Genomic DNA, 101,878 nt, shown 5'->3' with positions numbered 1-101,878 from the left:
ATTCTCTTCTTAGGCTCCCTCAGAGTAGTTCCCTGGAGTAGAGAGTGGCTGTTAGAGCAGCAGGCACAGGGGAGCCTGGAGAAGCCCTGGCCTCCTTGAGGTGATTCCAGGATTCCTGAAATGGCACTGTCCTCAGGCCATGCCAGCAAAACAAGCATGCAGGAGACATTTGAATCACCACTACTCAACACTGGCACTATGTTGAATGCCCATAGAAATGCCCATAGAATCATAGGGTTGGAAGGGGCCTACAAGACCATCGAGTCCAACCCCCTGCTCAGTGTGGGAGGAAGCCTGATTCCCAGGCCGTCTGCCATCCAAGTACAACCCAGGGCTGACCCTGCTTAGCTCCCAAGATCAGACGAGATCAGGCACATCCAGCCCTTTGCTGTTCGTATGGTGGAGGGTGGGGGAGGAAGGAATCTTCCAGACTCCAGTGACCCTCAAATGAGGCCTCCTGCAGGGCCACTGTAATCTCTTGTGAACACTTGACTTCCCCTCCCCCAAATTATCTCCATAACAAACTATCATGATCTAGAAATGTTCTGGAAATATCCAGAAATGTTTCAATGGGTCTTTCTTTCTTTCTTTCTTTCTTTCTTGGTCATCTGCATATGTTTGCGCATGAAGGCAGAATTATATGGTTCCAGCTGCATTTAACTACAAGCACAGATGTGCTGCAACTGCTGTGATTCACCCAGGAAGAACGGCTCCTTCTAAAAAAATGGGGAGTGCTTGCTCCTAGTAATTCAAAAAGGACGGTGAGGGAGCATGGCAGTGTCTTTTTAAAAAATACGTTTATAGTATATAATAAAATACAAATGCATCTTGGTAAATCTAGTAACACTGTACACTTCCAATACATACAAATAAAAAAGTAACTAGTATTCTATGCAATGCTTAAAAAAAAATTATTATTATAATTATTACTAATACTACTATTATATACTTACTATCAGTCCATAAATATAGTCTTATTTTTACCATCAAATCTTTAAATCTCACCATTCCTTAATTCATTTTATATTTACCAATATCCAAATTGCATTTCTGATGCACAAACACTAATAATTCAATAACTGACATTCGATCCAGATTTAGATCCAACAGAGGACCCACTGAAATAAATAGGGCAAGAAAGTCATTACTAACTTAAATCCCATTGATTTCAATGGATCTCCTCTAAGTATAACTAAATTTGGATCCAATCCTTGCAAAGATACACAGTATTTTATATAATGAAAATGGGTTATTCCTTTTTAAAGGACCTGAATACTGGGTGGGGGAGATAAAAAGGTGTTCCTATGGCTGGCCTGGAGAACAAATACAACACTCTATAGAACCTGCTGTAGCGTGCATAGTGGCAACTCAAACGTCCCTTGCATGCTTGTTTTGCCAGCATGCCCCAACAGTGCCATTTTAGGACTTCTGTATTTTTGACAGTGCTGCTGCTGTAACTACAGCGTCTGCTTTTAATTACACCAGTCACAGTTTGCTGCTGCTCCAATAGTCTCGTCCTCTGGAATCCTAAAAAGAAATTGTCCCCTTTATAGTGGAGAAACAAAAATGAGAGTTTTCTTCTCATCCAAACCTACTGCACGGTTTCTTTCCAGCTTGGGCACAGTCCAGGGACATCTATCCAAAAGTGAGCTGTGCTCTTGTGCAATTTCTATTTATTCAAATGGGGCTTGGGCAGGGAAGCTCCTGGTATAAAATATCATTAGGTGGTGCACATCTGTATGTTGAAAGTGGGTGTTCTGCTCTAGGCCCAGCTTGAGCATTGACTTTCAACTCTTGGTTCCTACTGAGGAAAGGATTCTTAAAAAAAAAATCTCCTTCCACAAAAAATACTGTACCTATCCTTTTGAAATTCTGCAGGTTTCTTAACTAGGACCACCTCTATGTATGCCATTTTAATAAAAATTGCCCACCAAAAAAAAGAAAAGAAAATAAATGCATCTTTTTTTGAAACCCCCAAACTGTAAAGGCTGTTACTGCACAAAGCTCTCTGTACCTATTCATCTGAAACATGGCAGTTTTCATCCCCTCAGAGTATCCCTGAAAATTTCATCCAGTTCTGCCAAGAAATAAAAATGTTATTGGGAGTTCCTTTTTAAAATAAAATAAAATACTACTACTACTACTAATAATAATAATTTGAAGGCACATAGCACAAAATCTCCCTGCACCTATTTGTCTGAGATTTGAAAGGCGAAATCCCCTCATAAGGGACTACTACGACTGCAAATTTCATCCAGTTCTGACCAAACAAAAGTTATAGATATTTGTTGATTTCTAATGATAGTCAAAGGGGGACATGAAAATGTGGATCTTAAATCTGAGACTGAAGATCTGACTTGAAGTGGGCGGCCCCTGGTGTCCTCCAAGTTAGAATACTGCAAGTTGCTCTATGTGGGACTGCCTTTGAAAACAGTTCAGAAGCCGTAACTCATCCAAAATGTGGCAGCCGGATTGATAACAGGGACAAGAAGGTCTGAACATATAACACCAATTCTGGCCCACCTGCACTGGTTGCCTGTATGCTTCTGAGCCCGATTCAAGGTGCTGGTTCTGACCTATAAAGCCTTACACAACTCAGGACCACAATATCTGATGGAGCACTTCTCCCAACATGAACCTGCCCATATACTATGTTCATCGTCTAAGGCCTTCCTCCAGGTGCCTCTTCCGAGGGAGACTCAGAAAGCAGCAACAAGGGAAATGGCCTTCTTGGTGGTGGTCCCCCAATTATGGAACAATCTCCCTGACGAGGCCTGTCTGGCACCAACATTGTTATATTTTCAGCACCAGGTTATGGCCTTCCTCTTGCCTCAGGCATTTGGCAGCATATCATGAGATTTTAATCAGGTCCTGGGTTTTTCTTATTGTTTAAAATTGCTTAGATATATGTGTCTGTGTGCTGTCTGTTTCTATGTTTCTGTGTAGATGGGTGGTTTTTTTATACCAGTATATATAATCTATTTTAATGATTTTAAATCTCTGTAAACCACCCAGACAGCTTTGGCTATTGGGTAGTATAGAAATGCAATGAATGAATGAATGAATGAATGAATGAATGAATGAATTGGTCTAAGCCAAATTGGGCTGTTTGCTGAATTGGGGTACAAACCAAACTTTGTGGTCAGTGCACACCCCTAGTACAGATACACAAGACCTCCATGCAGAATTGCAGTCTAAAATCGCTTTACCTTTTCTAGATGTGTAGATTGCCGCCAGAAAACAAACAAACAAACAAACAAAACAGCTGGCCCATCACATCCCATTTTCCCAGCATCTCTTACTATCTTTAATGTTATTGCCAGTCGCATGTGTGCATGCTTTGTTTACAGTTGCACTGCATCATGGGTTCTGCAGTTTACAGTTGCGCTACATCACGGGTTCTGCGGGCCGGATGGGGAATCTCTGTAGGCCACAGTCTCCCTATCCCTGCTTTAGAGAGTACAACTGAGATCAAAGAATGAGAGGATTTTGCTGAGGGAAATCTGTATAAAAACCTTTGTCTGTCTCCAGCCCATAATATTTATTGCCATTATGGTCTCACACCGCACTTGAGAAACAAAGGAAGGTAGAGAGGTTATACATTATTCTTTATTTTCAACATCTTTTATACAAAGAACAGAGGCAAAACCTCTGACAAATGTAGAATGATTTTTCCCTCAATAAAACAACACAACAGGCTCTTTGCCTGTAGGTATCAAATGCCCCATTCATTTTAGAAAGCAATTCTTTCCATGACACCAGCAGGTTGTAAAGAAAAATCACGCTGAAATCAATAGCTGAAACCTCGAAAGCATACTGTAACAATAACAATATTTAGCACTTGAAGGATCCATTAACTGTGCCTTGTGTCACCCTGTGAGCAAAGTGAATGATGTTTCCCCAGTTGGAAGGAGAGATTTGGAAAGAAACTCAGAGGGATGAGATCTTGATGTTCACACAACAGCTAGCAAGTAGCTGGTGGCAACCTGATTAGAAATTGGGGGTTTGGGTGCCACCATAGTAAATGTACTTCCTGCATTGCAGGGGTAGGCAAGCCGGTGCTCTCCAGATGTTTGGGGCTACAACTCCCACAACCCCTGAACAATTACCATGGTAGCTGGGGCATATGGGAGTTGCAGTCTAAAACATCTGAAAGCCACCTACCCCTGCTCTGGTGGAAAAACAAGAACATTTTTTATTTTTTGACACTTGGACATGATCGCTCCTAGTTCCTTAATGTCCTCCCCTGAACTTAGTGTTTAATGTGTGTGTGCATACTTTTAATGGATATTGTGACATATAAACCTTAAGGGTCAAACAAGATGTGATAGGGAGCAGCCACATTTGTTTAATCACATATATGCCTGACTCATATATAAAGTGAAAGGGGCGGGCAAGAAACGGGTGTGCAGAGGCCCAGCATCAGTATATAGCATTGTTGGGCAGCTGCCCCAGCAGAGCCTACCACAGATGCCTCCCCTAGGGCCTATGCTCAGCCCTGGAAAATGAGCCACCATTTAAATTTCCCACAATGCTAGTGATGTAGCATTGCTCTGGGGCACTGTGGGAAATTTAGAAAGTGGCTTGCTACCCAGCGCAAAGTGCGGCATTATGAGAGGGCATGGTGGCTCCAGGAGAGCCTCTCGAAGCGCCTGAGCTGCCACCGCAAAGCGTTTGAATCAGGAGGGGGAGCACGTCATAGGGCAAGGATGGGCAGATGGTTGATCTCCAGATATTTTGGACTTCAACTCCCAGGAGCCCCTGCCAGCATGGCCAATGGTCAGGAATGCTGGGCATTGAAGTCCAAAACAACTTGAGATCTACTTTCTGCCCATCCCAACTATAGGCAGTGATGGAGGAGGAGGAGGAGGTAGTAGTTGGTCCACCTCAGATAGCCGAATGTCCTGGGCTGACTGTGGCTATCATATTTCATCTCAAGGAGACAGAGCAAGCACACCACTGATTCCCCACCACACAGAGCCACTCTTGAGCATCTGCCAGCACTTTTCCAGAAGGAATAATTTGACAGAGATGCAACGTTCTTGGATGGGGAGCAAAGCAAAATGCCAACAAGTAAACGCTGTTAGAATTAAATGGCCTCCTTTAAGAAATTCCCTGGTTGCCCAACACAGCCTTTTCCTCTTTTGGGGAAGGCTGTCTCATCTCCCTACCTGGTAAACAGTTAAAGCTGTGTCACTTTACACAGCAAGCACTGAAAGGAGACTGTGGTATTAATGCATTTCACTCACACACATATACCCCACCTCCACCTGCCCGCCAGTCCTCCTGCAGCCCAGTTTGGCACAAAACGCAATGTTATTAAAGCAAACAAGCTGGGATGGTGTCCTCCTCGGGCTTACGAAAATTCCAAGCAATAGAAATGCATTTGACAGTCAGGTGAAAAGAGATCAAGCTGTTGCTTATTCAGATTAAAATTAAGGCTCTGTTTTTCAGCTCAGCACTAGGAGCCAATCTCACAGAGAGTCAACAGAGTCGCAGGCTTGTCACTGGGGGTTGGGGGTTGTACCTCAGATGCACTCATCACTGTCTGCACTGCTAGAGGCCTTGTTTCCATTGAGACCAGAGGAACCAAGGTAGCAGTTCTACTAAGCCCGAGGGGCAGAACCTCAGGTCCTGGGGCCAAATTTCACCCTCCAGGGTTCCTCGGACAGGCACTCACACCCTGTTCCCTTGGCACCACCTCCTTTCCCCAGCCACTGAACATTTGGTGGTTTCCTGGATTTTGTGCAGTCCCCCCACCACACCCCTATTCTAAAAGGTTGAAATGCCTCTCCTGACTTAGTTATTGGCAGTAAAAGGTTTTAGCTAAAATAAGATGGTATTTTGGCTCTGCCCTTCTTGGATTTGGCCCTGCCCACCACTGGAATGCGGCCCCCAAGAGCTTCTCTACAATGGAATTCAGCCCTCAGGCTGAAAAGGGTTCAACGCCCCTGTACTGTGCCCACCTACAAATGCATGGAGCAATGACAAAGCATCATTTGTCAGTGACAAAGTGTCAGCAAACAAGCAAGTTAAGCAACTGTGCGAGGGAAAGGTAAGTGAAATTACTTAATTATCTATTGAAGTACCTCAGGTAACAATTTAAAATCGATAAATAGCAGCTGAAGCGAAACCTAGGGAACAGCTAAATCCCAGAGGGTTAACCCCTTACAAACTTACGAGAGAGAGCTAAATATCAGGGGGGAATCCATCAAGAACTCACAGGCCTTGCATTAACAAAGACCAAATGAGGCCCTCCAATCAGATTCACTGCAGCAGCAATTGGGCCTATCTATATAAGGAGGCATGCTTGCGAGAGAGCCAGCTCTCCGAGTGCGAGAGGCCCCAGTGACGAAGCATCAGCAAACAAGCGAGTTAAGCAACTGTGCGAGTTTAGCAACAGGGCGAGGAAGCCAGGGCAGTGAACTCTTTCCTCCCTATTCCATACTCACAGCAAGTAACTGTAAATAAAGAACTATAAATAATTTCTCCAACTTCTCATAGTAAACAACTAAGTTTTCCAGGGAAAACATACCCAAATAAAAAAACAGTTATGAAGGTAGAAAGCCAGCAGGCAGGTGGGGGCTATCCAGTGTATTGCACTGAGTGCCACATGAATGACTACCTGCTGGACAGAAGTCGTGGGTGTGTGCTCTGTGTAATGAGCTCCTGGCTCTCAGGGAACAAGTTTGTTCCCTTGAGGCCAAGGTTGCTGACCTGGAGAAGCTAAGAAAGGCAGAGAGGTTTGTGGATGAGACCTTCAGGGACCTATTAGCTGTGTCCTACTCCCAAGGTGATGGCGCTTCTGCTATCATGGAGAATGTGGGTCTCAGGGAAGGAGGGCGTCATTCTGAGGAAGAGGGAAATGATCCCTTAGAAGGGATCCATTCTTTGGAAGACGAACAAATAGTCTCTCGCACCGAGGATGTGCTTCCGGATGGAGGGGGGCTTGTGGTAGTAGGAGATTTGATCATCAGACACATAGACAGCTGGGTTTGTGATGGGTGTGTAGACCGCAAGGTGAACTGCCTGCCTGGTGCGAACGTTGCAGACACCACGGGCCGTCTAGATAGCCTAGTCCACATTGTGCCATCCACATAGTGCTGGGGTGGAGTCAGTGGTCGTGGTCCATGTTGGTACCAACGATGTGTGGAAATGTAGTCATGACTTCCTGGAAGCCAAATTTAGATTGCTAGACAGGAGGTTGAAATCCAAGACCACCAAGGTGGCTTTCTCTGAAATGCTACCTGTTCCACGCACAGGGCCAGCTAGACAGGTACTTTCTAGCTAGCCCTGTTTGGTGTCAGATTTTGCTTGTCCTGAAGCTAATTTCGACCATTCTAGCGCTCTATACCTTCTACAAATTACCCAAAGGGTCAAATTTAGCTTGAGAACAAGCTACCCTATTAGTGCTATGGAGCGGTTTGCCAATGAATTTCAGTGGCAAACCACTGTTCTTTAAAATTTGGGGTGCCCTGCGAACTGCACAATGCCCCATGCATGCAGCCCATGAGGGGGGGGGGGTCCAGCAGGTGAAAATGGCCCCTAGATTTCCTTCCACTGCCCACCCCTGAACTAGGCACTGTGTGAAGAAGTGCTTTCTTTCTGTCCTGTTCAGAGACTCCCTTCAGCACAAGCTTTCATCACTTGAGCACATAGAGAACATGGGTTGGGCACAACTCTTCAGTGATTATAACCCAGTCACACCATTTATGGTGGTGCCACTTAGTCTGTGATGATTCTGAGCACTACTTTTGCATGTTTTGACTGATGTCTTTTTCGTGGTTCCCACCAAAGCTGCACAGAACAAGAGTTGCGGCCTTCCCAGAAAACAGTGCAAACGAGCCAGTATCACATAACTGATAGATTTGCCAGCTATAGTAACCTTTTTCTGAGCCCTAAGTAACCACTGCTGTGTGAGGCTTTACAGGGGAAGGCTGTCCAGGCCAAAGGATATGGTTTTCAGGAAGGCTTGTGGTACAGACTTTCTTTTTAGAAATAATATGCCTCTAGAGCCCCTTGGAAATTGTGGCCAAACTTGAAGTTTTCTTTGTATAGTGTTGTAAACTTGGATTTGGACAATGGAACTAGTAGGTCTATTAAAGATTACCTTAATAGCCCTGGAGAAGAATGTGCTTTGTTAGGGAGATTATAGGTGAATGGTCCATGAAGTTTCAGAAATATCCAGAAATTGTTCTGAAAGGGTGGAGTCATTTTGGCAAATGGGTATGGTTTTCTCCCCTGCCACCACACACTCCTTGTGGGGATGATGTCTAGGCCTCTCTGAAAAGAATAATAGACTGCTGTTTGGAGGCAGACTGAGAAAGACACAAATAGCTGAATTTTGGAATCTGTAAGCATCTTAGATGCAGGTTGGCAACAAAGATAGGCATGACTGGGCACCCGCTGAGGGCCCACACCCCAGTAGGGGCCCACTGACAAGAGCCCCCTGGGCCTGCTCCTCTTCACCATGGCAACCTGCTTGTTCACCTGCCTCTTGCTCTGGCCCAGGCAATGGTGGCGGCGAGAAGGAGGAGCAGGAGATGCCACGGCCTGCTTGCTCCCTGGCTCCCTGCCTCTCAAGCAAGCAAGTGGGAGCAATGATGAGGAAGAGGAGGAGGAGCAACAGGAGCTGGTGACAATGGCGGTGAGAAGGGAGACTCGCTGAGGGAGGGCCCCACTGAGGGTGCCTTGCCCAAGGGCCCTCAAAAAGCTGGAACAGGCATTGCTTAGGGGACTAGTTTATGTCTCCCTAGAGATCTGAGGTGAGACAAGTGGACTCTGATCATCTGTTGGAGTATTTAAACTGCATGCCTCCACCTATACTCAATGTGTAAATTTATGCAAATATTACAAAATGTCAATAAGCCTCCAGTGGCCTCCTTCCAAAGGAAACCAACCCCAAGTAAACACTGCACCCCTGAAACTTCTCACGGCTCACAGAAGTGGGGCGCACACAGAACTATTTCAAAGGGGTACAATTAGAGGAGCAGGTTTTTCTGCATCTTGCAGCAATTAGGGCAGTTTAAAAAAATTGTGGGAGAAACAAAGATGTATTACTAAACCAAACCCTTTGGTGTTATGCTGAAACAAAATGATTAAAGATCCATTTGGGGAGCCTTTTGCAGAGCACATCTGCATCCTCCTACTGAGAGAGAGAGAGAGAGAGAGAGAGAGAGAGAGAGAGAGAGAAGTGTGGCTATTTGGTGGCAGTTTATTGATTAATTCAGCCAGAAAGAGGGCAGATTAAATCCATTTTACGCAATGTACTCTAACCTAATTGACAAAGATTGAAGCCACATGAGATTCTTTGGACTTTTTCAGCAGACAAGGGATGATAAATGGTTTCACTGGTGCTGCTCCAGAAGCAAGAGAAAAAGAGAATTAGTGTCATTCTGACTCGGAGCGGGGGAAAAGGGATTCGGCAATCTGCAGAGATGCAACAGCAGGGCAGCCATCTTCAGGAGAGTGAACATGTAAAGACGGGCCCTAATTAACTCCAAAGATCTACCCGAGGCTCCGGGTCACAGCTACGAAACTTCTGGTAAAAACAAGTTTTCCTCTTGCTAGCTTGCAGGCTATGTAGGAGAGCCAGCTGGCATTCCCCACCCCCATTCCACCTCTGCTGAATACAGAACAAACTTGGTTCTTTACGGAGCCTTTCTTTGGAACCGCAGCTATAAGCCAGCCATCTGTTGGCCCCATTCGCTGCAGTTCCATGCTGGGAGAAAGCTGCATCAACTGGATTGCTGCTGATAGTTTCAGATCAGGTTTCTGAGGGCCCTCGGGCACAGTGGAGGCTGGTGGCTCTGATGTCAGTGGGGCTGCCAATCCGCTCTGGGTCTCAGTCAGAACTCTATGGGAGCTATCCAAGGTGTTGAACCTATTTGGGGAGTTGGGTACTTTGTAGAGCAACTTTACAGTTCTGACTGGTGGGTTCACAGCCCCACTGACTTTGGAGCCACCAGCCTCCACTGCTTGGGCAACCCCACCCCCCTCAAGGGCCCCTCCCTACCTTCTCACCGCCATTGTCACCAGCTTCTCTTGCTCCTCCTCCTCTTCCTCATCATTGCTCCCACTTGCTTGCTTGACAGGCAGACAGCCAGGGGGCAAGCAGGCCGTGGCATCTCCTGCTTCTCCTTCTTCTCACCGCCACCATTGCCTGGGCCAGAGCAAGAGGCAGGTGAACAAGCAAGTTGCCATGGTGAAGAGAAGGAGCAAGTCCAGGGGATTCTTGTCAGTCGGCCCCTGCTGGGGTGTGGGCCCTCGGCAGGTGCCCAACCATGCCTATTCTTTCTTTCTTTTTTAATTAACACTGCAGAGGTATGGAAATGGTGAACATTTTATTTATTTATTTATTTATTTATTGAATTTATACCCCACCCTTTTTCCTCTTGCAAGGAACCCAAGGCGGCTTACATTATCCTCCTCCTCTCCATTTTATCTTCACAACAACAACCCTGTGAGGTGGGTTGGGCTGAGAGTCTGTGACTGGCCCAAAGTCACCCAGTGAGCTTCCATGGCTGAGTGGGGACTAGAACCCGGATCTCCCAGCTCCTAGTCCAACACTCTTGCCACTACACCACACTGGCCCCATAAGAACATAACTTGCAATGGCATCAGAACAATAATAAAATATGACAATAAAACAACACAATCCAAAATTGTACACTCTATTGTGCGCTACAGACCACAGCTGGCTGGGGGGAAGGGGTGGGTTTTCAGAAGACCTCTGAATGTCAGAACCCTGGAGGCCTGTCTAGTGTCCACTGGTAAAGCGTTCCAGAGGGTGAGGAAGTGCACTAAGTGGTCTACAGGAAGTGCTCCCGAGGCGAACCATGTGGCACCTCGCAAGTGCTCTCTCTGAGGATGGCAGAGGCCTACCCTTGACACCAGCCCTGGCTGCCTATCATGCAGCTGTTAAGAGCATAGGAATCCTGCTTGGCGGGGGGGGGGGGGGAGAAATCCTGCCAGGGCTGTGTGGCTTCTATGCAGTGGTGTCGTGCTGAATTTTGAAGCGCAGGCACTCATCACAACAGTCTCCACAGTCACATCCCAAGGAGAGTCCAAAACCTCAGGCAGCTGGGTGGATCCATATCAACAGGCCAGTTCTAGCTGTTTTCATCTCTACCAGGAGTAGGTCCTTGTTGCTGGGAAAATTCATTTCCCTCCAGCCACTGTGAGGATTGCAGCTCAGCTCAGAGAAAGCAGGGGACTTCTGAAGTGGGGTGACAGATAATGTCAGCAACCCTGCTAATAATTCTTTAAAATGCCTGCGCTGCAACCCTGTGAACAGTGGAGGCTGGTGGCAGCACTTCTGCACCATGGATAGCTCCTTTAGAGTTCTGACTGGTTCTGACTGAAACCCGGAGCAGATTCACCACCCCGCTGACATCGGAGCCACCAGCCTCCACTGCCTGTGAGCCCTGGCTGTGCTACATCACTGCTTCTATGCCAGTTCCTGACAAAAGGCTGGCACCCTGCCAAAAAATCACACAAGCGTTGCACAATTTATTCAAAGCTGAGAAAGTGCTCCTCTTGTCATTCTTAGCTCTGATATAGCATGTTTCCAGTCATACAGTCATACATCATACAGTCGGAAGGGGCCGTTATAGGCCATCTAGTCCACCCCCTGCTGGATGCAGGAAATCCAGAGCTACACCCCCAACAGCTAGCTGCATAGCCTCTACTTGAAGAGCTCCAGCGAGGGAGAGCGCAACCCCTCTAGGGAATTGGTTCCCTTGTCAAACTACTCTTACTGTCTTCAAAGCTCTTCATTTACATTATCGTATTAATCCTTAGAGACCATGTCACTGGCATTTCACTGGCCATTTGGCCCCACTATTTATAGTTCCACCCCCACCCATATATTCAAGTGTGTACACACATGCACACACCCCTGAGAATAACCCCTCATGCATCTGATGAAACGGCACAATAAATCTGAGGCTGGCTCAAGGCATTTTGAGGCCTGAGGCAAAGAATACGACAGCTCTTCCATTCCACATACAGAAGTCAACCAGAGGGATAGATGAATCTTACTTCAATAGTAGCAATAGGATAGTGCCCTCCAACACACCTGAGGACAGCAAGTTTAGGGGTGGGCGGATCACTTACCTGGTTCCATTCCGGGGCATCTGCTGGGGCGGGGAGGTGATCTGTCCCTCCCCCCGGAATCCTCCCTGGCCAGCTCCACTCCGCTCTGCGGCAAGGCCATGGAGCCGCCGGCTGGGCCCGTCCGCAGCTGGACTTCCGTCCGCTGCCAGGCTGCAGACGCAAATAGTGTCTAGCATAGCGGACGCCATTTGTGTCCCTGCGTTAGCCGTGATAGGCTACATAAATACTTACGTAGCCTATCACAGCTAAAGCAGGGTTGATCCTGCTTTTGGCGCACCGCCACCTTCTCCGTTGCATTGTCCTCAGGAGACAGCAGCCATTTGTGTCTGCAGACAGAGCAGCGGACGGCTGCGGACGGACCAGACCGGCTGACGACCAGGTAGGGTTCATCCCAGGGGGGATTCCGTGGGGTGGTGGCGGGGGTAGTCCGTTCTGCCACGGACTCTGGGGGGCTGGATTCTAAAGAATCCAGCCTCATTGTAGTCCATGACGGATTTCTCCGCCATCCCTAAGCAAGTTAGCTTAGGGGGTTCAGGAAACTCTATCTAGTACCCTTAGCTCTGCTCTGCAACACCTCACTGCTGCTGCTTCACTCTTCCCAATGGTAGGGCCTGCACCTAAATCTGTTAAAAGTATTGGATTTGGTTTCAGAAGAATGGTGGGCAGTCAGGTGTGAATTTGCCCAGAATCATATGCACTATTTAAGGAAGTGATTAACAGCATAAGTACACTAATTTGCTAGAGAGTTGGCAATTTTCATGATTTTAGAGTGGGTGCTCATAACTGTATTCACAAACAGTGAAGGCCACGTTTTTTGCTACTAACAGAAGCTAAAACAACACACGGTAGTCGCTCTTCACATCGTGTACCTTCTGACTGATAAGGGATGCTTCTTTCTGTACTGTGAGAAACCTATTTTGCTGCCAAGAGAGAAAGGCCAGTTTTCTAACGGAGGGAGCAATCCTATGGCCATTAGTCTGCGGCTAGATGGCCAAAGGATATCGGGTTTTCTGGGAACCAGCCTTGGAACCCACGCTCCGAGGTCAGTTCCTGGAGAACTGACCTTCCCCCACTTCTGTGCTGCCTCACAGGCAGCGCGGAAAAGCTCCGCGCTCGCAAGAGGAGTGTGGCATGAAATGCCGGTTTGACATACCCAATGTGTTGTGCGGCAGCCTCCTCCTCCGCTCTGCCCTCCCGCAGATAGACAGCCACAATCGGCCGTCTAGCTGAAAATACAGGGCAGGAGAAGCGCGGAGGGAGTGATCCCCTCTGTGCCTCCCCTGCTCTTCATTGAATATGCAGTTGCCTCTGAGTTTGGAGGTGGCCGCCCATCCCCATAGGATTGCGCCCTTAGTGAGCCTTGCTCTATAAAATCCTGAGCAAACTGGCCTGTTACCAGTTCTCACCTGAGCAGGGGGAGGTGCACCACCTGCTCAGATAACCAGCCCCGAGGAACGATGCTCCGAGGAACGACGCCCCGTCATTCCCCTGGGAACTAGAGTAACTGAACCAAGGGTTAAGGGATGTGTACGTTTCTTTTGCTTTCTCTGCATCCATTTTCCATCAATAAATCATTCTTTCACACAAGTGAACTTGAGTCATATTGGTATCCTCAAATCTGTTTAGTGTGTGAGCCCTGGCCAGGCCCCAGTTTAAGACAGTTAGTCTTCAAAGTGCCACAAGATTCCTTGTTGTTGTTTTCCTATAAAGTAGGCTGTTATCAGTAAATGCTGTATATTGAAAGTGGATGGGAAATTATATGAGCTTGTCCAGTGACTGTGGGGTATGGGTAAAACTGGAACACAGAAAGTTCTGGCTCACAACTCACACAGCTACGGCACGATCCACCAGATCTCAAAGGAAAATTCCACTCATGAGCAGGGTGGCCAGATATAATGTCTGATGAGGCTCCTGTATGTTTCATAGCTGCCTAGAACAGGAACATTTCATCACATGTAGCTTCTCTTTCATAGCGCGTCAAGAGTGAGAAAAAGCAATACCTGCTGAAACTCCTTCTTCCTCACACAATTATGAAAAAGACACTGAGATTAATCCTTTACTGAAATTTTCCTCCCCAACCTGGTGCTCTCCAGATGTTTTTGACTACAACTCCCAGCATTCCTGACCATTGTCTATGCTTGCTGCTGCTGGTGGGAGTTGAAGTCAAAAATATTTGGAGGGGACGAGGTTGGGGAAGACTGTTCTATTGCAAGGGTGGGCAAAAGATAGACCTCCAGATGTTTGGGACTCCAACTCCCAGAAGTCCCTGCCAGCATGGTTAGGAATGCTGGGAGTTGGCCCCAAACACTTGGAGAGCTACTTTCTGCCCACCCCTGCTCCAATGCACCTGATAACTCAGCCTTATTTCGTTGTGGATTCCCTCCAAACTGAGAACCCGTGCAAGTCACATACAGTATGCATTGTGCCATTACTACCAATACCAGTCAACATCTAATATCAGCTGATCAACAAGATTTCATTTTATCCTTCCTGTCGAATCTGGGATGGTTAAAAGCCACCATGCTGTTGTTCTGCTAAATAAATAAGTGAATGGGAAAAATTACCCTCTACTAAATTACTTCAATTAAAAACATGTTTTGTCCTGTGAACACAAATTTCCTACAAGGAAATGCACCTTCTGCCTGGGATCCCTGAATTAATCTTCTCTGATAGGAGTGGCCAGAAAGTAGATCTCCAGATGTTTTGGACTTGAAATCCCAGAAGCTCCTGCCAGCATGGGCTGTGGTCAGAAATGCTGGGAGCTGAAGTCCAAAACATCTGGAGACCCACTTTCTGCCCACCCCTGTTCTAGGAGACAGGAGAACAACAAAGGGTCAAAGTGGTCAGGGAGTGACCTACAATTACTTGCACTCTTATATAATAGTCCCTACATCTGCAGTTTTGGAAGTACATCTTGTATGTCATGAGGGTCAGTAGTGCTGGGCAAACAAGTGCCCTCTTCTTCAGTAGCTTTCTAGCATCTTCTCTTTATATATATAAAGAGTATCCCATAGATGGATGGATGGATGGATGGATGGAATCCCATATTTTCAAAGATGCCATGTTGAAGTTAGCTGTTATACCATCTCCCCAAACCACCATCACAGAGTCAATTGCATAAGCAGAAAGAAGGCATGGATGCTTATTAACTTGAAATGACATCAGAATTATCCCATCATTTTAAGCAGCAGAAGGAACGTGGCAGAGAACAGACCTGTAATTACTATATAGAAAGTGTGGCATGTCAAGGCCTAGACGGGTGTCATAATCCGTTTAAACGGTTGCCGTTCATCCCATCGGCCTCAAGGTGTCCCCATAGCTCTGTGTTGATTCTAGGTGGCACATCAGAAGCTTGCCTTTGAAAGCAAGAGTAGGCAACAAAATTCGAGGCCCCCACCCGTTTCAGTTGCAAGCAGGTGTGAGAACGGTGATGTTTTGCTCTCCGCAGTTCAGAAGCAAATTGGGAGCTCAGGCACTGTAACACATACCAGAGCGTACATTATCAGTACCATGAGAGAGACTAATTGATACTCAAAAGCCGTGTTGGGCCCCTGTCAATGGCCTCGTCTTTCTTTGCAGCCCTTTTTGCGCCGGCCTTTTCGGTGCTGTGCTCTCCTTCCTTTGTTCCTGTTCTATCAGCACATTTGCACCTGAGGATTAGAAGGCCTTTTCCAGATGGTCTATTAAAAGCCCTCTGGATGGAAAGTGCTAAAAGGCCACTCCCTCGAAGATCCTTCCTTGCCAGCTTATACCGGAAAAGGGTGGAGGTCGCCTTCCTGCCCAAGCTTTGCTACAAAGGGGTGGGCAGGTTGCTCTTTGTTTTGCAGACCGTGGCGGAGCGCCTTTGAGCAGGGAAAAAGGCCACTGTTCAGAAGCAAAAGGGAGCACAGCTTTGGCCAGGAATAATCTGGGTAAGAGCACCAGCAGTGGCACAGCTAGGTATCTGTACACCCTGGATTTAATGGTCTTATGGGGTGGGGAGTGGTGGTGGTGCTTTAGACAACCCTGTTTTCACTCCCCAACCTCCATTCCACTCTTCACAACCGCTTCTATACGTTAGAATGACAAAACTGTTTGCCGACCCTGATTTTAGAAGGGAAAAAAAAACCCCTTTGAGCATGTGCAATTTTGCCTTTTAAACTTACTCTAATCACAGCACCGTCATAACTGCAGGAAAAAAAATGATCAGGATGCCCCTCTCTGTGCAGACATTTGGGTTGCCCCTGGGCTGCAGTGCCCTGGACTTCGGCCCCAAGGCCCAGGCCTAGCTGCATACTGGGAGAAAAGATGAAAGGAAAACAACCATCCTTCTCAGTGACTGACAACTTCTTACCCAAACAGGACTCGCTCGTGTGTTAACGGCATTGCAAGAAGAAGTTTGATGTCTGTGGCCTTTTCTACTTGAGGCTTTTAAGGTGCTGCATTACCAAGGCCTCTGTTTCCAGATTCTTTGAGGGATTAAGATCGGCTGCTTTACATATGTTTTTTTCCCTGAGGTTTTCCTTTTCTTCCTATCTTTATGTTCCATTACACAAGCATTAGATGGTGCTGTGGTATTGCAGAACTGCACAATTACACTAGGCTTTATCCCGCCATTCACAAATAATACCAGACTTTCCTCACTAGAACCCCCCCCACACACACACACACACACACTAAAATGGTTGTAAAGCATGGGAGAGGCCCTGGAGGATGACGATGTCATGTAAAGGACCCACAAACTACTGTTAAGTGAAGAATCATGTGGCACCTTCCCTGCTGCAGTGGCAGTGATGAGAGATGTTGGGATTGTTTAGCCTGGAAAAAAGGAGGATAAGAGGAGACCTGATAGAGGTGTACAAAATTATGCATGGTGTGGAGGAAGTGGATAGGGAGACTTTTTTCTCCTTCTCTTATAATACTAGAACCCGGAGTCATCCCATGAAGCTGATTGGTGGGAGATTCAGGACAGATAAAAGGAAGTACTTCTTCACACAGCACATGGTTAAACTATGGAATTCGCTTAATGTAGTGATGGCCACCAATCTAGATGGCTTTAAAAGGGGGTTAGATACCTGGAGAAGGCTATCAATGGCTACTAGTCCTGATGGCTATGTGCTACCTCTAGTACCAGAGGCAGTATGCCTATGTACACCAGTTGCTCAGGAACATGGGTGAGAGGGTGCTGTTGCACTCATCTCCTGCTTGTGGGTTCCCAGTCAACAGTTGGTTGGCCACTGTGTGAACAGAATGCTGGACTAGATGGATGGGGGTTGGACTCGATGGCCTTGTAGGCCCCTTCCAACCCTACTATTCTATGATTCTATGACCCTTGTTCTGATCCAGCAGGGCTCTACTTATGTTCTTATGTTGTTCTTCTGAAACAACCTGCTGCTATGATGCAGATCTTCAAGCCAAGAGGAGCACCCATTTGAGGCTATGCTCTGGCAGCCTTGGCAAACCAGATAAGGTAGAACAATTGCCCTGTCTGTGCACATTCAAACATTAAATACTTCCACAGCAATCCTAAATCCATTTACTGGAGTGTATGTCTCAATGCACTTTGAGGGGCTTACTTCTAAGTAAACATGCATATGACTGCTATTACAATGTACTTACATTTTTTGCATTCCTGTTCTCTTTAGTTCTCCTTGGGTGGGATGCAGATCCAATCCTGTATCTACTCCCTTTGAAGTAAGCCTTATTTATTTATTTTATTGCATTTATATCCCGCCTTTTTCCTCCGTAAGGAACCGAAGGCGGCGTATATAATCCTCCTCCTTTCCATTTTATCCCCACAACAACAACCCTGTGAGGTGGGTTAGGCTGAGAGTCTGTGACTGGCCCAAAGTCACCCAGTGAGCTTCCATGGCTGAGTGGCGACTAGAACCCGGATCTCCCGGCTCCCAGTCCAGCACTCTCGCCACTACACCACGCTGGCTCTTATTGAACTCAGTGGGACTGGCTACTGAATAGACATGTATAGGGTTACACTCGAGTCCCACTGAAATCAATGGAAACTAAGCAAAGTCACGCCTAACTGGCCCCACTGAGAATCAGCTGACCTCAGTTCAGCGGGCTTCGCCTGGATCCAGTCCATTGTGCTAACACTTCCAATGGACTTCGGAGCAGGGGCCTTTGCACCTCCCACCTTCTCAATCCGCTTCATGCATCCGATGGAAGCAACCTGGCTGTTGCCTATGGAAAGAAACCTGATGGGTCTGAGTCAGCAGCAGTTTCTGAGGATTCCATGGCATTTTAGTGCTGTATGTGATGCAGTCAGAGTGGGAAAGTGGTGGAGTGGATCATGTGGTGGAGCTGTGTATATCATATGAGTCCCCTTTGCACTGCTCACCCTCTGATGGAGGATGAATAGTGCAAAGGGGAGTCCCTTTGTTATCTCCGGAGATTGGGCCAGATTGGGCCTGTTGTCCTACCCTGATGTACAAGACTGGTTCAGTGGAGGCTGGTAGCTCCAATTTCGGTGGGGCTGCAAATCCATTCTGGGTTTCAGTCATAACCAGCCAGAACTCTAAAGGAGCTATCCAAGGTGCTGAATCCACCAGTCTCCACTGCACTGGTTCAAAACCTTGCTTGCCCAATAAGCACATTGGGTAACATTAGCTCAGTTACTGCCTCTCAATCTATGCTACCAAAATAAAATGGGATATGAACCTGCCCATGCTTTTGAGATCAATACCTGAGGCTCTCCTCTCTGATCCACTGCTGTCAGATGCTTGGTAGGTGGGTAGAAGAGACAGGGTCTTTTCTGTAGTGGTGCCCAGACTCTGGCATGCCCTTCTGGGTGAGATCCACCTGGCCCATCAGAATCACTTATTCCAACAGGCATTTTTGCTCTTGAATCTATTACGATTTATTTTGATGCTCCTGGAGCTTGTTGTGTTTACATACTACTTTCTTCTCTGTTTGAATATGCTGTTTTATGCTGTTTTACTTCACCTTGCAAGCCACTTTGATTATCCATGATAGAAAAGTGGGATAAAAGTCATTTGATTCTTCTTTTTTTAAGAGACAGAGCGTGTGCGCACCTCGAGCTCCTCAGAGGAAGGGGGGATAAAATCGTAATAAAGATAAAAACATGTGGGCCCTGTTAATTTCATGTGCCCAACAGTACATTCCTATATGTGTCTACTCAGATGTAAGTCCTACTGAGTTCAATACAGCTTGTTCACGGGTATGTGTCTATAGGATTGCAGCCTAACTCTCCCACTGAAATCACTGGGGGGTTAAAAATGTTTAATTTTGGTTGGATCTGTTAGCATAAGCATCCTTCTGCAATAGGAATATATATTTAGGTTGCAATCTTGAGCACATTTACTGGAAGTAAATATTTCAGTGGAATTTTTATTGAAGTAAACATGGTTAGGATCATGTGGTTAAGTGTTATTGTTTTTTTAAAGAGCAGTTTGAGAAGTAGATAATATAATGTTCTCTTCCTACATTACATTTCTCACTGGATTTCCATGCTGGTACACATTTGTTTTGGTTGTGGAAACCATTGGACCATTAGCTTGGAAGATTGCTGCAATTGCATGTTTTGTCCTTCCAAATAATATGAACTGAAGTTCATGGGTGTGCCCATCCTTGAGTTCAACCAATTAACTTTGTCACAGTAAGGTTGGGTACGACTGCAGTTTGCAAGGCAATAACAGCATCACTGATGACACATTAATACCAAAGCAATGTGCTAGTGCATTAAAGAAAGCAGGGGTTGTAAAGAAACTGCGTATGCGCAAGGAATGTAGGAAGCATAATGGAATTAAACTAATCAGAGTAAAGCTGGAGACTGCACAAACACAGAATGATCAGAAGAGCAACCTTAAACATTCATACCATGCCCAAATTGATTTATTTTGTTTTGCAAATAAGATCCCTATATATCATAGCTACTCATCCAATGGCTATTGTGGGGAGAGGATTCCCATGCAACAGGTCCTATTGATGAGGGAATGGCCAGCATTCAGCCCTCTAGTGAGTAGTACCTGCGCATTGCACCTGTCCCCTGCCCAGGATTCATGAGACAGGTGAGGAGAGATGACAGGGAGGGGGCAAGTGAGAAGTCCCAGGGCACCTTGCCCTGCTTTTAGTCATTTGCAATCATTGCTGTATACGTGATCCAGTATTTTTTTGGGGGGGAGGGAGAATCCTAGGAGGAGACAAAGCTATCAAAGCCAGTGTGATATAGTGGATGGTGTCGAATTTGTATTGGGAAGACCTGGGTTCAAATACCTGGTCAACCACAAAGCTCCCTGGGTGACACAGGACCAGTTATCATCTTTCAGAAGTAACCTACCTCACAGGGTTGTTGTGGAGTCCCCACAACATACCTCAGTCCGAGGTATGGAATGCTTGGAAATTTGGAAGAAAGGCAAAATACACACACACACACACACACACACACACACACACGGTTGGATCCAGATTTATGCTGGATCAACTGTGTTGGTGGAAGTGGACTTTCCCATCCCCTCCTCACAGCAGCCCCAACTGGTCCCTGAAAGTGCTACACAGAGAGTCAAGAGACCCTGCTGAATGGGGTGAGCTCTGGCATGGAGTGGGGGAGGGGGGATCCCCCCAAATTGGGTAGAGAGATCTTCTATCAGCAGAACACTTCCTTGAACAGAAGGCAGAACCTGGATCCAACATATCATTAAACTGCTGTCAGAAGACCTATTTAAAGAATAAACTAGCTCTAGTTTGGAGGTAAAATTGGAGACTGGCTCTGGGTGCCAATACAAGTGAATGGACATATCCAAACTTTTTACTACTTGCTCACAATCCCATGCGAGGCTGTCATTTTGGCCTAATAGAAAATGGTCATCCATGGGAAAGAGAATGTCATGCTGAAAAGGTGTGAGGTCAGAAGAACCAAAGCTGTAATGCTTTTAATATATGCATTCTGTAAGCCTCAAGGAGCCCATTGAAGCTCCTTATTCAATAATAAAGCTCCATATTGCACAAGTCAAAGTATTCACACCGGAATGAGGCATGCTGTACAGTAATCCTATTATTAGCACATTTACATAACAGAAGCAATCCCTTGTGTACATAGAAAAAGATGAATGTAATGTAGTAGAGACAAAAAAATACTGCTTTATTTATGCAAAACTGTCCATGTGGACTGAATCAAACTTACAGTTCAAAGATTGTCTCTTCAAGTACAGATGCTCCAAAGCTAGGCAGACTGACAATGGCTTACCAGCTATAAGTATCTCTTTCTCTTTCATTTCCATATCCAGGCAAAAAGTACACACACACACACACACACACACACACACACACTCCTCCCTACCATACCCCACATTATCACTGAATAAAGTTTTCTACCTTCCTATTTCTAGAGTGCATTGAATTGCTCAGGATTTCAAAGGGCTTTGCAGTAAAATTAATTTTACACTCTGGGGTTCAACTTGGCCCATGAAAAGAAGACAGCCATTTTGGATGGAAAGCAATGAGTGATGTTCCAACCATCATAATGTTCTATGGCAAATGGCATAACCCAAGCTTGATGTAAGGCTAGGGTGGGCAATGTGTGGCCCCCCGGCTGCTTTGGCTCACACTTCCCATCATCCCTCTCCATTGGCTATCCTGACTAGGGATGATGACGGCTGTAGGTCAAAACATCTGGTGGGCCACAAGTTACCCACCCCGGTCTAAAGGGTACTGGGATACAAAATGCTGAGATATTAATTGTTGCTCAGTGGATTGTTCCTCAAATGGCTAAAGCAAAATATTTCTGGCCTTCTATTCCAAAGTGTTTTTCAACTCTGCCCTCCCTCTATGGTTAAACTGAAAAGCCTGGTTCTGGAGCTTAAGCTGGTTGGGCCCACATTGTGCTAGGCACATAAAACAGGAAAACCAGAGCAAACTCCTTCAGATAGACAATATATGTCAATGTGGGTTTCTTTTTAAGGATCGAGGAAAATAATTAAATATTACATTTGGTCAGGACATTCACCTACACAAGTCGCACATGCATGCGCACACCCAGTGGGCAATCTATGAAGCACTGCTCCAGTGCAATTTCTACTCATGTCAATGGAATTTGCATGTGAGTAGGACTGGGTGGGCTGCATCCAAAGAAAGTGCCCACTTGGATCAAATGCCAGCTGAGTCAGAGGTGGGGAGCGGAGTGGAGATGAACTAGTCTTTGTCTCACAAAACATTTTAGCTCACGCTAAGACATGGTTCACAATAAAAAAACACATGTTTGGCTCACATGCCTCCTTCTTCAATCTATGAGGAAGAGAGAGGCTTAAGGGATTTTAAAAACGCACACACGTCAGAATCCATACATTTTTTTTATTGCTTCTCTGGCTGTTCCAGGTTGATTCTCCCATCTCCTGACAAAAAGGCCACAATTCCAGTACTTCCTAGAAACAATCCGCTTTGCCTGAGGGATAGGAGGCAGGGCAGCTAAGTAACAGTAGATTCCTTCAATTGAAATAGGCAGAGGGAAGAGAGAGAACCGCGGCTGCAGTGTTAACTAACTGGTACTGTGCTATACTGTCCATCACAGTAAGGGTAGGTAGTGGGGAAGAGTTTTATTTATATTTATCTCCTATCTGTGTCCATTGGCTGACAGTAGAAATCAGAAATGACGGGGGCTGGGAAAGAGGTCTCTTGTCACCAGCCTCACTGGATGCGTAAGTAAGAAGGGATGGTGTAGTTGAAGAGCAAGTAATCCATTTTATATAAATTAAATAATCTCCTTTGGTAGAAAGGGCTGATGTTCTGGAAGAACTTAGCCGTCATGTCGTCATTGGTCCTGGTGGTCTTGGACGAGGAGGGGAACTTGACGCCTGCATCCGCCCCAACCAATCGCAGGATGTAACTGGCATCCTTGGCCAACGTCTCGTACTTGCCCACTACATCGTAGTGGATGATGCAGGGGTGGCAAAGGGAGTGCACCCGCTCCCAGTGCTCATTGAAAGGCTCCTCGTGCTGGGTCCGCGGATCCAGCAAGTAGTACACAAACTCCTCAAAATGGACATCGTGGCCCCGCTCCAGGGCCTCGTTGCTGGGGTCCTGACGATGCCGGCGGATGATCTTGGTCCCGTAGCGCTTGTGGAACGCCGTGTTGTAGCTACGGGTGAACTTGTTGCGGTAGGCCGAGACCAGCCGCTCAAGGGGCTCCCGCACGAAGATGAACTTGAGGTAGTTACGCAAGCGGTAGTTGATCTCGGGAGTGCTGTACTCGGAGAGGGTGCGCAGGTTGGCCGAGATGTGAGCCTCGTTGGCTGGGATGTCCAGCGGGTCCTGGTACTTGCCTTGCCCTGTCAGGACCATCATGACTCGCTTCCAGTTAGTGCAAGCCACCTTGGGGACGTAGCAGTAGAGCAGCCCATGGACATCATCGACCACCAGGTGGCGCAAGTCATCAGGGGTCAGGAGGCGCCGCTTGCGGGTGTAACGATTGCACATGCTGCTTAGCAGTTCCCGCCTGTGCTGGTGAGTTGCCTGCAGGGAGGACTGCTCAAACTGAGGAGACACAAGAGGGGGGGAAAGGAGAGTCACTGTATGCTGGCTGTTATGCTCGTCTGGATTGGAACCCAATCCTTCCCTTGCTCAGTGCCACAAACACCTATGTGTCAAGGAGATTGGTGGTGTTCACAGGTAGTGTTCATGAGACCACCTGTCACAGGCTGGAGTTGCCCCTCAACATACCGTAGCTACCTTTTTGCAAGCAGAGTTGTTAAAGAATGAACCCCGCTCTTCCATTTCAGAGGTGATTTTAGTATTAATAATTAAGGCTGTGGGCGGGGCGGGGTAGGGTGGGGGAACAGTATTTCTTCCATATATAAAGAGTACAATCTTCCCTTTTTAAGATTGATGGTAGTGGCCTAGAGAAGCAAGGAAGGAGGAACATTTCTCTCCTGTAACTGAAAATTGCCTTGGCTTTCCTGGTTTTAAGTAACCCAGTGAGCTGTGGTGGGGATTTAAAGGCCGACAGAAAGCAGAAGCGCAGAGGCAAACAGCAAACAGTAAATGAGGAGAGAAAGGGTTATTGGCTTAATCAAATTCCCCAACCTGGGGCTCACTTCCAGTCTGATGAGGGACTGTAAGGAACTGAAGTTGCTGGTAAAATGGGAACTGGGTGACAAGAGAAAACAGTCTAAAAGGAAGATCCCATTAACTTCATGCTCAGCCTCCTCAGCATGCATGAACTGGTGGCTGGTATGTATTCTGTGATGAGAAAAGGTAGTCACATATGGCATATCTACACCTGGACTTGGTTTAATAGTCCTTTCCATGTCCTCCAGGGAACCTTTAGCTCTCTGAAGGAGGCCTGTGGTTTCTGAGAACTTGCAGCATCCTTACCAAACTACAATTCCCAGAATACTTTGGAAGAAGTCAACTGTATAATCTTAAAACAAACACAAAAAAGACTGTGCATGCTGACTTGTTTGTATAAATCCTTCTAGCTGTGCTGCTGTTGTTGTTGTTTTTTTAATTATATTTTCATTATTATTGATACATTTTAGTATGCATGTGTGTGGGGTGGGGTGGGGTGGGAGTAAGCTCCCTCGTGAGGCTTTTTTATAGGTGGAGCAAAAATCCAATAAATCAATCTTGCTACAGATGTGTAATGTAGATATGCCCATTGTATAAGTGGTTTGTTACCAGCCCTTTAGTGCTTCTCTGGAATATCAGCCCCTGAATGGGGGAATCATTTGTCTCTGTTCTTTTCCCGTATACCTATTATTTTGTCTTGATGATCATTAACCATCGTGAGATTGGAAGCACCACACAGCACCCTTTGAAAGGTCTGACTGAACGTGTTTGTGCATATGCCAAAGCAGTAGGAGTGCATACTGCTAAACTGTACTAAATTATCGGGGGCATGTACGCAGATGGAGTAAAGGCAAAGGAAAAGCTTCAAAGGCCAACATCAAATGCCCAGCTGAGCGCTCTTGGCAGAGTAAAGTCAACTCTGGGACAGAATGATGTGGAACACAGACCAGCCTTCATGAACACAGACTGCCTTCGGCAGATGCAAAAGTCTCCCTCCCTTCTCCTTATTGCTGTCCTTTCCTGTGACAGCCATCTGTTAGGAAGGGTCATGCCAGGCCATTTAGGGTTCATGACTCTGCCCCAGGGCTTGCTTCTCTGAACAAGTTCAAGAACAGAATTTTCTTCATGGGGCTTCTTCTTAGTTTCTGGTGCCCCCTTACTTTCCCACTTTCTCTAAGGACACAGAATGCAGCATCTATTTATGGAAGATGCCTTCCCTTCCCCCTAATTCCAGTTAAAGCAGACCCTTCTCTACAACGAGACGCAAAACAGAAAGCTCTCGTTTCAGCACATGAACTCAAGCTGTTCTGTCCCATTTGTGTGTGTGTGTCTCCCGTTGCTCCTTCCACTCCCACAGGTTTTGTTGTTTTGCTAAGGGCCGACTTTTGAAGATCACCATCTACAAATGATTCCTGATCGCTGAGTAAATTCAGCTATGCCATCCCACAAAAAGCTTATCGCTCTATTTGTATCACCCTTGCGCAGTAAACCCTAAAGATTTGTGCAGGAGCTACTGCATTTTGTTTTATAACGAAGATGATTCTTTGTTTTATGTCCAAAGCAGCATTCCTAGCTTTAATCACAGGGCTTCTACCAAGCAGGATTAATTTTAAGACAAAGGCCTAGCTTGGAAGCCACAAACCAGTCCAGACAACATGAAACCTTGGGGACTTTCAGTAAGGCTGTCAGTATATGGCAACAGGCTTGTCTTCCTGTGGCCAGCTGCAGTGTATAGGTAGACCTTTGCTTTCCTTACATTCTGAGGATTCCTGACAGCTGTCAGCCACTGTTATATCATAGTCGAGCCTGGTACTCAGTTTATCCTCCTTGCCTCCGTTTTACCCATTGGCACCTGCCATTCTAAATAAGACCTGTTCACTCCCTTCTAAATAAGAGGGGTTATGAGGGTCACATAAATAGCGCTCTCGCTCTCTCTCTCTCTCTCTCTCACACACACACACACACACACACACACACACTTTGGTCATTCTTGTGGTCATCCCACAAAAAGAGGACCTACTTCTTGTCATTTTCTAGATGAGGAATGAGACCACAGCTAGCAGACAGTGACTTGACAAAAGCATGCCCGAAAATGTATACGGAATAGAAGCGCAATCCTATGCATATTTAGACAGAAAAAAAGTGCTAATGCTCCCAGCATGGCTTGTTGGGGAATGCTGTGAATTGTAGGATCTTTTTCTGTCTAAACATGCATAGGATTGTGCCCTTAGATTATCAGTGGCTGCTAGTCATGATGGCTATATGCCACCTACAGGGTCAGAGACAGTATGCTTCTGAATTACCAGTCCAGGACTGGCTAGAAAGACTTTTGGGCTGAATCTACACATAGCAGTTACATCGTTATCATACCATTACCATAACTGTTGGTACACATGCTATGATAATGGTATGATAACAGTATAACTGCTATGTGTAGATGCAGCCCTGTTATGCTCTAGCAGGGCTCTTCTTATGTTCTTAAATTTACAGCTGAAATAGGATTTGAACCCATATCTTCCAGAGCCAGGGCCAACATTCTAAATACCAGGCTGTAGTTATGGAATCTCAGTCATTTCAAGGGCCATTTACTGGCTCCATTTTCCACTATTTTGTTATTTATTCGTATTATTTGTATACTGCCCCACAACAAAAATTTTCTGGGTGGTTAACAATACAAATATAAAACCATACCCTCGCCTCCCAGCAAGGAGTCAAACAGAGTCAAACAACTACAGTATAAAACAAAAATAATACCAGCAACAGCAAAATGTTAAAACAGCTGAGCAATGACACTAAGCATTATAACACTCAACAGCGATTCAGTTTGCTATATGGTCTCATGGGTGGTGCAAGAGGAGTTATTACTTCTGTGGGATCAATTTATTTATTTATTTTATTGCATTTATACCCCGCCTTTTTTCCTCTTGCAAGGAACCCAAGGCAGCTTACATTATCCACCTCCTCTCCATTTTATCCTCACAACAACAACCCTGTGAAGTGGGTTGGGCTGAGAGTCTGTGACTGGCCCAGAGTCACCCAGTGAGCTTCCATGGCCGAGTGGGGACTAGAACCCGGATCTCTCGACTCCCGGTCCAGCACTCTTGCCACTACATTTCCTTAATTGTCAAAAGTAACATAAAAATAAGAGAGTCTTGTGGCACCTTAAGACTAACAAATTTATTCTGGCATAAGCTCCCATGGCCGCTGTCCATTTCATCAGATGCATTGGCGGCTGTCTGTAAGCAAGGCTAGGCCTATGAAAGGGAAGTGTCATTTTCCAGGAAGGGTTGTAGATCACTGATGATATGTTTGAGTGGTCTTAGCTGGGAATTATAGGTGACAACAAGTGATGCTCTGTTGTTTTCTCTTCTAGGTCTGTCCTGTAGTTGATTATTTTGGGTAACAGCCTGGCCCTGTTGATTTGTTTTTTTCACTTTGTTGGGTGACTACTGTAATCTGAGAAATGCCTGATTTAGATCCTTAGGCTGTGGGTCTCTGTCTGCTTGGCTGTAGACAATGGATTTTGTGTTGTGATCTGGGTGGTAGTTGGAAGCCTATGCCAATGGCCAGACCACAAAATCCACTGTCTGCAGCTAAGCCCTGTGATATAGCCACATCTGCTCAGACTCGTCAAACAGAAACTCACAGCTTAAGGATTTAAATCAGGCATTTCTCAGATTACAATACTCACCTAACAAAAGGAAAACACAAATCAACAGGGCCAGGCTGGTATCTAAGACCCTGTGGAGCTAAGACCACTCAAACGTATCTTCAGAAGCAGCAGATGAGGTGGCAAACCTTTTGCTGGACTGTACCATTTCAGACTCCTGGTGGGGGTTCACATGACTGAATGCTGCTCCACACACACAAATCCCCACCACCAGTAGACAACTAGCATGTCAGGGAGAAGGCTAGGCAAGAACTCTGACATCTAGCCGGTGTTTTTCTTTTTTTGTAGCGGAGGGAATTGTTCAATCATATGTGCCCTACATCTGGAACCTGAAGTGGTACCGACCAGATGCACGGCTGCTACGTCATCTGCTGTTTGTAAGAACTAGGCCTAGAATAATACATCTCTGACTGGACCAAAACTTTGAGCAACAGGAGGCTGACACAGCTGTGGCCTTTTGGGGAAGGACAACAGCTCGGTGGTTGAGGACCTGCCTTGCATGCCAGAAGATCCCCAGTTCAATCCCCAGCATGTCAAGGCAGGGCTGGGAAAGATCCCCGCCTGAAACCCTAGAAAGCTGCTGCCAGTCTGGGTGATGAAACTGAGCCTGATGGGCACAATGGGCTGATTCTCAGTATAGGGTGGCTTCCTTTGTGGCTTCATTGGTGTGTTGAATTATCATCATAATGTAAACCAGCACTGATGAAATCCAAATTTGCCACACATGACAGGTGGAAAATACGAGCAACTTGCCTATGATTTGCATGAAATGTCAGGTGTGGGATCAGCAGGACAAGGGAAGGGCAGTTACTTGCAGGCCTGGTGGCACAACCACTCATCCTGGATAACAACCTTAGAACTTACTTCAGCTACTGTTCTACTCTTTCTACAAGTAGACAAATGAGAAGATGAAGTGAATTTCAAGAGAACCAACTTAGCCATGATCAGAGGTTCCCGACTAGGCTTTCCTTCATCCCAGCATAAAGTAACCATGTAAATTGCAGCAGGGCTCTTATTTTCTCTTGGGTGGAGTTCCTATTTCCATAGGGAAATGTGAACATCCTCAAGAGAGTCAACAAGGTAGTTAGGTAGGCAGGCAGGCAGGCTGGTAGGCAGGCAGGCGTGTGTGTGTGTGTGTATGAAAACACTATGGAATTCCTTGTATATGTGGCTGGGTTTCTTATTTCTGGATGTATTATGCATTCACACATATACCAACATATCCATTTCCTCAGTCTATACCCATCTTTTCCTTCAAAGCAAGACAGGCGTAACAGCCTCCCAAGTTCGATTTTGTAAACAAGCCCTCAGGTTGCCCCCGGGAGTGCAAGCAGAGTGGGTCAGGGATGTTTGAGATTACGGATGGTAGGACTACTAGAAATATAAGAGCAGAAAAACTAAACAGGCAGCCAACAACCTCTCAGCAGGGTTCAGGTGGCTACTCGCTCCAGGTTGGCAAGTATACCAAGATAACTCGGCAGTGCACCAGGCCCTTTGGTTCACTTTTAAAAAGAGCCTCAGACAGTCCTTCCTTATCTAGGTATCCTCTGTCAGATGTCAATTCCCATAAGAAGCTGCCCTGATCAGCAACTCCACCTACACATTTTAAAGCCTGCCTTGCTTGTTCCCATTCCCTTTTCATACTCCAGGAGCCAAAGCAGCATGGGAGTCACACATGGTGACGTGCACATGACAGGTAGGGGAAGGGCCATCGTTCAGGAGTAGAGCACAAACTTTGTATGCAGGTGGTTCCAGGTTCAATCCCTGGGATTTCTACATAGGGCTGGGGAAAGACACACCCAGGTTTGCTGCCAACGACTTTGGGTTTGCCCTGTAGCTGACACAGGACTTTACAAATGAACAAGCTTCTCCTTTTGTCTGCATATATCAAGGGTGGACAACTTGTGGCCCTGCCAGATGTTTTGGTCCACAACTCCCATCGTCCCTCACCACTGGCTATGCTGGCTCGGGATGATGGGAGTCATAGGCCCAGACATCTGGAGGGCTGCAAGTTGTCGCCCCCTGTCATATATATAAATCCATTCCAAATCTCCAAGTGCTGCCAATATGCAGGACTGTGCAAACAGGAACTACCCTGTCCTATTCCTGCTGAGAAACCCTTCTGCATACAAAGATCATTCCCATCTATGGCCTGTTCAATTCCTTCCCCTTCCCTTTCCAAGCTCACTTACCTGGTCACTATTGTAAAGAGCCTGAAGTGGACTTCGACCAGACTTCCCATGCCAGATGGTCTTCAAAATCCTGTCTTCTGCAGCTGGAAAGAAATGGGAAAGGACAGAGAGTGGGGGACAGGTGGTTTGTTTTGTTTTTTAAATAAAAATAAAGCCGCTCTATATAGTGAAAAAGATGATGTGATTGAGATACTGGCATCTGAAAGAGGACTCTGTCTGGAAATGAGTTTTACATGTGCTCAATTCAGCCTGGGTCAAGCTAATCACCTAAGCCCAACCAAGTTCAGATGACGTCAGACTGAAATGGTATGCTCCAGTCTTTGGGTCTCAGATAGCAATCTGACCACTGCATTTTAAGCCATTTACAAAAGTTTCCAGAGCATCTTTAAAGGCAGCCCCACAAAGAAAGCATTGCAATAGACCAGTCTGGAAACAATTAGGGTGTGGATAATTGAGGCCAGGTCTGTCTCCTGCAGAAATGGCTGCAGTTAGCAAACCAACTGAAGCCAGTAAAAGACACTCCATGCCACCTCCTGAATATCCAAGGAAATGTGTCAAGGAACACCTCCAAACCGCATACCTGATCCTTCAAGGTAAGGGCAAACCCATCTAGATCAGGCTGTATGATCTCTCAAAAACTGCCAGAGCTCCTAACATACAAGCTGCACAATCCCGCTCGTCTTCTACACACATTCAGATGCACAACTGAATAGTGCTCTATGATTCCTTATGTACTGATTACTATATAACACATACATATACATTTATTTCTTATTACATGTATATCCTGCCTTTTTTCCTCTTGCAAGGAACCCAAGGCCACTTACATGGTCCTCCTCCTCTCCATTTTATCCTCACAACAACAACCTTGTGAGGTAGGTTAGGCTGAGAGTCAGTGACTGGCCCAAAGTCACCTGGAGTGCTTCATGGCCGAGTGGGGACTAGAACCCAGACCTCCTGAATTCCAGTCCAGCACTATAACCACTACACCACACCGGCTCATATATACATATGTACGTATGTGTGTATACATGCATACATATACACCAATATGCAGGGCTGTGTGTGTGTGTGTGGAATCTAGACTGAAAGCCATTTAGAGCATTACAAGTGGGACCTGAATGGCATGCTTCTCTTTGGAGTTCCAGCCAACCAGCCATGCCCCCTTCCATGATATTCCATCCCACCACCACCCAAATTTCTGTCCCCTTCACCCATGGCAACTATCAGTCAGCATTCTGTGCCCAATGCACATGCTGAGTCCTCATTGAGCTGTTCCACCGTGTGTGTGTGTGTGTGTGTACCGTTCCTGCCCTGAAAGATGTTCTGATAGTTCTGCAAATTTTGGGGTTCCCCCAAGCCTCCCGATACCTCCCTCTTGCACATGGTTGGTGCTATTTTGGGTTCAAAAGGACCAGCACTTGGAGAATGAGATCACTGCTAGTATATAGGATAGGTCAAAAGCAGTACTTTAAGTAAATTGGCAGGTGGTGGCATTGCCAAATAACTGGCTGGTTAGGGCCATGGCTTAAAGAATAAGAACATGAGAGTTGTTTACTGGATCAGAATAAGTGTCTGTCTAGACCTGCTTCCATGCCGGCAGCAGACAACCTGGAAGTTCAAAAGCAGGACATGAAAGCAACAGTCCACCCTTGTTGTTTGTCCCCAGGGCCTGATGTTTGGAGGTATGCTTCCTCTGAATGGAATATTCTAGTTAGCTACCCTATATACTAATAGCACCCCCCCCCCCCAATTCTCTGAGTGTGCATCCTTATGTCGCCAAATTGGGACCATCCATGATGCACAGAAGGGAGGGATCAGCAGGCTTGGGGGAGTCCCAAAGTTTGTAGAAGTACAAAAAAGCTTTAGAAAGAAGGAAGCCAAAGAGGTGGGGGGGGGAGGGGGGGAGAGAGAGAGAGAGAGAGAGAGAAATCATCATATCCCAGTGAGGACAGAGCATGCCTAGTGGCCATGGAATACTGGCTGGGGGGTGGGGGCATGGAGAACTGTGTGTGTGTGTGCACGCATGTGCGTGTGTGTGCGTGTGCATGAAGAATGGAAAATCCTAGAAGAGAACATGGCTGGTGGGTTGGCATACCTGAACTCAGGCACTCTACACTGCAACAATAACCAGAGATAGACATGTCCTTCAGGAGATTCTCTAATCCCTTTTTAAAAGTCATCTGAGCTAGTGACTGTCACCTCATCTTATGGTAACGAATGCTACAAATCAATTATTTATTGTGTGAAAGGAAATATTTTCTTTTGACTTTTCTCAAACTCTACACCAGGTTATGCTCCTGGGCTTTGTACATGTTCACTGAAACATTTTAACACATGTGTGTGTTGTATGTGTCTGTGAGTGCATGTGAGTGAGAAAGAGAGAGAGAGATTCAGCCTCATTGCTCTCAAGGGGTCTTGTTTCTGAGCAAGTAGGGGGAGAGGCTGCAGCTTTGGTTTATTATTTTAAATTAATGGGTATTGCACATTCTTTATTTAAATAAAGAAAAGCCAGTGCTTGTGGCCCAGTTATTTAACACAGCCCTTTTACAGTCTGTAAGCCCTTCACAGGTGACTTGCTAAATAATGAAGTCCATGTAGACACAGGAAAACAACCACTTCCTGCTGTGCCAGACTCCGCAGGAAATTACCCAAGAAGTGGCAGCCCTCAGTAACAGTCACTGGCTTGCTCAAGCCAGTGACCCCTCGGCCTGTGACAAAGGAAAGCCACCATTGTGCTAGGTGGAGAAGAAGGGCCGGATCAAACACCTGCCAAGCCCCTGCTCTCTGCTGAGCCACTCATGCGAGAGGCTCTGGGCCTTGCCTCACCAGTGGCTTACTGATTAAAACCAAAATTTGTCAAGGCAATTCTAACTAAGAGTTGTAAACTTTCACTCACTGCAATGGCTTAAAATTCTTGGGGCAGGGGGTGCTTGAAAAAATAAAAGAGCACGCTCATTAGTTTTATTCCCCCACGACAGGGAACATAGACGTTTGTTATTGTAGCAGGGTGATGGAGGGGTGTCAAAATCAAGGCCTATGCTCGGGATCTGCACTTTGGTTGGGACAACAACGAATCATCACTGAGCAGAGCTGCCCAGTCAAAAGCCTCTTTGTGGCTTCCATCCAGTGTCCTGCTGCAGCTGTCGGCACCATACTCGTCGAGCCACAAGGAAGCATGTTTAAAATGGCAATTCTAGACCTTCGTGGTAAAGCTATGTGCATGTGTATTGGCCCCAGGAGCGTAGCCAAGTCATCTGTAGTATTAGAGGGGCCTAGAGATCCATAATGCTTGCTTAAGTTCATTACTGGTGCAATTCCGTTGCTAGTAATCCTCTGAGCATGTGCAGATGAGTCAAAAGGCTGATAACAGCCTTCTCAGTGCATTCCTTACTAATGAGTAGAAAGCCTTATCAAGCACTCTGCCTGGGAAACAACGTTTGTTTACAGGTGGCTGTGCTTGAGAACCAAACACTTCTAGCCTACGCTGGGAATGAACGCTAGGGGTGCTTGCTAGTGTCGTGCTGCCTCATTGCTGACATGTATGGTATAAAACCCATTGTACCCCATGGCTCTGGGTTCAGAGACGCTGTCTGATCCAACCATATGCTGTAAGTTACCCAACAAAGTACTCCTTGTAAGTAAGCCTTTGAGTCTGATTTATCACTATCTCGACACTTCTAACCTAAGAGTTCAATGCCCACTGCAGGGGTGACACAGCATAGAGCGTCAAGATGAGCGTGTTTGGGGAGCAGGGCTGTGATGAGACAAGCGTTGGAAGTTATAAGCCTCTACGCCAAACACATCCATAATTCAAAGGGAACAGACCAGAGATTACTAATCTTAATGTCATTGGCCCTGCCTTGAGAGGGAGAGAGAAGCAAAGGCATGATCTGATGCTGCTTTGCACCTGGGAAATGCAGGTTCCTTAACACAGCATGCTAAGGAAAGTGGGAAAGGAGAAAGTAAGATTTGCAGTGACACAAGGAATTGCATAGATATAACCTGGGAATTCATCAGCAGAAAATAAATATAAGCAGTCCCCATTCACAACAGTGCCGCCAGCCCTTCTTCCTGCTTGTCACTGGGGCAGCCACTGAGCCTCACTCAGAAGGGACTGCTATTCACTGTGAGCAAAATGCAGCAACGGCCTGAAAGGCTGACTGTGGCTAGAGAAAAAGTGATCAGTGAACTGATGCAATAGGTCTGTGGAAAGTACACTCCAAGCCTAGGCAGACATTCTTGTGACCCGTCCTCTTCCCCATCTGGCTCTACCACAGAAGAGGAGAAGTGTGTGTTGCAAGCAACTGCAACCCAGGCCCACAAAGTGACCGTTAAGAAGGTGACAGGAAAAGTTTGTTCTTGTCATTCTGCTAGGTGTGGGTAGCCAAGTGTTGTGTATTTCAGCCTTGTCCCAGCTCATCCCTTGACTGGAGATGCTCAAATCTAATCCAACTTGGTGGAATTTGGATTCCGTTAAGCCAGGGACTAGAAACCTCTGGACTGCAGTCCTAATGTGGACCTTGGCTCTATTCTAACTGGACCATGGCATCATCCCCAAACCATGCCCCTGCCACCATGCTCCCTCTAGCTGTCCTGGCAGTGTGACCCAGGCTGAGTGGCTCTGATGGGGAGGAGAAAAGGACTGTGACAGCAGGCCTCTCCCACACCCCCAAGTTCCCCTCTTCTTCCAGCTCCACAGTGCAGGGGTCCCTAACGCAACACCCACGGGCACCCACAAAACTTTTTCACCATTTTAAAAAAGTTTTTTTCCTCTTTTAAAAAAAATATATGTACATGAATTTGTATATATCCATAGCAAATATTTGGGAAAGGAGTACGACAAGGCTGTATATTGTCGCCCTGCTTATTTAACTTATATGCAGAGTACATCATGAGAAACGACGGGTTGGATGAATCACAGGTTGGAATTAAGATTGCCGGGAGAATTATCAACAACCTCCGATATGCAGACGATACCACCCTAATGGCAGAAAGCGAAGAGGATCTAAAGAGCCTCTTGTTGAGGGTGAAAGTGGAGAGTGCAAAAGCTGCTTTGAAACTCAACATTAACAAAACGAAGATCATGGCATTTGGCCCCATCACTTCCTGGCATATAAAAGGGGAAGAAATAGAAGCAGTGACAGATTTTATTTTCTTGGGCTCCAAGATCACCGCAGACGGTGACTGTAGCCATGAAATTAAAAGACGCTTGCTCCTTGGGAGGAAAGCTATGGCAAACCTAGACAGCATAGTAAGAAGCAGGGACGTCACCTTGCCGACAAAGGTCCGTCTAATCAAAGCTATGGTTTTCCCAGTAGCAACGTATGGCTGTGAGAGCTAGACTATAGGGAAGGCTGAGCGCCGAAGAATTGATGTTTTCGAACTGTGGTGCTGGAGAAGACTCTTACGAGTCCCCTGGACTGCAAAGAGGTCAAATCAGTCAATCCTAAAGGAAATCAACCCTGAGTGCTCATTGGAAGGACAGATACTGAAGCTGCAGCTGAAATATTTTGGCCACCTAATGCGAAGAGAAAACTCCCTGGAAAAGACCCTGATGCTGGGAAAGACTGAAGGCAAAAGGGGAAGGGGACGGCAGAGGATGAGATGGCTAGATAGCATCACGGATGCAATGAATATGAACTTGAGCACACTCCGGGAGAGAGCGCAGGACAGGAAGGCCTGGCGTGCTATGGTCCATGGGGTCACGAAGAGTCGGACACGACTGAACGACTGAACAATAGCAAATATGTATGACATGCATACAGTTTTCTAGCAAGTATACATAGGCTTCAACAAACGAGACCAAATATCCAAATATATCCATTTGAAGGTGGTGTCTATATGCCACCTGTTCAAATATTGAAAGCGCTGTAAGGTCCTCAATCCATTGCATTATAGGAGGTGAGTGTTTATCCTTCCAATGATGTCATATCAGTCTATTAGATGTCAAAACGCCGCAGAGAATCCATAAACGCTGACCTTTTGTTGATTTCCACGAAGCAGGTAAATAATTTAAAAGGGTGTGTACATCAGTGAATATTAAAGACTGTTCCAGTACAAAATTTATCAGTGTAATAATCTCCTCCCCAAAACAAGCAACTACTGGACATTGTCAAAACATATATTTAAAAGAAGCATTAGCTGTACTGCACCGCCAGCAATTCGCTGAATTAGACAATCCCTTAATAAAGAGACGTTGCGGTGTCCAATAGACAGGAAGCAAACATTTTTGCTGAATAAGCCATCATATCCATAGATGCAACAGATAGACGCCAAAGCAGCGATCCACTGATTAGGCATTTTGTGATGGTGCCCACAGCAGTTTCTCCAATTCCCAAATGTGCCCACATGTCCCAGAAGGTTGGGGACCCTTGTCACAGAGAGTTCTAGCAAGGGGGGGAGAGAGAGACCAAGACCAGAATCAGACTGACAGGCCAAAGCACAGGAGCTCCATGCATTTGCCTGACTCCATCCCTTCCTGGTCAGCATCTCTGTTTCTATCATTTCCTAGAGAGAGGGGGAGAAAGAGAGATTGACTGACTGACAGAGATAGACTGACTGATGAGGTGGGCAAGCAAATGTGAGCAAACTCACCATGGAGTCACCAAGATTCTTATTTTTATTCATTTAAAATATTTCTTGGCCACCTTTTAGGGCAGGAGGTCTAGCCACCATCCTCTGTGTTTGCGCCTGCCTGTTTTCCTGTCAGCATCTCTGCCACTCTGGAGGAACAGGAGAGACAGAAATGCTGACCAGGAGGCTGGCAAGCTAGGGATGGAAGAACCATCAATTTTCAAGCTAGCCAAAATGCTCTGAAATGCAGTTTCAAGCTCGTTTTGCCTCGCTCCCATTTTCATTTTCAATCTATTTTTTGGCTCCTTCGAACGGGAAAAACGCACATTTCAAATGGGAGAACATGCATTTTTGTGCATATTTTTCAAATGTGCGCACTCCCCGCATTGACTAAAGCATACAAATGCGTATTTTTCTAACGCAACCACACTTTTCATTACTTTGCTAGCTTTTCTCAAAACCAATTCTACTGCCTGCACTCACATTTGGGCTTGCGATTATGACATTTTGGGGTAATCTGCGAACATAAACAACTTCTCGTATATCCCTAAGGCAGGTGGAGTGTGACCAGGAGCTCTCGCCTTTGCCTGCCTCCAGTCTTTCATTCTCTCTTGCGCCTCCTTGCTATTGCACAGGTGACAGGAGAGACAGAGAGGCTGGAAGCAGGCTTGTGAGCACATGGATGGATGTGTGCAAGTATATCCCTCACCCACTTTGGGTTCTGGTTGTACCCATGGCTGGAATGCAGACCCTGACTGAGGTAATGTGGACCTTGACATGACAAAAGGTTCTTCACTCTTGCGTTATACCAGGGGTGGGCAACTTATGGCCCTCCAGATGTTTTGGCCTACAACTCACATCAAGCCCTAGCTAGCATAGCCAGTGATGAGGGATGATTTGAATTATAGGCCAAAACATCTGGAGGGCCACAAGTTGCCTGCCCCTGCATTAGACCAACATCTCAAACCTGAGAATGAGAACCATATTCTTCAAAATTCAGTCTGAGATCTAAACCTCAAATGGCATTTTTAACTGAAGCTCAGCCAGCAAGACTTTTGCATTCAGTGCTCCAAGACAACATGCGGAAACCATCCAGCTACATAACTGTGTCAAACAAGTAAACATACTTTGCTCTGAAAAATGAAGAACCCACTTTGAGACAGACTCTGCCGTAGATGACTTTCAGCACACAAGGACAGGAGAAAGCTAACTAACCAGGTTCACGCAGCCACCTCATTCAGAATAGGTGCTGTTATTGTATCGCAGCCCCATCCAGCCACGTCTGGCAGGCTGCACTTGTGATCTTGGCTGTTTTCCATTCAAATATAGCTTTGGGTACAGACTCTAGTACGAAATCTCTCTCACTTTCTCTTCCCTAGAAGTCAAGCTTCTTCGACAACTGCAGAAATGTGCTGCTAGATTCCCTGTAAATCTAAAGTGGTTTTAAAACTGCCCAGACATGTCCTGTTATGAGAACACAAGTTTGCGTTTTAGGCGTTACTCCACTAACTACTGGGAACTAATTTGATCCATGCAGTTAAGAGGAAATGCCACTTCCTGCTCTGTGGGCTGAATCGAGAGATTTCTCAACAGGAGACAACAAAAGGCAAGCGACGGTGACCGCCTCATGGCTGTACGTGGTGATGCAGCTGCATGTACGTTAAGAAGAGAGGAAAGGGATACTGTATATCCTCCTTCCCGAACCTGGCACCCTCCAGATGTTTTGGACTACTACTGGCTGGGGCATGCTGGGAGTTGTAGTCCAAAACATCTGGAGGGCACCAGGCTGGGGAAGGCTGACACATACCTACACCCACACATGCAAGAACTGCTGAACTGGATTATGAAATTATCCCAGGAGGTTTGAATTTGAATCTCTGCAACACTTGCTAATTAAAAGTGGTAAGGGCATAGTATTTAAAAAAAAAACTAGCCCCACTGTGCTTTTTGAAATCTACCATGAATGTCACTAGATGTATCCGACTTCAAGATTGTACGTTACTGCATGGCCGCTCATAACCTTCCACCCACACTTACTTATTATGTTGTGAAAAATCACTGGAAGTCCGAGTCTATGCTGATCATAAAGCACAGCTGAAAGTGATGGGCCTTTTGTAAGCGCAATTAAAAGGCAGGGAAAAGGAATTGGAGGGCAGGCTTCAAACGTCTTATATCATTTTTGATGTAGAGCAGGGGTGGGCCAGAGGTAGGTCTGGATCTACCAGTCCATCAGTCTATGGATGATCGGCCATAGATCGGCATGGATTTGCAACTTGTAGTTGTTTAACGATAGCAGCAACAAAATGACTCCCTGTCGTAAATTATACTACTGAAATGAAGAAAGCTTGGGGTATCCAGGACTGGATTTTTGGGTGGAAGGAACGTGAGTGGTGTTCAGTTCTGGTACTCAAAACAAATCCCTGGGCTGAGAATTCTTTGAATTCTCAAGCATACACCCTTTTGTACCTGGCTCCACACTGGTGGATCTCAGGGTTCTAGTAAAAAAACAAAGTCGTTCGCACAAGCCTGAAGTCTGCCCACACACCCCTGGTGTAGAGTGCAGGTTAGTCTGTAGATTGCACAGCTAGCCACCACTACTGCTAAGGCAGCCCAGTCCCTGCCAAATGCTCCAGTTGCCAGCTCCGGGCTCCCATAGCAGCAGCTGCCATGAACATCTCATATGTGTGTGAGTGAGTGAGTGAGACAGCATGAAAGGCAGCAGAGCGAGAGAATGTTTGGTGCATCTGTATGAAAGGATGCATGAGAGTGCAATGGGTAAAGACATTGTCTGGACACATAATTCCTCAAAAATATGCTTAATTCCTCTAGCATGGGGACACTTGGTTTTATAGCCTGTGGCTTTGCTCACTTATTTAGCCGTTTTGCGCAGGTTTTGAGTTCTCCACCATGGATTCACCAATTGCCTTTCGAATTGGAGACTCTCAGCCTCCATGTTTCCGATCTGCAAGATGGGCACACATGTTCTAAAATGCCTTCTAAATGCTTGATTCCTTAATAATACACTGCATGTCTGTGTTTTATACATGTAGCCGATCTGTACACTGGGCTCACCTGCCTAAGTTTATTTATTTTATTTTATTGTACCCTGCCTTTCTACCACAAAATGGCACTCAGGGGGCTTACAAAAAAAGATTAAAATTGATTAAAACAATACATTAAAATACAATAAAAACATAACTAAAGGAAAACATTATTAAAAGCAACAACCAACCCAAAGACTCACAGTCTATAGGCTTTCCTAAATAAAGTGGTCTTTGCCTGCCTGTGGAAAGACAGCAGAGAGGGAGCAAACCTAACCTCCCTTGGGAGGGAGTTCCACAGCCTGGGAGTGGTCACCAATAAGGCCCTCTTTCGGGTCACCAACAAATGCACCTCTGGAGGTGGTGGTCTTGAAAGAAGGACCTCTCCTGAAGATCTTAAAACCTGGGCAGGCTCAAATGGGAGAAGGTGGTCTTTCAGGTAGCCTGGTCCCAAGCCATATAGGGCTTTGTAGATCATAACCAGCACTTGGAATTCTGCGGGAAAACAGACCGCTAGCCAGTGAAGCTGTTGTAACAAGGGAGTCGCACGCTCCCCATGAAGGCAGCCCCACATATGCACTTTAAATCTTTTGTTATGCTTATGACACAGCTGGAGTTTGGACTGTGTAAAGATTATCCGTGTTGGTCTGGTATTATCTTGTATGGCTATACTGCTTGATGATAGGCGACTAGGGAGTATGTGGATTATTTATTTATTTAATTAATTTTTCTACCACCCAATAGGAGAAGCTCTCTGGACATTTCACAGAAATTAAAACCACAAAGTGCAGCATAAAGCAATATAAAATGTGAAAGCTTAAAACTACTGTGGACCACAGATGAACAGTGTTTTCTGTGGGCTCTGCCCCTTTACCACTGGGACTCTGACCCTCCTGGGCACTGCCCCTTAACACCACCAGCCTGAGACTCCAATCAAGTACCAGAATGTTGTCTTTTAGGAGTTTGCAACCGTATATATGACCCTTCCATGCACTTCTGCCACATTCAGCGAAACCTTTTGCCTGTTTGGCAAAAAGGAAAAGGATGTAATGGTTATTATTTGGGGGGGGGGGGCTGAACAGCTGTTATTGGTGGAAGAGCTTTGAAGCTCTGGCCTGTAAATGGGCAACAGCCAAGACTCTTCACTTCAGGGAACTTGGCGGTTTTAAATGTTAAATATACGATTACACCATCTTTTTGACTGTATGCTTTTCAAATTTCATGGCTTGGGTTAGAAGTGACGGCAGATTTCACAAATGCTTGTGCATCAAGAAGTGCCTTAATCCAGAAAACTTATGTTTGCTTTATACTCACATTTCCCAGAGTAAGATTACTGCAACTTGTATCCATTGGAATAGAACTGTACCCACAGCCTGCAGAAAACGGCTGAGAGGGAATTCCGAAATGTCACTTCATGACAGAGAGCATTTTCCCCAGGAGCCCAAAGAACACCTTACAGTCCGAAATCCTAATTTAATGAAATGTGTCTGTTATGCTTTTAAAGTGCTCTTTTTTGTAACTCTTTTTAGAATTTGGGGGGTGATTTTTTGAAAAAATGTATTTTATATTGTCTTATGTAAACCACTTTGGGAAGGATACGCCCTAAAAGACAGCCTACAAGTACTTTTAAACAAACAAACACACACCCTTTCTTAAGGCTGTTAGTCCTGTAGAAAAAATAGAGGTGGTAATTTCGAAATCAAATGTACGTTCTGATTAATGTGGCACTTTTGATTTACGGAATGTGGAACCCCACTCCCACCCCTCCACCTAAAAATGTGGCAGCTTAGTTTCTTCATCCAGGTACAGGGCTATAAAATTTGGGGGGCATTTCATTTCAGTCCAAAGTGACAGGGTTGAATGTGGGACTTTCTGTGTGCAAAGCATGTGCTCCCTCTCCTTAAGGGCAAGATGTGACTACATTATTAGCTGCCCATAGATGTTGGAATCACAGTCATCGGTACAGCAGGATTCCCCATCACAAAGGCCTTTCCAAGATCACAGTATCTTGGCGGAAAATCAACCTACTTTATGATCCATCAGGTGCCGTCCATAACATCCTTTATATGTGAAAAACCTCAAAAGGTTTAGCAGAGGCACAGTCGCTATATCCCTAGAGCAAGAACACAATAAGGCAAACACGGTCTGCTCCCTGCCCGCCCCCTCACTCCTGTTCTGTTCAAACAATCTTCTTCCAAACCTCAAGTTTCATTTTCCAAATCAAAGGAGTGAAAGGTAAGGGAGTAAAACTTCTGTTTGTGCTGTAACCCCATCCCACTCGAAGCTTTCCAGGCCAGTCCCCCTTTCTGTTATACAAAAGTAGCTTTCCTCGACTCCACAGGTGTCGGACTATAACTCCTATCACCCCCAGAATCTGGCTGGAGGATGATCGGAGTTGTATTCCAACACATACAGAGGGTGTCTAGTTAGGGAAGCCTGGTTTGAAGGATTCATGAATACAGTGGTGGGCTGAATGAGGGCCAATAAACCGAGTTTGAATCCTGGTAAGATGGAAGCACTGCGGGTGGGTCGGTCACAGGTCCAGGAAACAGGCCAACTGCCAGTTCTGGATGGGTTTGCACTCCCCCTGAAGGAAAAGGTGTGTCATAACTCCTCTTTATGCTTTTTATTGTGCGCTCTTTGGTTTTAAGTTTTGTGAACCGCCCAGAGAGCTTTGGCTATTGGGCAGCATAGAAATGAAATAAATAAATAAATATTTTTTGGGGTACTCCTAGATTTATCTTTGCCACTGGAGGCTCAAGTGGCTAGGAGTGCCTTTTACCAGCTTTGGCCGTTCCTGGACTGTTATAGCTTAACCACAGTGGTTCAGGATTGGTAAAGTCAAGATTGCATTATTGTAATGCCCTCTATTTGGGGCTTCCCATCCGGAAGCTGCAGCTGATGCAGAATGCAGCAGAGAGGCTGCTATTAATTGGGGCCTCTTTCTGATAGCAAGTTATACCCTCATTCAAAGAACTGTGCTGGCTGCCAGTAAGCGACTGGGCCACGTTTAAGGTGATCATGCTAACATATAAAGCCCAAAACAACTTGGGGCCCGGTGACCTTAGGGGCTGCCTCACCCTTTATGTCCTGCCTGATCTTTGTGATCATCAGAGGGAGCACATCGGAGGATGCCACACTCCCCTGTGGTTTGCCTCAGGAGCACTTGCAGCAGAGCATGGAGGGAGCAATCCTATGTCCCCTAGACAGTGTCCAGGTGACACAGGATTTTTCGGATTCCTGGCTCCGTGCTCAAAAAGAGGGCTTGGAGCTCGGAAACTGTGCTCCCCACCCCCTCCCCCTTGTAGCCAGTGTGGAGAGAACGGTGCTGGCTGCCTCTCTGCGCTCCTCGGTAAGTGGAGTGCAGAGACAAAGGAGGCGTTACTGGGGCGGGGAAGGGAAGAGGCCGGGGTGCTTGGCTTCCCACCGACCCAGCCTCCTTCCCTCCCCTTCCCCAAAGCCTCCGCTAGACAGGCAAAATGGCCTGTCTAGCTAAAATGCAGCACAGGAGACACCTGGCTCGCTGCATACGATACTCGCAAACCTCCACGTTCAGGGGTTTAGAAGTACCCAGGGTGCAACACATAGGACTGCGCCCTTAGTGTCACAGCACCCACCTCCTGGAACACATTGCCAACAGTTTTTGGACAGTCCCACAGTTCTGATGTTTAGATGTCCCCTCAAGACCCCTCTCTTCACACAGGCTTTCCTGTAGTGTGACCCAGATAGCTGTAGCCTGTAGCACGCAGTAGACTGCGTTATTTTACTACCGGCTCACATTTGTATTAGCATGCTGTTCTACTATTATATGTTATTGTTGTTTTTATTATATATGTTACGTTCACTGCTTTGATACCTCTATAAAAAGCAGTATATTAATTTTAGTAATAAAGAGAGAGAGAGAGAGAGAGAGAGAGGGAGAGAGAACCTGAACTCTTAGGGCCAAGGTTTCAGACAAGATTTTGGAACCAGCTGGTTCGGGAGCATCAGCTTGTCTGAAAGTTAATTTTTAAGGTACAAGACTGCACATACCTGAATGATCCATGCATTTCTCACATTTACACTTCACGTTTTTAGGAGGACAAATAACGCTTCATAGGTATCTACTTAAAAAATGTAATGCGTGAAAAGGCCCCAGTCATTTATGTAACAGGCAAAGCACTCCCAACAGACCACCCACAGCCACACACTAATCCATTGGGAGGGACTTCAGGAGGAAGTTTAATAAACCAATTAAGCGATACTTGTTAACACAGGTTGATTCGGTTCCATTAAGGTCTTTCCATGTATGAAGAGCAGCTTTGTGGAGTTAGCCGCCGCTGCCATCAATCTGGCCTGGAGGGCTCAGGAAAAGGAAAGCACTGCTCCAAATGGAAGTAATGTTCTATTAAACAGTGATGCTATTATTCTCCAGCAGTGTGATAGTAATAATAGCTGTAAACTAGAGTCCTGAAATGGCTTGTCAGCTGGTTCCCATCACTCTCTTTCAAAAACAGCACGGAAATCAATCTGAAGCTAAGCCTGCTGGTTTATTAGTCTGATTGAGTGAGCAGAAGATAAAGAGAGATTGTTGCTTGGAACCTTTTTGAGACATACCACATTGCTGCTTTTAACTATCAGAAATCAGGTATTTCTCAGACACAAGGGCAGCATCAGCATACAGCATCCTTGGGCAGCTATCAGGGCCACAGGTTCACTCCTGAAGCCCACCCTGGGCTGCGGGGTAGCTGGATCTAGCCACCCTTTTAATTCCCCACAATGTCCCTGACCTAGCATCACCCTGGGGCATTGTGGGAAATGCAAACGTTGGCTAGACACAGCTGTCCAGCACTGTTCAGAATGACTGCCACTCCAGCCAGATAAGTCTGTCACGTCTCACTGATGGAGGGGCAGGGGACCAGAGGACACTTTGCCCAGGGCCCCTCAAGCCTGGGGCCAGCCCTGCTCATACACCTGCCTGAAATTACCCGGGAGCTGCACTTTTGTTCTTCCACTGGAAATGTATGGCAAGAATGAACCTCTAAGTTTGGGGGTTTAAAAGAGGAGTTTAAACGCCTCTCAGCTGGATGAGTCCCAACTATTTGTATGAAAAAGTCTCCCTACCTACAGGGCTACTTATACTCTTTGCTAAAACAAATAAATGCAATTTAAAATAATTACCATGGCAACTCAATTCCATATGAAGAAAAGTGAAATTCTGAGGCCTCTATTCATTAACTTAATTTCCAAATTACTTATATTTATAGAAGTAACCACTTATATATGTAGTTTTAACGTTTTTATATTTTATATTGTTTTCCTGTGTGCTTTTTGGATTTAATTTTTGTGAACCGCCCAGAGAGCTTCGGCTACTGGGCGGTATAGAAATGAATGAATGAATGAATAAATTTGTCTATCTTGCTTAACCCAGTGGTCCCCAACAAAGGACAAGGTAGAGGTGGGGTCTGAGCTCCAAACCACAAAACCTCTCTTTTGAGCCCAAATAAAAATCATGCTGGAGGGCAGCTGTTCATTTTGCAGCATGCTAGCCACCCAGTTTTTAAAAAGGAATTAGAAAATCTTAAGAAATAAAATAAAGATCGGGAGGGGCAGTGGGCCTGTCAGGTGCTAAGAGAGGGATGCATAGGCACATTGGTGCCCATAGGCACCACGTTGAGACCCCAGGCTTATGCTGTTCCTGCTGATCACGGGGAGGGGTGAAGAGTTCTGCGTGGAACTGAGGCACCAGCCCTGGAATTCCAAGGCAACCCCCTGTCCTCAGTCTTCCCCACAAGCTTCTGATATTTTACCAGACATCACCCATATAGACATCTCTCTCTTTTAAAAAAAAATTAACACTGAGTTTCTCAGAATGTTGAATTTCATCCCAATGTCAATTTCGGTGCTGCACAGTTCAATCAGAGAACTGGAAAATACACACAGCTTTGCCTGTCTGGAACTGAAAACCAAATTTTGAGTTCTTATATGTCAACTTTCCTCATAGCTTCAATGTGGGGAATCAGCTACTGCTAAACTCCAGTTTGCTGCCCACCAGCCTCCAAGGTTGAAATCATTGCAGTTCTTTCTCCTTCCCAACCAGGCATATCAGGGCCTAAGGAAAAGGCCAAGAGAGATACACAACATGGATCTATCATAACCAAACCTGTGGGTTGGCAAAAGTACACGAGGACGTATCTTACATCAGATAAGACGTAAAACACCACTGTTTGGGACTCCGCCACAAGTACCAAAACAGGGGGCTGAAATGCTCATGGGACCATCTAATCCTAAGCACTGAATAGCACTGAAGTTCATTGTTATAGTTCATTGCTGTGGGCACCATAAAGATCTATTGGGACACTGGCTCTCTCACAGTGGTCAGAAGAAAAGTGTCTGCTGCAGGAATGATGTTACCATTAAGCCAGAGGTGGAAAACCTCAGGTCTGGGGGCCAAATCTGGCTGTCCTGGGGTCCTGATCTTGCCCTCTGGGGTCTCCAGTTCCAGCCCTCTATTTAATCATTAAGCAGAACGAAGCTGCTCTCCTAAGGTGCAAATTTGGGGTACCATTAAAAGGGGAGTAAATACTCAACATCTATATCCAACTATATCTCTGTGTGTGCACGTGTGTAAGACAGCACTCTTCAAGAACTTGAAAGGCTGTCACAGAGAGGATGGCCAGGATCTCTTCTCGATCATCCCACAATGCAGGACACAGAACCATGGGCTCAAGTTACAGGAAGCCAGATTCCAGCTGAACATCAGAAAAAACTTCCTGACTGTTAGAGCAACATGGCAATGGAACCAATGACCTAGGGAGGTAGTAGGCTCTCATACACTGGAGGCATTCAAGATGAGGCTGGATATCTGTCAGGGATGCTGTGACTTCGATTCCTGAATTGAGCAGGGGGTTGGACTTGATGGTCTTATAGGCCCCTTCCAACCCTACTATTCTATGACTCTCTCTCTCTCTCTCTATATATATACATATATACAGTCAGGGCCAGAAATATTGGAACAAGGATAACTGTTTCTGGCAGTTGGCCTCTGTACACCACCACATTGAAGTTGAAAGGAAACACACCCAGATGGGAGCGAAGTCAGGACTTTCAGCTGTAATTCAAGGGGTGCGACAAAAGTGAGGCACTAACCAATCAGGAAGGACAGCCAGTGGCATACACACACACCCATCGTTGGTGGCTCATAAGTAATAGAACAAGCCAACATCGTTTCAAACTTAAGGATTGCCTTTAATACCTGGATGAAAATCCTTGGCAGTCAATGACTGCCTGAAGACTGGAACCCATGGACATGACCAAATGCTGAGTTTCCTCCCTCGAGATGCTTTGTCAGGCCTTTGCTGCAGCTGCCTTCAGCAGCTGCTCATTTGTGGGTCTTTCTGCCTTCAGTCTTGTCTTCAGTAAGTGAGAAGCATGCTCTATTGGGCTGAGATCAGGTGACTGACTTGGCCATTGAAGAACATCCCACTTCTTTGCCTTGAGAAACTCTTGGGTAGCTTTTGCTGTATGTTTGGGGTCATTATCCATCTGCAATATGAAGCGGCGTCCTATCAGTTTGGCAGCATTCGGCTGAATCTGAGCAGAAAGTATAGCCCGATACACTTCAGAATTCATCCTGCTGCTTTTATCAGCAGTCAGGTCATCAAGAAACACCAGTGACCCGGTTCCATTGGCAGCCATACCTGCCCATGCCATAACACTGCCTCCACCATGTTTGACAGATGATGTGGTATGCTTTGCATCATGAGCTGTTCCTTTCCTTTTCCATACTTTTCTCTTCCCATCATTCTGGTACAGGTTAATCTTGGTTTCATCAGTCCAAAGAATCTTATTCCAGAACTAGGCAGGCTTTTTTAGGTGTTTGTGGCAAAGGCTAATGTGGCCTGTCTGTTCTTGAGCATTACCAGTGGTTTGCACCTTGTTGTGAAGCCTCTGTATTTACATTCATAAAGCCGTCTCTTGACTGTAGATGTTGACAATGACATGCCTACCTCTGCAAGAGCATTCTTGATCTGGCTAGATGTTGTGAAAGAGTTCCTCTTCACCATGAGCAGCATTCTGCGATCATCCGCTTTAGTTGTCTTCCGTGGTCTTCCAGGCCTTTTGCTGTTGCTGAGCTTGCCAGTTAATTCCTTCTTTTTCAGGATATTCCAAACTGTTGTGTTGGCCACTCCCACTGTTTTTGCTATCTCTCTCGATGGGTTTATGTTGTTTCCTCAGCCTAGTGATGGCCTCCTTCACTCGCATGGACCCCTCTTTGGACCTCATGTTGGGAGTTCCAGTGAACAGCTACCAAATGCAAATGTAACACTCAGAACCACCTCCAAGCCTTTTATCTGCTTGCTTGGTCATGGGGTAGCCAGGAAACAGGCCACACCTGGCCATGCAGCTGCTTGTCAGCCATTCGTTCCATTACTTATGAGCCACCAATGATGGGGGGGGTGTATGCCACTGGCTGTCCTTCCTGAATGGGTAGTGCCCCACTTTTGTCAAACCCCTTGAATTACAGCTGAAAGTCCTGACTTCGCTCCCATCTGGGTGTGTTTCCTTTTGACTTCAAAGTGGTGGTGTACAGAGGCCAACTGCCAAAACAGTTATCATTGTTCCAATATTTCTGGCCCTGACTGTGTGTGTGTGTGTATATATATATATATATATACACACACACATACACACACACAGAGTATATTTACCATGACTGGGGATGGGTGGGCACTATTCAATAGTCTTAGGAACCAAAATGTCCTAAGCCATTTCTGCAGGAAAATGTAAGAACTTTTAGTGTTACTTGTAGTCCTCGTGGCATTTGATTTGCAGAATGATCAACACCCACCCACCCCAAATGACAAATCTAACCAGCTGGAAATAGAATGGACAACATTCCAAAGGTAGCCGAATATGACATCATATAAATGGCAGCCAACAGGGCTTCCCTGTATAGCAATGATTAGGGGCAGTTCCCAAATCCAAAAGCTCACAGCCTTGGACATAAAGCACTGCTTGATTGTACGATAAAATGGGAATCCAGGACACAAAGGGTTGGATCTGGACTAAGGCAGTGGTGCTTTAGTTCCACTGAAATCAATGGGGCTTAATTTAGTTCCACTGGGGCTAAACGTGAAGCATGACTAACTTAGCCTGGATGCAACCCAATGCATGAAAGCAGAGAGATGGAGGGAACTTCTGTTGTTTCAGAATAAGAAGTCAATTCAGTGGACATTTCACGGAATGAGGTATGGTTCTTTTTAAAACAAACAAACCAACACTTGAGTACAATACAGATGAAATTCAGAACTCTTAACATCTCTTGATTTCAATGGGAGAAATTTAAGCACTTGCTTAACTCTCCCATTGAAATGGATGCCGGGATTTTAAAATACTTCCCTTTAACTGGATCATTTCCTTAGCAAGCTCGGAAGGGATACAGGGAATCTATATGCATCTATAGTGTGTATGTACACAACTTCCTCTGCGTTCCCCCCCCCCCTCCGGCTACTGAATTTAGCCACCCTCTTCCTTTCCTGTGGTGTCTGTACAAGATATAAAAAGAGGGGGGAAATGATAGAGCTGTCTTAAAGCCAGAAATTATAGCCTTGGGCCGTAATTGTAGCCACTGGCCTGACTGGAAGGAAAAATCCTGAAAAGTGACCCCAAAGATCTTTAAAAAAAAAATGTATGTCTTCGTTGGCTTCTAGAAAGAGTACTGCTTTGAAGATGGCAACTGCATTTAGAGTCTGTTTACCTTTCTTCCTTAGTAAAATTTAACAATTTAAATGTCCAACTATGACCACAAAAGGGTAATTTGGAAAGGATACAAGAGCTATGTGCCTTTTTTGTGGTACTGGATTTATGTAGTTTAAGAAGCACCCATCACAAAGGAAACAGGCTTTTGTTGTTGTTGTTGTTGTTGTTGTCGCCAACCCATAATAAACATACATTGCCCCCTCTACCCCAAGCCAGTCCACAATTAGAGCATTTTCACACATAAAGCATGCACGCTCTCTCTCTCTCTCTCTCTCACACACACACACACACACACACACCTTTTTGAGCCTCCCTCCTGGGAGTAGTGACACATGTAACGTTATTAAACAAGAGCTAGAAGGAGAAGCTAAAGTATCAAGTGCCCATGTGATGTAGTGGTTAGTACTGGCCTAGGATCGGAGAGACCCAGGTTCAAATCCCCACTTAGTTATGATGCCCACTGGGTGATTCTGGGCCAGCCACACTCTCTGTCAGCCTAACCTACCTCACAGGGGTGTTGTGGGGAAAAAATGGGGGAGGGAACCCTGTATGCCACCTTGAGCTCCTTAGAAGAAAGGTGGGATATAAATGTCAATCGATCAAATATGTATTGCAGTCAACGTAGGTTTTATTTATTATTTATTTATCGTATTTCTATACTGCCTTTCTGAAGCCAACCATGGCGGTTTTACATTCACATGGTAGACAGATGTAAGAAACTTCCAGAGCGTAAAGACACCCTTAGGGAGTTACTCATATGTCCTCTCCCCCCGCCCCCCGCCATTTCTAGGCTGTGTGTGAAAGAAGAAAATATACATTTGGGACAGTATTCATGGAACTCAACCGCTAACATAAAGTCTTTCATGCTAGCATAAACTACTCTAGTGCAATGCCAATATTTATTTATTTGAATTGTACCCCGCCTTTCTACCAAATAATGACACTCAAGGCGGCTAACAATCACTAATAAAAACAACAATAAGCAAAGGTGGTTGTTGTTGTTGTTCAGTTCTTAAGTTAAAAACACAGCAACAGAATAAAAACTGCATCCAACCCAGCACGCACTTACAGACCAAAAGGTTAACTTGAATAAAAAGGTCTTTGCCTGCCAGAGGAAGGACAGCAGAGAGGGAATGAACATAGCCTCCCTCGGCGGGGGGTTCCACCAGGAAGGCCCTCTTTTACATCGCCACCAAATGTGCCTCTGAAGGTGGCGGTCTCGAAACAAAGGCCTCTTCCAAAGACCTTAAGTACCAGGCAGGCTCATATGGGAGAAGGCAGTCTTTCGGGCAAAGCTGTATAGAGCTTTATACATCATAACCAGCACTTTGAATTCTGCCCAGAAAAAGACTGATAGCCAGTGAAGCTGCTGTAACAAGGGAGTCACAGGCCCCCCACTTATCAGTCTGGCTGCAGCATTCCAGACCACCTGAAGTTTCTGAAGAGTTTTTGAAGGCTGCCTCATGTAGAGCTCATTACAGTAGTCCAAACAGGATGTAAGTAAGGCATGTGTGACCATGGCCAGATCAGACGTCTCTAGGAATGGGTGTAGTTGGCTCACTAGCCTCAAGTGTGCAAACGCATTCCTGGTCACCTCCGAAACCTGGGCATCCAGGTTCAAGGGTGAGTCCAGAAGTACACCCGGACTGTGAGTCTTCAGGGGGAGTGTAACCCCACCCAGTACAGGTTGAATTCCTATTCCCTGATCTGCCTTTTGACTAACCAGGAGCACCTCTGTCTTGTCTGGATTAAGCTTCAATTTCTTTGCCCTCGTCTAGTCCATTACCGACATCAGGTATCAATTTAGAACCAGAACAGCTTCCTTGCATTTGGATGGAAAGGAGAGGCAGAGTCGGGTGTCATCAGCATACTGGTGGCAAACTCCGGGCAATCTCTCCCAGTGGTTTCATGTGTATGTTAAATAGCATGGGGGATAAGATGGAGCCCTGAACAGGAATCCCCTTCTGAGATCGCCCCTCCAAGAAGGACCAGAGCCACCGTATAACAGCGCCTGCCAGTCCCATCTCAGATAGACATCTCAGAAGGAGGCTATGGCTGATGGTACTGAAATCTGTAGAGAGGTCCAGCAAAACGAACAGAGACACACTCCCCCCTGCCCAGTTCCTTCCGTAGATCATCAGCCAAGGCGACCAAAGCAGTCCCTGCCCCATAACCAGGCCTGAAGCCAGATTGAAATGGATCTAGATAATCCACATGATCCAGAAATCCCTGGAGCTGAGACGCCACCACACACTCCAGCACCTTGCCCAAGAATGGAACATAAGAGACTGGCCAAAACTTATCCAATACAGTTGGGTTCAGGGAGGGTTGGTTTTTTTAAAACAAAGGTCTTACCGCAGCCTCTTTTAGGCAAGAGGGAACCACACCTTACCATAAAGAGGTATTCACCACTATCCTTACCCATTCAGACATCCACCCCAGCCCCATCTGCTTTTATAAACCAGGAACGGCAACGGTCCAGCACACTTGTGGTTGGCCTCACTTCTCCAAGGATCCTGTCCACATCCTCAGGCTGCAGAAATGGAAAAGTACCCATTCTAACTGCACAATCAGGGGCTAAAGTTACATCCACCAGATCTGGCTCAACTATGGCATCCAAGTCAACACAGATACAATTGGGTTTTTCCACAAAGTGTTGTGCAAATTGGCCATAGTCGGCTATCGAATGGTCCAGCTCCTCTTCAATACCGTTAGCTACTGGTGTTGTGCTAAAATGGTTTGCACCAGTGCAACATAATTTATGTTAGCAGTTGCAGCTTGCTGAATACTGTCCTTGGCTCCACAAAGACAACTCACATCTCCCTGAAAAGGGATATACAATCCCACCCCCACTTTATATGAGACCTGGGGGAGTGGGGGAAGAGGAAGCATGAGTTACATACATGATTGCTTTCTCATCCCTTCTATGGAACTTGCAAACCAGCCCAGAATAACACAGCCAGAAGTTCAAGATTACAGATTGGGAGGAATAAGTAGAAGTTCTAAATGACACAGAGGTGAATGGGTAGAGCTATTTTTGAAACAGCTCTTGGTTCATATTCACTGAAATGCACAAAACGAAATGTCTTCTGGTGACTGGTTTTTAAAAAACATCATCATATATTTTAGAAAGATGGGTCATTCACCTCATTCTCCTCATGGAGAAAAATACTGTTTGTTGACACAGTAGATTAAGTGCAATAAAGAATTCAAAAGTCTAGAGTCGATATGATGGACTACTGCTGCCATTTCAGATGTGAAGTACTAATAGTGGACTAGAAATAGCTCTGGGTCACTCCAAGACTAAAGCAAGACCCAGTATCCCTAGCCAAAGAGGATTTCTAGGTCCTGCGCTGCAGTTGCAAGGGAGGAAAACTTAGAAAAAACACCACAGCATTCACAAGACATCCTTTGTATGATGTGTGCTTGTGATCCAGGTCTCAGGGGGCAGACAAGTTGGTGGAGGAAAGTTATTTGAACATATTCCCTGAAGTGAATGGCTGATGTTTGACAAGGTGCTATTCGGTGATCAAAATCACACACTCTGATCCAGCTCTATCTGCATTTTTTAAAGGTGTCTGTCAACATATGACCAGCAGCATAAATGTGTATCACCCCATGGGGATGGGCATGTGCAGTCAACATGCATATGAACATGTGTCCCACTGAAAATGATGCAGTGGGGACAGAGAGAATCCATGGCTTAACATCCAGTTTACAGCAATGACTGAGAAACCGTTTTTTTCGTTCTTTTTTAGCAACCTTTTGAGACCCCAGCTTTCTATAAATTACAAACTGGCCCGAAAACTTCCATGGAAGAGACTAATGAAGCCAGTCTTCCAACAGACAGCAATGACAAGAGAGATGTCTCATAGATGTTCTCCTTTCACTCACACTATATTTCCAAATGGAAGAGTTATTCTTTTCCTGGCCCATTTTGCCTTTAACTACTAACACGGCAAAACATGGCAAAGGGCAAAGTTATCCAGAGATAACTTCCCCATTGGCTGGTTCTAAATTTGCAGGCCTTATTGGCCAAGAGTCCCAAGGTAAAATTCTACCTCCAAAATACCATCTTTGAAAACAGATACTTTTCCAATAGCAGGGGTCAGAAATCACACATTTGGAGAAAATGCAGTCCTTCCTGGTTCTGATTTAGTTATGAATATATGTGTATATATATTCTTAGCCTAATAACTTGCAAACATTTGAGTGGTGGCTCAAGCAAACTACCACCAATGCAGAAACAGACTTTTAAAAATTTACTGATATTTTAATATTTTGATTTCTTTTCTAAAGTGCCTGTATTTTTAGACACTATTTTTATTTCTCTGCCTTTTACCAAGAAAATATACTGTTAGTTTAAATGGTCTAAACAGATCTCAGGTAAAAAGAGTACTATGAACATGGTAAACATCTACAATCAGATGAGCCATATAGGTGAAGTACTTTATGTTATGTGGCAATCCTTCATTTGATTACTGGAATGCACAATGTAATCATAGAATCATAGGGTTGGAAGGGGCCTACAGGGCCATCGAATCCAACCCCCTGCTCTGTGCAAGAAGCCTGATTCCCAGGCGGTCTCCCATCCAAGTACTAACCAGGGCTGACCCTGCTTAGGTTCCAAGATCAGACGAGATCGGGCGCATCCAGACCTTTGCTCAACATCAATGTAATGCACATTTAAAAAAGAAAAGGAATAAACATTGTTTCAAGGCGCTCTCTCTCTCTCATGTCTTATATCAGACATTTTAATGACATTGCAAAAATAAAAGTATATTTTAAAACAAACAAACCATGGTAAGCCAAACTTCAGCTTTCCTATGGCATTCCAGAAATGTCTCTTTTCTGGCATGCTTAAGCTCTAATTTAGGAGACTGGATAAATGTGAGTGGTTCAGCCTACAGTGGTTCCCTGAGAGCTTAAATACTGAGAAGGACAAGCATGGACGGCATCATCAGCGTAGCTGGTTTCCTGTAGAGATCATGGGAGTGTCCTGGGGCTGGTGGAGATGGGGTGGGGGAAGCAGTTGCCTTTGCCCAACACACACCTTTTATACCTCTGTTTGTGTGCTATATCGTACAACCGGGGAGTGCAACGAATTGCAAACTTTTGCTCCTTAAGTAGGCAGTTGCATCATCCCTGTAAATTAGATAGCTAGATCCGATCTGTGGATAAAAGAAAGCCACATGCAAAATTCAGGAGCTGCATCCAAGCTGGGGATGTTTTCTGCCCTTAAGCCCCACAAACCAAGGTGCTCCATGTCCCATTTTGCACAGTTCTGAATGGAGGAAATCCAGAAGCAACTCTGCCAGCTGGGCCCTGACCTACATTGCCCTTGAATAGCATCTTTATTCTTAACCACTCGTGTTCCCGTCATCCAGATGCATCGCCGTCTCCCGACTACAGGCATTTCCCTTTTTCCAAGGTAGACCTGCATGTCTGTGGTCTGACAAAGCAACACACAACAGGGGGGAGTCTGTTCCGAGCAAGCTTGGGCAATCTATCCAGCGCACACCCCAGACATAACTTCTCGCTTGTGCAATGCAAATGGAGATGGTGGACTGGCAAAGACCTGTGCCTGGCACAGCTGCCCCAGGACTTTGCTTGAGAGGCACTGGCAAATGATGGTGGTAGAGGAACCCAGCTAGAATGCTGTTTCCAGTGCTGATGAGGGGAGAAAGCAGAGTCTTGGAAATAGGGTAACGGGGGCCCAAACACCATTTGGGTGTTTCAGGTTTGGGGCTGAATGGATAAGGGACCAACTCACACACTCATGAAGTGGAGGTTCTCGCCCACGGCATTGTGGGCACCAAGTCTTCTGGGAAATGCAGTGCCCTGCAGACCCTGGTGCCTGGGATGCTGTCCCTGCAGGGTAGGGAAGGGGGTATGTTGGGGTGGTTGCGAGTGGGTTGTGGATAGGAAGGTCTCAAACCTAGTAATGTTCCCCTGCCCCAGGACTTTGGGAGGGGGCTCACAAAGAGATTGAAGGTGTGGAAGTCCCCAGGGCTTGTCATATTCATGAAGTTGTCTTTGAGCACGGAATGAGTCCTGGAACTCAGAACAGGCTTGAGGTTAAAGTGAACGAATTTGGACCCAATCCAAATTGAAGTACATTTGTCACACTTAAAAAAGAAAAGAAAAAGAAGTGTTTTTCATACACTGACGTAATAGCCATATAAGCAATAGTCTTATGTGAAGTAGCTAAGTCACTGGCTTTGACGAAAAGAGTGGTTGATGTGTAGTGGGGGCTATGTATCAAGACTAAACATGGAAGAATGACGGTGTCAGTGTCTAACCCAATCTCCCCTTCAATTCTGTCAAGGTTTTATGTTTGCCTTGTGGAATGCTGAGGTTTATGAAGCTGGACTGAGCATTAAAAGCATGGACTCTTATGCCATAGAGTCTCCAGCAGTCACACCTCTAAGTATTTGGCATCATCACTGATAGGAAACACACACACACATGCGTCCAAGGAAGAATCACTCAATTCCCTATCTCTGGTCTATTCTTTTCTAACCCCCCAACACATTTTTCCCGAATATATTTTATGAGGAACCAGCTCCTTTAGAATTAATTCCTGTTACCTTTCCTCAAAGCTTTATCCATTGATAAAGCTGAATGAATATTGATCAGAAGTGCTAGAAGGCTTCACCCTGCCTCCACCTCACCCTGATTGTTTGAAAAGGAAACCATTCCCAAGTTCCTGAAACTGCCACATCCACAGTAGAGTGCCACATCTATAGTAAAAAAAAATCCGGAGGTCTAATGAAAGTTCATATAGGTAGAATGAGTAGATAATTGTGAGGGAGTAAGTATATTGTGAGTACTAAGAAACCAGAGCGCTATCTTAAATGGAAAGCAATCCAACTGTGCAACAGCATGCGATCCTGAAAGCAGTACAGAAAAGAGAAATAAAGAAAGGCTTTTTAAAGGTGCTGAGAGAAAATGAGGATTGTACTGGAGACTTGTCATGAATGGGCCACAATTGGTTTTTTAGTAACGTTAACTGGAAAATGTGGTTAACTGGAAACTGTGGCAAGCCCTTCATGTCAGCTGGTCCTTCAAAGCAGCTGGGAAGGCGAAGATTTTTTCCAGTACAGCTAATTCAAATTGTTGAAAAATCATTATACTCGCTTCAATTATCATCATTATCATCATCATCACGTCTTTTATAAACTGTAAGAATGTGTTAAAGTCTTCTTATTTGCCTTAGGTAAGGATTTCTTGGACCCTAAGATCACAGTAATGTTACTTTTTGTAAAAAAGAGCAGTCTATTGAAATGGCCACACCTTCTGAGCTAAACGTAATAGTACCTGAAGGGCCATCCTTTCCCACATATAACTGCCCAGGCATTAAGATCTTTGCTAGTGGCCCTTCTCCGAGTGCCCCTCACCTTCTGAAAGTAGGCAAGTGGCAACTCTGGACAGGGCCTTCTCAGCAGTGGTGCCATGTTTCCGGAGTGCTCTTGCCATGGAAGCTTGTAGGGCATCTAGACTTGCGCCTTTTCAGCACCAGATGAAGATCTTTGCCTTTTGAAAAACACAACTGAGCTGTTTCTATTGGTTCCTTTTAAGGTTGTGATGTTTTATTCTGCTGCTGTTTTTATTACTGTTGTTGATGATATTTTAATACTATGTTTTATTTGCAAAAATAAGAGAGAGAAGAACAACAATGAAAGAACAAAAATCAGTTCACAACATCATTAAAATTCTGTTGCAGAATTTACTATTGTTTGATGATTTTATGCTTTTTTACAATTTAATTTATTTTACTAGTTTGTGCAGAGATGCCACTTTGGGGAGCCACTTTAGACATGCAGCTGCTGGTCGTCCAGCCTACAGTAATCAAGTTAACGAACACAAATACGCAAACCAGCCTCCCCAAGGGATGAGAAATCATGTAAGAAGCACAAAGGCTTAAAAAACCTGCCCAGCTAAGTGCCAACCAGGTCACCTGATGTGAAAGGCTCTCCGATATCATGCCCCTGCTCCGTTTGCCGCTTGCCACAAGCATTTTGGGTGGACCGGGCTATTGAGCCTGTGCCAGGAGGCAACCACTATCCTCACTGTCTTGATCCTTCCACAGGAGAACGAGAACAGCCGCAAAACGGGCTCTGTGACCTGAAACGTATCAAGCTCCTTCCAACTCTGCAAAAGTGCCTTTTCAGAAGCAGCATCCTTATTATGGGGCGAATTCCAGCAAAGTTCCAGACACAACTCCTGCCCAGCTTGGCTGGGAAATCACACTGGCACACTCCTCGAACCTTTCAGACAAATGCCTTTTTGAAGGCAGAATGATGAGCAACATTCCCTTCTCCTACTTATCTGAGGCACCTGTAACCTGTAACCTATGTCAGCCACAGTGAAAACCTTTGGCTATAGAAATGTAACAAACAAATAACCTCTGGGAATCGTGGTTCGGGGGGGGGGTTACTGTGCCTCACAGCAGCACAAGCTTAAAAAAGGGGCAATTTCCAGTTCCAATATACTCCTCCATAAATATGGGCAGATCGAAACCTGCCAATTGGATGCCAGAGCCATTTCACGCCCTTCTATTTCCTCCTGGCATTTACATTTTCCGTTTCTCACAAGATCAGTATCACTTCCAGCTACCAAATGAGGACTGAGGGAAGAAGGCACTAAATATTCCAGAGGGTTTTAGCTACTGTCACTGAGCTAGCATGATGTTTGTTATGGCAGCCACATCGATTATGCTAGCCACACGGGTCAAACACGGACACCTTGATCTGGAAACACCCATTAAAAACCCATATGATTCCACATGGTTGAACAGCGATCTCTTCATTCCTTCCACTTTGCCAAAGAACACTAAAAGGGTTGTGTGGCAATTTCCTATTGTGCTTATGATCACTCTGTGGTTAATTCATCTAAGGAGGGGGGCGAGGGGAAAACATAGATGGACACATGACTGCGAACAGTGTCATATGCTGAAAATAGCGGGAAATTCCACCTTTTTCACTGCACAATCCCATGTATGTCTACTCAGACCATATACTTGGGCTTCTGCTTCCAACGTAATTCTCTCTCCGGTGTCCCCCCAGGGAGGCATTTAAAACAAAAATTAAAAAATTCTGTCAGTCTGACTAATGCAGCTGAAAAAAAAGGATTACCCTGGAATCCAAAAGGTATCTCTCTCTCCACTGCTTAGCCTCAGGACTTTTATGTTACAGGGTCTCACTGGACATCATCATCTTGTATATCTGCATGAAACTGCTGAGGGAGGTTATGCACAGATTTGGAGTGAGGTGCCATCAGTATGTTAATGACATTAACTTCTACTTCACTTTTTCCCTCTAGTTCAGGTGAGGCAGTGGGAGCACCAGGTCAGAAAGGAAAGCCAGGTACAGGATCCAGCAGAAATCTAGCATTCTGCTCCTGGATCCTCACTGAGGATCCATATGGATTTTAAACTCCAACATACTCTAAGCAGCTAGCTCTCAATTATACTGTGCCTCAGCCCCTGATCAGGAAAGTAGGTATAACGAGCTTTTCCTTGCCTTACAGGATATTGTGAGGTCTTAGTTAAGAGATTCTAAATTGTTCATATATCTTGATAAGAGAAGCTCTCCACAACCTGGAACGTCAGTGTGGTGCAGTGGTAGTGTTAAAATAGGAGATCCAGGTTCTAGTCCCCATTTGTCCATGGAAGCTCACTGGGTGACTTTGGGCCAGTCACAGACTCTCAGCCCAACCCACCTCACAGGGTTGTTGTTGTGAGGATGAAATGGAGAGGAGGATCATGTAAGCCACCTTGGGTTCCTTGCAAGAGAGAAAAAGCAGGATATAAGTGTAATTATAAATGAATAAATGGCCTTCCAAATTAATGATTTTGCCACATCCAAGGCACCTTGCATCCCCTAATGCAGCGGCAATACCACTAACAATCTGCAGCCTATTCTGCCCAGCACAAAAGATAGCCATGAACCTATTTGTGTGCTGTTCATTGTTTGGCTGTTCACTGCATAAATCTTCCATATCAGACTGTGCAACTGAACTGATTGGATGCAGTGGGAAGGATTCAATTGCATATTGCTGTGCAAGACAAAACAGAATGCAAATTATTTAAAAAATAGGTGAACCCTACATGGGTGAGATATAAAGAAATCTTCCTCTGTGCCTTGAGACAAGCCTTTTTGGTATGAGATAACCCCTGTGGCGTAAACACAGACTTCACTTCCAATTCAGGAATAGCTCAAGGCGTAGACAATGGCCTACTTGTTATGGGTTGTTGAATTCTGGATTGTTGTGATGTACAAATGGTGTGTATATATAGGGTAGTATTGAACTGTGTCATTCCACTAGTGCAAATGACATTGCACTAGCAGAAACTACATTCCAAACTATGCGCAAAAGGAGACAGTTTGTGCAAGCACAGCTGTGTAGCCCTGGAGTACATTACACGTGCACAACCACTTGTGCAAGCATAATGCACAACTGTTTGCACAAGAGAAAGATTTGGTGGAGCTCCACCAGCACCGCTGGATTTTGCAGAATGACATTTGCAGAAAGTCCCGGATCCATGAGTTCACCCTCTGCCTCCCCCTCTCCTCCCCCCCTCACACACACCCAAATTCAGGCAACAGTAGAGCAGTATTCTGGAATATGGGATTAGGACTTGCGTATTAGTATTGTGTAGCACATTCCCCTTTTCCCATATAGCCATTTCCTTTTAATGTTGGTTAAAGGGAAACTGTTAAATACACACCACTCAAGCAGCAGTTCTAGCCAAACCTTCCTCCCACCCCCATCGGAGGGCGGCTTCTCCTGAATTGCAGGAGACCCTGCAGACAGCTAGAAAGGGATCCGAGCTGCTTGCCCACCCCACCCCCACCCACCCCTGCTGATAACGAAAGCATGTTTCTGGCCAAACACACACACTGGTAGTGTTTTGATGAGTCATGGGTTTTGATGAAACCATCCAGCATTCGGCAGTAAGATTATTTTGGAAAAGTACTAAATGTTAAAGGGATCTTTTTTGAATGGAAGAAAAGGGGTAAGCCCAGTAGAAGAGGACTACCTGTGAAAAGCGAAGAGAAAGCAGCCGATAAGGGCAGGGTGGGGAACCTCAGGCCCAGGGGCCAAATCCAGCCCTCTGGGGTTCCCCAGATGGCCTCACCCCCTTCTCCTGCCCCGCCCCTTTCCCGCCATCACCCAGTGTTTGGTAGTTTCCCAGCATTTCTGCAGGTTTTCCCCATTCCAAAAGGTCAAAATGCCTCTCCTCGGGCTTAGTTACTGGCAGTAAAAGCTCTAAGCAAAGATATGCTGATCTTTCTTTTTTTGGCCCTGCCTCTTTCGCCTTGTGCACCACCCGCTACTGGAATGTGACACCTGAGAGCATCTGTGACGCTGAATTCATCCCTCAGGCTGAAAGAGGTTCCCCACTCCTGCTAGAAAGGCTGAGTGCCAACGCGGTGCAGTGGTTCGTTGGACTGCGACCTGGGTTCAAATCTCCACTAGCTTTCCTTACAGGGTTAACGTGAGGACACAGGGGAAGAAAAACTTAGTATACCATCCTGAGCACCGGGGGGAAGGGGATAAACTAATAAACTAAATAAACTAATACACAAAATAAACTAATAATAACCTGCCCAGCTAGGTGTCATGGTCCTTACAACTAGAGCGATGCCAATGGGTGGAGGTCTTCAGAAGAGCCTTAAAAGCCTCATTTCTTTCCTGTGGATTTTTTAAAAATAGGTTTTATTAGGCTACTAATAAATGTAATCTAAAACATCTAGAGGAGTCCAGGTTAGGGAAGGCTCATCTAAGTCCTAGAAGTTGAGACCTTCCGTTTTGAAAGTTTCTGTGTAAAATGAAGAGCTATAAAAGAAGAAGAAACAGACGTTCATAACGTATGTATTACTGCAGTCACCAACAAACTTTGCTTAACATTCGTTTTTCCATGATTTCATGAACAAGACCGGTTAAACAGTTAATCCATGGAATCCACTTTTGTAAGGGTTCGAACACCCACCCTGAAGCAAAGCACTCACCATGAGACCGTGACACTGGGATACAGTATGGCAGGTGTAACAGGAAAAAGAAGTTTTCTTGGCAGAAATATGGGACTCAGGGTTCATTTTGATTTTTGCAAATGGCAGAAATCCAGCCAAATACATATAGACTCTCCAAATGATCCCTATTCAGCAAGGACAGCCCCGATGTGCTCACACCTGGGCCTGGTCCATGTTTTTTTCCCCCCCTTGTGGATGCCTTATTATAACTTTGCTAGTGTGAGTTACTAGCGTTGTCATTCTTCAGACTCAGATCACTTCCCTGTGTCTCCAGAAGGGTAGGTCCCTATGTTGCTTAAATGGAACCATCCACACAGAAGAGGAAGAAATCAGCTGGTTGGAATGAACCCCCAAAGGCTGAAGAAATTGTGTGTTTTTTAAGGAAACGCTAAGGCAGGGAACCCTCAAACAGCCCAATGTGGACTGAGCAGCCTCCATTGTGGGGGAAATGGAAAAATGGAGGGGGAGAGGGACAATGGAGTACCCTGGAAAATGGCATGCCTGACTGGCTGGCATTCCACATTGCAGCATTTATTTTGGGAGGTCCCACTTGGAAATATTCAGCTTAAACTGAACTGAGCTGAAGTAAATTACCTTCTTCCAGTAGATGGAGCAGGGCTTTCTCTGTGACACTGGAGCCAGAGGGCTTCCACAGTCATCTTTGTTATGAGGACAGGGGTGTCAAATGCCTACTCGTATTTTCATCTATAGGTGTCCGAGACAAAAAGAGTAAACCTTTTGCAAACTAGGAGGGAAAAGTGCTCTACACTGTGAATACCTATGGCCAATGTGGACATTTTGTTCCTCCACAGAAGGATGTAAAAAAAAAAGAAAAAAATTAAGAGTGGGGGGCACATTTCTCAGAATTCCAAATCCACATGGTATTCGTAGAAGGGATCCACCAGAGGGAGGAGACTTGGTGCCCAAAAATGAATTTTGCACTTGATGTCAACATTTGTCACATGGATCCCTCCAGAGATGCCCTTTCAAAAAGGAAAAACCTTCTGTCCCAGGGCCAATTCTGACGTACTGCTAGTTATTCCTGGCAGCCAGTGCTTTGGAGTCTACAGTCAGCAGCTATATGAAGTGTTCCTACTAGGAGACATATTGGCTGTTACATTTGTTAACAGACACTGAGACATAAGAAAACTAAATGCCAGCAACCACAGTTAGGTCATCTCAAGGCTTTGGGTTCCAATGATTTTTTTTTATTTTTTATGTGACTGCTAAGTTGAAACTCTTTCCTTCTTTTCCACTGCTCTCAGGAACAGGAAACAGACTGGATGAAGCTCATTAGAGCATCAAATATCTGCTCTTAATTTTTCATTTCCTTGCATCAGAATCTCAGCTTCAGCCAACTTTCCCCCCGCCCCCCAACTCACTATATTCTATTGAAAAGAAAGCAGCATGGCTGTATGCAAATATCGGCAACGGAAAATAGCAAGGAAACCATTTCCAGACATGTCAAAAAGTAATATTTAGAAGTACTGAATGAAGTCAAAACCAATCTGTCATGTCCAAATTTGTTTGATTTGAGCATGATACAATAGCTCAAGTCGTATTTGCAAGGTGTTCAATTACTGTCAAATGTATCAGAGAAAGGAACCAATTTATACAGCATTTCACTTTTTCCTGAAGTAAGAGTCCACTTCCTCCAAAGAAAAAGGTAAACAGAAATTTTGCAAATAAATAAATAAATTCCAAAGTACTTGAAGGGAGCAATCTTATGGCCACTAGACAGTGTCTAGATGGCCATAGGATTTTTTTGTTTTGGGGACTCTGACTCCCTGCCCCCCCCCCCACTGCCTCGTAGGTGGCACGGTTCATCCCCGGCTCCATGCTCGTAAGGGCAGTGAGGAGCAGCTGAAAAGGGGGCATTCCTGGGGGCAGGGAGGGGACCGCGGAAGCCCTGTTACGATGCTTCCTATGTGCGTTCGGCATCCTTCCCCTCGTGGAACCCTGGCTAGACAGCTGAAATTGGCCATCTAGCTGCAAATCCAGGGCAGCCAGAGCACGGAGGAGAAGATTCCCTCTGCGCTCCGCCCGCCCTGCATGGGATAGTCGGCTGCCTCTGACCTCGGAGGCGGTTGACTATCCCCATAGGATTGTGCCCTAAGTGCCAGTTTAGGCCATGTCTAGTCGACGCCATGGTGTTGCCCACTGTTAGCTCTTTTGGCTATCAGAACATGTGCCGAGGTTCAAATGGAATTAGTAGAAACCTCTAGCCATTAGTAACTTAAGACATGATCGTGACTTCAGTTGACTTAGCAAGCAAGCATGAACTTCTCTTGGTGCTGGAACCACAGAGACTTATTAAGATGACAGTAAGCAAATGTTGTTGTTGTTGTTCAGTCGCTAAGTCGTGTCCGACTCTTCGTGACCCCATGGACCACAGCACGCCAGGCCTTCCTGTCCTGCTCTCTCTCCCACAGTGTGCTCAAGTTCATATTCATTGCATCGGTGATGCTATCTAGCCATCATATCCTCTGCCGTCCCCTTCTCTTTTTGCCTTCAGTCTTTCCCAGCATCAGCGTCTTTTCCAGGGAGTTTTCTCTTTGCATTAGGTGGCGAAAATATTTCAGCTTCAGCATCTGTCCTTCCAATGAGCACTCAGGGTTGATTTCCTTTAGGATGAACTGATTTGACCTCCTTGCAGTCCAGGGGACTCGTAAGAGTCTTCTCTAGCACCACAGTTCGAAAGCATCAATTCTTCGGCGCTCAGCCTTCCTTATAGTCCAGCTCTCACAGCCATACGTTGCTACTGGGAAAACCATAGTTTTGATTATACAAACCTTTGTCAGCAAGATGATGTCTCTGCTTCTTACTATGCTGTCTTGGTTTGCCATAGCTTTCCTCCCAAGGAGCAAGCGTCTTTTAATTTCATGGCTACAGTCACTGTCTGCAGTGATCTTGGAGCCCAAGAAAATAAAATCTTCACTGCTTCCATTTCTTCCCCTTCTATATGCTAGGAAGTGATGGGGCCAGATGCCATGGTCTTTGTTTTTTTAATGTTGAGTTTCAAACCAGCTTTCGCACTCTCCACTTTCACCCTCAACAAGAAGCTCTTTAGATCCTCTTCACTTTCTGCCATTAGGGTGGTATTGTCTGCGTATCTGAGGTTGTTGATAATTCTCCCGGCAATCTTAATTCCAACCTGTGATTCATCCAACCCCGCGTTTCTCATGATGTACTCTGCATATAAGTTAAATAAGCAGGGCGACAATACACAGCCTTGTCGTACTCCTTTCCCAATTTTGAACCAATCGGTTGTTCCATGTCCGGTTCTTACTGTTGCTTTTTGACCCTCTACAGGTTTCTCAGGAGACAGGTAAGGTGGTCTGGGACTCTCATCTCTTTAAGAATTTGCCAGAGTTTGTTGTGATCCACACAATCAAAGGCTTTAGCGTAGTCAATGAAGCAGAAATAGACATTTTTCTGGAATTCTCTTGCTTTCTCCATGATCCAGCAAATGTTAGCAATTTGATCTCTAGTTCCTCTGCCTCTTCGAAACTCCGCTTGTACTTCCGGTAGTTCTCGGTTCACATACTGCTGAAGCCTAGCTTGTAGGATTTTGAGCATCACCTTGCTGGCATATGAAATGAGCACAATTGTACAGTAGTTTGAACACTCTTTGGCATTGCCCTTCTTTGGAACTGGAATGTAAACTGACCTTTTCCAGTCTTGTGGCCACTGTTGAGTGTTCCAAATTTGTTGGCATATTGAGTGCAGCATTTTAACAGCATCATCTTTTAGGATTTTAAATAGCTCAGCTGGAATACTGTCATCTCCGCTAGCTTTGTTGTTAGTCATGCTTCCTAAGACCCACTTGACTTCACTCTCGAGGATGTCCGGCTCAAGTTCAGTGACCACACTATCATGGCTATCAGGGACATTAAGAGCTTTCCTGTATAGTTCTTCTGTGTATTCTTTCCACCTCTTCTTAATCTCATCTGCTTCTGTTCGGTCCCTGCCTTCTTTGTCCTTTATCATGCCCGTCTTTGCACAAAACGTTCCCTTGAGATCTCCGATTTTCTTGAAGAGATCTCTAGTCTTTCCCATTCTGTTATTTTCCTCGATTTCTTTGCATTGTTCATTTAAGAAGGCCTTCTTGTCTCTCCTTGCTATTCTCTGGAACTCTGCATTCAGTTGGGTATATCTTCCCCTTTCTCCCTTGCTTTTCACTTCCCTTCTTTCCTCAGCTACTTGTAAAGCCTCGTCAGACAGCCACCTGGCTTTCTTGCATTTCTTTTTCTTTGGGACGGATTTATTTGCTGCCTCCTGAACAATGTTACAGACCTCCGTCCATGGTTCCTCAGGCACTCTGTCTATCAGGTCTATTCATCACCTCCACTGTATATTCATAAGGGATATGATTTAGGTCATACCTGAATGGTTTAGTGGTTTTCCCTACGTTCTTCAATTTAAGCCGAAAGTTTGCAATAAGAAGCTCATGATCTGAGCCACAGTCAGCTCCAGGACTTGTTTTTACTGACTGTATAGAGCTTCTCCATCTTTGGCTGCAAAGGACATAATCAATCTGATTTCGATATTGACCATCTGGTGATGTCCATGTGTAGCGTCGCCTCTTGTGCTGTGGGAAAAGAGTGTTTGCTATGATCAGCGTGTTCTCTTGGCAAAACTCTATTAGCCTTTGTCCTGCTTCATTTTGTACACCAAGGCCATGCTTGCCTGTTATCCCAGTGATTTCATGACTTCCTACTTTGGCATTCCAATCCCCTATGATGAAGAGGACATCTTTTTTGGGTGTTAGTTCTAAAGGTGTTGTAGGTCTTCACAGAACCGATCAACCTCAGCTTCTTCGGCCTCAGTGGTTGGGGCATAGACTTGAATTACTGTGATGTTGAATGGTTTGCCTTGGATTCGTACTGAGATCATTCTATCGTTTTTGGGATTGTACCCCAGTACTGCTTTTCCCACCCTTTTGTTGACTATGAGTGCTACTCCATTTCTTCTACGGGATTCTTGCCCACAGTAGTAGATCTAATGGTCACCTGAATTAAATGCGCCCATGCTTGTCCATTTGAGTTCGCTGATTCCCAAGATGTCGATGTTCAATCTTGCCATCTCATGTTTGACCACCTCCAGCTTACCTTGTTTCATTGATCTGACATTCCAGGTTCCTAAACAATATTGTTCTTTACAGCATCGGACTTTCTTTTCACCACCAGACACATCCACAGCTGAGTGTCCTTTCGGCTTTGGCCCAGCCGCTTCACTCTTTCTGGCGTGACTTGGAAATTCCCTCTGCTCTTCCCCAGTAGTATATTGGACACCTTCCGACCTGAGAGGCTCATCTTCTGGCATCATATCTTTTAGCCTTGTGATACGTTCCATGGGGTTTTCTTGGTGGGAATCCTGGAGTGGGTTGCCATTTCCTTCTCCAGTGGACCACATTTTGTCAGAACTCTCCACCATGTCCTGTCCGTCTTGGGTGGCCCCGCACGGCATAGCTTATGGCTTCACTGAGTTACGCAAGCCCCTTCGCCACAACAAGGCAGTGATCCATGAAGGGGCAAGCAAATGTACCACATTTTAAGCACCTCAAAATGGGGGGGGCTCTTTGAGTCTGAGGGCCAAATTCAATTAGGAAAAGCTCTTGGGGGCTTCATTCCAGTGGTGGGCAAGGCTGGAGGCAAAAGGGGTGGGGCAAAAAAAAAAACAACAGCATTTTTTAGCTTTACATTCATACTGGCAGTAAGTAAACCTTAGGAGAGGCATTCCAACTGCTTAGGACTGGGAAAAGTGCACAAAAGCTGGAAACCCTCCCAACATTTGGTGGTTGGAGAAAAGGGGGTAGCACCAGGGAAAGAGGGCACAGCCATCTGGGGAACTGCAGAAGGCCAGACTGGGACTCCTGGAGGTCCAGAATGGGCCACCAGGGCTGAGGTTCTGCACCCCTCTCTTAAATGCATTTATTCTGGGATTCCTTTGGGAGATTTAGGGTGCAATCCTATGCATGTTTAGACAGAAATAATGGCTGGGGAAGCTGGGAGTTGTAAGACTTATTTCTGCCTAAACACGCATAGGACTGCACCCTTAGTCCTTTAATCGGGGGTGGAATGGAAGACCCTCCCACCATTTCTTCAGCCATGCATGGAACAGCCACTCTTCCTTTGATCCATTTTATAGGATTTCTACTCTGACAGAAATGACAGTGAAACAAGACAACCTCAGATATGCCTGGGGTCTCCAATGTGGTGCCAGTGGGCACCCATGTGACTGTGGACACCTCTCTTGATGCCCTCCAGGCTCCTTGTCCCTCCAATTCTCTTTTAGCTGGGATGCTGCAAAGCCAAACACAGTGCAACAGCACCATCTTTATTTGGGTCCAAAGGTGTAGTGTGGTGTTTTGCAATTCAGAGCCTTGTGCTTCAGTTCTTGGGCAACTTTTGTGATTGGCCATGCCCACCATGGCAGCCATTTTATAGATAGGCAACTGTCCTCCACACAACAGCCATTTATGAATGGTCAATCCTCCTCCCCATGGCAGCCATTTTGTGAACACCCACGACCCTCTCTCAAAATTCCAAATGTGCCCACCGACCCGAAGAGGTTGGGGACTCCTGAGATAAAGTACTGTATGCAAATGTTAACTTCTATTAGACATTAAGTTTCTGTGGCTGAAGCCAGCAAAGAGCCTTCACACTGTATCATTGTTCCATCACATTGAATTGATTCACACATCTCAGCAGACATACACACTCCTGCCCATTTGCACTGTGGGAACATGGGAAGTGGGGCAGGGTTGGAGGGTCTGCTGGGTTTACAGTTAAGCTGAATTTGCTTGGATGTGCCATTTGCATGAACTGAAGCTTCCAAGTGAATGCTGTCTAAGTACTGGGTGTGTGAATTCTCCATAATCTGGTTTGATCAGATATGCACACATGTCTAGCGCAGATCCTCTCACTCTCACACCAGTGTCTAGTTTGTAAAAAAGGTGAGGTTGGTGGACCCTAAATCTCAGTTCTGCACAGACCGGCTGAGAATTATGCTGAATTGATTAAGGGAAAAGCATTCCGTACATGCTCAGAGTTGTGCAAGCCTGTTCCACGGCTCGACCTGCATGTGCTGCCATGGCTGTAAATCACATGGGCACCCACACACCTTGGGCTGAGTTTTAACATAAAATCCCTTCATTGGCATGGTTCACACTGCCCCAAACAATGCTAGCGTTGCAACCCCAGTGCAGGTTGCAAGCTGAACTCTCTGCTGCTTTCCCTTAGCTGTTTCTCTTCTTTTGAGGTCTCTGTTGTTGTGGCCAAGGGCAATTTCCGTTCTTTCTGGGTACTTAGAGGGAAGGAAATAAAGAGTTCTAGCAGCGGCTTTGGTTTCTCCTGTTATCAAAGTATAAATATTGGCATATTTATGAGCTTGTTATTTGTAGACATCCTTCCTGTTAGTGAACTTTTTAAGTCTCATTTATTTCAAAGAGGAGGTAGGCACCTGCTGAAGAGAGAGAGAGTCTGAAAGATTACAGGGGCAGGCAGAAGGTAGATCAGGATCCACTTGTAGAACTCTGGGTGATTTGCAGTAGATCTCCAACGGTTTAATCGCAGTAGTTTAACAACAGTAAGTAAAATGTAAAGTTTTTTTTTTAAATCCCTGCCATGATCAACCTTGTACTAATGAGATGATGCCCCGACCCCTGGAAGAACCCCCAGAGGCTCCACAGGCAGGATTGGGGGCGCTGGTTCTGCACCCCTGCACTAACCACTTATCTCTTAGCCTCAATGTTCATTACCCATAAAATGTAGGGCTGTGCACAACTCCCTGATTCACTTCGTAGGCTGATTCGGATTTTCTGGATTAGCCCTGATTCACTTCGGACTGATTTTGGACCTGATTAGGGATGGCAGAGAATTCCGCCACGGATTTCAGTGAGGCCGAATGCCAGTGCCACGCCCGAAATCCGAATGCCACGCCCGAAATCCGTGGCGGAACGGCCTGCCCCCCCGCAGATTCCCCCTGGGATGAGGCTTACCTGGGGCGGATGTTCTGGACGGCGGCGGCTGATCTTTCGACCAGCTGCCGCAGCCGCCATTTTCATCCAGGTCTTTGCCGTGATAGGCTACGTAACTATTTATGTAGCCTATCATGGCAAGCCAAGCAAAAAAACCACAATGGCGTACACAAATGACGGTGGCTACAGCGGCCACCATTTGTGTTCCCTATTCTTTGCCGTTTTATCCTATGTAAATATTTACGTAGGCAATTATGGCGAAAAAAAGGGAACCACAAATAGCATAGTGGGCGCTTTTTGCGTTCTTTTTTTTCACCGTAAAAGCCTACGTAAATACTTACATAGGATAAAACGGCGGGAAAAAAAGGAATGCAAATAGCGCCCACTACGCTATTTGCGTTTCCCTTTTTTCCGCCATTTTGTCTTTAGTAAATATTTACGTAAGATAAATCGGTGAAAAATAGGGAACGCAAATGGTGGCCGCCGTAGCCGCCACCATTTGCATACGCTGTTTGTTTGTTTTTTCTTCTGGAAGGAAGTTGCTCAGTGGCCGGATTTCCGGCTGTGGGCAGCCCTGGCCAGCGACTCTGTGGAATCTCCGTGGAGTGGTGCTAGCCAGAGAAGGATTTTGGGGGGAGGTGCGGAGCGCCTCCCCCCCACCGCGAATCGCCTCATCAAAAAGGTAAGTGACTTTCATACATCCCTAGACCTGATCTCATTCACTTCGACTTTGGATCCGAATCAAAGATTCAGATATCCGAATTATTCAGATTCTACTTTTTCCCATTGACTTGCATAGGAAAACAGAAATGATCACAGAGTTTTCAGTTTTTATAATACATGAAATTTGGGGACCTGGTGGCCCCAATGGAGGTGACTGAACCTGCTGAATTTTAGACACTTTGGCCCAATAGTTTTTGTGCTAAATGCAGGTAAAATTTGCTTTTTTCAAGGAAATTTCCCAAAGCAAAGAGCTATAATTTTTCAGTGCTTCCACAGAACTGCATGAAATTTAGGCATCTGGCAGCTCCTATTGAGGTGACTGAACCTGCCAACCCTCAGAGAGTTTGGCCCAGTAGTTTTTGTACTAGCTGCAGGTAAAATTTGCTTTTTTCAAAGAAATCTCTTAAAACAAAGAGCTATAACTCTTCAGTGCTTCCACAGAAGTGCATGAAATTTGGGCACCTGGCAGCCCCTATGGAGGTGACTAATCCTGCCAAATTTCAGATAGTTTGGCCCAGAAATTTTTGTGCTAGCCATGCATAAAGTTTCCTCTTCTCAGAAACTAAAACAAAAGCTAAGAAACCATCAGCCATACAGGGGATTAAAGATCCTAATCAGAAGGTGTTTAAGATGACAACTAGGAGGTCACTATCCGTCATCTCTGGTGTAGGGTTTTTTGTGTTTTTTCTGAAGTGCAAAAGTACTTTCCCTTTGTCTGTCCTGAATCTGCCACTGACCTGAGGCTCTCATTAAGGGAAGAAAGAAAAGTTAAACATCTCTTTGGCTGCAAATTGCAACACACTTTACCTGGAAAGTCACACTGAATGAACTCAGTGGGGCTTATTTATTAATTGCACTGCTCCACTTTCTCTACTCCATATAATTTTATAAACTTCCCCCCACCCCCTTATTTGCCTTTCTTCTAAATTTAATAGCCCAAACATTAAAGCCTTTTATAGAGGAGTTGTTCCAGCCCCCCGATTGTTTTGGCAGCCCTTTTCCCCAGGAAGGGTAGGATGCAGCAAACATTAAAAAAATATATACAGCTAGCCTGATCATGTTATTCTTATGGTCATTTGATATACATAAGGGAAAACAAGAAACAGGCAAAGTGTCTTGGAAAATCAGCAAAAGTGATGATGCTTAATATTTTGTGTGTTGTGTAGTGCTTTTCACCACAGTATATATTGGACTGTGTATTAGTGTATTGCTTTGCCCACACACTGTTTGCTTGTGCACAGTAATGTGTATGGTGCACTCACACAGTGCACACATGCACATGCACACACACACAACCAAAAGAAAAGCAGATACAGAAAGAAAAAACTACCTTGTCCGAAACAATCGGAAGTGCTTCGGATCTCTACGACCTGCTTCAGACCACTCCGGACTCGCTTCAGATTTGGACTAAAGTGGTCCAAATCACCCCAATTCACTTTGGAATTCAGGATTCAGACCGAAGCGGTGCACAGCCCTAATAAAATGTTTGTTTAGATATACAGCCCTTGGCCAGGTCTTTCTGCAGCTCTAATGGCCCCTTTGAGAGTTCTGTGTTAGAATCCCTGATCTATAGTATTGCAGATGTCTATTTGTATTTGTAGAGTGTATGTGTCAGGGCCCAGCTTCAGTACTGCAGTGGGCCTTGTAGGTTATAGCCAGGATTGGATTAGCCTGGAAGGGCTTGGGCCTATTCAGTTTCTGGAGTGTCAGAGTCTGTGTGAGCTTATCAGTGTCAGTGTTCCCGGAGCAGAGCCAGGGGGAGTCATCCAACTCCCTGTCCACCTGCTGGTCTGGCCTTGGCAGGCAGGGAGGCTGGAAGCTGTCCGTGAGAACCTGACATAGGAGGGGTGGGGTTTGCAGAAGGGTCACCCAGTTTGAAGCATCACTGCTGGAGGGCTGAGCAGTGCTACCCTGTTCAGACAGGGGCCTTGCTGAAAGGCTAAAGGCCCATGTCCATCAAGGGATCTGGAGGGGGTGTCCTACAGTCACGCCTTCCCTTTTAAGCTGATGCAAAGGCCAAGTGCCTTTGCTAGGAACATCTCATCTTCACTGCTTGAAGCTTTCTCTGTTTGGATCCATCATTGTCTGGGCTTTTGGAGGCACTCTGCACATGGACTGGAACTTTGGATTGTTAAGGACTTGCCATGAAAAGTATTGTGAGGCTTTTCATAGACTTGAATTCTCGTTGTTGTGGACTGTGTGTCTGTGTTTGTAGTCAGCTCAGTGTACGGCAAGCTGAGTTTGATCTACGGCTTTTGGAATTCCCTGTGCCAGAACTCATGCAGCGTAGAGTTGCCAATACGAAAGCAGTGGCCTGGAACTCCTTGAGTGTGTGGGTATGCTCTTCCCCTGATCTTGAAGGCCTTGACCATGTAGCCTGGATTTATCAACAAAAGATTCAAAGTTGGACTCTCTATGGGTGTGGGTTGTTAGGCCTTTCAAGAAGTTGTCCCCTGATTGCCTGATGGGTTCATTCCAGGAATCATTCCCTTTCCATCTCTGGGGTTGGAGGCCCATGAAAGGATTGTCTGGGTTAGGTACCCAGGAATCCAGAGTCCCTTCCCTTGTGTTCAGAACAGTGGAGATGGCAATGGAGAAACCATGTTGAGGATCTCAGTCATGATAGTAGTGTTTAGCTTTGGACTGTTCTGGAATTATACAGAGCTACATAAAACTACTGACCATCAGCTATATGATTTCTGAAGAGTGTAACCATTAAGCTTTTGCTACGGGATTCCCTGCAATAAAGAAATCTCTGATTTGGGTGTCTGGTGTCAGATTGCCTGAACGTGTGTGCTGGGGGGATCGGGAAACCTGACAGTATGGCTCATGGGATGCTGTAGGTAATGGATTCCACAGTTTCCTCTGCACCACCAATAATTTGCACCTGGCTCTATTTAGTGAATGGGGGGGGGGGGTCTAGCAAACTAACAAAAACAAAGTAGATCTCTTAAGTCCAGGGTCCTCCCACCCCTGGGCTAGAATATATTCTAGGAGAAAGCAGGCATATCTTCCTATTTGAGAACAGATCTGATGACTTTCTGAATACTGAAGCAAGATGGAAACAAGAGCAGTAGTGTTAGGCCAGACTGAGAAGATGTACTTCTTTCAAGGGACACTGAAAGTACTTGGAGCAGAAAAGTATCCTCAGTTGAACCTGCACTAGAACCAAAATAAAAATCAGACTCTATGTTTTGTGTCCTTGAATTCAAAGGTCAATTGAAGTAAAACTTTTGAGTTGGACTTATCAAAAACCCTGATAAAACCCAACTTCTCCCCCCACCTCCCAAACTGCATTATAATTTATTCATTTGTTTTAAGAAGGTACACCTTGTTTTTCAGGAAGATATCTCCAAAGTGACTTACAATAATATTTTTTTAAACACCCAATAAAACCCAGTGGTGCAGCTAGGGTAGGACCGTGGGGCAAAGGTTCACGGCTCTGCAGCCCAAGGGGGCCTGTAATGACCCCCCCCCGAGAGCAGCAGGTGTTGGGGGAAGTGGCTAACAGGCCCAGCATGAGTAAACGAGCTGGAATGGGCATGCGGGGGCCCACCAGGGCTGACACAAAGAAAGCATCCTTTCTTCCTTATTTTTAAAAACCTTTTATTGTCAGGGAGCGGCCAGCCAAGCATGTACATACTTACAGATGCTCATTTTATTATTTTTATTTTAAAAATATATTGTTTTCTACAACAAAATTGTGCTTATTCCCAAGTAAATGTGTTCAGCAACAGGGCAGCAGAAGCAAACTCCACTTTACTCCAGTAGCTGATGGTGCTATGATTTAAGCGAGTTTAAAATGATTCAAAGTATTTCCTTTTTTTTTTTTTGGTCAGGGTTGGCACACAGTTTTGTTTGTTTGCTTTTTGCTCTGACGTATAAAGAATGTGAAAGCAGATGTAAAACATGGAATGGTGGTGGGGAGGGAGAGAAGAGAAAGGACAGTTGTGTGCTTCACAACTGAGGTAATACACATGGCCATCTTAAGCCACTGCCACCCCAGCCTGTAAGACCATTACGGGAGCGATCCCATCAGGATAGGTGGCTGCCTCTGAACTTGGAGGCGACTGCCTAGCCAATGCACACTGGGAGGAGAGCAGAGCGGATCCTCTCCTCTGCACTCCGGTCGCCCTGCATTTGCGGTTAGACGGCCACTTTCGGCTGTCTAACTGCAGGACTTTGGAGTGTGTGTGTGTGTGTGGGGGGGGGGAGGCCGGACGACACATAGGAAGCTTTGTACTGGCACTTCCACATTCCTTGCCCCTCCCCGCCCCAGGAACGGCCCCTCCTGCCCTGCTCCGCACTGCTGTCATGAGCATGGAGCCCAGGGACGATCAGCGTCACCTACGAGGCGGTGGGTGGGTGGGGGGAGGCAGTTCTCCGGGAACTGACCTTGGAGCGCCATCGGATTGTGCCCTAAGCCGAGAGTCCAAAATTACCTAGTTGAACCACTGATAAAATGCCATACATCAATTAACTATAATTATCTTTAAAATAAAGAGCAAGCTGATGACATAAATAATAGGACAGCAGCCAATGGAAGCACAGTACCAATAAAAGGCATCAAATGATTTAGTTAAAGCCTTGGTTAAAAAAAAACAAAAAACCAAGTCTTAACCTAGCACCTAAATGATAAAAAGGTAGTCAGGGGTGTTGAACCTCCTTCAGTCAAAATGAATTCCATTTTTGGAGAAGCTCTTGAGGGCCACATTCCAGCAGTGGGCAGGGCTGAAGGCAAAAGGAGCAGGGCCCAAAACCTAAAATGCCAACGTACTTTAGCTTAAGGCTCTTACTGCAAGTAACGAAGCCTTAGGAAAGATCTTTCAGCGTTTTAGATTGGGGGGAAAAAGCTGCACAAAAGCCGGAAAACCACCCAATGATTGGTGGCTGGAGGAAAGGAGTGGGACCAGGGGAAGGGAGCGTAGCCAACTGAGGATCTACAGAGAGGCGGACCTGGACCTCAGGGGGCCAGAATTGACCCCCGAGCCTGAGAGTCTACACCCCTAATGTAGGCAGTGCACCACCTCCTTGCGTCTCTGTCGAGGGAGGCTATCCAAAGGCAAAGGCCACCACAGAGCAAACCCCCTCCCCGGTCACCCCACACCTAAGCTCTGTGGGTGAGGGCATCAGGTCTTGCCCAGGACTATCTGAGGCAAAGCACAAGATGGTGGCTCTCTGCCCCATTCTACACACAGAAGGCCATCTGACTGGCAGCTGAAATTTACTTCAAACCTGGAAATGGGACAGCATCCTCCACCACACCAGGGGGCAGTAAGCTAGCTTGGTGTGCGGAGTGGGATGCGAGGCAGTCTGCATGCCACACACTGCACCACCCTCCAACACCTTTCCACTGCTCTCTGTCCCCCAGCACCTCCTGTTCAGGCAGCTGTCTTGCTCTGCCTAATGGCAGGGCCGGCCCTGCGGATCACCCAGAGATGGGCTTCAGAAGAAGGTTTCCAACAATCAAGCAGGCTCCTGCAGGAGAAAGTGATCCTTTAATAGTGCAACCCTATTCATGTCTACTCAGAAATAAATTTCACTGAGTTCAATGGAGCTTACTCCCAGGAAAGTGGTTACAGGACTGCAGCCTAAATATCCTACTAGTATTCTACTACTATTTAGCACTTATACAGCACCAACGGCAGACTAGCGCATGATTGATACTGAAGAAATAGTGACAATTTTTTATTTCGGTCCCTTCTATGCTCCTGCAATTGGATTTTGCTGGTTGGGAAAACCTGAGAAATGGTGAGGAGTTGCACCATAAAATGTCTGGTGATGACTGTCAAGGGTGAAAAATCTGGTCCATATCAGAATCAATTGGGCTTTGATCGCTTGCTCTGAACTTGACCTGTAGAAAACCCTAACTAAATTGGACCATTTCCTTATTTTAATCCCATTCAAAGGGATTAAGAAACAATGACATTGAAATCAGCCAGTATTACTCATTTAAAAAAGGGTCAGTGACCAGGAAAACCTGGCTGCCAGAAGGTAGTTAGCTTGGAAGTTCCATGCCAGGTCGACATCTCAGATGGAGAACTTTTTTTCTGTTTTAATATGAAGAGGGAGAGAGGGCAAGGAAGAGGAAAACTGCAGCTGCTTCTTCACTGCTTCTGCCCCATTTGGAGAAAAGTTTGTTTTGGCTTGCTGTGGCTGGCTACATACATATTGGACACAATCCACAACACAGAGCCAGGCTCCCTTGAGGAGCTTAAACACAACTAAGTCTGTGTTAAGTGCAACTAAGGATGCAATACTATGCATGTTGAGGCAGAAAAAGGTCCTCCAACGCCAGCATCCCTCAGCCAACCATGCTGGCCTGGGAATGCTGGGAGTTGGAGGACTTTCTTCTGCCTAAACGTGCATAGCATTGCACCTTAAGTCTATGTTAAAATAAACGCTTCTAGACTTCATGGGTGCTTGGATCAGCCATAAGGAGCTTTCCTACATGAGGCTGTTAATCTTCTATATCTACTTTCAGTTTTGTCAGAGAACTGAGATCCAAACGCTACACAAAGAACGTTTCCTTTCCTACTTTTCTACTACATAACCTCTAGGTGGCATTGTGACATAGCAGAATAGCACAACTACCCAAGTGGAAAAAGCGGTTTCTTTCACTTTCACAATTACATACCGCATTTTCCTTGTTCTAAAAAACAAAACAAAACAAAACTTGCCAAAAGCGCTCTTTAGACCCAGAAGTGAAACTGGAGGGTCACAACGTCATCTAAAGAACCTGTAAACAACTGTGAGTAGGGAATGACAAGCGTACGATACATGTCTCTGTTAGAAAAGCCCAAAGAGTGATGGCAAAAATGTCAGAAAGATCAGGAACTACAAGGGGTAAAATGAAGTACCTGCAAATGTATGGTGTTTTTCAGTTCATGCTTTTGGACAACCTGGTCCAACTTCCATTTAAGCCAGAGCATTTGGATTAACGCAGTTCAGTTCTACTGAAGTCCAGCAGCTTCTTTACTGATTTCAAGATGCTGCTGGACTTCAGTAGAACTGAACTGCATCAATAGGATTAAGATCCTGATTCTACGGTCTGCTGCAGTTACCAGTCATTTACAGCCAAACTCTACTGGCTCCTTCCTCTTCTGCCATACTGCTCCATATGCCTGGGCAGCTTCTCCTTTCCCTATTGGACAGATACCTTGCTTTACCTTAAGTTAAAAACCCACTTCTGCAAGCCAGTTTTTTTCCTAACCCAACCTCACTTCAGTTTCCCTGCTCCTCCACTCTCACCTGACGATGTCCTCCAGCCTATCATTTCTCAGTTGCAGTCCCTGGCACAAACCTTCCCCAGCCCTGTTTTATCTGTCTAATAAACCTCCTGGCAGGGAGCATCCCACTCCTATGCTCTCTTCAGCATTTGGCGCCACTGCTGGCTCAAAATAAATGAGATGTAAACATTCATGGATTCCGCACTGCAAGTAGCCACTTAGACCGGAGTCTACACATGCAGCAGAAATAACCTGGGAAATAAGGTGGTAGAGTCAATTCTAGATATGGGGATCACATGTTGGAACCTTTCCCATGGGGAAAAAAACCCACTACCCTATAAGTAGAAAATTAGAAAACAGGGAAATGATGTTGTTAATTACTTTGCTGCCTCCATCACATCCTTGAATAGCACTCGTAGGGCTATGCACGGACCCCCCAACTCGCTTTGGAGGCTGATTCAGAGCTTTGGATTTGGCCCTAATCCAACCTGCTTTGGACTCCAGGTTAGAAGCAAGATTAGGAAATCCAAATTATTCAGATTTTATGTTTTCCCACTGACTTGCATTGGAAAACAGAAATGGCCATAACCGTTTTCATTTTTATGATAAATACATTAAATTTGGAGACCCAGCAGCCCCTATGGAGGTGATTGAACCTGCCAAATTTCAAACAGTTGGATCAAGTGGCTTTTGTGCTGGCCACAGGTAAAATTTGCTTTTAAAAAATCTGTCAAAGCAAAGAGCTATAATTTTTCAGTACTTCCACGGAAGTGTATGGAATTTGGGGACCTGACAGCCCCTATGGAGGTGACTGAACCTGCCAAATTTCAGACCAGTGGCTTTTGCGCTAGCCATGCTAAAGTTTCCTTTTCCCAAAAACTTTTTTTTTTTAAAAAAAGGTAAAAAAAACCCTGTCAGGGAATTAAGAGATCTTAATCAGAAAGTGTTTAAGGTGACAATTAGGAGGTCACTGTCCCTAATCTCTAGTGTAGGTTTTTTTGAAGTGCAAAATAACACACACACACACACACACACACACACAGTTCTTTCCTTTTGTCTATCCTGAATCTGCCATTATTCAGCTTCATGGGATGACCTGAGGCTCTTCTCATTAAGTGAAGAAAAAAAGTTAAAACTCTCTTTGGCTGCAATACACATTATCTGGGAGTAAGTCACACTGAACTCAGTGAAGCTTATTTATTGCACTGCTCCACTTTCTCTATTCCGCGCAATCCAATAATAAAGAACGCTCCTCCTTCTACCAACTCTCTCTCACACTGGGAAATGAAATCAGACTCTCCTGTTATATACAGCCCCTCCTCCACCATCGTGACTGGAGACTGCTGGGTTAGAAGTTCAGCCCTATTGGCGCTTAGAGATGTCACTTGCCAAGGCTCAGTTGCTCCTTCTCAACTCCTCCTCTCCCCCTCCCTAATCTTAAGCAAATGGTTACATTTCCCACACAGGCTGTCTGGCCTTCAAAATCATCCAGATTGGCCCAAAGCAATCCAAAGCAATTCAGATCGATCCAAACTGCTTCGGACCGATCCAGAACCAAAACGGTGCACAGCCCTAGTCAAGCTGAGCTTTTCCGAGTGATCTGGGGGTTGCTTTCATCTACTCCCGTGAATCCAATATTGGGGCCTTCAGAGACCCGCTGTGACAAGTTTGAAAGACACTTCGAGGAGAAAATCACCCACCTTCAAGCTGACTTGAATGTGGCTATTGACGCAGTGTCTGCTGAGGTGTCCAGTTCATCGTCTTACCCTGTTTCGTGGGATCAGTTTCAGTTTTTGAGGCCTGAGGATGTGGACAGGACGCTTGCATCCGCGTGATGTACCATGTGCTTCCCAAGCCTTGCCCACCATGGTTCCTTCAAGCTACCATGTGCAGTTAGCTGGATGGATCAGTTGAGTGATGAATGCATCGCTGCATGAAGAGGCAGTTCCCACAGTTTTGAAGGAGGCAGTGCTGAGACCACTCCTGAAAAAACTCTCCTTGGATCCATAGATTTATACTCATTATCATCCAGTCACAAATAAGGTGCTTGAGACAGTCATGGTGTTTCTGCTTGCAGGCACTTCTGGATAAAACTGATTATCTTGAGCCACTCCAGTCTGGGTTCAGGCCCAGTGTGGGATGGAATCAGCTTTGGTCCTGATTCCATCCCATAAATGACCTTTTTCAGAAGAGGGACAGGGGGAGTGAGACCCTGTTACTCCTTCTTGATCTCTCTGCAGCTTTCAATAAACTCCTGGACTGTCTCGGTGAGAAGGGAATTGAAGGCACAGTTTGACTCTTACTTACGTGGTCAGTTCCAGAGAATAACACTGGGTGACTGTGCCTCGGACCCCTAGCAGTTGAACTCTGGGGTGCCACAGGGCACTGTTTTGTCCCCAGTATTGTTTAACATTTATATGAAGCTGTTGGGATTTGGGGCAAGATGTCATCAGTATGCTGATAACACTCAGCTCTATTTCTTTGTAACATCTCAGTCAGGACAGGCCATGTACATTCTGAACTGGTATCTAGAGGCCTTCAGAGGCTGGATGAGGGCTAATAAACTGAATCCTGATAAGACAGAGACCCTAGGGGAGGGTGGTAGCCAGGTCCAGGAACTGGGTTATTTAACTGTTTGGGCTTGCACTTTGTCTGAAGGAACAGGTCCAAAGTTTGGGGCTGCTCCTGGATCTGTCTTTGTCACTGATGACCTCTGTGGTCTGTTGGTAAAACTATATCCTTTCCTGGATAGGGATAGCTTAGCCACCGGGGTTCATGCACTGGTAACCTCACAATTAGACTACTGTAATACACTGTCTGGGACTGCCCTAGCACCTGGTTCAGAAGCTGCAGCTACTGTACTGTGTAAAAAGAACTGCATGGCTATCTATTAGCTACCAAGCCATGTTCAAGGTTCTGTTGTTAACTTACAAAGCCCTAAACAACTTGAGACTTGGGTACATAATGGTCTACTTTCCCCTATATACACCCAGCCCACTGTTAAGATCCTCAGAGGTAACCTTTCTGGTCGTTCCATGACCAATAGCATGTCACCATGTGACATCTAGAAAGCAGGGCCTTCTCAGTAGTGGCATCCGCCCTTTGGAATTCCTTCCTCTGTGCAGTTTGGAGGTGGAAAATGTGAGTTTTAAACGGTTCCTAAAAACATACTTGTTTTCATAAGCTTTTCCTGACTTGTACGTGATATCATGATGCTGCTCCATTTGATAGTTTTCCATTGTTGTTTTTAAATTGTTTAAATTGTTTTTTATTTTTGTTGTACCAGTAATTGTTTGAGTATTTTAATGATGATTTTAATATTTTAGCATGTAAATAGCTTAGAGATTTTATTATTATCAAGCAGTATACAAGTATTATAAATAAAATAAAATAAAATAATTAATATCTCACCTTTTAGGGAGGGCACAAGGCAACTTAAAATCAATTAGAACACCAAAACAATCCAATATAAAACATATAACCATATAAAATATAAAATAGAAGCTAGGCTGGAACCTTTCACACTGATGTGCTAGTATTTCACTTGCATAGAGATTTTTAGATGAAGAAACCTTTAAAAGAAAAAGGCATCTCCCACCTGCAGCCAGAAGGTACAGTGCATTCTGGCTCCTCATTCTACTTGTATCAACTCCCAGGCCTTTAGATCCTGTATTTAGTGGCATCTGAGCAGCACTACTAGATGTCCTATAAAGCCTAACCATAAAGGGTTTTTTTTATGCCTTATCTTCATCTTCTCTACTTATTTGCCCACTTGGCTTATATCTTAAACTTAGTTCTCAGTGAGGTAGTAAACCTGTGTCTGGGCTCTACCACTTCAGATGAGGGCTTGTGTGCATGACAGAATGCTTCTTCATAAAAATAAATAAAATAAAAGATTCCCTGCACACAGAAAACCAGCATATCAGGGAGAAGGCTAAGCTAGAGCCTTTCTCCCTGACATGCATTGTTTCTGTGTGCAAGGATTTTTCTTCTGTATGGAGAAGCAGCCAGTCATATGAGCCTCCACTTGCAGACTGAAGCAGTACAGCCCAAACACAACCTGACTGCCTCACTGAGAACTAAGTCTGAGAGTCTCTGCTGATTCAATGACAGTCAGTTCCCAAAGCATCAGTACCAGTTATTTGGATGTCTGCACACCTGGCCCCAAAAGGAAGTCCCAAAGAAGCTTGCAGAGCCAAGTCAGTGTTTTTGATGGCGTCGTTCAAAACCATTTTTCATTTTTTACTCATTGTGGGATACATCTGTAAAGCTCTAGCCAAATGGCCTGAAAAGGTGGGGGTGAGGAAGAAACAGCGCTTGAAGAACCTGGTATAAATCATGCAATGAAAAATCCAGACACCCGTAACAAACGTTTGCCAAATTCCACAACAGAAGATGTAAGACCAGACCAAATATAATCCCGTTAACCAAGCCTAGACAGCGTCACCTTTGTTCCCAGAGCAGCTAGGTGATAGACCACCAGGTGTGGACATAGAAGAGCTTTTTATTTTCATTTTTCTCACCTAGCACCTAACAAGTAAATTTTGCAGTTAAAAAAAAAAAAAACCTCAGAAAAAATTAACCCATGATAAGAAGCTGTTTTATATCTCTCTGTCCATTTTCCGGGTTGAACCACCACCTGCAGTTTTCAAATAGTTGATCCTATCTGCAGAGGCACCGAACAATTTTCCAAAAATGGCCTCCCACATTAGATCCCCAGATAGTCCCTTGGCTCTGGATGGCATCAGGAGCATATGGGAGAGAGCCATGACACGAGTCCAACCTGAATGTATGCTGAGCTAGGATAGGTTCACCTGCCCGATCGGCTACTGTCCCTGTCAAAACCACACCTCTTTAAAAAAGATGGAAGAGTAGCACTAAGGGTGTCTACACCTGTGGAGATGGTATTACCAGACTTCCTGCAGTGAGGAAAAAAAGATGGAGTTAACGCTGGGAAAACATGGGAGGATTACATGGATGATACTGTCATGTGGACTCTGGATAAAACAGGGGTGGAAAACCTCAGGCCCAGGGGCCAAATTCAACCCTCTGGGGATCCCAATCCTCTGATGTTCCTCAGAAGGCCAGGCCCCGTTTCCCCAAACACCTATCATCCAGGAGTTTCTGGGCTTGTGCAGTCCCCCCAACCTTCTCAAAGGCTGAAATGCCTCTCCTAAGGCTATGTTACCAGCAGTGAGAACTTTAAGCTAAAATAGGCTGATATTTTTGGGATTTTCACCTTGCCCCTTTTTACCTTTGGCCTCGCCCACCACTGGAATAGGGTCCCCAAGAGCTTCTCTGAACTGGAATTTGGTTCTTGAACTGAAAGAGGTTCTGCACCCCTGCCATAAAATGTGAATTATGCCACAATAAATGCCTCATCTCAAAGCAGCCATGCTATTTAGTGTATTCAATCCTGTGCTTTCCCCAAAGTAAATGTGACCACCTGTCTGCCCCTGAATCGGGCACTTCTTTCACATTGCTGCTTTGGCACATCACCAAACTAGCTCCAGGAACTCCCAGCATCACACACGTAGGAGAAACAGATTCTCTCCTATGAGGTATTGCGCATAGACTGGCGTTCCTCAGAGGGCTCTGCACGCCTGGTTGGCTTGTTTCTAGCTAATGCCAGCTCCACATCTGGAACTGATGAACTCCAGCCCACAGTACAGCAACCAGATTATAGAAGAACAAAGATACAGTAACTGTTCCGAATTGTTCCTGCATATCCTTGTTCCCCTTTGCTTGAGTGAGTTACAAAGATTTTATTGCATTTGAAGCACAGATGAGATGGCTTGTTAACAATGACAAAGTAGTATAACTGCTGTTCCTTCTTCTCCCCAAGGCACTCTGGGAACTATTGCTCTTTTGCGTATATGTGTGTGTGAGATGGAGGACGACTAGGGATCTCTAACAAAGGACTCAGCATCCTCACCAAACTACAATTCCCAGCATTCTTTGGGGAAGCTACAAGATTTAAGAATAACCTTTAACCCCACCCCCACCCTCTTCTCTCTGTATTTATGATGATAGATAAATAGTCAGACACTTACCCACTTCCATGATCCCGTTAGACATCTGACGAAGTGAGGTCTAGCCTGTGAAAGCTTATCCCACAATATATTTGATAGTTTTTAAATACCACAAGATTCTCTGTTGGTTTTACTGTATCCAGTAAATGTATCCAGTAAGATGGCTAGCCCTCTGGAATGTGACATTTAAACTGGTATAAAACCAGTAAGACGTTTATAATATGGAAAATATTGTACAGGAATCCTAATGGTGAAAGACTGTCTTTCCCTACAGGTTGCAGTTTGAATATACCAAAACAGAACAACTCATGTTCTACCACTGAACTATAGTCTTTCCCTAAATCCATGGTTCAAGCCATGTTTTCCAGCCATCCTTGAGTGCCCTGAAATGTTAAAAAGGACAGATAATTGAGTGACATTCAACCGAGGGAAAGTATGACATCATTCTTGAGCTACAGTTCACAGGTAAGAGTCCTCAAGCATTATAACTCTAGGTACCATATGCTGATCCTATAAAGTCCTGCTTCCCATACGACAATTCCCCCCCAACATGAACATAATACCTATGCCAAGGAAAGCCATGTACACGTGTCTTCCCCAACCTGGTGCCCATAGTTATGGGAGTTGTAGTCCAACACACCTGGAGGGCACCAGGTTGGAAGGCTGGTGTACACTATCATGTGTGATGCCAATACGTTTATTCGTATGCAGATTCACGGGTAGAGGCACAGCTACCAAACGACGTCGCTGAAGTGGCCCTTATTTACATTCTCCACCCACAGGAAGGCCCTGGCTAACAAAAGCCCATTTCACACGGTGGCCATGTTTGGACACGGCGATAAACCAGGGCTTATTGTTCATGAGCAGTGCACTCATGCATGCTGCCTGATCACTCACGCTTGGCTCCCCTATCAGCAGGAATGCCTAAACTAACCAGAAATTATTGAGGAGGCAAAAGCTGCCTGAAACGTCCAAATGCAGACCCTGCCTCACTGTGCCCCTAACAAACCAGGAATAGGAAACAAGCTCCAAACCTTGGCTTCAGACTCTGGTTTGTTATGGGAGAGACAAACCAAGAATCTAAGCCTGGACGCAATGTGAAACTTTTGGTCCCTCATTAGCTTAGCCACTGGTGGGAGGGGCCAACCAGGGGGGATCAGTGAGTGTGTACCAGCATGCTGCTTATGAACGATAAGCCAACATTCTCAGCAGCTGTGGCTTATTGTTACACCAGAACTAGGGATGGACGGACTCACCCATGCCTGGCATTCTCGGGCACTTGCTGAGCCACCACCACCACCTGCCCCTGTTCGTGGTGCCGTGCAAGCTTCTGGACAGTCCAGCAAGCACCCAAAGAAGCCACGGGGCTGTGTGCCCTCGTAGCAAGCTGCCATTTTGCACAACAATGGCAGCTCAGGCTCTTCTGGGATAATAATTTTATGCGGTCAGTGGCCGTGAAGGGGCCATTTACACAACATTACAGGCGTGAATGCTCCATTTACACCTGCAGTGTGCATAAACGGCCCCTTTACAGTTGCCGACTACGCAATATTCCCTTCCTGGAAGAGCTGAGCTGATATTGTGGAGCAAGATGGTGGCTTTCTACAAGGGCAGATGGCTCCCGGATGCTTGCGGAGGTGCGACGAGTGCTCGACGAGTGGGTCTGCAAGTGCCCTGTGGCTCAGCGAGCTGGGTCCAGGAAGGCAAGTTGTAGTCCAACACATCTGGAGGGCACCAGGTTGGAAGGCTGGTGTACACTATCATGTGTGATGCCAATACGTTTATTCGTATGCAGATTCACGGGTAGAGGCACAGCTACCAAACGTCATCGCTGAAGTGGCCCTTATTTACATTCTACACCCACAGGAAGGCCCTGGCTAACAAAAGCCCATTTCACACGGTGGCCATGTTTCGACACGGCGATAAACCAGGGCTTACTGTTCATGAGCAGTGCACTCATGCATGCTGCCTGATCACTCAGAGCTGAGCTGCTATTGTTGAGCAAGATGGCGGCTCTCTACAAGGGCAGATGGCTCCCGGATGCTTGCGGAGGTGCGGCGAGTGCTCAATGAGTGGGTCTGCAAGTGCCCTGTGGCTCAGCGAGCTGGGTCCAGGAGGGCGAGTCTGTTGGACTCCACCCCCACCCCACCCGTGGGCTCTGGCAACATCCCTAGTTGGAACGCAGCCCGTGTGGAAGCCCACGGGTGGGAATCATTCTTATTTTGTTTGGAATTCTGAGGAAAGGGGAGGGCTCTCTTCTACTAGTACTTTGAGCAATCCATCTGGGCAGGAAAAGCTTCTACAGCCAACTCCATTATCATCACCAAGCCCTACCATTATTTATTTATTTATAATACTTTCATATCACTCAACATACTAACATCCCTAAGTGACTGACATTCAAAATATACTCTAACAATATAAAAACAGGATAACAATATTAATTTAAAACATCACAACAGAAGAAAAGTAAAACAGGGAGGTGTCAGAATCTCTTGCAGATCAGGGAAAGCATGCATGAAAAAATGTGCTTTCAGGAGGCATTTGAAACTTGACACCACTTCTGTCTCTCGAACCACATGTGGGAGAGTGTTCCAAAGGATGGGTGCCACCACTGAGAACGCCTGCTTATACCACTAGCTGGTGACACTCCATTGGGTGTGGAATGGCCAGTAAGACTTTCTCGGAAGATCTCAGGGGTTGACTGGGTGTATAGAAGGGAAGGTGGTTAGCTAGGTATCCTGGTCCCGAGTCATTTAGGACTTCGTATAGCAACAGCAAGCCTTTGAACATGGCTCAGAGGCCAATAGGCAGCCAGTATAGTTCTTTTAAAACAGGTGTAATAGGTGTATATCTAGGTGCTCCACTGTAGCGTCTGAACCAAGGACAAGGGCAGCCCCACATAGAGCACATTACAGTAGTCTAATTGTGAGGTTACCCATGCATGGATCACAGCGGCTAGGCTATCCCTATCCAGGAAAGGATGTAGTTAGTACCAGTCAAAGCTGGTAATGGGCGCTCCAAGGCCTCCGGTGACAAAGATGGATCTACATACCTGTTCCTCCAGAGGGAGTGTAACCCCGTCCAGAACAGGCAAAAAACCCAATCCCTGGTCCTGGGAACCACTCACCCATAGGGTCTCTGTCTTGTCAGGATTCTCATTAGTCCACACTGGACAAAGCGATGCTGCCACCACAGGCAGCAGATGCTGAGGAGGAGGAGCTGTCCCAGCCATTTCTCCTGAACTATCTATGGCTACTGGTCATGATGGTGATATTCCACTTCCAGTATCAGAGGAAGCGTGCCACCAATTGCTGGGGGACATGGGCAAGTGGGTGCTGCTGCACTCATCATTTCCTGCTTGTGGGTTTCACGGGGGCAGCTGGTTGGCCACTGTGTGAACAGAATGGTGGACAAGACGGACCCTTGGTCTGATCCAGCATGGCTCTTCTTAGTCCGCATAGATAGTTCCTCATGGATAAATGCAGAAAAAATGGTGGGGGGAGTGAAGAATGCATAAACCCATAGGATATACTGCACCTTATAGCAAATATTTATCTCTGCCCCCACCTCAGTTCTTTGGGTTTGGGGGGCCCATACTTTTGGCCGTATGGGAAGAGGATGCAGGCGCCATAGCAGTGTGGGTTCTTCGCTCTGTCTACTATGCATCTTAAAGCCGCATCGTGCCCATGGAGTGAGGGGAGGTGCCATTTGCTGCATTGCCTCAATGCAGCAGACTGTCAAAATGTCTTGGGTTGGCCCTGACCTGGCCCCACACTCTCAAGATTGGGGAGTGTGGAGAGGAGAAGCTGCTACAACCTCTTAGGAACATAGGAGGCTGCCTGATACAGAGTCAGACCCTTGATCCATCTAGCCCAGTACTATTGACACTGAGTAGCAACAGCTCTCCAGGGTTTCAGGCAGGATTCTTTCCCAGCCCTACCTGGAGATGCCGGGGATTGAACCTGGGACCTTCTGGGTGCAAAGCAGATGCTCTGCCACTGAGCTACAGCCCCTCCTCTCTTCAAAGAAGCTGTAGTTGTTAGGACCAGCCCCTTTTACCTAGCCGGGGGAAATAAGTTGCTGCTGGATTCCAGGAGAAACTGATGGCAGACGGAGTTCTTGATGAGGGTGTTTTGGCGCAGAGCAGCAGAGGTCCTACCCTACCCTCCAGTTGCTTTTTCCAAAGCTGAATAACTGATGTAGTTAGGTAAGTGGACGACAGCCAGAAAAGCAAAGCAAGGATCTAAATGGATATTTCTGTACATCTCCAACCCTTTCCCAAATTCTGGCCGGCCAAGAGGCTCTCCAAGTCAGCAAGGTGTAAAAATTATTGCAAGCGGGGAAGGATGTCAAGTTTAGAGAAGCTTTCATCCCCCCTTCCCCCAAAACACGGCAACAAGACGACACAGTTCTAACAGCCACGACAAATGGAACATGCGAAGAGAGAAAAATGCACAAAGAAAAGCCAACCAGTTTGCTAGCTTCAATATTTGCAATGCTAAAATAGAAATGCTAACAGAGTGTGAAGGGTTTGTGCCAAGCAATCTTCCAGTCATAAAAACTCCAAAGAAAAAGTGGCTTCCACCTATACATCCTGACAGGCAAAACTAAAAAACAAAATGGGGGCCAAATTTGGGACTGAGCAAGCGCGGAAGGGCAGCACCTGTGACTCCGCCCACTGACCAGCTCCACCAACTTCCTCTCACATATCTCAAGACACTTTCTTTAACCCTCTCCTCCCCGTTGCCAGCAGCAACGGAGGCTTTAACAGACCTTTCCCCTGAATATACGCATCACCTACACCGTCCTCTACAGAAGCTACTATGAATGCAAATGGGAACAACCAGCTAAGGTGCAGGACTAGCCCAATACATCTTGCTGACTGAGAGGAAGGACAAAATGGTGCCCTCTCCCATTCTGTGTACAAAAGCCGGCTGGACTGGCAGTTGAATCTTTCTTCAACACTGGCAATGGGAGAGCATCCTTCACTGCACTTGAAGGGGTGCAGGACAGGCCACATGGTCCACAGATCTCTCCTCCAACCCTTTGCTGCCACCTCTGAGCAGCTGCCGCCCGAGGCGAGTGCCTCACTCTCCCTCATGGTAGGGCTGGCCCTGCTAAGGTAAATATGGGAAGGACTCTACCAACACCTCTGTTACTGTTCAGGGGAGGGGGAAAGTTAAAGATCCCTTTGCTTAGCTTGTGTATATGCAAATGGCTGAAGTACAAAATGGGGGAGGAGTCTCCTTGAGATGGTGGACGTTGTTTGGGGCTGGATGGAACCCCTGCGCTGTAGTTAGTGTACACTACATGGAATTTGCTACCACAGGATGCAATGATGTCCACCAGTTTGGATGGCTTTAAAAGGGAGTTGGAAAAATTCATGGAGGAAAAGGCTATCAATGGCTACTAGTCCTGATGGCTGTGTGCTACCTCCAGTACCAGAGGCGGTGAGCCTATGTACACCAGTTGCTGGCGAACATGGGTGGGAGAGTGCTGTTGCACTCATGCCTGCTTGTGGGTTCCTGGTCGACAGCTGGTTGGCCACTGCATGAACATTCTGTTCACACAGTGGCCAACCAGCTGCCCACAGGAAATGCACAAGCAGGGCATGAGTGCAACAGCACCCTCCCACCCATACTCCCCAGCAACTGGTGTACACAGACACACTCCCTCTGATACTGGAGGTGGCACACAAGCATCAGGACTAGTAGCCATAGATAGCCTTCTCCTCCAGGAATTTGTGTAACCCCCTTTTAAAACCATCCAAACTGGTGGCCATCACCACATCTTGTGGAAGTGAACTCCATAGTCAAACTATGCACTGTGTGAAGAAGTACTCTCCTTTATCAGTCCTGAATCTCCCATCATCCCGTTCAGAGGTTCTGAACAAGAAATTGATTATGCTCTACAGCAAGAGTGAGAAATCAATGGCTTGTGACCCCTTTCCCACAGATGTTAGGCTTGAAAAAACACCTCACACTGGAGCCAAACCTAATTGGAGCACAGGGGGCTATTTGGGTGGGTCACAGTTGGGGAGGGAAGGGTTAACCTTCCCCACATGCTGTGACCCCCCCCTTGAAATTATCCCCCCCCCCCGTGGCAATTAGCTTTTCTTTAAAAGCCTCCCCTTGGTTTCAATTAGAGGCCTTTTTCTCAAGCGTAGCTGCTATATTAGTGGGAGTGGGGGAAGAGATTTTTATGTGCGTGAATGGCTTGGATCCCATCTGCTACTGGCATGTGGCACCCAGGAAGGTTATTCAAAAAGGAATGCAACTTTTTGGGTGAAAAGGTTCCCACCCCTGCTCTACAGTAAAAGGGGTATCTCCCATCATCCCCTTTTCTTCTAGCCATTGTTCAAACCTGAAAATGTGCCATGTGAAGACTTGTGGGGGGGAGAGGGTACTGGCAGTTACTGTCTGCCAGTAACTATGACCCATCACCTTTTAAAGAGAACTCTCATTATCAAAAGACCTCAGCAGTGCATGATTATAAAAAACAATATAATGTCCGTGTAGCAATAACAGAACCCTAATGTCTCCTAGGAGAGATTCTGAGAGGGCCACATTTTCACACACACACAACCCCCTGCCCTTTATCCTTTTCCCCAAAGCATCAAACACTCGCATCTCAGAGCTGGGCTGCCAATATTGTAAGACAGAAGAAATCTTAGGCTAACTTAGGGCTTCTTCACACGGAGCTTTTATCCCACGATTGAGATTGCTCCTTCACGGAAGTTTGTGGGCCCTTTACATGATGCCGTGACCCTCCTACACCAAATGCCCTTTGTTCCGTTTTTAAATCCACCACAGATAATGAGCTATCAAATTACACCATTGTGTTCTGCTTGAGTTCCCTCCGTGAAAAGAGTTAAAGTGGCAAGAAGAGGAGCAAGATCAATGAAAGATATAGAAGATTCAGATATGGGGAGAAGGAGGGGGAAAGGGGATGGGGGAAAGGAAGCATGTGAAAAAGGGAGTCGTTGTGATCCTGCATTTAAAACGGAAGCAGAAAGCCCCATTTTAAATGCAGGATTTTAGGCTGGTGTAGAGATGCCCTTAGGCTGTTCAACTTCCACAAAGAACACTGGAGAAAGGCAAAAGGCATTAGATGTTGCATCTTTCAATGCAGCCAGGAGCTCACGCTCGGCAGATTCTTGGAAAGAGCAGGGGGTGGGAAAAGGCGAGTAAGACATGAACGTCCACAAGGAACACCACAGAGCAGCCTTCCCCACCTGGTGCCCTGTATTGCATAGCCAGCTGGCTGGGAATGCTGGTTGTTGTAGTCCAACACATCTGGATGCCACCAGGTTGGGGAAGGCTGCGGCAGAGGCATCATTTCTTCTGCAGCATCTTATGCGTCTAAGCAGTGAATTTTGCAAGCTCAGCCAATAGCACATGTATAAACTATCAGTCAACCGCATTTAGTTTCAGAGCAAACAGTTTTTGTGTCCTGCTGTTTTCTCCCAAAACATCTCCTCCTCAAGAGACAAATGGGATATTTACTATCAAAGAGTTAGCCATGTGTATGCAATTGGCCTGGGGGGGGGGCCCTCCACAATGGATTGGGAAACACAGTAGTATCCAGCTGTTCTCATCAGCCTGAGCCAGAAGCTTAGATTCAAGCAGAAGATAATGATTTTTTTAAAAAAAAATACTTTTTTTTTAAGTACAGTCGCTTCTCTGTGCTGTAGGAATAGAAATGGAGATTAAAACCCCAAGTTCTGCTCCTTATACAGAACCCCTCTTGAACACATGGAAAGTAATTCTGGGAGGAAGGAAGAAATGGCCATATCCTGCAAGACATTCAACATCCCTAACTGAAGGATGTCCCAGTGAAATGAGTTTGCCAAAACTACTCTGCTTCAGAACTTTTAGAAGTCCTGCAGCATGTTCCTCTGCATGTTTCCTCAGAAGTAATACTCAGTAATACTCTACAGTATTGCACAGAATGTGGGCATGCACTCCTTTGTACATGAGATCCCAGAGCTATTGCAACCTTGGTCACGCTGACTTACGGACTTCATTATGAATGAAGTAATATTCATTAATGTAACAATACAGTAATATTACTTCTGAGTAATACTCAGAAGCAAGTCCCACTGGATTCAAAGGGATTTAGGAAGTGCATATGGGATTGCAACTTTCATCATAATGAAGTCCGTAAGTCAGCGTGACCAAGGTCACAATAGCTCTGGGATCTCATGTACAAGGGAGTGCATGCCCACATTCTGTGTAGCAGTGCCCCAGCTTTGGAACTCAAGGGGGCCAGGTTGGCTCCCTCTTTATTGGCCTTTAGAGGGCTGGCAAAAAAACATACTGCTCCACCAAGCTTTTAGCGATTAATGCCACTGTTTGACTTTAGAACATCCCTCTGTTTTATTTCAGTGTGTGCATTTTGGCAGTTTAGTTTTAAGGGGGATGGGTCCTTGATGTATTTTATGGATTTATTGTAAATCGTCTCATGCACTCATTGAGTGGAGGGAATGATCCAAAATATATTAAATAAATACATAATATTATTGAATATTTGAATCCAATTGGATTCGGGGGGGGAAGGGAGGCAGAACTTACGGTATGTGAGGGTGGCAGGGCCTTCATTCCTATTGCATTGTGTCCCACCAAGAACTGTGAGATTTAGCCAATACGCTTCTCTCCCTGCAGCTAGGGATGTTGGAGAATTCCGCCACAGACCCCAATGAGGCCAGATTCCAAGAATCTGGCCCCTCTGGGGCCCGTGGAGGAACAGAGCACTCACCTCCCAAGGAATCCATCCGGGTCGGCTCCCTCCGTGCGTCAACCCTGCGGAGCCAGCCCCCGGGTCCGCATCGCTGGCGATACAGCCAGCCATCATTGCTGTGCCATGCCGTATTGCTTCCCTGGGCTAACTAACTCTGGACGCAAATGGCATCCACTATGCCATTTGCGCCCGTAAAGCTGTTAGATTAGCCTAAATGCAGCCATTTACAGGGGATTGCCTCCCCCCCTGTGGACCTCCCCCCGGACTGGAAAGGTAGGGGATCTGTACACCCCTACCTGCAGCACAGCAGCATAAGAAGAGCCGTGCTGGATCAGACCAAGGGTCCATCTAGTCCAGCATTCTGTTCACACAGTGGCCCACCAGCTGCCCACAGGAAATGCACAAGCAGGACCTGAGTGCAACAACACCCTCCCACTCATGTTCCCCAGCAGCTGGTGTATACAGGCACACTGCCTCTGATACTGGAGGTACCACACAACCATCAGGACTAGTAGCCATTGATACCCCTCTCCTCCATGAATTTGTCAAAACCTCTTTTAGAGCCGTCCAAATTGGTGGCCACCACTCCTTCCTTTTATCTGTCCCAAATCTCCCACCATTCAGCTTCACTGGGCGATGGAAAATGGCAAAGGGTTATTTGCCGCTGGTGGATAAATATTTCTCCCAGAATGACCTCTCTTTGTTTAGCCTCTTACTTCTTATCTTGAAAGAAAGTTGTCTTTAAAAAATGGGCCTGATAATTAAAATGTACAGCTCTGCTGAGTAGAAAGAAGAATGAATTGAAACAGAGATCTCTCTTTCTTTCTTCACTGTTTAATTCCAGCCCGATTTTTCACTGCAGGGTTACATAGGATATCATATTCTTGGCATGAACAAACATCCTGAGAGTATGCCATTATCTGAAGTAACTAAAATACTTGTAGTGATAACATGATTTCCTCTCTGTGGGATCAGTGACAACCTGCTCCACATCTCGCCTGATAAAGACCCAGTTTGCACGATCGCCGCAGCCCACCATTAGTGCTGATCTAACCAGCACAAACTCAGTTCAGTCCTGTCCTACATATGAAACATATGCTTGGATTTCAAAGAGGCATGGTTTTTGTGTTCCCAGGCACGCACGCACAGAAATCTATGTGCACACAGCACACTTAGACGTTATATCAAATGTGTGGGGCACAATTCCACGGCCTTGCTGACTGTTTAGTTTTATCAAGTTTTGTGAAAACTTGAATCAGTTTTTAATCTTACTTATTACATATCCGGTCATTTTTTTTAAGGTGCACCCCAAATCACTCACTGTCACTTTATCTATTTTATCAGACTCAGTAGTAATACTACAAGGCAGAACTACATCCTTGTTAGAAATTATTAGAAGAGAAAAACGGCATGCAGAAGGGGTGAAAAAGACATAATCTGGCATAGACATAATCAACTGATAAAGAGAAGAAGAGAACGTGCTATCAGCTCGGTTTCTTGTGTCTAGAATTTAAAAAAGAGCTGGTATTTTGCTCAGAGGTCCAGGACTATCATTCATCAGAAGAAAGTCTTACACCAGGAGTGCTCCAATTTTCTTGTTTGTGGCCCTCCTGTGCCTTAAGTGTTGCTCCACAGCAAAATAACAGATCACAATTGAAGCATGCCCATTCAATAGGGTTGCCGGTTCTTGACAGCAAACACTCTGGTCCCTAGACAGGATTCTGTGGTAAAAAGCCCTCTGTCTCAGGGTGAAACTACTTGCTACATTAAAGACATAGCTGCTACGCCTTTTTTCTTTACTCAAATTTAAGTGTGGGGAACCCAGTCCAGATTGGGAACCTAACATGGGGAGTGCGGGGGAGGGGGGCTTTGACTGTTTGCTTCTGCAGTGGTCCCAACCAAGACTGGGGCCTCGCGTCTCCAGCTAGCGTTGCTGGTAGTCGTGGTCGTCATAATAATTTTTAAAAGGATCCATAAAAACAATGGATCCTTTTTTAGCAATGCAGACTACAGGCGCAGGCACCCTGGAGGAAACGAACAGATGTAGCTGCTAGCTACACCTTCAAATTAACGTTTTGTTTGGCCCTCCGGGTGAGGGCAGGGCCCTGAGCTTATCAGTGGGTAGAGCCATTTCCTGCAAAGTTCAAACCAAAGTGTTTCTTTGGGGTTCGAGTTTGGGCCTGCCCAGTGTGCAAAACCTATTAGTTATAGCTGTGGCTACGCCTTACAGATTAATAGGCCTGGCTGACGGTTAAAGTTTTTTTTTAAAGACCAGTAAGTGTATTGTTTCAGAATTTATGGTGTGTGCGCACGTGCAGACACGCACGCGTGCGCGCACACACACACACACAGTTTGTATGCTGGCCAATGGACAATTCTAGGTTGCATACATTTGAACCAATTAGTGAAAGCTTGTAAGTTTATTTATTTATAGCATTTTTACCTGCCCTTTAGCCAAAAAGGCCCCAAGGCAGTTTACAACTGTAACTGGCCTACTGAATCATTTAGTACCCAACCTGCCCACATATATTAGGTTATTTTTGGTGTTCTGGGAGTCTAAAAGTAAAAGATCAACCTGCTTCTAGTTAAGAAGGATTCTTTAGCTGGTCAACCCAGAGGAGAATCTTACTCACTACAGAAAACCATGTGAATGGCAATTGACATGATTTAATTAACCTATGCAAATGAACACTATTTTCAAAAAGACTTTTCTGGAAAAGATGTAATGCCAGATGAATGCCACATCTACACCAGGGTCACCATAACCAACTTAGAGATAGAAACAGAGACAACTTCAAAAAAAATAAAATAAAATGAGAAGTCATCTCTGGAACCAGCTTACTTCACAGGAAACTGGTGGGATGTACACGTAATCTGCACTCTTTGGGTTTTATTTTCATGGTACTAATGGAACAAAGAACTGACAAGAACCTCATGAACTTGAAAGTGAGTGAGTCACATCTCTATCTTAAGATGACACAAGAGGATATCATTTCAAAGACTGATATAGTTCCTAAGTTCTGTTTCCCTGGTGGCTTATGGGAAGTCAAAAAGCAGGACATGAGCTCAATAGTCCCCCCCACTCAGGTTCGGCAATGATAGCTTTACCCCCCCATCTCTTGGCCTAGTCCCCATTTGAAGCTGTCCAAATGGGCGGCCATCGCTACATCTTGTGGTTGTGAATTCCATGGCCTAATTATTTGCTGTTGAAGAAGTACTTCCTTTCAACTTTTGTTTCTGCCTTTTATGCGTGATCCTATGTTTTTGGGTCCCAATCCTGTTCTGGATTTTGGTCCTAATTCTGTTCTGAACAACAGCTGACATGCTTGAATTAGCTTATGCAAATGAACACTATTTTCAAAAAACCTTTTCTAGAAAAGATGCAATGCCAAAGGGTCACCATAACCAACGTAAACAGAGACAACTTCAAAATCGAAACCAAAAATGAGAAGTCATCTCTGGAACCAGCTTGCTTTACAGGAAACTGGTGGGATGTGCACCTGATCTGTGCTCTTTTGATTTTTTTTTCATGGTGCAGAACAAGGAACTGAAAGGAACCTTGTGAACTTGAAAGTCAGTCAGTCACATCTCTAACTTAAAATGACAATAAGAGGATATCATTTTAAAGATTAACTGATATAGTACCTAGGCTCTGGCTCCAGAACAGGATTGGGACCAAAAACACATAGGGTTACACATAAAAGGCAGAAACAAAAGTTGAAAGGAAGTACTTCTTCAACAGCAAATAATTAAGCCATGGAATTCACTACCACAAGATGTAGCGATGGCCGCCCATTTGGACAGCTTCAATTGGGGACTAGGCCAAGACATAGGGGATAAAGCTACCATTGCCTACCAGTCATGTGATGGCTATCTATCACCTCCAATATCACAGGTAGCCTCTTTACACCAATTACTGGGGAACCTGAGTGGGAGGGGGCTATTGTGCCACCATGGAAACAGAAGGCAGGACCTGTGGTCTGATCTAGCAGGGCTCTTTTTGTGTTTTTATGTTCACATATTAATAACATGGATCAGGGAAAGCAGGATTAGGGGCAGCAGAACACTCAGTAGGGGAGCTTAGTGGGGATCCAAAGTCTTCCTCTTCAGAAATGCTGTATGGATCAGATCCAGGTCAGGAATGCACAAGGAGACACTGCAAGACACAAACAGTAACACCTGGACCACATGAAGCAGGGACAAGACTGCTTCAAGCTGGTGCCTTCTGGATGTGTTGCACTACAACTCCCATAATCCCAAGCCAGGTTAGAGAAGGTGGCTACAGTCCAATACCAGCAGATGATTAGCCTAGCTGAAGAAGCCTGTCTATACTTCCCCAAAGACTCTTATCCCAATCTACAGGCTATGCTGCAGCCAGCCGCTGGTCAAGATCCAAGTTGTGGTTTCCCCAAACCTGTAACTTCCCAGCAGCCTGGCCTAGCGGCGAGCCCGGGCCTAGATGGCACTAACACAGCAAAGGAGATCTACACTTGGCTCTGGACCAGGACTCACAGAGGGATTCATTTCTTCAGCCTCTCAAAAGAAGAGGCTCAAAAGCAAATAGGAACACGCCCCATTCGCAGCTATCAATTCACCATCCTGTGTGAAGCCACATGTCTATTATGCTGTTTTATTTTATCACACTAGATTTCACAAAGTGGGCTGGAGATTTTATATATATATATATATATATATATATATATATAGTGTCAGGCACGGCCATCTGGGCACGTTCATTGTTCCAGATACTCATTTTATCATTTTTACTTGTAAAATCTGTTCGTATAAAATACAAATCTGCACATGCTTGGAGTATTTGTTTTTTTAAATCAGGATTGGCAAACTGTGTGTGTATGTTTTGGTATTTTTGCTCTAACCTATCAGAAATGTAGAAGCAGTTGTAAAGCGTGGCATGGCGTGGCATGGGGGTGGGGAGAAGATAAATGTTAGTTGGGCATTCCACAACTGAAGTAATACACATGGCCATCTAATACATAAGACCATTACGTCCCGGGTCTAGAATGATCTAGCTGCACTACTGATTTCAGCTCCTCTAAATAGGGACACTTTGGAGGAACACTCAGGCAGAATTGTCTGCAGTTATTTACCAACAATAAAAACAGCCAAGTTATGGCATGAACCAGATTTGCCTCAACTATAGCAATCCAGCGGTATCAGTCAACCTCTTCTTCCCCCTCCTGAAGGAGATGCATTTGCACTGACTTACAACCCAAACCTATTCATGTTTACTTGTAAGTTAAGTCCCACTGACTTCAATGGGACTTACTCCCTAGTAAGCATGCATAAGATTACAAAGGCTTTAGCCTTGATCCAAACCCATGGAGGCTAGTGCAAAGTCTTTCCACTGACTTCAGGGGGGCCTGGATTATCTCTCTCTTCCAGTATTTTTCCTATAAGTAAATGTAAAATCAAGATAAACAGCAGCTATTTCTTTTAAAATACATGATTGGGAAGTGGAGATTCCAGTAGAGTCTTCTCAAAACTGTAGAACTCATCTACTAAACCTTATATGATGCTTCCACAGTAAATTTAAAGCACACACATCAATCCCATAATGCCCTGTTCAAACTGTATGATATTCAGCCAACTAGATTATACAGTTTCCTCCAATGCAGTAACATGGAAATGTCACCATTCAATCCATAGTGATTTCTTTTTTTAAAATCTGTCAAGATTGAGGTCATTGCAATTTTGGTAACAGCTGAGAGTGCCATTAGAAATACTGGTATATTGTTGAATCATAAAAATTACACAGGCACATTTCTCTACTTATGAATATAAAAGCTGAAAACGGGCAGCAAAACTTTGAATCTTTTCAACTTGGCATCATTTGGTTGTACAGCTGAAAACAATTAATGGAATTAATTGGTAGATTAATCTGGCCACAGATTTTGAATCAGCTTTTAATTAAAGTAGACCCTTTGTGGAACTTTGATCACAGCTGATGGCTTTGTTGTCAATGCTCTAAATTTCTTGAGCCAGCCAATGTATTTGCCGTGACTTTCCATAAAATGACCATAATAAAGAGTATGAGACTTTCCAGAAAATAAAAAAAAATCAATCTATGCTTATTAGGCAAGAGCAATTGCTGTCTTCATAAAACAGTCACAGAAGACCACTGATCTTAAATATCACAGTCATCAAGACAGTTAAAACTCTAAGGCTACAATCCTATACACACTTAGCTGGGAATGAACTCTGCTGAGCATAGTGGGACTTACTTCTGGGTAAACATGCACAGATGGATTTGCGCCATAATTCACTGAAACTCTTCCTTTTAGTTATATAGACTCTGGTCTTAATTCAAAAAGACAGCAAGGCTGCAGTCTTGTGCACACTTAACCTGGGAGTAAGTATAACTCAATGGGACTTACTTAGGATGCACGGGTCATGTGCTTACATCCCACTGAAGTCAATGCAACCAATGCAGAACTGAGTATTTTAAGTCCTATTAAAAGGAGACTTAAAGTTCTCTAGGCTACACCCATTACCTGGAGGAAAGAGGGACAAAATGCAGTTTTTAGGCTCAGTACATAAATACTGGGTATGAATTTTAAGTTGCTTTGCTGACGTCACATGCCCTCATCCAGCTAGGGCCAAACATGTGAGAAAGAAGCTTCTTTGAGCGCATTCCAAGCTCTCAAAAAGTACAGTGTGCACATTCCTGAGGCTGAAAAATCTCATCCAGAAGAGCAGGCTTCTCCAACCCAGTGCCCTCTCGATGTTTCGGACTTCATCTCCCATCAGCCCCAGGCAGCATGCCCAATGGTCAGGAATTCTGGGAGATGTAGTTCTGGAAGGCATCAGGTGGGGGGGATGGTTGCAGGAGGGGTTGCACGTGTGCGGCCTCACTCAGGTGACCTGCAATAGGGCTGATGCACTACTGTCAGAGGGAGCAAGGGGCTGGATTTCATCTCAGGGGGTGTGTTTCCCACCCTGAGAGGCTCCTCTCCCCTCAGCCCTACTGGAACCTTCAGGATTCCTATGGCCCCACCGTATGAGAGGTACTGTTTCTGATCATCCACTTGCGGCTGCAGGACAGAGAGTTGTGACTTTACTATACATGCGTGCTTCTGCGCACTGCTACATGTGCCATACAGCTAGATCAGAGCCACCGAGTACCTGTGTCTGGGAACCACTGAACATCTATATGTCTCAGCGCCTTCACATCTGCGTGGCTGTGTCCCTGTGCAGCGCTCCCCACTGATGAAAAGTGGTCCCATAATGCTGTAGGTGGACGAGAGTTGGCAAAAATAGCCACAGACGTCTCTTCGGAACTGGGTGAGCACTGCATTGGTAGAATGGGAGCTCGGAATTGCACATGTGAGGCCACCCTTGGGGCACAGTCTGACACACGTTATTCAGAAGCCAGCCCTGCTGTGTGCAATAAGGAGCCACTCCCTAGTAAGGGTGTTCAGAGTCGCAGCTATAGTTCATTTGGAATGGTGCTTACTTGGGATCCAAAAAAATAAAACCTACAAGAGACCGACTGGGTTTGGATCTGGGAGACCTCTGTGCCAGCTCCATCTCTGCTACAGATCTCACAGCATGACACGGAGGTCGGTGCCAAGATCAGCTTTTAAATACAGCTTTGTTTCCAGTGAGCGTATTCTGTATCTCACATCCCTCTGCAAAAATGTGCATTGATAAGGAGAGTGATCTTAGCCAGAAAATATGTAATATTCTCAGAGCGAGTTCCCCTAGGGCCATTTTGTTGATTCGACTTAAGAAGGATTTCTCAGCAAGTTGGTATTTGCTTTTCAAAGTTTTTCACATACCTGGCATGTTAAGATGCACTGTGCTTTGGTTAGTTACCTAACTGAATGTTTCTGCAAGCAGAAGGCCCAGTCAAGTTCACAGACCCATTCACCTTAATTGAATTCAGTGGAATTAAAGCCTGGATGGACTTAGAATCTTATCCTCATCAGCCCTATTGTGGATCACTCACAGACAGTGTGGTGTAGTGGTTAGAGTGCTGGGCTGGGACTTGGGAGATCTGGGTTCTAGTCCCCAGTCAGCCATGAAGCTCACTGGGTGTCTTTGGGCCAGTCACTGACTCTCAGCCTAACCTGCCACACAGAGTTGTTGTGGAGTTAAGATGGAGAGGAGAAGGACTTGGGTTCCTTGCAAGAGGAAAAAGGTGGGATATAAATGTAATAATAAATAACATAAATCCTTCATGGCAAGGGAAGACCAAGTAGGACAGAGTGTGTGTGTGTGTGTGTGTGTGGCGGGGTGTCCCACAGCGACTCTTACTTTCTAGACGTCCTTGGCCAGGACAGGCCACCCCAAATCCTCTTTGCACAGCCTCAACCTACAGCTAAAGGCACATTCATATCAAAAGGCATTTTCCATCTATTGACTGACAGCTACCTGTTGAACATCAATTGTGCTGCTGCTGCTGTTTTGTGGCCCAACTCAGCCAAAGGTGCACTTTTTTCTTTTTCTTTTAAGCATCCCATTGATTTCATTGTGACAGTTAAATAAATTGTTCCCACTGAAGCTGATGGACTTAAAACTGCTTAACTACCTGAAAACCTTCAGAGCATGATCCAGCCATTCTGTTTTTAACCTATTGTGCGGCCCAATCCTACATATGTTATCAGAAGCCTCACTGAGCCCAATGGAACTGAACAACCAAGTTAAGTATGCAGCCTGCATTGTACTATTTTTATAAATCGGTTTAAAAACAAAACAAAACATGTCACTTTTAGAGGTATCCTTCTAGAAAAGTGACTAATACATGCATTAATAAATAGCAAACAACGTTGCATTCGGGAATCATGATCTCCCGCTCCTCTTAACTGGCAGCTCCTGCGGACGGTGTCCACGAAAGCTTATGCCTGAATAAAGCCGGTAGTCTTTACGGTGCCACAAGACTCTTCGATGTCTAATCTAATCGGTTTCAAAGAGATACAGAAGGATTCGAGAGAGAAAGCTGCGAGAAAGCACCTTTAGGACTACAATTTCCAGGTGGGGCAGCTGTGTTAAGCCTGTTACAGCAAAAGCCCCCAAAGTGAGCCTCGGGGCACCTTACAGAAGACAGCACGGCGGCCACCCCGAGTGGCTCTGAAGCCCAGGCATTCAATGAGAGAGAAACTTTAGAGAGAGAAGGAAAGCAGCCCTGGATGGGGAGAGTGGGAGCCCCGACGCTGCGCAGTGCTGGCTCATGAGCGGAGGAGGGAGGGGACTTTGCCTGCGGGGTGAATATTTAACTCACCTGGGTTGAGGCTGCTCTGGAAGTAGAAGATCACCAGGAGCAAAGAGCCCAGGCAAGTGGCCAGGACCATCCGGTGCACCCTGCCTTTTCTCATCCTCTCGCCTACAAGGCATCCCCAGGGGGCAGCGCAGCGAGGAAGTTTGGGGAAGTCGCGAGGGAGTCGCGGCAGCTGTTCATGGCCCGGCTTGCCCTGGCGGCGGCGTTGCTGCTGCTGCGGGCGGCGGGGATCCAAGCTCGGCAGCTTCAGCTCGGTCTGACTCTACGGCACGAGCAGCGGCGGTGGAGTTCCTCCTCCTCCTCCTCCCCCCCCCGCCGGGGGGGGCAAAGAGAAACCTTTGCACAGGGCAGGGCCGTACTAAGCCCGCGGGCCGGGGAGAGAGGGGAGGCGGCGTAAACGTCTAGGGGAGAGGTGCCCTCTGGCGAGCGCTTTCCCTCGGCTGCGCTCCCCGCGGGCGCTGCTCCGCACAGCCTCTCCGACGGGATCAGGCGGAGTAAAGCGACGGGGAAAGCCTGCTGCGCGCCTCGCCCGGGAAGGAAGGC

The 101,878-nt window shown here is 45.7% G+C and overlaps 1 protein-coding gene across 1 annotated transcript; it reads right to left on the bottom strand.

Annotated features, from left to right (window-relative positions):
- Window positions 1–21,186: 21,186 nt before the first annotated feature.
- On the bottom strand, window positions 21,187–101,593 carry CHST13 (carbohydrate sulfotransferase 13). The gene is made up of 3 exons (XM_084840193.1): window positions 101,339–101,593; window positions 29,995–30,077; window positions 21,187–23,598 (listed from the first exon to the last, which is right to left on the bottom strand). Exons 1-3 carry the CDS (start codon window positions 101,430–101,432, stop codon window positions 22,753–22,755), a joined length of 1,023 nt encoding a protein of 340 aa, XP_084696319.1. The 5' UTR covers window positions 101,433–101,593; the 3' UTR covers window positions 21,187–22,752.
- Between the last annotated feature and the right edge of the window lie 285 nt (window positions 101,594–101,878).

This window comes from Heloderma suspectum, chromosome 2 (genome assembly GCF_057233095.1).
Source record: "Heloderma suspectum isolate Gila_16-S chromosome 2, 16-S_ref, whole genome shotgun sequence".
Lineage (NCBI taxonomy): Eukaryota > Metazoa > Chordata > Lepidosauria > Squamata > Helodermatidae > Heloderma > Heloderma suspectum.
The sequence above is the reverse complement of the archived record's forward strand: the minus strand, read 5'-3'. Positions and strand labels throughout refer to the sequence as shown.

What these genes read in the sequence shown, in the direction of transcription:
- CHST13 (XM_084840193.1), bottom strand. Translation starts at nt 101,432, where the DNA reads ATGAGAAAAGGCAGGGTGCACCGGATGGTCCTGGCCACTTGCCTGGGC. An exon ending in CCAGAGCAGCCTCAACCCAG is followed by an intron (nt 30,078 to 101,338) that starts GTGAGTTAAATA and finishes ATTTCTTTCCAG; the next exon opens with CTGCAGAAGACAGGATTTTG. An exon ending in CTCTTTACAATAGTGACCAG is followed by an intron (nt 23,599 to 29,994) that starts GTAAGTGAGCTT and finishes GTGTCTCCTCAG; the next exon opens with TTTGAGCAGTCCTCCCTGCA.